Genomic DNA, 114,218 nt, shown 5'->3' on the forward strand with positions numbered 1-114,218 from the left:
GATTGGCCGACCGCCTTCGCATCTAGCCCGGCACGCGAGATGAATCGAGAGTGCAGTCAGCGCACAGCTAGTACGTGATACGATGAATCGCATAGTTTTAAAGCCCATTTCTCATGCGCGCGCGCCTTTTCGCAACGTACGAGTGTAAGTACTGGCCGCGAGCGCACAGAGACGTCGAGTCATGAAAATCTCACGCATAACATTTTTTTGAACTTGGCATCTCTGCAAAAAATGCAGAGGAAGATTAACAAAATTACTCACAATTATGATCTCATCACATCCCTCCCCAAATAAAGTATATCTATAAACCACTAGAACTGAGGCATTTGAGTATGCATCCTTCATAAACATCAGGAATAAAACATAAGATTGAACAGTGAGTCCGCGACAAAATCTAACAAAAAAAGGACACAGAGGTAAGTGATGTAGGGTAAAATATACGTTTGTCATATGGAATATCTGCACTTCAAAAAAGAATAAAGAAATCCCCATGAAATGGACAATGATAAATGATTCAATTCATGATTGCACTTTGTCATTCACACAAAACGTAATGATGCAGATTAATACATACCTGTATAGTGTATATTTACATTAGTATTTGGAACTTAACTTCCTCCAGCTAAAATGTTTGTGCACTGTTAATAATGGTTGATAGTGATACATTGTACATACAGGTTGTCATACAATTTGTTTGAGTACAAAGGTGAGTTATAAAAATACAAAATGTTGCATAGAAAATATAAACAATCTAACAATATTTAGAAATTATTGCAAATTTGACTCCATCTTAGTTCTCGATGATGAGATATACAAGTATTCATGGTAAACATAGCAATGGAATGAGAAAATATGGTATGTACTGTATGAGGTCTTGTGGATAGATAATTAATACATATTTGGTTATAAGCCAATGAGAAGCTGTACTGTGCTGGGTTGTCTTTATCCATCAGAGCTAGTGTTAAGAGTGAGCTGGCTTCCAGAGGTATGTTTGTACTGAGCGGGCCGGAACGACTGAGTTGAGAAATCCTGTTGCATTATGGTTGATGGTGATGGGAATCGGGTCTTCTTGCCTGAGAAGGGAGAAAGTGTATAATTGCAATTATCAACATTATCAACCATGACCATTGTCATTACCATCATCATCATCATCATAAAAGTACTCATCATATTCGTTACCATCATTAGCATTATAATTATCATCAATCAATGCAATAATGACTACCTCCACCACCACCATCACAACCGTTATCATTATCATCACTATTATTACCACAAGAAGAATGTAAAGATAGTTGCTTTTCGCTGCCTCTGGTCTGATACTATGAGCAACCACATTGCTAACTTTTATGAGGGAAGCAAAAATAAATGTTGCAAATTTTATTCAAATATGATGATATTACTTCACTGGGCGCAAGTGGGCGCAACTATGATACATAACATCACAAATGGGAGTATTCCCTGAAACTAATCTTAACTTTTTTTATACTGAGGACGTGTGCAGAAATTTGTAAAATATTGACTTAAAAACTGTCAAATTCAGAGGTTTTTTCATATTTTAAAACTTTTATCATATAATATTTCGCCCAATTTCAGGAGATAATAAGGCTCTGAGATATATTTCATCATGTAGTTAATATCCACATTTTGTGATCAAATAAAATTGGAAATATTCACAATTATCTATTTTTAACACAAATCACTTTTCAGTTTTCCTATGAAACTGGTGGCATCACAAGTCGCGACCAAAGGCTTCAGTGCACCTGTGTATTATTTTGTACTTCTTTAGAAATCAAAAGCTACATGAATTAATTATTCATTGTCACTCCAGCCTTCTTATCTCCATGCATTTGATACATACAAAAAAAATGAAAATGGTTAGTTTAAATTATGGACTTACACATTGATGGCGACCAGAACTACCAAACCGTCTGGTCTTAAGAAGGAGATAGCCTCAAGTTTTTGTTCCTCATTCTGGTCCATCTCAAGTTCTACTCTAACAGAATCAGGAGGTACGAACTTACTGCAAATTATTGAAAAGAAACAGAAAATAATTCAGGCTAAAATGTATGGTAACTCAATCTCTATAGTGTATAATTTTGATGATGATAATAAAGGTATACTACAAAGAGCTCCTGAAAAAAGCAGAAAGATAAAGAACTAATTGATGCAGTGGAAGAGAGTATGTTGATCATTTGCTGAAAAGGAGAATGGGTGCAGAAGACATTGTCTATAGGAGTGATAGAATTAAATGGGAAAGAGGTGTGATGTCAAGAAAAGGACCAATCACAGTCATGGATTTATTTACAGATTAATGACAGAAGTTTGACATTTTGATCACTGCAAATTCCTTAAAAAGAGACAGTACAAGACAAACATGAATATCCCAAAAGTTAACACTACTATTATCCTTTAATGGATCGAGACCTTGGATAGTTATAAACTATTATGTCAGCTGGATTGAAAATATTTAAATACTATATTATAAATTCAAATGCACCTGATATAATACAAGACGGTTCGCAAACCACAAGTCTTGCCTGATTTGGCATTCAATGAAATATCCAATATGATCTTTTGACCCCTAAATGACCTTTGAACTATCCTCATGGACACACATGTGGTGTTATCCAAGGATCAAATATACCAAGTGTGAACATAATTGATGCAGAAATAAAGAAATGAGAGGAAGTTGAACAAAAATGTAACATATTTTTGTAACAGACTAAACTGACCAACAGGAAAAATATCACTAGGTCTCTGAAGAACGTCCTTTTGGGTGTTGATTGCTTTCTCAAATTTTTCTCAATAAATATGTTTAAAATTTTTAATATCACAACTTTAGATCCTTGGATCTTGTCCGAGTCCTCACTTGGCATACCCTTATCACACATGTGAAGTAAAATTGGCACTGACATAAAGGTTTAGGTACCCAGTACCTCCTTATTATCCTCATCTGGACTTAGGCCACATCCAGTGGGCAGAGGTATTTAAAAATGTCAAAGAAAACATGTACTCTCAAATATGTCACTCTGAAGCATATCATAATGACCATTTTGAAGATGACAGAAACACAAATTGTCTTGCTGATGACAGATGTCATAAACAAAATAAAAAAGTATTAAAAGGGGTGGATTTTTTTTTCAAGGAATGGGGGAATACATGTATATATGATTTACAAGTCTATTGCATACTGGTGATAGTGTATTTACTAAATTAACAAGCCACCTGTAGGGGACTTTTGTTATGGCAGAAGATAAGGTTTTCACAAACAGTAAAAAGAAGGAGCAAACAATGTGTGGGTATATTTGAACCAACTGTTTGCTGAAGTGAACCAATGGATATTTAATGCTAAATACATCCATTGTTTGGGGGTTTATGGTCATGGTTTACAACAGATTGACAGATATGCAGAAAAATTACATTAAAACAAAGATCACATGCCTATTGATCAGGAAAAGCAAATATAACCTTAGGAACATTTCTTGAGGAACATATAGGCCTATCTTTTGAATTTGAGAACAGCCAACTAGATGATTGGATTTCAGAAGCTTATAAATAGTAATGATGAAAATTACTAGGTAAAACCTCATATAATGCCCCTCTAATAGACTGTTCCATTAACTTTAGAATCTGACCTTATTTAAAAATTTTCTCCAATGATTTAAAAAATAACTGCTTGACGTCATCTACAGGCATGTCACCTGTCAAAAGAATCATTTTTTAAATCAATATTAATCATTTAAATTGCGTCTTGGACTCACCTAAAGTGACCTAGATGGTAATACATGGGTTGCTTGTAGAATACATCATACTCTGCATCAACAATGACAGGAGCATTGAGTTTATGAGCAATCCAGCTTGGGCCTCCCTGGATGTTAAGAGCCATGTTCCAGTCCACCCAACCAGTCACCCAGTGGTTCATATTCTAAAGATAAGAAGATGTTAAAAGAAAACGATTATCAATCATGAATGTTAAAAAAAGTTTTCAAAGAAGAAATTTTAAAATATCTGTAACAAACATGTAAGCCTTCAGGTATAAGAGTAAGGATGTGAGAATCAAGAAACCATGTATATAAAATGATATTTTGGAAGGCACAAATCCTCATTGAAAGATCCTTTTGAGAGTATCTTAAGCTATCAGTACTCTGATGGCTTACTTACAAGCATGCTGTCTTCTTTCTTAAAAGAGAGTCAAAAGGGGCCTAAGCTTTCGATCCTAGCAGAACCTTCTTCGGAGGCAAAATGACAAACATATAAACTTTCTTAAAAGTCAAGCCAAATAACCACCACAAAACCACCATTATTGCTTATTCATGTTACATGTACTTGTGAGTACTAGAAATGGTTGAAAATACACAATTAAACAGACATAAAGGCTCCTTCCACTCGGGTAACTGTACTCTCCTCTCCTGTAAAGCACAGTGTGAGTACAACTTCATAAGCAAGCCCGTTTGACAATTCTAATTCTGAAAAATATCATTTTTTATTTGTATGCTTGAATAATTTTTTTTCTTTTTGCTAACAACCAAAAACACAATTCAAAAGTACATTTCATTCTAAAGGATACCTACATGTAAATTTCTAAGCCTATGTATTTCACTGGTATAATCTCACCTGGTAAATCCAACATCTATCTTACCTGTATGATATTCTGGGTGTACCCTTCTCCTTGTTCCCAGCTTCCCAGGGACACCTTAACACCAGGCGTCTCAGAGGTTCCCTGGCAAGCCTCGGTGTAAAGAATAAATTTATTTGGGAAGAGATTGTTGGTGAGATCCAACTTGAGAGTTGGAGACTGTTTGTCCCAGTACCAGTGAACAGCGATACCCCTGACATACTTCTCGGCCTCAGAATCACCAAGAACCTGAGAGAAAGTGGGAGAAGGCAAAATAAATGAGGCTATATTGACCTGTGACCTTGGTATTTGATCTGACAACTTTTAAACCCTCCCCATATTGTACCTCTCTCTCTTTGCCCCTCTCATATATTTTATATATTCTTAGGGAGTGTTACAAGAAAAGATTTGCAATCAGCTGCATATTTTTGTTGCAAATATAAAAATGATAGACCAATTTTAACTACAGCAACTCAATTTATACTTATTGCAGAAGCAGACCAGTGATCTGTCAATTGAATTGCAAAATATGTGATGGATTTGGGGACCTTTACACTTGACTTGCAATCAATTGCTACATGTAGTTCTTTGGAACACTCTCTACGACTTCGATTTAATTAAAATAGTTAGAACTAAATTCATCACTCACCACAACAGGCCACTCGGGAAGTTCAAACCTCTGATCATCCAGCATCATGATACTGACATTCCCCAGACCACGTTCCTCCAGGGTGGGACCCAGATCAAGCTTCACAAAGTCTCTCTCAATCTGAGGGGTCATGTAGTTACAGGCATTGGGTTGGTCCTTGATAGCCCCCGCCCATGGCTCGTTCTGTACTGTCATACCCCACATGCTCACGTTGTGTTTGGCATAGCCTTCAATGAACCTTCAAGGTGAAGAGAATATGAACGATCAATTATACAATGTGTGAATGAGAATGAAAGGAAGAGATATGAAAGAATAAAATGAGAGAGATGGACAGAGAGGAAAAGATGGGAGGAAGAGGCAGGATGGAGAGATATAAGAGAAAAAAGAAGAGAGAGAGACGGCAACAGAGATAGCCAAAGGAATGACTGCAAGACAACAATATACATGAAACAGAATAAGAAAGTGAAAGACAAGAAAGAAACAGAGAAAAAAGAGTGATGAAAGGGGGTAGAGAGCAGGTACATATAGTAAATTTAACTTTAAAAACTGAAATCAGACAAGTTTCTAATATCAAAATTATTGTAAACTACATGTATGAAACAATGCTTAATGAGAACTCAAATAAGATATTCAAGTGATAACTAATTTGCATTATGTTCAGAATAGCTTGAAATCCCCCTTTGTTAGGGAGCTTGTGCGTTGTATCTTCAGACAAATGATAATTATATCATTGCCAATTTCAGGTAAAGAAACAACAATTTTCTTAATTTATTTCCTTAAAAGTTTGTTATGTAGAACTGCAAAAGGAAAGTGTAGTTGAGTAGCAATGAAGTGTACTGATCACCTACTGCTCTAAGGGAAACTGAAACTATTGATTTTTAAGATCCTATTAACAGAGGAATGGCAAGATAGACATCACTGTTAAAGTGATCAAAACTCAAAACCATCTTTTCCCTTTTTTTATCGGAAACTAGCTCAAAATACCCTCAAGAGGTTCTTCCTTGTTTTGTTTTTAATCCCTTTTTCATTCTTTTACTTCTTAAGTCTTATTTCAATTCATCTGTTTTTTATTCAATTACTTAATTTATTCATTATGTATTTCTTTACATCTTAATTTATTATTTACTTTATTTACTTTATTTCTCATTTATTTATTGCTTTATCTATTCATTCATTTGTTTTATTCTTATATATTCATTTTATTTTATTTATTCATTTTTTTTTGGGGGGGGGAAGAGGTTGCTCCTATCATAACTAATCCAGATGGATTTCCCTATGACCATACTGTATAAGAGCATTATTGCACATGCCTATAGAATGCATAATAGATGATAAATGTATGATCTTACTTGGCTAGATATAAGGCAAGTGTCTTGTAATACTTGCCACCAGGTTCCCCAATGACCTGTCCTCTGTATCGGTAGGTACCACTCGTCTTCATCCATTTTGGAGGAGACCACTGTGTACAGAAGAACTTTAGAGGTCGTACACTAGCTTTCATGGCTGCTTGAAGAACAGGGATCTATGGTCAGATAAAACAGGAAAAACTTTTCTATATATGGCTCCATTATTGTGGTCTGAAAGTAAAATTAGAATTATTGTTTTGACTTGCTAAAGAAATTTCTACACTTTGACTTTAAAAAATATGGGTTGTAAAAAACCACATTAAGAAAAAATATTGCACTACACTACTGTACCTAACTATAGAGGTTACTTTTTTCTTCTTATTGGGAATAACCAAAAGACAACAAATAGTTATAAAATAATTTATAAGGAAGACCACTAAACCTAACACAGGTTGAAGAGGCCACAAAAAAAGGTGGCAAGTACAAGTTGTGCAATAAAATACTGTAATTCATTCAATGGTGAAACACACATTAAAGCGTTACATAAATTCCTGCACTTTTTCATTAATCTTGTAATCTTCTGAAGATTGACTTGCGATTATACATGTACACCTTTTTTTTTGGGGGGGTCTTAGTAATTTGCTACAAAGATAACAGAAAATAGACACAAGGGTCAATGACAATAAAGCTGAAAGAATACAAACTGTGAAGAAACAAACAATATAAGAAAGCAAACACTGTACATGCCAATAAAGAGGATATTAAATCCTGGGAACATGTAAAGTATGGTGAGAATATAATTGTCCATCCGCAGAACTGCCAGAAAATTCTAAAAACAACATCGAGGGATATTTTATACCAAAGAGGAAAGAAACATGATCAAGCCTTCTTCCTACATGTATGAGAAAGGAAGACAAATATCAAAATCAAAAGTAGCAACAACTAGAAAGCACGTACACCACCAAATACAACAATATACAGGTACATACAATGAAATGCCATTTACTGATAATCTTTCCTAAAGGGATTTCCATTTCAAGGAAATTTTTTTATCATTCCATATTACATCTTTTTATTTGACCCAATCAAATAACCATTTATGTTGATTCTTTTGTAACTGATAAAGGTCTTTATCATTAATTTTATCTATTTTCATTTAATTCATTATGAAACAGTGAGTGTACAGTGCTTTGTAACCAAAAGGAAAACGCGCTATAAAAAATAACTACTGGATTGGATTTTTTCTTAAAGTTATTTTTAAGTTAGTACCTTATAATTGATATCTTCATCAGCTAGAGAAAAGTTTGCCAGATCAAAATCATTTTCTGACTCACAAAGACTGTATGGTCGCTGCGAGAAATCACACGTTCCTATGTTGATCCTTGAGAATGTGTACTCTAGACCTGATGGAAAAAAAAGAAAATTGAAGAATACTTGACTTGAATGATAAATCAATACTGTACCAAAATAATGGATAAATTGATGAGGAAATTATGGCCCTTATTTAGATGTATCCAGGTATCAAATAATATAGCAGTATCTCGTCTTCCAGTGGTCCCTGCATAAATGTAACTTTCTCTATAAGCACCTGAGAAGAAAGCAGCATACCCCCATTCTACAAAGAGTGATGACTTTTCACAAATACATTAACAAGGATACATGCATGTAAAACTGTGGCTCAAAATGTAAGTCTGTGGTAACAGAAAAATTATTCCTAATTTCATTTTAGGCACAAAATACCTATTTTTACCAATTTTAATTTGAATCTAAAATCTTCAGCCCGAATTCACAAAAGTGGTTTGTTTTCCTTGAAAACTCACTATTGAGTCCATGGTTTCCTGTATTTTCCTGTATAAATTATGCTTAAAGGGGAAGTTCACCCTGAAGAAAACTTTGTTGTGAAAATAGCAGAAAAAATAGTAAAAAATATTGGTGAAGGTTTGAGGAAAATCCGTTAAAGAGTAAGAAAGTTATCAAAGTTCAAAATTTTGGATTTGTGACGTCATAAACGAGCAGCTGCCCCATGTGTTATGTAATATAAAATGTATGAATTTCAAATTTTGTATGGTTCATGATGACTTAATTTTGTTTTCTTTTCATGATCGGGTATGAAATGATTACAAAAGTTACAGTGAAAACCATTTTCAATTTTTTGAGAAAATGACATTTCATTGATTTTTTACCATTCGCTATGTAGGAATGCTGCTCGCATATGACGTCACAAATCAGATAATTGAAATTCTAATAACTTTTTAATTATTTGATGAATTTTTCTCAAACCTTCGGCAATATTTTTTATTATTTTTTCTGCTATTTTTACAATAAACTTTTTGTCAGGGTGAACTTCCCCTTTAAATTGGTCGCGTGTATAAAAAAATTCCAATAATTATGCGTGCTTTTGCCGCAGTGCAACAAATTGACGCCTGTTACCATAGTTAGATACGCTATTTTATTCATGAGTGCACTGTTTGAAGATTGGACTCATTAATTCGAAACAGTGGACTCATAAATAAAATAGCATGGATAACCACGGCAAAAGGCGTCAATTTAAAGCACTGTGACAAAAGCGCGCATCAGCATTGGAAATTTTTTTAAATATACTTTGTTACATATATGTCTATATTGAAATTTGTTCGTAGTACTATAAGTTATTTTTACCTTGTTATTGATGATTTTGTTTGAAATGTAAACTTTCACAATTTGGCTTTGGCTGCAAAGGAAGGATTTTTAATAAACCATTTTGAATTGAATTGAATGCCATAAAGGTGTAATTTATACAGGAAATCTGCATAAACCATGGACTCACTGTAGGTTTTCAAAACCACCTTCGTGAATTTAGGCCTTCATGTTTACATGATCTGAATATGGTTATCAAATCATCAGATACCAATATACTCATATCATGAACTTCGGTATTTGACAATGAAACACTATACAAATACAATTTCAAGTATTCTAATCGGGCAAAGTAAGCAATCCTGAGAATAAGAACATGATCAAGACTTTGTTGTGTTACGTAGCTAGATCTAGATAAATTTACTCTAGCAGTGTGTACTACACAGATAAACATAAATACTTGACTCAAGTCCAATATTTTGACAAGTACTGGTTCCAATACATTTCCTTCCCAAGATCTATAATGTACATTTGGAATAAAGTTTCGCTTTCTGATAGTGGGAACTGACCTGTTTCATAGTTTACAAGAACATTCCCTGGTGTAAGTGTAATGATCTAACTCTTTTTTTTTTAATTCTGCACTTGCTAGATTGCAAATTTCACAGCACCACTTTGGAGAATGATTTAAATTATCACTATATTATTTGTAATCCATTACCCCTTAGATTGCTGATCATGCAAACAATCAGGGGAAAAAATACAAGGAGGTTCTGGGCAATTTTGCCCCCAAAATGCTCAAAGGAGCCCTGGAAAATAAAACAGAGCTTTAGAAAATCCCAATGCAATCTTAAAGCTTATCCAATGTTGCAGATTGACACAAAAAACATTGTAAAAAGTAGTAATAAAAAATTGCCTTCAAACAATAGATCATAACATTGTGTTTATGGCAACCGGGTCATAAATTGTGATTTCAAAATGGTTTTAAAACCTTCCATCAAATAAATAAGAGTAAGGAGACTGCTTCAAATGTGTATCTTACATGTATTGTAATGACAGGATAAAATAAAAATGTCTTTGAGTGCTTTCCTCATTACATGTCAAGTGAATCTCAAGAGTGGTACATGAAAACATGATTAGGCTCTCCTATTAATAGTTTTAGGAGTCCGAAATAACGTTGCCTATATTATAAATTTAAAGACTTCAATCGCAAGTTATAGCACATACATGTAATGGAGCAATCTGTTCAAGATCAAATCTATCAGTAAAAGGACAGCATTTTTTTTTAAATTCATAACAAGGTTTCAATTTTGTCCATTAGTAAAATGGAAATTTGGCATGGTCATACCAATCAAAAATACATCTAGATTAAATATAATTAAACATGCATGATTACTATTGTCAAGGGCACTGCTCAACTTACATGTATTTACGTGTACTAAGAATTGATTTTTGTTGTTATATATTTCTATGAAAAAATTAAATTGTTAAAAAGCAATCAATAAACTAAAGTGATGAATCAAAATATGATCTAATTATAGAACTGATAAATAAAGAAATATTATGACCAGTTAGAAAGAAAATGGAAAAAGAACATGAAACAGGGAAAAAATATTATGACATGGGAAGTACTATATCTCCCTGAATGTCCAAGAAAATATAAAATCAACAAAAGGATTATTTTTTAATATTTCATGATGATTGATTTTTTTTCATAGAACATGAGGCCTATGAAATATTATGTCTGATTATATAATAAACATGTTTTCTATTGTAGCTCTTAATGAAATTTATTACATGACAGCTGGGGCAGAGGGCTAATTGCGTCATAAGATGGAAACTTTTTAAATATAACTATGCATTTGTAGTAAAAAACAAATGAATGAACTTCCTTGTTATCATTATATGTTGTATGAATCAAACAAAATGGAATTAGCATCAATATAAACATCAACAGAATATACTGATCTCTTTAACTGTACGTGCCATGCGAACACATGTATCTTCTCTTGGGGGTGAATAAATATAGTCTTACTTTTCAAAGTGTCTTATGCATGTTTCATGAATTTCCATGAATACTATTGTTGATAATTTGTCTCCAAATGCATTTTGATGTTACATTGTATGTGACCCTTGAAAATGGTTTTCATTGCAGCATACATGTAGGGGAAGGCGGGGTAAGTTGAGCATAGGGGCAAGTTGAGCCACCAGCCCCAGGCCAATAATGAATGAGTCAGACATTGTGGTGGTGTCATGTATTGATGACCCATAGCGTAACCCCTAACCCCACCACATTGTTTCCAACTTTGAAACAAAAAGTAGTTTTTTAGAAGGAAAAAAGTGAATTTCAGCCAAAAAAGTAAAAGAGTGTGAAATAGGTAAGTCCTTTATAAACACACACGTCTTTAAATATAATAAAGACATGATAACAACATTATTAGTCCAGGTATGGATCTTCATTCTTGTCATAGTCTTTTATATGATGGATGCATAATAAATGTGTGGATACAAAATTATCGCACTAAGTTCGGACTGGGGTAAGTTGAGCCAAACAGCATGGGGCAAGTTGAGCCATGGTAATTCCTATGGTAATGTATCTTAAAAAACAAACAAACCATAAAAGTCGATTTGAATGCAGGCTCAAAGGAGCAAATTGACATGACTGTTCTATTCCTTTTACAGGATGTTATTATTTATAGACAATTAGCAAGTGAAAAGACTTTAAACAAAAAATTGACATGCTGGTTCTCCCCCATACATTTTGTACATAGTTTTTGTGGCTCAAATTACCCCAGAAGGTGGCTCAAACTTACCCCATATATGGGGCAAGTTGAGCCATTTGACATCGGTTTTTTCAAAGGTCACGATGACTTTCAGTGTTGGGGTAGAAAGTTATATATAGGTGGAAAATATTTCAGAAGAATGAAATTTCAAGGCAAGGTACTTATTTCGACAAGATTATTAATCATATCAATTCTAACATGCAAAAAGCAAAAACTGTCACAACTTACCCCGCCTTCCCCTACTTACCATCAGCAGAGTAGTAAGACCTTATGAGTTTGTTCTGGCTTGCTTCAGATAGGTTCTTAACACTAAGGGCCATAGAGTCTGTCACAGCACCACCAAACCCCAACACAGTCTGATACAAGGATGATGTATTAACTGTCAAAATAACTGTAGATGCTGAATCAAACAAAAACAAACATAATATGTAAATTATGTATGCATTGTTAAATAATTCCTCTTTTACATGTTGGAAAGATCAAGTTTTCATGAACAATAAAAGCAAAGAAAGAGAAGTAATGAAAGCCAAAAAAATTCAAATAGTTTTATTTTTCAAAGTACATGTATATCAATATCCATGCTATGTATTGGCATGTTTGCATTACAAACCTTTGGTATAAAAAAAAGTCCTTATACTATAGCTGATGGGAAGTTAAAGGGGACTCAAAGGAAATATGTACCCTCATTGCCTTCTCTAATAAAGCTTTAAATGTACAAAATCTGTAATTTAGCATGAATATCAAGACAAGGAGAGACCCCTACAAATCTATTTAATTTTGATAAATATTTGAATTACCTGTGGCATTAGATTTTGATGATATTGGTGCTGTGCGCTTTGTAAGACGATCACTCGATTTACTAGAAGTATAGTAGGTAAAACGATCAGGAACAAGTGGTAGAAATCCTTCAATTGTGTCACAGTATGTACTGTTACACTGGCATACAAAACTATCTCCAGAAGCAAACGTCCTCTTGCTGCATGGAAAATAATCTTGAGCTGTGAAAAAACGATGGGGAACAATATTCATTAAAACAGGTTGAATCAAGTTGAAATTACGTGTAACAAAAAAGAATAATTATTTTCAAAGTGGCTATAAAAGAATATATTAATTAATTGCACAAACACAAAAATTCAACTGTAGAATCTGCATATAATTCAACATACATCTAGATCTACATCGTTCATGTGAGTTTGGATGACACAATTTAGAAAGTTACAGTCACATATTCTTTTAAAGGTTCGAAAAAAATTCATTAAATATTACAAAGATTTAGATTTCTGATATTTGTGATATTATATCATATGTGAGCAGGTACATACATGTATAGGGGAAGGCGGGGTAAGTTGTGACACTTTTTTGCATTTTGCATGTTAGAATTGATATGACTAGTAATATTGTAGAAATAAGTACCTTGCCTTGCAGTTTGATTCTTTGGAAATATTTTTCACCTATATATAATTTTCTACCCCCACACTGAAAATCATTGTGACCTTTGAAAAAACTGATGTCAAATGGCTCAACTTGCCCCATCTGTTGGGTAAGTTGTGCCACCGTCTGGGGTAAGTTGAGCCACAAAAACTATGTACAAAATGTATGCAGGAGAACCAGGATGTCAATTTTTCATTTAAAGTCTTTTCACTTGCTAATTCTCTATAATACTAACATCTTAAACAGTAAAAGAACTGTCATGTGAATTTGCTCCTTTCTGCCTGCATATTAATGGCTTTTTATATTTTTTAATTTTTTTTATTATATATTACCATAAGAGTTACCATGGCTCAACTTACCCCATGTTGGTTGGCTTAAATTAGCCCCGTCCAAACTTTTTGCAATATTTTCACATCCATACATTTCTTATGCATCCATCATGTAAAAGACTATGACAAGAGTCAGATTCCATACCTGGACTAAAAATATTGTTCTTATTTCTATAATATATTTAAAGATGTGGGTGGGTAAAAAGCACTTATCTATTTCAAACCCTTTTTTACTTCTTTGGCTGAAATTTGTATTTTTCCCTCTAAAAAACGTACTTTTTGTTTCAAAGATGAAAACAATGTGGTGGGGTTGAGGCCCGGGGGGGGGGGGGGGGGCACTTACATTGACGAGTGGATACCATGCGCGACCAAAAAAAACACGTAAAAAGGATGTCTTTTTCATGATAGGGCACGTTACATACGTAATGTGATAAGGGTGTCAAAAACACCAAAAAAATGAAAAAAGGGTATCTATTTTGCTAGGAAAATTACGTGTTTAGAGTCGAAATTGCGGGGATGATAAAACAAAATTAAAATGTTTTATAAAGAATGTCCTGTTTGCCCCAACAATTATTTGTGTTTTAGAGTCCGATTTGCGCGAGGTGTAGAAGGTGGGGTCGTACTAAAAGCCGACGAACGAAGGACCCGTAACAATAAAACATTCCTGTACTTGTTTAGAGGTTCATTTCAGGGAATATTTGCCAAGAGTATCGTTTGTTTCCAATACTTGTTAAGGGTAGAGTTTCACACGCCAATACTTGTTAAGGGGTGCATTTTCAGAATAAATGGAAATTACGTGTTTAGGGTGCTTTTCGAGACCCCATGGTCGCGCATGGTATCCACTCGTGAATGGAAGTGGCCCCCCGGGGGTTGAGGGTTATGCAATGGGTCATCAATAAATGACACCACCACAATGTCTGACTCATTCATTATTAGCCTGGGGTGGTGGCTCAACTTGCCCCTATGCTCAACTTACCCCGCCTTCCCCTACATGAAGTTTTAAATAAAATGCATAGGCCTACACTGTAACCCCTGTAAATTTTATCTTTTAAGGGTTCACGGTGACAATTTAAAAAAAAAAGTGGGTGTGAAATGATTTGTCTGTTGATATACCGAAGGTAAAACAAAAAAATCATTATTAGCTCATCCGGCCCGAAGGGCAAGATGAGCTTATGCTGTGGCGTCCGTCCACAATTTCAAAATGCTACTACTTCGCCATTTCAAGTCCGATATCAATTCTGTTTGCTTTATATGATAGCACTAGGTGGGGGATTCAAAACTTCTACACAGAATTTTGAAATTCATTAAATATGATAATTTATGCGCATTTTTCAAAATTCACAAAAAAATGCTTGTTATTCTTTATGTTGACCGATTTTGAATTTTTTGCTTCCATCTGGTAGAGCTTCATGAGGTTCACCAAACTTCTACGTGTACAGAATTTTGAAATTTTGACTAGAAAAATTTTTATGCTAATTTCTACAAAACTAATTTATGCATATTTTTAAAAATTCACACAGAATGCTTCTTTTTCTTTATTTGTGGAATGATTTTCATTTTTTTTCTTCAACCTGTAGAGCTTTATGAGGTTCACCAATCTTCTACACAGAATTTTGAAATTTTGAGTAGAACAATTTTTATGCTAATTTATGCAAATTTTGAAAAATTCACATAAAATGCTTCTTCTTTATTTGTTGACCGAATTCGATTTTTTTTCCTTCCATCTGGTAGAGCTTCATGAGGTTCACCAATCTTCTACACAGAATTTTGAAATTTTGACTAGAACAATTTTTATGCTAATTTATGCAAAATTAATTTATGCATGTTTTTAAAAATTCACATAGAATGCTTCTTTTTCTTTATTTGTGGAATGATTTTCATTTTTTTTCCTTCAACCTGTAGAGCTTCATGAGGTTCACCAAACTTCTACGTGTACAGAATTTTGAAATTTTGACCAGAAAAATTTTTATGCTAATTTATGCGAAATTAATTTATGCAAATTTTGAAAAATTCACATAAAATGCTTCTTCTTCTTTATTTGTTGACCGATTTTGATTTTTTTTCTTCCATCTGGAAGAACTTCATGAGGTTCACCAATCTTCTACACAGAATATTGAAATTTTGATTAGAACAATTTTTATGCTAATTCATGCGAAATTAATTTATGCATACTTTTAAAAATTCACATAATACATGTATATGTTGACCAATTTTGATTTTTATTCTTCCATCTGGTACAGCTTCATGAGGTTCACCAATCTTCTTCACAGAATTTTGAAATTTTGACTAGAACAATTATTTATGGGAAATAAATTTATTCATATTTTTAAAAATTCACATAAAATGCTTCTTCTTTATTCATTGACCGAATTTGATTTTTTTTCCTTCCACCTGGTAGAGCTTCATGAGTTTCACCAATCTTCTACACAGAATTTTGAAATTTTGACTAGAACAATTTTTATGCTAATTTATGCAAAATTAATTTATGCATATTTTTAAAAATTCACATACATGTAGAATGCTTCTTTTTCTTTATTTGTGGAATGATTTCCATTTTTTTCTTCAACCTGTAGAGCTTCATGAGGTTCACCAAACTTCTACACAGAATTTCAAAATTTTGACTAGAACAATTTTTATGCTAATTTATGCAAAATTAATTTATGCATATTTTTTAAAATTCACATAGAATGCTTCTTTTTCTTTATTTGTGGAATGATTTTCATTTTTTTTCTTCAACCTGTAGAGCTTCATGAGGTTCACCAAACTTCTACGTGTACAGAATTTTGAAATTTTGACCAGAAAAATTTTTATGCTAATTTATGCGAAATTAATTTATGCAAATTTTGAAAAATTCACATAAAATGCTTCTTCTTCTCTATTTGTTGACCGATTTTGATTTTGTTTGCTTTATATAATGAGTTTCACCAATCTTCTACACAGAATATTGAAATTTTGATTAGAATTATAAAGAAATGTTTTTTCTTCTTCATTTGTTGATCAATTTCAATTTCGTTTGCTTTATATAATAGCTCTAGGTGGTGATACAAAATTTCAACATAGAATTTTGAAACTCATTAAATATGCTAATTTATTAATATATTTTCAAAACTCACAAAAATTACTTATTTATTTGTTGATTGACTTTGGTTATTTTTGTTCCATCTGAGAGCTACATTAGGTTCACCAAGGTTCTACACAGAGTTAAAAAACTTGACTAGATACTTATTATTATACTTAATTCATATGAAATTTATTCATAGATAACAAAAAACGCTTAGTACAGTATGTATGTCATTCTTCATCAATTTCAATTCTATATCCTCAATTTATGTCACCAATATAATTCACTACAGTGTCAACTGGGCTGAAATTAAAATTGTATTAAATTTTGTTGCGAGATGCCGGATGAGCTCCACATCATTGATGTGCTAGTTTTTTTACCTTTCATTGATTTGTGTTATATTTTGTGGAAGAGGTCCAAAGAGCTTGGCTGAGAGTTAGACCTGGAAACTCAGCTGCAGATCTCTGCATTTTTCCAGTACCAGAACATTCGAAATTTAACAAAGATAATAATGGGGATGCTTGCTCGGAAACATTGTAAGATGTCACAACTCACAAATAAAAAAATACAATTCTAATAACTGGCAACACTAATAGAGATACTAGTACATTTGTAGGTAATTTCTTAAATGAGCCCTACAACTACACGTAAGGAACAAACTTCCCCTCAACATTAGAAATTCAACAACTTAACAGTTTCAAATAAAATTCAAAACCTATTTATTCAGTAGTGTGTACATGTACATGCACATAAAGCATCTGGGGAGCTCTTGCAGCGCATTAGTAATAAAGTATAGAAATAGTTTTTGCACTATATAAATGCATATTATCATAACTATTAACTTTTTAAATCTTTGATGGATTTCCCTCAAACCTTCAGCCAATATTTTCTCTTTTGCTAATTTTTCAATAAACTTTTTGTTTGGGTGAACTTCCAATTGGCTTTTGTTTTTTTCTAAATATTCTTTTGAGAAATTTCACCCTGATGAAAACAATTGTTGTAAAAATAGCACAAAAGACAATACAAAATATTGGTGAAGGTTTGAGGCATGAGAAAAGTATATAAAGAAAATATTAAGAAGTTTTGGATTGATGCCATCATAAACAAGCAGCTGCTCCATGTTTATTTATAAAATGCATAAATGTTTTTTAATGATTCGTGATGATATATTTTCTACCATTTTTTTTCTTTTTTAGGAGCGCGTGTGAAATGATTTGTGTATTGATACATGTACATGGATACTGAACCTAAAATAAACACCATTTTCAATTTTCTGAGAAAATGACATATCATTTTTTTTTACCATACACACATGTTCGTAGGACAGCTGCACACACAAATAGTTAAGATTCTAATAACTTTAAACAAATTAAAATCTTAATACATTCAAAATTCGAATAGTAATGACTTTTTAATTCTTTGATGGATTTTTCTCAAAACTTTGCCACTATTTGATATTATTCATCTGCTATTTGTACAATAAGCTTTATGTCAGGGGGAACGTCCCCTTTTAAATGATGTACAGTAAAAATTTTGTTTCCATAAAAGTTTTATTTAAAGAAAATTTATACATTGTTTAAAGACTCACTTTTAATTACATTAAAAACAAGTATTAAAAAGAGGAAAGAGTTCCATATGCACCCCTCATGCATTTCAAGTCCCCTAATGGTGGCTGCACGATAGCGAGCCATCTGTGTATGAGAAATTTAAAAAAAATATGTTAAAAAACTCCTTGAAACAGACGGCTGCCAGCTGTCTACTCTATACATTGATTTTCTTACTATAACCGAGGAGGAATTAATCGATCAATGTCAGATTTCCAAACTTTTTTTGAGGAGTTTAGTATTTATAGACGTACGAATTTGAGCTTACTCTTGATCTTGCTTCGGCTTGAACTTGAAGTTGAATTTGAAATCAGGATCATTGAGAAAAGCAGAGCAATAAATAAAATATGACCGATGTCCACACTTGAGCCCCAGCGGCCGCAGCCTTCTTGACTTTTAATCCGACCCATCTTCATGACAAGGCTAAGCCACTGACTTGTGAGTGGCACAGCGAGGCTAAGCTAAGGCTAATCTGGACGGCCAGCAGCGGGAAGATACAGGCGAGCGACTCGTCCAAAAATTGGGTACCGTACCGGTACGGTAAAACTAAAACTAAAAGTAAAAGGGTGTAGGCCTACGCGTGTGTTAACTCCACCGAACAGAATTCAGAAGTACAGTAAGTAAAGTCGCGAGAAGTCGACAAGGAAATCAGACTTCGTCAAATCTAAGTGGTATTTCAATTAGACTCAAGGTTTAATTTTAACTTGTGCGTCCTCTTGGTATTGGAGTCCAACTCGGTTTTGTCAGGGAATCATCCGCTGCTCATAGATATAGTAAACGCAAACGTTACTCTCGATGCGCTGCTGCCGATCCTTTATCACGTGACTAGACGATCACGTGTCCGTCCCCACCCACTTCACACCCACATCAACATAAATACAAACTACTATTATATGTACTGCACAGAATGATAATTGGTCAGAAACTAGAAAATGGCTTCAAAAGTCACAAAATTCAGTGAACTCACTGGAAAGGGATAAATGTCGGTACCCAGTCAAGGGCTTTGCTTTTAAGTGGATCCCCCTCATTGCCATATCCATTTATGCTCTATATTATACTGTTTTTTTTACGAAGTAAGAATGCCCTTCTGTAAAATTGTATTTGATTTGTATTGTTTTATATTACTTTGTATTATGTTTTGTATGGAAATGAAATAAAAAAAGAATTGAATTGAATTGAATTGAAAAGGGCAAGACTTCCATAATGTACCCCCGCTAAAATCGGAAATAATGATACATATATAGGCATATATAGGCTATAGGCCTATGATGATTACCCCCAGCATGCGCTTTATTCCGTGACGGGAGTGTGTGTTAGTGTCCGCAACATCAGTTTATTCAGTCAGTAAAGGGTGTGTGAGTCTAGACTAGTCGAACTATCGGCTCATAATCGCTATTAAAAAAAAGAAAGGAAGAAAAAAAATTCCGGTAGGTTACGCTTCTCTACGAAGCCCCAAACCGGACATTTCTGACAACGAAAAAAAATATATATCACGTACGTACGTAGTATTATTACGTACGTACGTGATATTATCACGTACGTACGTGATATTATCACGTACGTACGTGATAATTATCACGTACGTACGTAATAATTATTACGTACGTACGTAATATCATTACGTACGTACGTGATATATTTTTTTTTTCGTTGTCAGAAATGTCCGGTTTGGGGCTTCGTACTTCTCGCTTGTAGCGGCGGAAGAGGTCTTGACTGGTGTGTTCGATCGAGTCCCAACACTGGTGTGTTCGAGGGGTTCGAGTCCCAAGCAAGGTCAGCAATTAAGGACCAAGGTAAACACTCGGATAGAAAAATCTGAAGTGAACGAACCGGAAGTCTCGACAATCTTCTGTTATTTTTTGGTGGGGGCACATGGAATTCTTTCCCAAATAAAAGCCGAAATAAAGGGGGAAAATCAAAATTAGATTAGATCTATTCCATGGTTGTGTATATGATTTCATCGCAGGCTCATCGGAAAGAATTTTAAAGACTCAATTTAATAAAATAGGCCTACATGAAAACATGACTTCAAACCGAGCTGTTTCTGTTAATATGTAGGAACTAAATAGGACAGCTTTGTTGGTATAACGCCATATGCTGGTACACTCTTAAAACAAATCAGTCAAATTGACTAGACCAGTAGTCAGCTGGGTGCAACTGATAGACTATTCACATTTCTGACATATATTTTAGTTAGAAATAACTCTCTTCTGGTGAAATCCGACTAGAAAATAGTTAGGGCCTATAACTAGAGTAACAGTTGCACCCAGCTGACCCTATATTAACTAGTCATTTTTGCATGACTGATTTGTTTTTAGAGTGTATATGACCATTACCTAGGAAGCATACGTCTACGTTAATCAGCAGGGTCTTTTTATCAAAGTGGAGACAATCAGAGATGAGGATTCAAACTCACAATAATATTAACTCGGCAAAGTTAACCTTGCCGAGTTAACTGTAACTTTGAATCCAGTACACCACTAGACCACTGACACGACCCTGAAGGGTTTTTTCTATTGTCAAAAATAGCATCCCAAGGACAAAAATCAAGTAGGCCTATATGGTTTATGCATGTAACAATTTATTCAAATGAAATAACTTATTATATTCAGAAAAACTTCCGTACAGCCTTATCCTGGGGTACAGAATACCATCCAGAGCTTGGAGCACATTGAGGAAAGGCCCGATGCATACGCCCTACCCCAATTATTCGGAACTATATAAAGTTAATGAAATGAGGGGTTTAACCTCACCATATAGTCTCTCGTGGGGTATTATGATGCCAAATTATTTTGAATGCGCAATTTTCGAGAACTTCCAATGGATGAACTTCAATTAAAGCTCAATAGAAAGAAATAAAGCAGATGAACCAATGTTATTATTATTTTTTTTGCATATATTTGAGTGCTAAAGTAATTACACAGCAAACTGACTGTGGTGTTAACCGGTGTGCATAGAGGACCACACCAGTTATTTTACACCGGTGTCGTTGGTGGTGTTAGTTTTACACCTATAGGTGTTATTACAACACATATTTACACTCTTTTGTGTTATGATTAATCTCTAGTGTGTTGTATTTTAACACCTCAGGGTGTGGTCCTCTATTAACACCAATTGGTGTCAGTTTTAACACCACAGTTTTTACAGTGTACCCTGCATGCGCAAAATTTGGTGAAAATTACATGTAATTCATTTTAACTGTGGCCCCGTCCTTAAGGAAAATTAAGGGGGACAAGTCCACCCAATCTAAGTTTACTTGAATAAAAAGAGAAAAATCCAACATGAACCACACTGAAAATTTCATAAAAATCGGAAGGAAATTATGACATTTAGAGTTTTGCTTAATTTCACAAAAAAATCATTATATACATCCTGGAAAGTATCGAGGGAACAGATCGACGCATTATAATTATGAAATATTTCAACTTTCTCCTCTTGGAAAACCTCACTAAATATTTGAATTAACTTTGATTTAACATTTTGTGGTTCGTCATTGCCTACTAAAATCTGTATATAAGAACTGAAATATCGTATAATTCAAATGATAATAGAAAGAAATGAGTGAGGGACATCATCATTTTCATTTTCTTAAAATCGACCGTTTCGTGTACAGGCGGTAATGACATCGACATTCTGAAATATATCCCCAAAAAATTCTGAATGCAATATGGGAAAACGGGATCAAAGACGGAGCTGTGAACATACCAACGACCGACGACAGTGACATAACAATGAAAATATCGTTGTACTTGTTTTGGGGGTCAATACTTGCCGACAGTGTTGTTTTGTTTCCAATACTTGTTAATTAAGGTAGGGTTTCACACGCCAATACATGTTAAGGGGCGCATTTTCGGACTTATGGGAAATACCTGTTTAGGGTGCTTTTCGAGACCCTATGGTCGCGCATGGTATCCACTCGTCAATGGAAGTGCCCCCCCCCCCCGGTGCTGAATCAATGTTCACATCTGTGGAAAGAGTAGAATATAGAAGTAGGTTTTAGAATCCTCTATTTTCATATCACTGAGTTGTGCATGTCGATCTGGCAGAACTTTTTTTTCACATCCGAGTTGCATAAACAAGGGCGCCGGAAGCGGGGGGGGGGGGGGGCACTTGCCCCCCAAATAAAAATTTTTTTTGGGGGGGGCAAAACGAGATTTTGCCCCCCCCCCCAATGTGCCCCCCCTGAAAGTAGAAAAATTATAAATTATTTAAGGACAAAGGTAAACGAAGTTCCTCTGTGAAACATACCTTTGATAAGCCCCTTTTCCATCTTATTACAGTGTGATAACGTTTAACATTTTAATGAATACATTTCAGACTAAAAGCGAATGGCAAATTGATAGTGGTCCACCAATGATTAGGTTTATAACTCCAACTCTATGATGCTGGCTGTGTCGTCTAACAAACGCGCGGTCGCCCAGAAACGCTCAGACCGGACCCGATATCACTAACGCGCGTGAACACTCGAGCAACATATGGAATCTAATACCCCTTTCATAAACCCCATTAAAATGAATTAGGCGGCTAATAGCAGCATATTAAATTTGGTCGTAAAATTGGAGGAGGACAAGAGTTATCCGCATTACTCTGATGCTGCTATTATCCGCATAATAGCAGCATCGGGACAAGATTTTGAGTTTATGAACGCATTTCCAAATTCATGCGGATAATTGCCATGGTGCGGTCACAAGGTCACCCTTTTCCAACACAACCGCATCGGAGGGGGCGTGTCCAGTTGTCATGGCGATTATCCGCCTTTTTCAGGACGGGCGCTCGTAAAAATAATGCGGCTATTTATTTTCGGAGTTTATGAACGCAATTTTTATTGAATTATCCGCATTACTCTTAGGCGGCTAATTGGAGGATAGGTTTATGAAAAGGGTATATGTCATAGCTGTCAAGCCCAGAAACCATAACATCTCGAGAAATTTGTTTCAATTATTTCATTTTCAACTAAATATAAATTGAGTTAATACAGTGATAACCAGTCAGTGCCCTAAAGAAAATACCAAGGTCATTTTAACTCAATATAGACATGTTATCAGAAAATTACACACAGAATAATCATGTGTAGAGGATTATAATTTATAATTTGTGAAAATGGTAAATCCCACTCGAAAGCAACTTAGAGATAATGTTTAGACATGAAAAAATAAAATCATCTGTGAAAGTGTCTTCTTGACCGGACTCATATTATCCGTGGTATGAATAAAAATTTAAATAAAGAATACAAAAGAAAAAAATAAGCGTTACAGTACTGCTCTACTATAAAAAAAAAATCTTAAGATATTTTCACAGCCCCGTATTTTCCTCTATTCCTTTTTATTGGCATGATTGGAAGGCGTTTTGTCTGATACTATTTCAGCTCATACGATATAGCACTTATGTATTTTTTTATTCCAAAACTTCTTCCCATTACCTGTTACTAATCAGATCGAGATGGCAGCTATGTTCTCTGGTTCATCCCAGCTTTTGTTATTCATGGACGTTTGCAAAAATAAAAAAAAACAATCCGGGAGAGCGAGGGGGTTTGTGATGGGGGAGCTTTTGCATTTTCTAGAATAAAATTGAAGGATTTCGTGCACACTTTTAGTGTATTTTGCCCTCTCGATCGGCGGCCCCCGGCTGCGTACGGTCATGTTTGTCATCTTAAATTCTTTAAAAGGCCTATATTACATTGGTTTGAAACAATTTTGTTTGCAATAAGGCTCGTAATTTGCTGGAACTGCGACCCTGATCATGAAGAATCACCAGTCTGGGTCAGAAGGGAGGAAACAGAAGGAGCAAAATAAACCTCAAGACTGTTCAATTCTCAAGAAATTTATTTTTGAATGCTCTATAAGAAACGCAACTTTTATACTCCATTTTTACACAAATTCCTTACCGTGGGGGGGTCCCACAGCCTCTCCCGCTCGATCGTTTCGGTATCTCACGCTATCAAAAATATTGTGCCCCCTTCGGGATTTTGCCCCCCCCCCAAAACTGAAAGTGTTCCGGCGCGCCTGTGCATAAACTATGAGGAGCCCCCGTGCGCCTCCGACCCCAGGCCCCCAGTACCGTAACATAATCGCCCCAGTGCGCTCCATATGAGTCCATGGTGTACTATATACTGGTACTGGTACAATGATGATCCCATCGATCGCATATGCTATCCCGGCCCATCCCAGCAACTTCTCCCGAAGTTCTGCTCGATTCTGTGCAATGTGACAAGTAGGCTAGGGTCCTACAATGGTACTTCTTACAAGGTTTCTGTTATTTCCTAACAAGACCACAAGAAGATTTCCAGTGAGTATCATCATTTTTCTACCATTTTGAGTTTCAGTTAATGTCAAAATGTGTATATTTGTACCTTTTTGTTATTTGTAGGAGTTCGACACCAGCGCTACTTTCGCACTGAGTGATCTGCTGCTGATCCCCCGTGCGCGCCCCGGCAGAACATAGCACGGGGCCGTTAGCGAGACGAAGGCTCAGACTGTAGTCCCAGACATAACAATTTTTGTGGTTGGTATGGTATTGATCTTTCTTACTTCATTCTGCTGCTTAGCCACCAATGATGCTTTTCCCCAAATTCGTTATGCCCTGCCGCCATTGAATGATATCTACCACTGCTATAGACATCATAGGCAACGGAAACGGGGGGGGGGGGGGGGGGGGGACCTGTCCCCCTTAGACTTAGTAAATTTGAGGTGGACCCCCCTCTGAAAAGTGAAAAGTTGTTTGTTGTCCCCCCTTTTTTTTTTCGCTTGTCAAATTTTTTACCTGTGTCCATTCCAAAATTTCAGGTGGACCTCACCTAAATTTTTTGTCTCCCGCCGCCATTGGCTATAGACCGCTGGCAGCCGTTTGTTTTGAGGAGTTTTTTTTACATTAAAAAAATATTCTCCTCTTATGGCCATGATGGCAGTGAGTCCAAACTTTGCATGTGTCCATACTTCGCGGACGGTCGTTATCTCAAAAACTAGGCAATACTCTTTAAAATCTGACATCTTCAACGTGAAAAGCGACTTAAAATTGCCCTTTGTGGTAATTTTTTTTTAGGATTAGTTCAGTATTCATGAAATTATTGACAAAAGATCTGCAAATTTTTCACCGTTAGCACCCGTTCCGAAGAAATCTTATATTCTCAACAAGCATTATCATCATTTTGCAAACAGATATAAAAAATGTGAGTTAAATGTGGTACTGGCTGATTCTATAGCATTTTGTTGTCAATCTGATATAAATGTCTCTAGTCTTGAGGACGCAATGATGATGATTTTTTTAGAGATGTCATATACTTCTTCATCATTGACGTCTTGACACTCTCTCCATAGTGTCTTCAGCGAAGGACCAAAACAAAGATGGATTTTCTGGGGGAAAATATTAAAATTTATTTCGTGATCATAAATAATTTACATATATTGATATGAATTATTTAAGATCACGAAATAAATTTTAATATTTGTTAAATAAGATTTTTTATCTCTAAATTGTTCGTTAAGACGGCATTGCTTTCCGGAAGTACGTCATACATAAGCGGTTCAAGGGTCGACGCTATTGTATTTCCGTTGTTTACATGTGGAACGAGGGGTCTACGCGGCATCAGTTAGGTAAGAAATCTTCATTTTTTTACATTTTTTAAAGTAATATTTAAAACCTTCCTACGCATTAGGCGTAGGAAGGTGTAAGAATTAATAAAATTAACAAAATTCTAGTGAGTTCGGTTTAAAAAGATGGATTTTTGGGGGGAATCCATCTTTGTTTTGGTTGTTTTGTTCCTTCGCTGAAGACACTATGGGGAGAGTGTCAAGACGTCAATGATGAAGAAGTATATGACATCTCTAAAAAAATCATCATCATTGCGTCCTCAAGACTAAAATGTCTCACCTTTTAAGATCGAGTTTTTGTTTAAATTTCCTCAAAAACTTTGGTTTTCCAGCACAGCGCACATTCATCGATGGGAATAGAATTTAAAGATCGTGATACCGGCGAAACCCCTTGACCTACTTCACATTTTCGTCAATGATTTTATAGTTTATGATCTTGACGTCAATGTGGTAACTATTTCTTGAATTGGTTTTGTATGAATTGTAAATATTTTGTGAACAAAATTAAGCCTGAAGAATATTTTCGAAAAGTCCGCGAAGTTTGGACACCCCATCATACACAGATGCTCGCTATCGTGCAGCAACTATTAGGGGGTTAACAACGCAAAATCCCCCCGACGGGGCTCATTGATTTTTGTCTTTATTTCATTAAAATATATATATAAAGAACTGTACCAAAATAGAGATTATTATTCCGTTTTGGCCTGAAATGCACCAAAACGGGGTAAAATAAACTTAAAAGGGGGAAAACAGTGACTTATTTCGGCTGTCGTGCAACTTCACTTCCCTGTTTTATCCAAACTTAATACATGTACATGATAAGCATATGGCTATTGAGTCCCTGTACAGATCGAGCTACATGTAGGACTTCGGTCTCTGTATTTGGTGACTGGAGCCAATGGAGTTCAGCGGAACAGCCAACATTTAACAGAGACCAAAGCTTTTGGTCTATACTAGATGTTATTGAAACCCTTTTGGGGAGGTCTTCATAATTAGGTCAACTATTGGCTTAGAAGACGATTTTCCATTCTCAAAGTTGTGGACACTGGATGCATTTACTAATTCATTACTAAGACCACTAGCGTACCTAAGGGGGGGGCAGACTGCCCCCCCTGATGAGTCACAACTCATGCAAGGGACTTTCCCCTGTCCCCCCCCTGACGAGCCACAAGTGGCCCCCTGTTTTGAACTTGAAGACCCTTTTTCTTTTTTTTTGCTTGTAAATTTTTTTCATGGTAAGAAATCCTTTTCTTCTTTGCTTGTAAAATTTTTTGGTGGACGATTTCCCCCCCCCCTTGGAAAATCCTAGGTACGCCACTGACTAAGACTATTTCAAGGATTCCTCATCCTTATTTAGAAAGAATTCTTACGTTTCTCAGTGACTGACCTCAGAATTTTTTCATGATAACCTTTAGAAGGCCCATGTACCTGACCCAAATCTGGCACTACCTCGTTGTCATGCATGTACCTGTGAAATATGAACTTGTATGTTTTTATCATATCTCCTCGCGCACGGCGTTATGCTTATGTAGGAAGTTTTAGTTAAATCAATCTTTGTTCATATGAAAGTTTCTTTACCTCAGGTACCAACTTAATGGCCCTTCTTTGTACATTTTCTAGTGCTTGAATATGTTTAAGTATGGACTCCATTCAGCATGAGCATACTCCAAATGAGGTCTAATCAATGCTTTGGAGTAAAAAGTTCTCCTTGTGAAGATAAACATGCTCTTTTAATAAGCCAGTTCGTAGTTCCTTTCTGCACATGATCAAAAGTTTCTACGCATGATCAGAGGAAGGTCATTTGTACTAAAGTGACATGGTGGTTTAAAATCTAATGAGATAAGCACCATCTTTGATGTCTTGATTATTCATATATTCTTTTGAAAAGTGGTTTTCATTCACATCCACAAAAAACAACAATGCGTCCACGAAGGACTGGTATTTCACAGTTTGCCAAGTACATTGTGCAACTTGCTATGATATGCATTCAAAGTAGGAATGCAACAAATACCTTCATAAAGTGTTCATTGGTGTGCTATTCTAGTCACCTGGTCTATTCAATTTCTTCATCCTGCTATGTAGGGCAAGCTTACGTAATATCTTGCTTTGAAATCTGCCTATCATAATGTAAGAAATGAAAGGTCATTTGACCAAAATTGTCCATGAAGTAACTACGAACTGGTCTATTACATTCATTAACATATTGACTTTATTTATCTTTGACTGCAAGTGCTGGTCAAAACTAAGCTTTATGTCGACTATCACACCAAAATCTTTACTTGTTTCATCTTGTGATTGATTATGTGTGGCATTATCATGTGTCATTAAATTCATCATTGTTTTTACCAATTGTAAGTAAGCAACATTTATCTGCGGGTGAACATTTTTGTCCGATCATCTATAACATTGAGTAATTGCAATATTGTTGATTGACCTGATACAAATCTAAATTGTTTTGCACTATTAAGAAGGTTGTTGCTTCTCACATGCTCATATATTTCATCACTCAGTATAGACTCCATTACTTTACATACAATACATGCAAGACTTATTGGTCTGTAGTTTGAAGGGAGTTTATGATCACCCTTCATGAATACGGCACTGACAATTTGACATTGGTTTTTTCCACACATTTGGTAGTGGTACTACGCCTATAAAGGCAAAAGAGTAATATACTCAAAGGTTTTGCAATAACAGGTACCAGTTCATGCAAGACACAGGGTGTAACCCATCTGGACCTGGTGATTTTGATACATTCAGATTTTTTGTCTTTAATACATATTCTTCAGTATCAGTACCCGTAATGTGTCTAAAATATTAACATCCTGATGTTGAAGAGATGGGAGAGTAGAAACGCTAGAAAATGGTTCCATAGTGCATCTTTTTCCCTACATCTGATTCTGTCAATGTTTTACTATTTCCAGTTCCATCCTGGTTGTAATAGTGGTGGTAGTCCACTCTTTACTTTTGTCTTGAATTTTGCATACTATCAGAATTTTTTAGGACTATATTTTACTTCTTTGACTCACTTTATTTCTGATTGTGTTATAAGTTTTCTTTTCTACAGTTTTTTCCATAAATCGTTCCCATTAAAGAATTCATGAAATCCATAATGCAAGCCTGTATCTGACTTCAGTATTAATTGTACGCTGTACTGTGCTGGCTTTTTACGGTCACAGAAGGAAACTTCATCAATTCAATTTTTGAAAATGATTAATAAATTTTGGATTTTATTGAACATTAAATCTCTAAATTGTTAAAAGAATGTGGCGAAGCTTGAAATGAGCTGTCTAAATTTTAAAATTATCAACAGATTTGAGCTCGTTTTGAGCAGATTACGTTAATTATGATGCTTTTAAATATGAAAATGCTACTGAAATTCAGCCGGTTTTCAATGAATTCACATTTACCACACAGGAGTACAATCATGGAGGGTTATGTTCTGCCATACTGCATCACAGTAGTGATAAATTTATTATTTCTTTCTATTTGTATTTTTCAATGATAGGCTGGAAATAAACGACACAGTTTCATTGATCAGGTCCGCATCTATGCCAGGGGAGGAGGAGGGGGGCAAGGTCATCCCAAATTTGGTGGGATCGGAGGCAAAGGTGGTGATGTATATGTCCAAGCTTCTACAGGGATCACTCTGAAAAATGTGAAATCTTCCAAAAGGGATCAACGCTATATTGCTGGGCCAGGAGACAACAGCAAGTAAGTTTTTCACCTTTTTGTTTTTGGGGTTTTCTTTTAAGCTTTTGTCACTCTGTTGCCAAACTGGTTTTGTAATATAAACCTTAATCTGATTGATTTCCAGTTTATTTTACTGTTCGATGATTGAACATTTCTGATTCAAGATTCTTTTATTGGTCAGTGTGTGCATACAAAGAAATTTGGTTTCCAATGGCTTTGTCAATAAGTACATGTATACACAATTATGAAAAATGCAATATATCATACAATATAGAAAATTCTATAAACAAACAAAAATATATAACTTTCTGCAATAAGTTTAATACCCTTCATAATGCATGTGTATGATGATAAGTTGTCAGTGTGCTACAATAACATCCCCCATCCTGGTATATGCAGAATATATTCTGAAGTCAGGTTTAACTTAGAACTCAGGTTTAAAGTTGTGGTTTAAGTATGGATAGCCACTTGTTACATAAATCACTAACGGTAGAGATATCACATTTCAGCTCATTTGGCTCTCAGATAATTCGTTATTGGCTAGGAAGTATAAATAGATGATTGTTTTCACCATCGATGAATCAGGAAAGAGCACATTAAACATAGGAAACATACAACTTGATAAAAAATTTGACACTTTTGGCTTCCCATAATTTTAGCACAGAGTTAGACCTTGGTCTAAGTTAAACCTGACTTCAGAATAAGGGCCGAAAGGGTTTAACTTCAGAAGGTTTCAGATGCCATGAGGTTTGAAAGTTTTCGGTCTTATTATCACTTTTTTAAAGCAGTCAATGGATTTTTCTCCCCATTTTGATATGTTTTTTCCACATTGCAGAGCCCGCATTCTTCAAGGTGGCAAAGGAAGAGATGTAGTCATCAAAGTGCCTCCTGGAGTTTGTGTAACGGATGATAATAATCGGTTATTAGGTATGAGGATGATATTACCTCTTGTTAAAGCTTTTGATAAAAAAAAGAGTTTTAGTGCTGTGTTACTGTTACACAGAAACTAGTTTACAATGACTGCTCAGTGAAAATGAGAAGGCCTGATTAACCAAATGCACTATTTGAATACAGCATATACTTTAAAAACACTTGAATTAGTTCAATTATTTCGAATATTGATACTTAAAGCTCCCTAATTATGAAATTGCAGTACCCATTAAACATGTACTACTGCCAATAACTCACTGTAAAGACAAATCCTATATTACGTCTATGACATTTTGTTTGTTATGTTCAGTTATTCATGGGATTTTTGTCATTTTAAAGTTCCCCTATGGGTTAATGTGTGATGTCAAATCATGCATTCAATGGCACACTTTAATATTGTCTAATTTTAACCACCTTTGTGGATAACACATTTTATCACCCATTATGAATTCTAACACGTGATGTGATGTGACTTTATGTTGTGAATGCAGCTACTTGTCAAAATTATTATCCTTGATTTAAAGTAAGTAATTACAGTTAGTGAAATGTTATCATATCATCATCATGTCTTGACATAGTTTGACCAAGTGGGAAAAAGAATGAAAACTAGCTGGAAAAAATATCAAAACTTTAAAGAATGCTAAAAATTGTCAATATTACTATGTGCATGGGGCAATGACACAGTGGATAACAGCATGTCCAATGTCAGAATACCTCGTTTGCTGATTACTGAGCATTTTCTTACGTACATGCTTGGTTTAATTTGCTTAGATCCGGTTAGAAGTCATTTTATAAACCACAAATGGAATTCATCTTTGAAGTGATTTTTGGCAATATTGCATATCCTTTCCCTCTCTTTGTGCAGGAGACTTGAACAATGTTGGTGAAAAGGTGTTAGTTGCTCGAGGTGGTGAAGGTGGATATGAGAAGAATTTATGGAACGGAGCTAAGGGAAGCAGAGGAAGCTTCAAACTCATCTTGAAATTAATTGCTGATGTTGGATTTGTTGGGTAAGTAGGAATGTTGGCATTGTCATTGAAAAAAAAAATAGTGCATAGATGAACTGATTACATCTAGGTGCAAATGCAGTGCTTGATTCTTCAGAAAGGTGTCGCATTTTTGATGAAACCTACATGCAGCTTTTAGTGAATATATGCTCTTTAATACTTACGTAATGGCAAGTGCTTTATTTCTCTTTCAAACAGCAGGAATATGGTAAATTTAATAAAATGTTCACTTTAATTTGAATAATGGCAAATGCTCTACTTATACCCTGGCAAAGTAGTTTTTACATTTTCAGTATTGATGGTAATCAAGACATCCCACTTTTAAATACTTGAGGTGCATTGGAAGAAAAATCACTTCATTTTATTCCGGTTCATGAAGTGGTGTTTAAAATTGCAGACAACATAATGAAATTGCACCACTCAAATGATAAGAAAGGCCGGATTCATGAATACTTTAAGCTTCTGATCAACCATAAACGGCAATATTCTTTACAAATTTTTTTTTTTAGTCTTATTTCTTACAGACAAGATAAAGGAGAGAATATGGTTGGTCAATTGACTTCAAAATAAAAGTTGATTATAATAATTTTGTCTTTAACTATAGTTTCCCTAATGCTGGAAAGTCAACTCTTTTGAAGGCTGTTTCAAGGACTGAGCCTAAGATAGCTGATTATCCATGTAAGATCAATAGTATTATTCCTGTACTTAGTTCAAGTTGAGAATCTCATCCATGTCTTTGTTGTACCGGTAATCCGTGTTTGTAATAGTAAACTACACTCTGAAATTTTGTCTTCTCTCATCTCTATTTAATAAGGGTAAAGAAAATACCTTGTTGTAAATTGGAGATTCTTGTATGCTGTCCATATTCAATCATCAGATTTTGTTTTACTTTGAGGTTGATATTGTATTTTGAAATGTACGTAAATTTTATGAGTTTACAATTGATAATCGATTTGAATTGTCAAATATACCATATTATTCATGTTAACCCCCTCAAAGAGAGAGAGAGATTTAGAGGTTCTGCACTTCCAGAACTGTTCTTCCAGTAATTCTAATGAAGTAAGGTCTAAGTTCATCTACATGTAGTCAGTCAGAATATTGTCATAAATGATTATGTAATGTAGGTGATAATTTCAATGTGGTTCCACTTAATATAATTATTGGTGTACATGCATCATACATCTTTTATGTAGTTTACTTTTTTTCTTTGATATTCAAGTGCTCAAGTGCTATAGATTCATCACATATTTTCTTCTAATTTTTCCTCTGTCTCCCATGTAGTCACTACTATAAGGCCACAGGTCGGAGTTGTGGAATATGCTGATAAGCGTCAGGTAATTATTTTTCTTATTTATTCTCTCATGGATATCTCATGTTTGCCCCTCCTTTTATTTTGGTAGTTACTTTTTCTAATTCAGGCAAAACTGTTATATTTGTCCATAAAGCTTGTATATAAAACTTATGGCAAACATTTCATAATGTGAATTATATTGGACTGTCAATCTAACATACAAATCTTAAACTACATGTAAAATCTTGTGACAATCATTCAATTCTCCATTGATCAAAGATTTGAGAAATACAGATTTAACTGTATTGAACTGTTAAATGAGATTTAGCACTCTCTGAATTTAATGTCATTGATTTTCTAAGTCAAACCCTTGAAACACTTCAAACACAATTATTGTTTCCTGAAAACTGTTTGCATCCCAATTTATGCTTGATTAGCTGTTTTTTTTTTGAAAATGAAGAAAAAGGGACAAATCAGGGACCTTTTTTTCCACCTTAGAAAGAAAAATTACATCACATCATTTATACATGAACTTTGTGATAATTATAAACTTACCTTCTATCTGTCTGACAATGAATTTAAGCTGTGAAAGTGATTAAGTTTGATTTACAAAATTATACTTGATATCTCTCATCCTATCTGAGTATCATGCCCATAGGCTCTGCTTTGGTTCTTACAATTTCTCACCATCCATCTCTTTCTCTAGCTCTGTGTGTATAGCTAGGGCTCAATTTCCAATAGCTGATTTTATCATTCCCGGCAGTTAGTCAAATTTTAATGTCCTCAATTACTCTTGACGTGTCTCTGCAGATCAGTATGGCTGACCTTCCTGGCCTGATAGAGGGCTCTCACCAGAATATGGGAATGGGGCACCGATTCCTCCGCCATGTTGAGCGCACCAAACTCCTCCTCTTTGTCATAGACATCCATGGCTTTCAGCTTTCACCCAGACATGCCTACAGGAATGCATACCAAACGATAAACATCCTCAACAAGGTAGGTCTGAATTTAGTTCGCCTGCATTTTAATTGACACATGGGTTTAAGATTATCCAACATCACTATGGCTACACACATTTGGTCTAGTATTAGTTAATTAGTCTAATGTCTGTTTGGTCCAGTAATCACTTTGGCTGATTATCATTTGTCTTATGCTCGGGGATCTATTGCAAAAAATTGATTGTAATCGGATGCTACTCCATAGCCGATTGAAACTAAATTTTCAGAAATGCGCATTTGATTTTTGTCTCGCCTGCATAGCAGAGCAAGAACTATTATAGGTGCTGTTTTTCGGCTGCGGTAGGTCATCAACATTAAAATCTTTACCTAAGGTTTAGTTTTTGAAATGTCATCATAACTTAGAAAGTATATGGACCTAGTTCATGAAACTTGGACATACGGGTAATCAAGTATTACTGAATGTGTTGCCCTAGTTTCAGGTCACATGTTTAAGGTTAAAGCTTATTTTAGAGTCATTGAACATAGACCATGTTGAGGAATCAACATCAAAATCTTAACCCAAGGTTCGTTTTTTTAAAAGTTTTTTAAATGTCATCATAACTTTGTAAAGATATGGATCTAGTTCATGAAACTTAGACATAGGAGTAATAAAGTGTCAGTGGATATTCTGAGTTTTGTGTCATATGACCAAGGCCAAAGGTCAAATCAGCTCAATGAACTTTGGCCATGCTAGGGTTATTTGTTGAGTTGCCATCATAACGTTGAAAGTTTATGGATCTAGTTCATGAAATGTGGAAATGTAGAAATAAAGTAATCAAGCATCACTGATTTGTCTTGCACAAGTCTTTAGTCACATAATCAAGATGAAATGTCATTTAAAATCAATGAACATAATATTTCATGACAATATGAATGTTTTTTGTGTGAATTATTATTCAATAGTCATTTTCAAAGTCAGCACTGCTGCTATATGAATCGCGTATTGCAGGCGAGACTGCCAGAGGTGCTCCACTTTTTGTCTCGCCCACCAGAGGTGAAGGCGAGACTTAGGGATCCAAATGTCGTCCGTCCGTCACAAATCTAATGACTCATAACTCCACAACCGTAAGGTGCTTTTCAACCAAACTTGGATGGTAGATTGACTTGGGGGACCTGCATGTTATGCTGCAGTTGGAGGTCACATGGTAAGGTCAAAGGTCATTTTCAGGTCAACGTTAAAGTTTACATGCAAGACTCTCTTATGACACCTAACTCCGCAACCGTAGGTCACTTTTCAACCAAACTTGGATGGTAGATGGACTTAGGGGACCTGCATGATATGCTGCAGTCGGAGGTCATATGGTAAGGTCAAAGGTCATTTTCAGGTCAACGTTAAAGTTTACATGCAAGACTCTCTTATGACACCTAACTCTGCAACCGTAAGTCGCTTTACAACCAAACTTGGATGGTAGATGGACTTGGGGGACCTGCATGTTATGCTGCAGTTGAAGGTCACATGGTAAGGTCTAAGGTCATTTTCAGGTCAACGTTAAAGTTAACATGCAAGACTCTCCTATGACACCTAACTCCGCAACTGTAAGTCGCTTTTCAACCAAACTTGGATGGTGGATAGACTTGGGGGACCTGCATGTTAAGCTGCAGTCGGAGGTCACACAATAAGGTCAAAGGTCATTTTCAGGTCAACCTTACCTAACTCTGCAACCGTAAGGTGCTTTTCAACCAAACTTGGATGGTAGATGGACTTGGGGGACCTGCATGTTATGCTGCAGTCGGAGGTCACATGATAAGGTCAAAGGTCATTTTCAGGTCAACATTAAAGTTTACGTGCAAGGCTCTTAAGGCAAGTGTTATTCCATCCCTGTCATATTAAAATGAAGTTTTGATACAATTCTGTTGCATGCCCTCACGAATCACGATATTTCTGGTTATTTTTATACATGGGCGTGTTTAAAGATAAGCATAATTCTTTTGGCAATAAGGTCCTGGATGGTCAGATTTTGGATTATCTTGTATTCATTTTGTCTAATTACCATGTGTTCTTATTACCAGTTCTTTTTTCATGTTTAACCTGTAGGGTGAATTAATTATACATTCACTTGAATGTGTATAAAATAAAAGAATAAATGGGAATCTAGACAAGAAAAGAAAACCCAAACATAAATTAAATTGACAGAAAAAAATATCAATAATGTAAATGATTGCAACAGTGTTGCTTTTACTTATTTCACATTCAGGAATTGGAACTTTACAAGTCTGAACTTGTGGAAAAGCCGGCTATCTTAGCGCTTAACAAGGTAGATGTGGAAGGAGCAGATAAATTACTCCAGGAAACATTAGAGCTCATCCAAGACAGTAAGTATAATAAGATGTCATTTTACTTACAGCCCCAGGATCGGGAAAGCCATTGCTGATGCCAAAGCCTTTCATTAACCGTAAATATAATGTTATTTCTGCATATTAGTGTATTTAGTCTTAAGTATTGTTGAACTTTCCTTGTTGCTCAATTTTAGGAAAAGGTGTGTTTGGTATATTGCATTCTGAACAGTTTAACACACTCATCAACTTCAATGTATGTAGATGGGTGATCACATTTACACCATATTGATGCCATATGTTCATACTCATATATTTAGTTCAGGCTTACTATTTGCCAAAATATATCAGTTTTAATTAAAACCGCTTTTCTGATGGCGGCGTCAACATCAAATCTTAACCAAAGATCAAGTTTTTTTATGTCATCATAAATTAGAATGTAAATGGGCCTAGTTCATGAGACTTGGATATAATGGTTATCAAATATTACTGAACATCCTGCCAGAGTTTGAGGTCACATGACCAATGTCAAAGGTCATTTAGGGTCAATGAACTTTGGCCATGTTAGGGGTATTTGTTGATTTCCATTATAACTTTTAATGTTTATTGTTCTGGTTCATGACACTTGGATATAAGACGAACCAAGTATCAATGAACATCAGATGTGAGTTTCAGGTCACATGACCAAGGTCAAAGGTCATCAGGGTCAATGAACTTACATTATGTTGGAATCAAATCGAAATCTTAACCAAGGTTCATTTTTAAAATATCATAACTGAAAGTATATGGATTTAGTTCATGAAACTGGAACATAAAAGTAATGAAGCATTAAATAAACTTTCTGGATGAGTTTCAGGTCACATGACCAAGGACAATGAACTTTGGCCTTGTTGGGGGTATTTGTTGATTTGCCATCATAACTTTAAAAGTTTATGGATTTAGCTCATGAAATGTGGACATAAGGGTAATCAAGTATCACTGATCATCTTTCACCAGTCATCAGTCACACAATCAAGGTCAAATGTCATTTAGGGTCAATGAACATAGTATTTTATCATCTGAATGGAGTTTTTTGTGAATGATTATTCTGTAGTTGTCTTCAAAGTCAGCACTGCTGCTATATTGAATCGTTGATTTTATTCTCATTCTTTATCCTTTACCAAATATAGAATCATTGCACAGTCTGACTGAAAAGGACACTGAGGAGAATGAAGAACACAGATTACCAATTTCCTTTGAAGACATCATCCCAATCTCAGCTAAACATGGAGAAGGCCTTGATAGATTAAAAAGCAGAGTTCGGGAAGTGATTGATGAACACTATGAAAAAGAAAGAACAATACAAGATTTGGAGGTTGAGATGGGAAGGAGAAAAAATATTGGAGTAGTATGAGTTAGGTTGGTGCAGCCACCAATTTGGCTGGTTTTTGCACCATACCTGAAGATGAGGATGTACTGGTCAAGGGGAAGATCAAAGAAGTAACCCAGACCAATGGGAGGATCGATGGTGGAAAGGAGATTAATATCTCCCTACAGGGGCGGCAATCCTGGGGGGGGGGGCCGGGAGGGGCACAGTGCCCCCACTTTGTGAAGCTCTGAAAAAGTGCCCTTTTTTATGCAAGAAAAATTCCCCTTACGAACGTGTACTGTGCCACTTTTATCAGAAGGGAACCCGTTTTAGGTGTTACCAAGTGCCCTTTCTCGTATCAGTGCCAAATTTTAACAAAAAATTTCCCCTCCCCTGTGCCCCTTTCACCTGAGAAGGACCTGTTTTATGCCGTTATCAAGTGCCCTTTTGCCATCTTATAGCTGCCCTTTCTCGTGTCAGTGCCCCTTATTGGATTTTACCCAAGAAAAGTGCCCCTCATTAGCGTGTTCTCTGCCCCTTTCTCTTGAGAAGGACCTGTTTTATGTCTGAGCAAGTGCTCCCTTGCCTTCTTATAAGTGCCCTTTCTCAAATCATTGCCCCCCCCCGCAGAATTATTTTTGCATACAGCCATGTTTAAGAAAGTGCTCTTTTTTAAAGAAAAGGTGCCCTTTTGTCCCTGTGCCCCCGACCCCCCATGCTCTCCTCCCCCACTTTCAACTTTGCTCTGCAGCCCCGGCTCCCTATGATACACACACTTGTCAGGTTTTAGATAGATAGATAGATAAATGGTTTTATTAAAAAAACAATTCATGGTAGCCCAAAGGCTAAATTTACATTGTTTTACATTGTAAAGATCTTGTTACATGTAAGATTAGATACATACAATGACCATTTTGAACAACATGAAAATTTCAAAGTAAACTATCAATATACAAAAATCATAAAAATACAAACATTAGCCTCCAAACCAATTAAGTTAGAATAATAAAAGATAACTCATAAATATATAATGCAAATTAAAATCAGAATTAGAATTGAGGACAGGTCTGGAAATGGGCAACACTAGAGCAACGGACGCGACTCCGAGACATACCCCTACACCTCCGAACCGCTACAGCCCAGAAATGCTCACAGATAAAAATTGGTGCTGATAGTAAGGGTGGAATATTTTTACTATGGGCAGTCTCTTTAGGTACTGATTTTTCCAAGGATGTATCAAAGAATTATCTCTGTGCTTCAGACAAGGTGAGTTTTACATGAAGCAGATTAGTCAGTGGAAATCACTGAAAAACCTCTTCATGAATATCCTGTGAAGGAGAGTGGGAAGGCATAAATAGAACTGATGTATGAATCTTCTCAACATTGTTTGGTTTTTAGAAAGATATTCATCTTGAACTTTACTGAAAGTTTTTTGAGAATGAATGCTGGCTATGAACTAGCAGTCAGGATTTGTGATTATACTTGTGTAATCTGTATATTTTTTACTGTAGGCATGTTGTAACAGCACATGCTTTTATAGGAATGGGTAGTCTATTTTATTGTATCTTTGAATATTCAAGATAAAAAAAAACAATTCTTTTTTCAACAGCTATGAATTATTATTCTTTTCCCATATGAATAATAGAGATTTTATTTTGTTTGAAAAGTGTGTGATCCCCAGATTCAGAGGGCACTGTTGGACAATTGTATGCACTTTGGACGGCGCCAGCTGCCCATTGACACCAGCATTATACATCGCGTAAGAAGATGCCATGTTCTGAATGCCCGAGCTCTGACGATTTTCAGTTCACGTATTCTTCGGCTGCTTTTGAAAAATCTTGGCATGTTGGCTGTGAAGTGATGTCAGCAGATGTTTGTGCCTCGGGGAGCCACTTCCATTGACTAGTGGATATCATGCGTGACCATGGGGTTTTGAAAGGCACCCTAAAAAGTATTTTTCATATTCTGAAAATGCACCCCTTAACAAGTATTGGCACGTGACTAGAAACAAAACGATACTCTTGGCAAGTATTCCCCGTATTGAACCCCTAAACAATTTTTAATACCCTCGCAAATTTGACCTTAAACATGTAGCTTTCCTAGCGAATAGGGTGTTTTTGACACTCTTATTACGTTATGTAGGTAACGTGCCATATCTTGAAAAAGAAATTCTTTTTATGTGTGTTTTTGGTCGCGCATGGTATCCACTCGTCAATGTAAGTGGCCCCTCGCAGTTTGGGCCAATACTGATGTAGTCAAAAGCAGCGTAGGGTATGCTAACTTTACATGTGAGCGCATGTTGCACAACTGACTGATGACTGACAACTGCATACAAATTTTATTGATGATTTTCTTGATGAAGATGGCATTGAGTACCAAACTGTCCCACAGCGCTAGGGATCATGCACTTTTAATGAATAAATCAAGAATATTTTCAAAGTTTTGCTAGTTGATAGTTTTGAGGTAAGCTTCCAGCCTTTTGAAAAAAAATGGATGACTGTTTTATTAAAATCATGGGAAATCATTCAATTTATGAATAATGAAATGTTTGATGGATATTTCAGATATAGTTGAAGGACAAGGCCACCCCAACAAAAAGTTGATTTGAATTAAAAGAGAAAATCACTCACTATTTCTTATGTATTTCATTATATTAAATATGAAATATTCTAATTTTCTCCCCATTGTCCTGTGAAGCAAAGTTTTATTCCTCCCTGAACATGTGGAATTACAATTGTTTAACTTTATTATGGTTCAGTCAAGTTCTTCCTTATTGCCAAATTTGGAAAATTTGAAATATTGTATCATTCAAACAATAAAACAACAAAAGAAATAGTGAGAGAGGGACATCATCGATTCTCTCATTTGCATGTGACTAAATTGTGCATATAACTGTTTTGTGAAAAATAAGCAAAATTTCAAAATGTCATAACTTTCTTATTTTACATCCGATTTTGATAAAAGTTTCAGCATTATGCTTGTCTGATTTTTCTCTTTTGATTCAAATCAACATTTTTCTGAGGTAGACTTGACCGTTAGTATTTTGTCATTTTATTTACTTCATCGACGTTTACAAACAATGTATGCATATGTAAAAAGTTTGAAATGTACCAAATAAATATATGTCTTGAGAATAATGTGTTGATGAAATATTTATTGTGAGCTTATAGTGTTACAATTTTTATCACAAGTACAGAATTCAGGTCAGGTGACTTGAGGTCAACTCTCAGGTGTGCATTTCCCAAATATACATACATATATATATATATATATATATATATATATATATATATGTATGTATATATATATATATTAAATTCTATTGAATTCCATCTGTTTTTGACCTGGGCCTGGTTCTAATTTATATGAATCACGCAAATTAAAGAACACCCAAATTTGGGTTGTGGAGGTATTTCATCATGCCCAAGTCTACAAAAACATGGTATGAATATTTGAATGCAAAAAATAAAACGAAATAGTTATGAGGTTATCAATTACTGTAGTAGGATGAGAAAATGATGAAGAAATAAATTTTGTTTCTGCAATCAATACTACTTGTAGGGTTAAATTCCTTGATTTTTGTCCCTCCAAATTTGGACTAGCTGTATATTGCCCGATTTTTGTTTAAAATCAAATTTGAAAATTTCAGAAAATGTCTATGATTTTCAGAAAATTTGGGATTCAATTTCGGGAAATTTCAGTGTTTTGGATCTGTGGTAGAGTGAGTACGGTGGTGCGTGTGAAACAAGCAAGACGCACGCATATGATCCGGTAAAGCGCTGACGAAATTTTAAACGGCAGCGAACGGGTTGAAAGCCGAAATGAATTCTGAAGTGCTACGAGCAGGAGGGCTTATCATTTTCAGAAGAATCGAGTTAGGAATCCAATACTTGTTACTCCAAACTTCGTATGGGGTACATCATTGGACCCCTCCAAAAGGTAAGTAGTGATATAATTATAAAGGAAACTTGGCAGCTATTGTCGTGGGTTAATCTCGGTCCCATGAACTTATTTTGGCGTTAGATCTAAATGATCTACACCGTCACTGGGCCAACCTGACGCAGCTCAGTGCTTAGTACTTAATAGTAGTGATAATATGTGAAGGGTTGTGAAAAAAGATCAACATAGAAGGCTACATACTAGTGTTAAAGTTGGACTTGTGAAAAAATATAAAGAATTGGAAGGGAGTAAGCTTAGAAGGGAGGGTGAACAAAAGAATGAAGGAGAGAAAGGATAGATGAAAGAAAAGAGATGGATCGACTTTGAGAAAAAGAAAAAAGTAGGGGAAAATGAAGGAAAAAGAAATAGATTTTAAAAAGTTAGAATAAAAGAAGGATGAAAGAAAGAATAAAAGAGAGAATAACAGGGTTTCCATCATTCTTTGAAATGAATATTGAAAGAAAGGAAGGGAAGATGTATAAATGTGTGAAAGAAAAAATAAGGAGAGAAAGGAAAAAAATAAGATGAAAGGAGGAAAAAAAAATGTTTCCTTCATTTGAGAGAAAGAGGATAATCACGAAAGGGAGGAAGGAAGGAAGGAAGGGAAAGAAAGAAAGAATGAGGAAATATAAAGAATGAGATCAAAGAGAGGTTGGAAAGAATGGAGGAGAGAATGAAAAAAGAAAGGAAATAAAGGTAAATTAAAAGGTCAATCAGGAAGGCTGAAGTATAGGAGGATGAAGAAAGTAGCATAGAAAAAAGAACAAAAATATGCCTTAAAATTCAAGTTTTTGAGAGCTCTGGTGAATAAAATAATAATTCCCAAGTTTCTAATGAAAAATGAATTGCAACTGTATGGAAATTAGTATTTTTGGTCACAGAAGTGTTGTTTTAATGTTTTTTTTAAAGTGTGTGTTGTGTACTGCACTGGCATACCATAGTCCTACCTATAGATTACCCACAGGCAGGATGGATGCAGTGAGCAAGTGACATATGTTGCAAAAATAAAAGAGGACTAACGCTATTTATTTTCTTTATTTTGCATAATTTAGGTCATCTTGACCCGGGTGAGGATTACCGCACTGCAGCACTAAGAGAGACAGAGGAAGAAGCAGGCTATACCAGCAATCAACTCACAGTTACAGACTTTAAGAGCACGCTCAATTATATTGTCAAGAATAGACCAAAGGAGGTCGTTTATTGGCTTGCTGAGCTGAAGGATCCAACGGATGGTGTGAAATTGTCAAATGAGCATCAAGATTTCAAGTGGTGCAACCTTGAAGAGGCCTGTCACCTCTCGGGATACAGTGACATGGAAAAGGTTTTACGAGATGCTGATAATTATCTCCATAGCTGATGTACAAGGATAGATTATCCAGATCATTATGGGGAATTAGACATTGAATATAATATTGAATTATAACTACGCTTCATCAATTCAGGGATCCGGACAAGCTCATGGGACCATAATACACTATAATGTAAAGAGATGTACTGTACGTAATATGAATACAAGCATAGGCGAGGAAATTTGTCTCACAACGTCAAAGTTTTTTTTTATTGAGAGTTGCGGAGCTTTTTTCAACCACTGAGCTAAACGATCCACAGGATGGTGTGAAATTGTAAAATGAGCACCAAGATTTCAAGTGGTGCAACCGGGAAGAAGCCTGTCTGTCGCCTCTCAGGATAAATGATGTAAACATTGTTTGAACCTTTTTTTTTACGTGGTTTTCCAGGTTCCATGCAATTCTGCTTAATTAAAATATTCATTCTATTGTTAATGCAAGCAATATATTTATGTGGTTTGATAAAATTGAAAAATGTATGATACGTTTAATCAAGTATGCTACCCTCAGATAGTCTTGAAGACATATGTAGGCTACCATTGATTTGACTTTGAGCTGCCAGGTCACAATTTTCACATATATGTCTGATATGTGTTGCGTAAAATTTAAGCCCAGAAAAAAGATTGTCCTAAAATCACTATTTAGTGCTTCAGAAAAGTGAAGTATAAAAGTGACCAAAACACCATCTTAATTATGATGATTATTTTGGACTTTGTCTTATGCCATTACAGGAATTTATAATTGTTTATAAAAATATTTTCATACATACAGTTGTATAAACATTTCCCTTTGAATCCCTTTTAACTCAATGACTGCAATGATTAACTTATACAATTTATTTAATAGTGAATCATATGTAAACATTCTTAGAGGAAAAAATGAATAATTGCATATGTTAAAATACAAAATATTAGCTTGGGGAGATAACATTGTGCTTTCATTTATTTTCTTTAGAACTGCTTCTCCAAAATAATTGAAACTTTGAAATGGTGTGACTTTGTTATTCCTCCAATCTGATTTTGATGACATTTCAGTATTATGATTACCGGTATGTTAATTTGTCTGATTTTATAAATTGAGTCTTAAGAAATATGACCAAAAAAAAGGCAGCAAGCTTTCAATACCAAGGTATTCCAATTATCCCATGCTGAAAATTTAATGATTTTGAACAGATTATTTTGTTCAAATCATATAATTTTCAGCCTAGAGTACCCCAGTATTAAGAAGTAATTTGTTTATGAAAAGGAGTAAAAAGAGTAGACTTTACTGAGGGCTGAGAAAGTGTTTTTTGTTTTAATGTGAAAAAAGGTTTGTATTTTCTCTGGAAAAAAATGGGATTGTCGTTGTTGCAACCTAATTTGATTCAAGATGCTTCCTTTTTGTCACATCTGCAAAAATTGAAATATTCTGTATTTTCATATAAAAAAATGTGTTATGCATACAACTTTTTTTTCTGAAAAATAAACAAATTTTACTTTAAAATGATGAATTTTCTTATGTTACATTCAATTTGCTTTCAAGAGATTTTCTTCAGTATGCTAGTTTAATCCACATGTCCTTTAAATATGGTTTATAATTGGGTATTAAAGATTAAAGACTTTGTTTCATCATTTTTCATCTTATTTTTGTTTGGATTTCTATATGCATCAGGCCTAATTAAAAGATTTAATTAAAGATTAATACCAGATGTGGTAACAATCTCAAAATGAGTTCGAACAGAGTCCAATAAAATGACCAGCCAAGTGTTTGTATGTATGAATGAAAAACATGTTCTTATGGGCTCTGGAGAAAAATGTAAAATTGCTGAGAAATGAGCTAAATTCCATAAAATGTCAGGCACTTTTCAAAGTAATATTAGTGCACACTCCGACATTATTATGCCTTTTTGTGTGTGTTATCAATCAGAATTATTGGTTTTCAGCTAAAATTACATGGTTTCACAAAGATGAATTGACTTCAATATACTAGATCTATGATAATATGGTGGTTAGTAATAGTAACCTTTATTTTAGAGGCTTTCTCATGGAATACTTTTTTTGCTGCAATTAGTTTCTATTACTTTTAACAAGAAGTTTTGTTTGAGCATGAAAATAGATGTTTTCTATTCTTATTTGGTCTTGATACATGTATATAGAAGATAAAACAAATGATTTTCAAGAATTTCAACCTCTGAATACATTTTGCAAACCTTGGGTTGTGGGCTTATTGATATTGATTGAATTTCCCTCAGACAGCGCCTCACCAAACAAATGCAGTTAGGGTCAGAGAGGGAAAGATGGGAGAGAGTTTGAGAGAGGGTAGAGAAAGACTGGAGAGGGGGATAGGAGGGGGAAGGGAAAGAAAGAAAAGGGATGGGGCGGGGGTAAACAATTCCTGTTTCACCTGCTCTGACAACCTGTTTCTTTCTGTATCGCATGTGGTCTAATCATAGTTTTTCTCTAGTCCATAGATCTACTAACCACATGTTTTCACGTATAGGTCTATATAAATTGATAATATATTCCTATGGCCTGGATATACAGTGTAACACAACAGCCAATACAGCGAGGACTGTGAATTCACAAACTCAAAGTACAAACAAAATGCATATGATTATAATACCAACATGCTTATACAGCGCATATCACTGCCAAATGCATCCCTACTAGTATATCATTCCCGGTTATCATTACCCTGGCTTAAGCCCTGCAGCCTTTTACAGCGCGGTGGCATTTCAAGGAATTCGTGCCAGATACCCATTTATATCACCTGGGTTGAGTGTAGTACAATGTAGATGAATTTCTTGCTGAAGAAAATTACACCATGGCTGGGATTCGAACACACGACCCTCTGTTTCAAAGCCAGAATACTCGTCCATGTATATATATATATATATATACACATGTGTATATATATATATATTGTACAAATAATGAATGTTTATGAGTGCAATGGACAGAATACTTGATGAGGTGAAAGATGAAATGATCCATCTATCACCGAATGAAGTATTCAGTCAATTGCACTCAAACATTCATTATTTGGTTTGTATGACACCTAAAAATTGATTTTTTTTTTCATATGAAATTTATGAATTTCAATGCAAAACATGCTTGAGCAGTGCGAGTTCGGTCTTGATTTTTACGTCATTACAACATGCGCACTGCTGTTGCTTGCAGCTGCTAGTCTCGGTGAGCGTGTGCAATGGAAAATTTGTATGGATCCAAAATTGCATGGTTGATTATGCCTCATTGCAGAATGGGCTGAATGAACGATATCAAACAACCAATCAAATCACAAGGATCTATATAGGTGTCATACAAGAATTATTTGTACATCAAAAACACTGAAAAATGAGTGCATGGATGCTCATGATGAAAGTATAATGTATGTATATATCATATGAAATAGAAATAAGTATAGTCTTTGTTTTCCATCTCATTGCAAATTTTTATCAGTCACCCATGAATGATTATGACTCATAAGTTTGATAATGCATATTTTTATACCTTTTGTTATCATTGAAGCATAACTCACAATGCTTCAATGATCCCGACTTATTTTTTATTTTTTTCTAAGAGGTGAGATGACATAAAATTCAAATCCTTTTTACCCGTTTTATTCATTGTGGCAGGAAATGAAATATTAAAAGTGAATCTTATGACACCCCTGTACAAAAGTCAATGGAACAATAGCAGACAGGCATCAATTCGTTTAAAATCGTTTATGAAATCTGAAAAACTGTCTGGAATATTAAGAACTGTTTATCAAATTAAAGCATATCATCTCATCTCTCTGGGAAAAAAAAGGAAAAGGAAATATACCATGATCAATGAAGTGTTGCACAAAGTCGAAAAAATATACATGGTTCAATATTCATAATCATTCATGCATGACTCATCACTATTTTAAAGTAATTGCAAAACGAAGGCCATACTTTCTTTTCCATTTTTATATACATTTGACAGGAAATAAAATATGAAAACCGACTTAAATGTTAAAATTGTATACCAATTAAATGAAAGCAACTCATCTCTCGGAAAAATAGGAAACTTCATAAAGCTTTGCTCATACCCCCAACATCCCCCAGTGACCATTTAAACTCAGGGGCTGCTGAACGGTTTTCAAAGTGGGGGGGGGGGGGCCATTGGCGGCGGAAGCAAAAAATTTTAGGAGGGGACAACCAAAAAAATTTTGACAAGCAAAAAAAAAAAAAAGGTTATAGGGGGGACGTAGGAAAATAAATTGACAAGCAAAAAAAAAAAAAAAAAAAAAAAAGGTCATCAACAACAAATTTAGGGGGGGACCGTCCCCCCTCCTCAAATTTAGGGGGGGACACGTCCCCCCCGCTTCCGCCGCCTATGGGGGGGGGGCTGAGCCAAAATTGGGGGGCTGACGATGCAAAAATTCACAATCATGTGGTCATTTTTATGTTACTGTTCTCCTCACCTACAAAATTCTCAATGGCCAATCCCCAAAATATCTTGCAGATCTCATTTCCTTATGCTCTTGCTCAAGACCTCTCCATCATCGTCTACTGAATTGCAGACTAACTCCTGGACCTTGAACCTCTACAAAGTATGATGACTGCGCTTTTTCTTCAATTGCCCCTTCCCTTTAGAATAAGCTACCATATCTTACATTCATAATGCCAAGGCTGTTAATCAGTTTAAAACCCCACTCAAACTCTATCTGTTTATTAAATAGATGATTCACAGTTGTGGGTCGGTCAATTAATTAGATGTCCACACCAGTTTTGATTATTAGTGTAGTTGTATTAGCTGTGTCATTTTCCCCCACATTTTTTTATACCCAAGTACAAACCATAAACAGAACACAATGCGATTAGAAACACCAGTAGTAAGCGCCTTATCATTATTATACCGCGGCCCCTGAAACAAGCTAAAAAGAAGGGTGGGTGGGAGATCTTAGGCTGATCTAATTCATAAAGATCTCAAAAATTAAAACGAAGATCCAGAAAACTATAGTCTCGCCTGAAGCCTTCTTTTCTAGGAAGCTGGATATTTTTTATTTTTAAAAAGTTGCTTTCAGTTGAACTCAAAAGTGTGAATATTTTTCAGTGAAAATTTTCATGCATTGATATTCTTGTAATATGATATTGGAATTCATATTTTTCTTGAGACTAGCAGGGAACATAAAATTTGGTTCTTTGGAAAGAATTGTTATTCAATATTCCTTTAGAATTCATTATCAAGCCAAATGGTGCACTATATCTTTTTTCTTATTTTAGAAATGTCCAATGGGGGGGGGGGGGGCATTTCTGGACCTCGTGCCCCTCGTGGTGCCCCCTTGAGAGTCATAGTCATAATTTTATATTGTAAAAATGTCGTTCATGCACAAGTGTGTCCCCCTCCCCCGCTTTTAGAGCCACATCCGAATTTTTTGTTGGGAATTTGTCACTTTTTTTTATTGGAAAACCTATTTATTCATTTTCATTTAGGCCTATTTCATTTTGCTTGTTAAATTATACGCGGGACAAATCGGTCTTCATTTTTTAGTGAAAACTTATTGTTTGGTCAAATTTTCCTTGGGGAAAATGTGCCCCCCAACCTTTTGGGAAAATCTTGGATCTGCGCGCCGCGCTTCCGACCCTTATTTTTTTCTTTTTCATTTTTTCGTTTGGACGTTTCGGCGACACTGTAAAGTCGCAAGATTCAACGCAAAGAGCGGTAAAAATGCAAGAAGTTTGGGATTTTCAGAGAGAAAAAGTGTAAGTTTTACTAATCGCTTTAAATTGACGATAAAAGAGAAAATGATAGATAAGTAGATAGAATTTAGAAGAGTAGGTGACACGGAGATTGGGAAATCAAATAATTTTATCCTAGCTTTGCGGTTCCTTTTTTGGTAGGTCGACTCTAGTCCCATCTTGTCAAATTCATGTCCAGTTAAACAAGTCAACAGAGAGGGAGAGAGTAGCCTGGCCCTGGGGCGTTTTGGGGAGTGAAAGTTATATACTGTACGTATGGAGTCACTCCCCACTAACTCCTGGGAGCCCTACCTATATTTCCACACATACGGGTACAAGACCAGAAACATTTTTCGCCCCCGAGAATTCTACTTTCCCTCTAAACAGTAGAGGCGCACGGCCAATATGGGAGACTCTCTCCAATAGGGGAGACAATCTCCCACATTGGAGACTTGCTTTGCAAAAGGACAAAAGAAACAACACCAACAAAAGCATGATTTTTTCCACCCAAAATTTTGTCTCACTGAGGTCAGAAGCCCATTTGTTTTGCGTGTGATTCACAACAAAAATCCTTATCAAAACAAAAGTAGATGGTGAATTTTTAAAGTAGACGGTGAAAAGGGGTGATTTTTTCATGAGGAATCTGCTTATCACATTTTTATTTGCCGCCAAGGTAATCCTTTTGCTGCAAATGTTAACAAAAGAAATTCGTCTCCAAAACTGGAGACTGTCTTTGAAATTGGATACCCAAATTCTTCACAAAAGTCTCTGATATTAGAGATAATCTCCCACATTGGAGACAGTCTCCAATATTGGCCGTGCGCCTCTACTGCTAAAAGATCTTTTTTGCGTGCTGTCGGCAAGCGGAAGACAAAGAAATCAAGATGGCGACGTAAACACGGAAGTAAGCTCTTTCCATCTTTTCATAACAAATCTCTCGTTTTTTTAATGAATTCTTCTTTAAAAATGAAATCAATATCGCAAAAATGTTGGAAATGAATGAAGTTGGACCCCATGTACATGTTTTAGCCTAGGGCTAGAATCTTTAGTTTTAGAGGGAAAGTAGAATTCTCAGGGGCGAAAGTTTCTGGTCTTGTACCCGTATGTGTGGAAATATAGGTAGGGCTCCCAGGCGTTAGTGAGGAGTGACTCCATACGTACAGTATATAACTTTCACTCCCCAAAACGCCCCAGGCTAGGAGAGAGAGAGAGAGACAGCGCCCACGGCCCACCACTCAAGGATTAACGTTAGAATAATAGATTTACATGCCACCACTTATAATAGCTGGACGTATAATTTTTCAACAAATTTGACCATCCTGTCAGTGACGTGAATGTCTACTTGCTCTTGTTATTAAGTTATGAATCAGTCATGTATATACATGTTGACTGGTCATCATCATCATGGTCATACATACAGCACGGACATGATAAAAAAGTATTATGGTCAGTTCCCCCATGTCTGTGCGGTCTCCCAAGTCTGCGCACCCGCGTATCTGCGCGATTCTAGTAAAAGAAGATTCGCAACGAGCACGAACTCAGAGCTACCAAGTCTCACGCATTATGCGTGAGACTCAAGCATTTTTTTGTACTCTTGTTCATCCCCTCAAATCTCTGTCTCACGCAACTATCACAGCCTTGAGCCTATCCCCATATACATTGTACACAACGTCTGTGATCTCACTCAGATTCACAGAAAATCTCACGCATAGCTGGTCTTTGAACTTGGCATCTCTGCGAACTTTACATGCAATACATAGACAGGTAATCATAAAAAAATCTGACTCAAAATGGTGGAAAAATAATGAATTCACAGAGATGCCAAGTTCAAAAAAATGTTATGCGTGAGATTTTCATGACTCGCGACGTCTCTGTGTGCGCGCGGCCAGTACTTACACTCGTACGTTGCGAAAAGGCGCGTGTGCATGAGATATGGGCTTCAAAAACATGCGATGACACATTCATCGTATATCACGTATACTAGCTGTGTGTTGACTGCACTCTCGATTCGTCTCGCGTGCCGGGCTAGACGCGAAGGCGGTCGCCCAGTCGTATAATCTGGCGAATAATGCTACTTTTTCTCTTTTTTTTTTTGTGTCGGGTCCCGATGTGTGAGAAAAATGGGTGCCATGCCTGAGATCGTGAGACGGACCCTGAATGCGTGAGTCTCACGCACAATGCGTGAGACTTGGTAGCTCTGAATTCAGGGCATTTCATGTGACGGCCTCAAAATGCAGCCTTTCTCATTAAAATCCCTGAATCGCGTGCAAAGTGAATGAGTGCACAGACATGGGGTACCGTTCTTTTTCAATCTGAAAATGACTGCCCGAGATTTTTTCAAGAAAATCTGTTCTTTTCTTTCATTTTTTTAATGAGAAATTTGGTACACTTGCTCTTAATAATATAAGGAACACTATTAACCAAAAGATTTTGTGAAATAAGAAGACAATCAGGTTAAATCTTGATGCAAATTGTTAGGTGCACAGACTTGGGGCCCACCATCATACTATGTAACTTGTAAGTAAGCTAGTGTAGCTTTACAAAAGGTCAAAATCCAGTCATATTCTTTTCCCCATCTAACATGTCTAACGTTTGGGTATATACCACACATTCTATGAACATGGGTATATACTAGGCTTATTGAAGAGTTGGGGATCAAAGATATCAGCTTAGGAAATTATAATTACCTATCAACGTTGTTGTGGGGATTGCTAATTCAAAAGTAAATAAAAAAAGATATTTCTTTCATTTTATCAGTTACATTTTTGTGCAACAAGTATCAGTAATTATGCTGTGAAAGCATTTCTCATTATTACTCTGCTGTATGTAGAAAATCGGTTCTAAACTTTTTGAAAGTCCATCTTGAATGTTATTAGTGGTATATCTTTGGACATCTTTAGAAAGGATGGTTGCCCCAAAGCATTCAATTTGGGGAATTTGAAGGGTGACTTGGGATGTCATGAGGGTAACATCTCGGTCGCCCTCATTCATTTCCAATGCTGACAGGTACATGTATGGTTTCCGTCATCAGGTAATTAAGATAAAAAAGAATTATTATTTAAAAACTTTGTTCCTCTTGTTTCAGATAATGTAAAGAAACATGGCTAGTTCTGTGCAACAGGATGGAGTGGCTCATCCTGTTCTAGAAGATTTGAAGAAAGAAATCAGCCAACTCGGTAGCATGCAAGTGTAAGTTTACTTTATGGTAACATTAATGTCACCAAGCACATTTTAGTGATGGTAGGAATAATCACACAAGGTTTTTCCACAAGTCCTTAGGGGAACAAAAACGAGTTCAGTTTTAGATATAAAGAATACCATTATCTCGGGTCATTTTCTTTGAGTGAAATTACATCCCTGTAGTGACACACTGGTTGATGGGACTCAAAATCTCAGAATCTATTCATCCATTTCTCAACCTATCATATCATAAGTATAATGTCTTGGACAACCCATATGAAATATGGGCTGTACAGTACATTCCAAGAAAAAATGAAACTGAAAATTGTTTTACCATAATGATGATGATAGGATATTGAATGACTCGTATTTGCAAAGCTCCATGTGGAATTCTGCTATGTTATTTGATGTTTATTGTATGACGCATTTCATACAGGAGTGAATAAAAAAAAGTTGAAAAAGGGGACCAAATAGCAAATAGTCTGTTTCTAGATTTCAACAAGAAGTACATTTTCGAGTATTTGATTTCTGCTCTTAAACAAGTGCTAAATGATGGAAAATTAAAGATATATTTTTGGGGTGCAATTTTTGACTTTTTAACAAGTCTAAACATTTATGCTGTCTCTTTAGGCAATGCAGTCAATTTAGCAATATCCTGGTATACAGGAGAGTTTTATTTTAAATTGCCAAATTGAATAATGCTCTGTGATCCAATAAACCTTGAAAGGTACACAAACTCAATTCTAATCCTGAATAAAGAAAAATGAATATTTTACTCCTTATGTAACAGATCTTCATCCCAGCAGCGATATAGGCTGATAAAGATTTACAGAAAGACGATTTGCCGTTTTACTTCAGATTTTCTCTCCAATCTTGATGAAGGTAATAGATGAATGACTTTTGCATCAATATTTTTTTTCTTAAATTTTTTCATTTCTTTTGCATCAGAGTTAATGCAGTAGTGAAACTCATTAAAAATAGTTCTGTATTTTATCAGTGCAAATACAATTTTTCATCTTCGAAGATGATAGACACTTGTACATGTACTCACATTCTATTATGCTCTTATTCTTATCGAAATTATATCAGGTTGTAATAATATTCTCATCGCCATGATTGAATATAGAAATTGAATTTCCATTTTTTTATACACAAATAGTTACCAGAAAAAAGTTTTAATGAATTACAGAAAACATGTTTGTGTCCAAGAACTATTTATCCTACATGTTTCTGGCCTAAGAGGAGTCGTTCTTGAGTGAGATGCCTAATTAGAATATAGAAAAATGATTACTAATTGTTGTGACTTCATCCTTGTTTAATATGTAAACCGGAGGTTCCCCTTCTCCTTTTGAAATCTGTACATTCCAATGAGTATTCTTATTTTTACCAACCTGATAGATTATGCTGGTATATATTAGCAAATATACGTATACATGTTGATGAATATTAGCATTTTGAAAATATTGTACTTCATATTTCATTTATGCAATTTGTTTCTCAAGTCTGCAATGAACTTGCTGGAAATTCTTCTGCTAACTCAAGTCGGCATTGTGAAGTACCACTGAATTTCATTCAGTTATGTGTGAACGAGAAGCCCTTGATCTTTGTTGGTTCTGACCCTCCACAAGAGTCTGAAGACACCAACAGCTCTGGCAGCAAAAACTCTATAAGGACTGGACCCTCAGACTTCTATGTAGCTGAGAGTAAGCTTGATTTTTATGAAACCTACATGACATTGTGTCCAAATTTATATTTTGTATTGGAAAATGACTCTCATACTAGCTTGCAAAAGAGTAGTTGCAGTAACATTTATTCATTTGTTGTTAAAGATTTGAACCTGATTTTGTTTTAATTTGATCTGAAGCACCTTGATCATCTTATTAAGATGGAAAGTGTCCTATATGAGTATTTAAAATATTGTTATTGTTGTTATTATTTTTGTTTTTGTTATTATTATTGTGGTTGTTGTTGTTGTTGCTATTCAATATTGTTATCAATTGTATTAATGTACTGAATCTTGGGTGAACATTTGAATTTGATCCCTAATCAGATTTAGCACCCTTTCAATATCATTTCCCAATTAAAGCATGTAGACTATTAATTGTATGTCTATATTTGATATAGATTAAACATATTGCATTGTCAAATTTTCACCCTCAGGCTAATTATTTGGTTTTTGTTGTACTTTTTAAAGAAGCCCTTTTTTCATTCTCCTTTTTTTGAAGCTTTGAATAGGTGGCTTCTGTGTCATCTTCTGCAGTTATTGAGTGAGCATGCTTGTCAATCTATACATCAACAAACATCACAGATCATTGTCTCATTGCTCCATCTTATCAAGTTCAAAGAAATCAACACTTTTTATCGCTTCTTCAATGATCTAGCCAGGTTATTAGCAGGTAAGTGCCCTGTTTCATAAGCTACTGTAATTGTGCCATTTAATTGACTGAGAACAAATTTGTGTAATTCAAATTTGTCTTCTGAAACAGGGCAGAACATTCTGCAAGTATTAATATACCTTGCTGCAAGGGGGGGGAGGAGGTGGCTGGTTATGGCTGGTTAACAATGCATGTTTTTTTACAAACTGCGTAATTTCGTTGGACACCAGTATCTAGGGATTTGGAGAAAAAAAATCATTTTGATTCCTGTTCTTAACCATTCAGATATTTTAATAATGCACTTCATAAGAAAAGGAAAACTTGAAATATTTAGTTGTATTATTCACATTAATGGTATTTTCATATTTGTAGGTTGGAAATGGGGATCCTTATGTCCATGTGAGTTGAAATTCTTGAATGTCCCTGATGATGTGATTGTAATGGGTATGTTTTGTGGATTTTATTTCATTCTAGAATTAATGCAGATCAACCATGAGAAGTTTAGTGATGAAGATGATGACTTCCCTGACCCACCGTTTAAAGTTCAACACTTTACTGTGGATGTCAGCAGCTCAGATAATCTTGAGGTGTGATATAGGATAATATATATATTTATTTATATTTACTGTAAGAATCGTGATGTATGATTGGCAAAAAAGGGTCATATTTTTGACTTAACTCATCAATTAGCTAGGATTAAAAAGTTTGATGCACTGTTACAGTGATGCTACTATTTTTTCATTAATTCTCATTAACTATTGTTCTATGAACCACATAGTCAACATGATTGCATCACTTTTTGTAGAGTATGTATGAATTGTGTAAAGATATGTCGCCCTTTGTATTATCTTGGATGAGACATTTTTATTTTGTGTACATAACCAACCTGCCACTTACTGACTTACGGAGTGTTGCAAGAAAATATCCGCTATCAATTGCAATTTTGCAACTGATAGATCAACGTAGCAACTGTAGCAAATCAGATTAAACTTCTTGTTTCAAGGAGCAAATTAGCAATCAATCACTAATTTGAAATTAACTCCAAGATATATGATTGATATAGGGACCAAAAATTGACTTGCTATTGATTGCAAGATTCTTGCACCACCACATTAGTCTTATAATAATAATGACAACAAAAAAAAATAATGGTGGCTACTTACAGTAGTGCACAGGTCCACCTTTGGTGCTCATGTAGTAGTAGTAGTAAAATGGTATTTTATTGGCAAAAACAACACTGTCATCACAGCCCAAAGGCTGAATCACATGAAGTTTACAATTGTAATGTTACAAATTTGATTACACATTATTTTCATAACTCAATTACTGTACATAATAATATGAAATAACTACATCTTAAGACTAAATACAACTTTTAACAGACTAAGGGTTGAAAGAATGGCATAAAGAAAGAGAGCAAGAGAAAAAGAAAAATAGAAATGAAGGAGAGGGATGAAATATATGGGATGAGAGGAAGGAAAACAAGGAGAGAGAAGAGAGGGAGTGATGTTTAGAAAAGGATAAATCATGGGGTGGAGAATGGCGTATTTTAAAAATGCCCTGCTATTATTGTTGCCCCGGCTAAGCTTGGCAACCGATTAAGGTGCACACAGCTTTTTGAGGAATTACTTCCTGCTGGTACCCATTTACATCAACTGGGTCGAGTGCAGCACACAGTGGATGAATTCCTTGCTGAACGAAATTGCGCCATGGCTAGGATTTTAACCCACAACCCTCTATTTCAAAGTCCGGAGACTAATCCACTGGGTCGCAACACCCCATAATCTCTGCGTTTAGCTGAATCAGTTTCTAATTTCAACAATCAGCTAGATTACAGGTGCATACAACATACAATCACACTTCTTTTATGAATCTGCTTTCAGGAACATCCTGAGTTTAAAATAATCACTTCTCATCCCCGGCACATTGAGATTGGCCATGTCAGCAATTGCTATCTTCTTCAAGTAGCAATCTGGTGAGTACAAAAAGAGGACTGTTTCTGGCAGTCAATGGGGGTATTCTGATTTAATGGTATTTTTATTAAAATTGCAAGGAGTATGTCTCTGTGATTGTCAATATGCCTATCAAATCTGCTTTTCCATATTTGTATGATTTTAATCAAATAAGAGGTGTTTTTCATTCAAAAATACAAGCAAGGATAGTTAGAAAATGATTATTTCAGACATTTCAAGTACATAACTCAAAGTGCAGTCTTATTTTGGCACATTTTCTTTTCAATCTCAAAATTGTATGGTCACCATTTCTCATGAGAATTTCATATTACTTGCTATAGTTTTACATGTTTGTTTTTCACACTTGCTCTTTAAAATTGAGGAACATATCAAATGAAGCTATTGTTGTGTATTAGAGGAATTCATGTTAAGTTTAAGAACAAGTATAGGTGCAAAGACACAGGACCCTACTTCACACTTATTATTCCTAGGAGCTGATAAATCAATGCGTACTTAATAGAGAGTTGTTTCACATACACGTATACAGTGGTGCTCAAAAGTTAGTGAATCCTACAAGAAAATGAGCCATGTTTTAGATGTCTAATTGTGAAGTCGGATTATACAATATTTCACATTCGATAAAGTTTGTTTCTCTGGGTTTGCTGAACATTGTAGTTTTGTTGTTACCCCTTGATAGCACTCAGCATGAAGGAGTGCATTTTGTGGTGGGGTTCACATAATTTTGAGCACAACTGTATACTACCATGGTTAATCCTCACATTTCACCCCTTAATTCTCTGTATGCAGTGATATCCTATGTGAGATGTCTACCGATGTGGAACCGTTCCTGTCAAATAACATGCTGTTGCTCTGGACGACGTTGGCATGGCAACTTGAAACTGGACAGCTAGAAATCAAACAGGTAGGTTGGCATTTTTTTCTATTTCTTTCAGAGTATGTTCTTACATAATAAATGAGTGACCTAGGACTGCCACAAAGCTGTACCACCCCTACCCACCCCCCCCATCATTTCACACTCAGCTCACTACAGCATATCAATATATTGAATTCATTATGTCCATCATATAAAAGCTTGAATTTAAACCATGGGTTGCTGAATTTTACAATTCTGTCCATGATGATATCTTCCTTGTATTTACAGAATTTCTGAGTAATACTCAATTGTAGCAATAATTCTCAGATAGGTTTTGGAAATTTGAGGGTAGTAAATGCTGACAAGACTTATTCCTCCTAAAAATGAGCAATTTCCAGTGTATTTACTGCTGCGGCTTGAATCTCTATAATCAACAAATGTTGAAGTGTTTCTTTAAGTAGCTTGATCGATGTTATATTTTCTCTACCAATACTCACTCACTCTCCTGTGCCTTCTTTCCATCTCCTACCATAATTGTTCCAGGCTTCCTTGAAAACCCTTGCAATGTTGATCCGCCAAGTTGACTCACCCCCACTGCAGTCCATAGACCATATAGTAGACCTCATGTTCAGTGTTCTGACCTGCTTGCAATCAGGACATGATCTATTCAGGAATTATAAGTAAGTCCAGAAAAAAAATCTTAAAGTTACTTTATTAAAAGATGCCAATCTTCATGCTTTTGTGTGATTTCATCAGGTTTGGATCATAGGGCATGTATGTGGCTTAAACATATTTGGGCTTTCTTTCAGGACCAGTGAGCAAAACTTCCAGGCATCCCTATCCTGACCATAAGTATGTGCCCACACCATCCACCCATAAAGTGACCTTTGAAGGATATGTGTACTATGTTCAATGTTATTATTTTCTTATTACTCATGATTATTTATAAAAAATTATATTGTTGTATTGCTTAATAGTTTTTCACTTGATTATATATCAAAGAACCTGTCCATAAGGATTGCCCTCATATAAATACCACAATACCTTGTCTCTCTTGAGCTGTTTTATCAAGTTTTCCAATGTTACCCTTTTGAGAATACCAACAATGCTTACATGGTATACCCTTTATATGTTCAAAATGGACATTTTTGTGTGGTTCATTCATTGACAATTCATGAAATGTTCGTATAACTTATTAGAAGGAACATAACACTTCAAATCTGTTATACTACCCTTTTTAATTTTGTGAGATTTTTTGTGTGACATTGCTTCATGTTTTTTTTAATAATTTTCAGAAGTGTAGATTTACTAGCAGAGAATCTAGCAGCTTGTTTCCAGGAGCTTTTTGCTGAGAACGAAAGAAAGCCCAGATATACAATACCACCTTCAGTGATAGAGATTGTCATGGAAATGCTGTCTTCCAATATTCCCAAATATGGACTGCATGCTTTCAAATCAGGTGAGACTTTTTTATGTTCCTCTTGATTACCATTATCATCATCATCTAGTGATGTATGTTCCTTGAAAGAGGAGGGGGGGGGGGAATTATTTTGCATTTCCATTCTCTGCAATCATTGTGGAGATGCTGTGGCCGAGTGGCCTAATTGACTAGACACGTGAGTACCCTAGTATCTGAGGTTCGATTCCTGGCCACGGCATGTACGTCTGTGAGCAAGGCATCTCATCAGCAATACTCTCATTCTACATTCATATACATGGAAATGCTATACACATTGGTAACTATGTGTGTAATTGTTAAAAAAAAAATCACTATGATACCAATTACCAGATGATACATCATATCATATTTTGAGAAGTTTGCATCTGGAATATGAAACATCTCGAACTGTACCAAAGCTCCCGAGCATATAAAAGAAACAGTTTTTAGGAATGATGTCGTAGACCCTCATCCAGGTTAAATCAAGCCTGTAATATCCAGCAGTTACCACAGCAATAGACACCAATGCTTCTCAGTCAGTCAAACCAAAGGACTTTTGTCAGACATTATAAATGTTGATGTAATGCTCTATTGTGTCACCACTTGTTAATAATATAGGGGATTTATATTGCGCACATATCCACCTTATTAGGTGCTCAAGGCGCTCCTATATTACCCGGCTAAGCTAGGCTTCATAGCGCACACAGCTTTTTAAGGAATTACTTCCTACCGGTACCCATTTACCTCACCTGGGTTGAGTGCAGCACATTGTGGATCAGTTTCTTTTGCTGAAGGAAATTATGCCATGGCTGGGATTCGAACCCGTGACCCTCTGTTTCAAAGTCCGAAGACTAATCCACTGGGCCACAACGCTCCACTTATTCCATGTACCATCAAAGACTAATGATGTATCCTTGTTTGACAAACCCATCTCAATGGTCTACATTGCAGAATCCCTGAGTACTTCGCTGTGTCACCTCCTGGTCTACATCCAACGTCACATTCCTCCTGGTTATGAGTCTTTAGAGTCTGTGAGAGAGACCAGAATGAAGATCATCACTCAAGCTTTAATACAGCAAATACACATGCTCCAGAATGGACAGGTATGTAACCCCCCTAAAAACACTGGCCTCTTTAAAAAATATCATAAATCCAGACTTTGACATAAATATCAGTTGTATTCTTTAGATTGTTATTCATATTCATCAAAATGTGCATTATTCCCAATCAAGGTAGACATGAAATTACCACTTTAGGCATGTTGTTGCAATGGACTGGTTTCCTTCAGTGTGTACCCTAATGATCCTCATTCGGGTGAAACAGAAAAAAAAAGTTGTCCTGTGTGTTTTCTAATGAAAATCATTCTTGAGGAAAATATAAACTGCAATTGATGTGAGGCCACTCATGAATATTTAGCTTTTAACATGCTTCTGTTGCCAACGGACATCAAATATTGCACCTCACTTCAATTGAGCTGCAATTCATCTGGCTTCTTAAAGGGTATTATAAAATGGGATCAAGGATGTAGCCTATAGCAACTGTGTATGAAAGTCATTGTGTTCATGCTTTAATTCTACACAACTTCCCAGCCCTGTATTTTGGGTGCATTATTTACCAATAGTGCTTAAAAACTGAGACTGAAATAACCATTCTTTCAAAGAAAGGATGGTGGCAAGGATTTTGATCCGCTTTATACTTAGGCAAGCATATTATTTATGCTTGTGATGTCATAAAAGATATTTTTACTGTCGACCTGTTTTAAAAAACAATGCACATTTTAAAATTTGTGATGTTTATGATTAGGCACCTCGGGTATTTGCAATACCATGTAAAAGCACTAGGCGCAAGTGTGTTGTGCTATTGCACAATGCAAATACCCTCAAATATGCTGTATCGCTACAACACACTCATAAATGTGGTGCATTATTATGTACAATCTATGTACCTTTGTGTTCCCCCAGTGTGTGGTTCTGCCCCTGGAGCTAGCCATCCGCTCAGAGCTGAATGCAACACTCCCTAAGGAGTTTGTCACCCATTCTGACCCTGTTGGACCAAAACCTTCGACCAGTGATAGTAACAGAGGAACACATGGTTGTACCGCTGGGGAGATTGTGATAGACCTTACTGATACCAGCAGTGGTGAAGATGTGCCAGAGACGTCAAAGAAAACCAACAAGCTTTCCAGGAGAAAGTCATCTGTAGGACACACTACCATTAAGTAATGGTCTTTCAGTTTTAAAGTTTTTTTTTATGTCTTTGTGTCAGATATTGTGGTATCATCACTGAAATTAAAGTTATTGGATAGTTTTGAAAATGAGACACTTGGGAGAAAGGCAAGCAAAGAGAAACATCCTCCAAAGAACATTTTTGCCATTCTCAAGATTGAAATTTCATACGTAACTCACAATCAGGAGATTAATTCAAAGAGGCCACAACACCTCATAGAGGAAGTTTGGTTGTGGGAATTCTATTAAATGCCCTTACTCAGAAACACTAGTTTTTAGACAAAGTAGGAATTCCTATGTTTTAACTTATTTTGCGCAATAGGAAGCACCTATGTGTATACAAAAGTGTACATTCTACTTGATTTTATAATACTTTTTATAGATAAATGTTAGCATTTTTGCATGCAAATTATGACCAGAAATACTTTAATGTTTGAGCTATATTTATTTGATGTTCTATTTGATCGTTCTAAAACTATGCATATGACATGCAACAGAATTAAGTAAATTTCTAAAGCCATACAAAAAATTTAGCACAGAGTATAATTTGCTGACCTTCCAACCATTTTGAATGTGGAGGAAATGCTATGAAGTTTGAGTCAATCAGAACCATTGATTTTATAGGATATCCCTAATTCTTATTCATGACTTGATTTAACACCCATACATGAAATGATTTTCTATCTCTTTTTTAGAGCAAAATCATGATTTTAGGATTAACTGATTTCAGATGGGGGGAAAGTCTGCATTTATGAATTCAGAAATTATATCCTGATACCATCATTTACCCAATCTTTCTATTCAACTGAATTCATACAGAGATGCTGCAGAAGAACCTGTTGAAGTTACTCCATGTAGTCCAATGTTTGAGAAATCTAGCACCCTACGAGATGTCCTCTACAAATTAGATTCACTCTGTCAGATACATACCACTGATAACAAGGTAGATAAGAAACTTAATTGACTGCTTGAACCAGGTTTTCCATGCACAATGCCTATTAGAATGATAGAATTCAGTAGTTGATGGCTTAAACTAATTTGCATTCTTTTGTCAGGACCGTAGAGTAATTAAATATTAAGTAATACAAAGTTTGTAAAGTAGCATCCATATTGCTACAATATTGCATCAATTCCAAAACATCAACTCACTTTAGTAATTGAATAACTACAACCATATAATCAAACACAATTATTAGGTTATCTGTTTTTGCATGAGAAAAACTAAGTCTGTTATCAATTGATATGTAAAATAGACATGGCTGATTCTCTATTTAAAAGGAAAGCGTGGCTAAAACAGAAACACAAAATTATTGTATTCATAAATATATTTTACAAAATTATGGTATTCATAAATATATTGTAGAAGAATTGATTTGAATTCTTTAAAAATCATACCCATGTTCTCTGCAGAGCTTGTAAAAAGGAAAGCGTGGCTTAAACAGAAACACAAAATTATTGTATTCATAAATATATTTTACAAAATTATTGTATTCATAAATATATTGTAGAAGAATTTATTTGAATTCTTTAAAAATCATACCCATGTTCTCTGCAGAGCTTGTACCATGTCCTGGAGGCGACGAGAACCCTCATGGAAGTTGTGTCAAGAAGCTGCTGCAGATACGGTGAGGACGTCAGAAACCTCACCAACATCACAACCTCTACCAACGCCAAGACCCATTCTACCAAGAAATCACCCAGAGTGGATCAGCGGAATAATGCTGATAGGGGCGGAAGAGACGGATTCTCCTTCAAGAATGCACTGTCAATGTGGATCAGTGTGGAGCTGATGGAGAAGATGTGTGATCTGTGGTTGAGGACATTGCAGATCCTGGCAGGAGCTGGACAGTCTGCTGTGAAGATGGGAGCGGATGGAGACAGGAAGGAGGAGAATGATGAATTCAATCATCTAGTCCGGTCTTCATATCAGTGTATATGTACTAGTATTGCAGCTGTGCTCTCACTTTCAGGTAAGGACTGTCATTGCCATTGCTACTTGACTGGTGAAGTTGCGAAATACATACTGATTTTGTTTTGATATTTATTTATTCATTAATTTATAATTGATTTCCCGCCTTTGTTCTGTGGAGCATCACAGCATCAACAAGAATTTCAAATTATTTTCATCAATATTGATGTTTGCATTGTGAAAACAGTAGAAGTGAAAATTGGATATGAAATTCTTGTTAAATACATGACTTGTATGGTTTCCCAAGCAAGAACATATTCGTCCTGTCCTATACATAGAATGTTATTGATAAAAAGTTACAAGAATCTGTAAGTCTTATTTAGATCATGCCATTTTATTGGCTGAGCAATTTTGTCAGAGAAAATTTACACTAGTTATTGATAGCAAGTTTGCTGAATCACATTCCTAATTATAAGGTTTGAAAATTAGTTTGATTTTCATGTATATGTTACTGCAGTTTTGTTGTTGAGATGATCTGACTAATGCAGGATTTTCTACAGACACACAGCAGATGTATTCCAGCATTGTTGAAATCTCAGATAGAATCTAGAAATGGTGACTGGAATATGCCAAATCTTTCTTTATAGGTGAAGTGAAACTCCCTTCTGACTTTCTCCATTCTATCACATGGATTGTTTGTTTACCTTGGCTGCCCGTAAGTACAATGACCACATTTATTTCAACTTTAACTTGTTGCCAGCTTTAAACTCACAAACCCCCAAATTATATTTTTTGTGATGCCAAATTATGCAGGATTAACTGGATACTATGAAATGATTGTTATTGTATATTTCATAATAATGCCATTTTTTATTTATATGTATTTTGTTTTCTACTATGATTCTGGAAAGAGAACATACACCTGGATAACATTGTTCACATGCATTCTTTCATTTATGAAATGAGCACATGGTTTTCTTGCCAAATGGTCATATTGTATTTTTATTTCTACAGATTTTTTTAATTTTTTGTCTACTTTGAGATTTAAATTAGTATCAGTTTGATAGAGTAGGTATTAGACAACTTGAGTAAAGCCAAACTGGACATCGTACAGAAAGATAAAAGGATTAAATAACTAATAGACTAATATTGATCAGAAAGATTGATTTTAGATGAAATAGAATTAGGCAATGTAGATGAGACCAAATGGTATTAGACCAAGTGGCAATTCATCAGAATGATAAGATGCATTGATTCTTTGTATGCAGATGGAAGCCAATTGGTTAGATCTCAAGATGTTTGGCAAGTCAACAATGAAGGAAGTAGGAAGTCTGAGCAGTAGACTAGCAGAAAAACTAGGTATCAACCGTTACTCCTGTGCATGTACTTTGTGCAAATTTGCATATTTTCAAAAATAAACAAGAAGGAAGGCCTTGAAATTAGATAAAATATTTTTTGTAGTTATTTCAAATCAGTATATGTCATTTTTTATTGTACTATTTTTTATTGCTACATATGTGTTTACCTTTAATAATAATTGTTATATTAGCCTTTTTTTTAAGTTCCACAAATAATAGAAATACTTGTATGCTATTTTAATTCATTATTCACTAGATGACTTTATCTTGTAATTGTATTTTATTTGATACAGGAGATTTTTCATGAATGTTCAGCTGAAATCTATCAATGAATTGTTCATGTCAAATGTAATTTACATCATTATGAAGGACTAAATATTACTTATACCAATTAGCAAAATTGGTACCATAAAAAATGCACTTCGTTGTTTTCTTAAATACTTTTTTTTAGATGATTCTTCAATGCAGCAATGTCTGCCTATTGTTGCTTTGCTCTCTAAGGATGTTGCCCCAAAATGGAGGATTCATGTTTTCAAGGATTCTATGGTAAATCTTGTATCTTTTGTCTCTGATTCATATTACTAGTGATAGTATGTAAAATATATATTTTAGTTAATCTGCAATTTTGTTGTATTGAAACTGTATTTGTTTTGATTGCCATTGCATCACAATTTTTTTTTTATTTAAAGGGGAAGCTCATCTTGACAAAAAGTTGATTGTAAAAATAGCAGAAAAAATATTGCCAAAGTTTTAAGAAAAAATCCATCAAAGAATAGACAAATCATTAGAATGTTAATTATGTGATTTGTGATATCACATACAAGCAGCATTCTTACATGGTAGAAATAAATGAAATGTCATTTTCTCAGAAAACTGAAAATGTTTTTTACTGTACAATTTGTATGTCAAAAGACATATCATTTCACACCCGATCATGAAAAGAAAACATGAAGTCATCAGGAACCATTTAAAAAAAGAAGAAAATCATGCATGTTATTTTACATAACATATGGGACAGCTGCTCGTTTATGACATCACAAACCTAAAATTTAAATTCTAATATTTTTCTAATCTTTATCAGATTTTCCTCAAACCTTCACCAGGTTACCCTTCCCTTTTAAAGAAATGAATTAATCTCTGTGTCTGCTCTGTTTTAATTGATTCAGAAAAGATGGAAGAAAAACATTTGAATATGGACTGCAAGATTATGTTACTTCAACATTTTTTATTTTGCAATTCACTCTTCAATTATCACACTTGTTGGTTGCATTGTCTATTTCATTAGCCTTCCTGTACTCTACATCACTGGAATACAGGATTTCTTGTCAATTACATATTTTTTTTACTCCTCTATAATGTGTTTATTGATTTTCTACTTGGATGTTAAATGATTGACAAGGTAGAAAACTTGGTATTCAGTTTGACCTCGATTCTTATGAGATTTAAGTTGTTACACTTTATAAATTTTGACTAATTTTTGTTTTGTCATAAAAATGTTCTTATTGCCAGATCATATGCATGCCTTGTCTGTAATATAATGCTTTTTAACAAATCTTTCTGGTATTGGGAGAACTGTTGAGAAAAGGAGAAAAACATGTTATTAATAAAAATGAAATTTTGTTTGATTTTATCTTTTTATTTTTGTAATTCATATTTAGAAAAGTGTGAAAGGTACACAACATATTTCAATAGGTTGAGAAATCCAGTTTAAGACTACTCATTTTACTTTTCAAGTTGTTTATAGTAAATGGTTTTCAAATTGAGTTTGTAAGTATTTATAGAATTTTGTTTTGATTTTTCAGACGAGTAGTAAGGAGGATATCCAGATTGCAGTAATACAATCACTTCCTCTCCTTCTCTTCAACTTAACACCAACCTATTATACACTCATACAAGAGCATCTACAGTGAGTACTTTTTACTTCAATTGATTTAGCCCCCTCCCCTCAAAAAAAAGGTAAATTGTCAAATCATGGTTTGTTGGTGAAGGCTTGGGCCATATACATTTGTGTTTGATTTATCAGCCTCTTGGAGCTGAGACTATATGAAATTGCCTGGGGATGATGAGTGAAATGGTTTGTTTTATTGTTAAATAATTAATTAAACAAGTCTTTCAAATGCTAGGAATATAACCCTCAGACATTTCTTATTACCTTTAGTAAATCTAATGTGTTTGTTAGTTGCTAGAGATTCTGTTGTTAGATATTATTATCCCTGAACATTCAATAATGTGGAACTTATATAATTTCATTAATTACACTGTACATACAGTAAAGTTTCATGTTGATGAAGCACAGAATATCAAATGAAAGAAAGAACCAAGGAGCTAAAAGGAACTAAGGGATTTACTTTAAAGGACAAGTCCACCCCAACAGAAACTTAGTTTGAATAAAAAGAGGAAAATTCAACAGGCATAACACTGAAAATTTCATCAAAATCGGATGTAAAATAAGAAAGTTATGACATTTTAAAGTTTTGCTTCATTTCACAAAACAGTTATATGCACATCTCGGTCGGTATGCAAATGAGGGAACTGATGACATCACTCACTCACTATTTCTTTTGTATTTTATTATATGAAATATAAAATATTTTGATTTTCTCGTCATTGTCATGAAATGAAGTTTCATTCCTCCCTGAATACGTGGAATTCCATTATTTTAACATTTTATGCTTCTTGCAAGGTCTTGATCAGCAAATTCGTAAAAATTGAAATATTGTATAATTCAAACAATAAAAAACAAAAGAAATAGTGAGTGAGTCACATCATCGACTCTCTCATTTGGATGTAACTGGCTCGTTCATATAACTATTTTGTTAAAAATAAGCTAAACTTTGAAATGTCATAACTTTCTTATTTTACATCTGATTTTGATGAAATTTTCAGCATTGTGCTTGTCTGATTTTTCTCTATTGATTCAAATCAACATTTTTCTGAGGTGGACTTGACCTTTAAGTAAATCCTTTTTTGGCTGCAATTTTTATTCTCAGAAAAGAAGTGGTATTTGAAGTTAAATTTCCTGATTTTTCAGTTAAGTTCATATTAATGTGATGTATGAGCCTTGAGCATTCTCTTTTAGAGGGAAAATGCGCAATATATTCGTGAATATTATAAATATTTTTCATGTTCTCTTCCTTGTAAAGCCCCCTATGCAAATGTGAGTCTGAACCTGTTACAAGTTGTTTAGCTGAAATGATGGGAAAGCTATGTTGTGTACTAGCTACTGGATGTACAATCCACAGGTATGAAGATCTGAAAATCATTTTTTCTAACAGTGAAGGCTATCTTTAGATATTACATGTTTTTAGTTACTTTTCAAGACACCTACATTTGTCATGTCCTTTGGTTTTTGTCTCACCTGCGAAGCAAAGTGAGACTATAGGCGCCGCTTTTCCGACGGCGGCAGCGGCGGCGGCGTCAACATCAAATCTTAACCTGAGGTTAAGTTTTTGAAATGACGTCATAACTTAGAAAGTATATGGACCTAGTTAATAAAACTTGGCCATAAGGTTAATCAAGTATTACTGCACATCCTATTAGAGTTTCATGTCACATGACCAAGGTCAAAGGTCATTTAGGGTCAATGAACTTAGACCATGTTGGAGGAATCAACATCGAAATCTTAACCTGAGGTTAAGATTTTGAAATGTCATCATAACTTAGAAAATATATGGACCTAGTTCATGAAACTTGGACATAAGGTTAATCAAGTATCACTGAACATCCTGCGTGAGTTTCACGTCACATGACCAAGGTCAAAGGTCATTTAGGGTCAATGAACTTTGGCCGAATTGGGGATATCTGTTGAATTCCCATCATAACTTTGAAAGTTTATGGATCTGATTCATTAAACTTAAACATAATAGTAATCAAGCATCACTGAAAATTTTGTGCAAGTTTCGGGTCTCATGATTAAGGTCAAAGGTCATTTAGGGTCAATGAACTTTGGCCGAATCGGGGGTATCTGTTGAATTACCATCATAACTTTGAAAGTTTATTGGTCTAGTTCATTAAACTTGGACATTAGAGTAATCAAGTATCACTGAACATCCTGTGCGCGTTTCAGGTCACATGACCAAGGTCAAAGGTCAATGAACTTTGGCCGAATTGGGTGTATCTGTTGAATTACCATCATAACTTTGAATGTTTATGGATCTGATTCATGAAACTTGTACATAAGAGTAATCAAGTATCACTGAACATCCTGTTCGAGTTTCAGGTCACATGATCAAGGTCAAAGGCCATGTAAGGTCAATGAACTTGACCATGGCCATGTTGGGGTTTTTTGTTGAATAACCATCATATCTCTGTAAGTTTATTGGTCTAGTTCATTAAAAAGGGAAATAAGAGTAACCATGTATCACTGAACATCTTGTGCGAGTTAGAGTAGTATTCAAAGTGAGCACTGCTGCTATATTGAACCGCGTGATGCAGGTGAGACGGCCAGAGGCATTCCACTTGTTTTCGATATGAAGTGTTGTACTCAATTAGGTAGTAGACAAAACCCAAATTTCCTATAGAAACCCTTTTTGACTTTGCATTGTTTAATGAAAAATAGTTTTGAATTGAATATTAGTGTAACTAAATATTGTCCTTCTAAAGAAAAATCCAAGTAAAATTCTATATTTTTCAAATTGATTAAGCATTAAATTGAAAAACCTAATACACACTTCATGGCTAGAATAAAATGTCATGATATGAACAATGCAAATCATACCATCTGAATTTTTATATTGCTTTTCAAGTACTTAATGATGATAATGAATATTATTTGTATCATGCTTATCACAAAACATGTCTCAAAGCACCCATATCTCTCTTACTGTTGTACTGAAGAAAAAAAACACACTGATATGATTTAATTTCTCCTGCATGAGTGTAGCTCTTTCAAATACATAAATTTATTGAAAAATACATATTTTTTCTTTTCTTCCAGAGAGCTTGACAAGGAGCAAATACCTTTACACCATGCATTGTACCTCAGGTGTACCACCTGTAACCCATGCCACGGCAAAGAGGGACCCATAGCTGACAAGATGCAACATTCAGTGGAACCAACCATTCTAGATGCTTCAATCATCTCTCCATTCATGGTGATGTTACAAAAAGGAGTCAAAACCAAGCTAGGTACATACATTTGACATTTAGTTTGCTTTTAAGATAAATGAGGATAGAGGATTTTTTTCTACCTTAAATGCTAATTAAAAGATAAGGCTATACTTACCAGATTCTTGCTTGCGATGCACATAATGTTAACAGTGTTAATGGAGTGGAAAAAGTGTTAAAAACTTTTTCCACTCCTTGGAGAACATTCCAGTACCAGTTTTTCAGCTCAGATGCTCAAAGTGCTATATTTGGTATTTGAAATGAAGTATAGGTGAGAGCAGGAATAGAAATGTTTATTTTTGGGTCTGTATATTCCTTCTATTTTTGCCAGATTACATTTCATATTGACCCTATTGTGATTTTTAGGGCCATTTTCTTAAACTTTGAGTATGGATTTTTTTTTTTACATTTGCGTTATTAGACTACATGTACTGCTAAGCCTTGTAATGATCCCATTCCACAGAGGGGAGACATTTGAAGGACCTTTGAAAGATCAAACATGTTTCATGGTCTTACAGCAGTCTTTCAGAGGTCTTGCTCTCTGTGGAATGGGGGTTTAAGGGAGTATTAAAGTAACTACACATAGATTGAGAGGTAGAAAATGTACAGAGAGCTGGTTCTTGTTACATAAAACTTGTCATCAGTAGCAACTTAATACGCAAAGAAATTAATCTTTATTCTCTAAACTTATAAGACAAAGAAATCCAATATTTATTCACCTCTTGTCCAGGTTTGATTCACAGTTTAAGGCAGGTGCTGTCACATTTAGATCTGAAGTTCACCAACTCTGCTGTGACGGGAATACTCAATGCTTATCTCACACTAGTAGTGGATGAGGATCATCTAGTCAGACAATTGTTTAGGTATGACTATATTTTTGTATTATTGTGATATAGATCATATTCAGTGGTACATTATCAGACATTCAAATATTAATCTGTTATAAATCTTTTACTGTTAATTTGTGAAAATTGTTGAAACTCTCATTCCTCTGCAGTCGTAACATTTCAGTAATTTCCAGTAAAAGATTTATAACTGATTAATATTTCAAGTCTACTGGATGAATTATAATATTCATGAATTTATCAGTCATTCATGTTGTGCACCCTTATTTACTTGGATTATTTTGTATATATCACTTCATTTGCAAATCTGCACATTAAAGGAATACAGTATACTCCCAGGAGGTCCCTTTAATGATAAAATGCAAGGCAGTAAAATTCAATACAGAAGTTAAAACAAAGGATAAATCTTACAATATAACACAATAATCAAGATATCACATAATGACAATGATTCAGAGGGAGAGAAGAGAAAAAAAATTGGGAAACCACAGTGTTAATAACTAGAAACACCAGCAGGTGCCTATGAGGGTCTGTTACATCAGCCCCAAATCTTTTGCAAGTTCTTTTGATTTGCACTGCTCTAAACAAAATCTGATTTCATTCCATCAAAGATCAAAAGTCAAAGATTTTACTAATAATGTTGTTGCTAGTGATTGGGGAAATATTTTGAAATGTATGATTAGAACTTATTACATTTGTATGAGTTCAATACATTTTTTGTCTCATTTGTTAAATGTCAAAATCACCCATTAGTTATTCTAGTAAGTGCAATATCTGAATTTTCTTTGCATCCATGATTATCTGATTGTTGCTTTGTGTCTTTTGGTCAATTTACTACAATTTGTTTGCCTTTACCAATGCCTGGGATCAGAAAGGCAAACTGGATCACTGTGACCCTTGGGTCTCTCTTCTTGAACTAACTTGTTTGGGGTTTGCATGTAGGCTATTACACCAGGGTTTCCCACTTAACGAATATTGCGTGGGGTCTTAATGTGTAAAACCACACCAACAAAAAGTAGATTTGCATAATTTCATGACATCGTGAAATTTTGCTTATTTTCACAAAACAGTTATATGCCTATCTTTTTGGTATGCGAATGAGGGAGCTTATGACCCACTCACTATTCCTTTTGCATTTTATTGCATGGAATATGAAAAAAATTACCTTGATTTTGTCCTCATAATGTGAAACAAAGTTTGATTCTTCATATAATATGTGGCATTGCCAATGTGAATTGATGAAGATTCTCCTTAATGTCAAATTTAAATATGGTGTAATTCATACAATAAATTATTAAAACGATTGTGATCGAGTGACATCATCGACTCTCTCATATGCATATCACAGTTTTGTGCATATAACTGTTTTAAGAAAAATAAGCAAAACTTTATAATGTCATAACTTGCACATTTTTTACAACTGATTTTGATAAAATGTACAGCTTTATGCTTGCTTGATTTATCTCTTTTTAGTCATCTACACTATTTGTTGGTTTGAATTACTCTTTAATGTGCAAAGGTGTTAACTCCATTCTGTACTTAATTTCTAGTGTTGCTTTCCAATTACTTTGTTGAAGTCTACCCTTTTTTCTCACATGTTTCTTTCAGTCGTAACATCAAGTACCTGGTTGGTAACGGTGACCAATGCAGTGATCTGAACATTCAGGCAGTGATCTCTCAACTCAAGTTAGCCTTTCTATCTGGTAAATCATCAGGGAATGGACGTTTACAGGAGACAGTGGTCAGCTCTATTGGAGAGCTGGGCAAGTGAGTGACCAACCATCTGTTGTTTGCTAATCATTGTGTGTGATTAATTTGGTTTATGAGTCATGAGAATTCCATCAATTTATTATCATTCTGTCAATTTCAATAACTTTAAAAGGGCATGTAGGGATCATGTCATCAACATTTGTATTCAACTCATTTGTCAGATCTGACAACCTTTGTTGATTGAGAAGTGCAGGTGTCTGACTGTTACTATGGTAACTTTTGGATAATGACAACCTTTCTCAGTGCTACCAGCTTTCAGATTCCCAGTTTGCAGGTTCATTTAAACAACATTCCCAAACTCAAAGGCCTGAATTCACAAAGGCGGTTTTTAAAACCATCGGTTGAACCCATGGTTTATGCAGATTTCCTGTATAAATGAGGCTTATTTACCACGTATATTAAAAATTGTCCAATGCTAATGCACGTTTTTGTCACACTGCATCCGATTGATGCCTGTTGCCATGGTTATCCAGGCTATTTTATTCATGTTTTGAATTAATGAGTCTACTCTTCAAACAGTGGACACATCAATAAAATAGCGCATTTAAACCACCTTTGTGAATTCAGGTCTTAGAGTTTCGGTCACATTTCAAAGTAAGAAATAAAGATTATTTTTGTTTTATCCATTAACTATATCCCTATGTAATTAAGTGTATTGGTTGATTCCATTTAGGGTTGCTGAAGGAGAGTTACTCATGGTAACCATCGTAAGTCTGTTGGAAAGTTTGCTGTCTTCTGTCACCATGGTCAATTCAATTGCTTATATTGAGGTAATTTATTCAATTTATTTTCTTCTGGATTTTTGAATTGTAAACCTGCATCTCCTTTAAACTCACAGGCCACATACTGTAATGTATATGCTACATGTTTTAGAGGAAGGACATTTACCATACGAATATTTCAGATATTTTGTACTAGATGGGTTGAATGTGATTTTCTTTTGAGTATTTCCTTGCAAATTTTGCATAAGAAAACAGTTACATTAGAAGTAAATAGTAAAATTTGTGATGTACAAAAGATCGACAATAGTAGTTGTCCATTATAAATGATGAAAGCTAGTATCAAGGCCCAGTTTTATGGAGCTTCATCAGTGTCAAGTTATACAAGGTACTGTAATAAGTACTGAAATAGTGCCATTTCATTGGCAAAGAGCCTAATAATCTGAATATTTCAACATTTACTAACCTGTAAAAAGATTGTATAAGATAAGGATGAGACCCCTCTGATAGCAATTTTTCTTCATTCATGATTGATGAGAAAAAAAATCTGTTCTTTTATTCATAGCTTCACGCCATAGCTGAAGCCAAGGGAAAGACCATGGCGGCCATCTTGACTCAGTTCAAACAGCCTGTGTGTAAGTTTTTGGTAGAGGCCATGCATGATGCTGTCCAGTCCTCCTCACAGAGTCAGTCTGATCTTCCAGATCAGGATAAGGACCCTTGTCTGGACATCATCACCAAGGTTGCTAATGCATTTGGCTTCAAAGAATTGGAGGCATTCTATGAGGTAAGATAGGAGAGGAATACTTTGCTAGGAGAGAAAGTGTTACCATCAAACACAACTCAAAGTATTAATTTTAAATTTATTTTAAACTTTCAATAGTGCCGATCTAGGAGTGTTTGCATTTTAATACAGTTTTTCTATTTTCAATTAGACCTAGGAAAGGTAGAAAGTTTAATTTGAAAATATTTACCATTATAGTACTTAGGAGGACTGCTTTGTAATGCCTGTTACAGTGACAAATGCTAGAAATTGCAGACCAACGTCATGTAATGTATATTTAAGACAAAGTTGTACGTAACAGTGTACAACACAAAGCAAACGTTGCAGGTTACTCATTTGATATTTCTTATTGCAAGTTAACATTTTTCGTTTATTCATTATCAAATAGCGTACTTTGGAGTTTCTATTACCTCACATTGTTAGTAAAGCTAGTGCCGAGGCAAGTGTCTTACTCAAAGCCATGGCTAGAACATTGAAAATGGTAAGTATATCCAAAATAACAGAAAGTTATTGCCTTGTAATAGTATAAAACATTCATTTTGCTCCATAAACTTACAAATGTACAGAGGTCGGTGATACATGTAGGCAGAAAATTTATTGAAAATTTTGAATATTCACATGACAAGTTACTGCTAAATTCATCAGCGAATAAATATTGACAAGAATTAACTGTGTAAAAATTGTAGGTAGTCAATTTATTGTGTCTTCTAATCCCAGCTTCCAATTCCCCAATTTGTGTCACCAGGGCCCAGTAAACAAAAGTTAGCAATAAATCACAACTTTTGAAAGAACAATTCTTATTGGTTTCTAGTCAGTTGACTGAGCAAAACTTGCATGCAGTGATGATCTTGATAGGCCATTTCATTTAGCCATTAATCGCTAACCTTTATGGGGCCCAGGTCATGTCAATAGAAGTCTATCCTATTTATTTGATATGTACAGTAAACAGTGTTACACTGTTTTTCGTTATGATAGCCAAGGTTGTTCACTGTCTTAAACATGAGTTCATCCCCAACTTATTTAGTGTATTAGTACACCGTCCCTTAAATGGAAGTATTGAATTATGTTTTGCTATTAAACAGAGTCACAGAGAGATGTTGGTTGAGAACTTCAAGTTCATATTCTCCTACTTGGTGAGGACACAAGGCAAGACTGAGCTAGAGAAAGCATTACATTACATTCAGGTAAATACCACTTTCAGGTATTCTCCTTAATTAAGCCATGGTTTCAATGAGTTATATTTGGATTGCCAAATGTTATTGAAATTTCTGAAAAGTGAAGTTTGTTTTATTTATACTTGTGTTACTAAAAATACCCGGGTAGTTTATAAGTGGTAGTGTCAAATGCTCATTTGGTGAAAAAGTTTTCTCGTCATTCATGTGATTCTACTCCGATGAGTGCATGTCGAGAAGCTTAAGTACCGTAACGGCGCTAGTATACACCCAACCCAAAAAGTGCCTCGCTGAGGTCAATGACCCATTCTTGACCGGCCTAGTTCCGTAACGCGTACTCTAAATTTGATGCGCATCGGCACACTTATGCCTGTAGCTTAGTTCTGTACGCAAACCGCCATTGCACATCGCACATACGAATAATTAAATAGAAGAAATCGAGTGAAATCTCACCTTTCAGGTACGCTGTGCGACGAAGTTGGTGTTTCCAGATTGGTGAGTAACTTATAAATATTCCATTTTTATGTCATTTTTTAGTCTAAAATGTTTTAAAACGCTTAGTCTCGCCCATCAAGGGGAGCACGGGTTCTGTGCGTCTAGACTAGTCGCCTTTCTTATCGATAATGGCCGTTTCGTTGTTGTTAGCACTGATCGAAAATGAACGTACACGGCGAGATGGCGCTCCTCTAGTATCCACCCAGCGTATGATTAAGCTTGGCAAAGGGCCAATGACAATGTAGGATATATGTATATTCTAGATCTAGTAATTGATTGATTTGGAAATGTACTTGTACTACAGTCATGATGATGATGATGATAATGATGATGACGATGATGGTGAATGATGATAATAATTTGGTGATGATGATGATGATGGTGAATGATGATGATGTGATAATGATGATGATGTTGATGATGGTACTCTTGGATAATGATGAAAATAATTTGGTGATGATGATGGATAATGATAATATTTTGGTGATGATAATAATATGGTGATGATGATGATAATGACGATGATGGTGAATGATAATAATTTGGTCATGATGATGATGATAATGATGATGACGATGATGGTGAATGATGATAATAATTTGGTGATGATGATGATGTGATAATGATGATGATGATGTTGATGATGATGATGATGATAGAAGATGATGAATGATGGTGGTGGTGGATAATAATGATAATAATTTGGTGATGATGATGGATAATGATAATATTTTGGTGATGATAATAATATGGTGATGATGATGGTGAATGATAATAATTTGGTCATGATGATGATGATAATGATGATGACGATGATGGTGAAAGATGATAATAATTTGGTGATGATGATGATGATGATAATATTTTGGTGTTGATAATAATATGGTGATGATGATGATGGTGAATGATGATAGAAGATGATGAATGATGGTGGTGGTGGATAATGATGAAAATAATTTGGTGATGATGATGGATAATGATAATAATTTGGTGATGATGATGGATAATGATAATATTTTGGTGATGATAATAATATGGTGATGATGATGATAATGACGATGATGGTGAATGATAATAATTTGGTCATGATGATGATGATAATGATGATGACGATGATGGTGAATGATGATAATAATTTGGTGATGATGATGATGACGATGGTGAATGATGATGATGGAATAATAATGATGATGATGATATGTTGATGATTATGATGATGTGATAATAATGATGATGATGATGATAGAAGATGATGAATGATGGTGGTGGTGGATAATGATGAAAATAATTATCCGATGATGATGATGGATTTGGTGATGATGGTGAAAATGATGACGACGATGGTGAATGATGATAATAATTTGGTGATGATGCTGATGGATAATGATAATAATTTCATGATGATGATGATGATGATAGTGATGATGATGATGATGACGATGATAAGTGACGATGATGATAGTGATGATGATGACTTGATGATGAACAAATTCTATTTCTCCCTTAGATCATGCCCCGTGCTCCTAAATGGAAACAGGACGACGTAGATGCGGCGTTACGAAGAGTACGGTACGGTGAGCTTTCGATAAGAAAGGCTTCACAGGAATATAGAATTCCCTACGAAACCCTGCGTGACAAAGTATCAGGGAGAGCTCGGACATCGGTTTCAAGATTCGGTCCACGACCATTCCTCACAGAGAAAGAGGAGGAGGAGATAGTACGATGGACGATCAAGATGGGGAGAATCGGTTTCGGACAAACCAGGGGAGACATTCAGTCTGTAAGTATGCAAGTTTTCTTCCTGATGCTGCGTTAAAGGTTGAGTCCATCCTAGAAAAATGATGATTTGTAACAACAGAGAACAATCAAACAAAAATATCGCTGAAAATATCATTATAATCGGATGTAAAATAAGGAGGTTATGATATTTGTAAGTTTCACTTATTTTTCACAAAACAGTTTTATGCACAACTCAGTGACATGCATGCAAATGAGAGAGTGGATGATGTCCATTACTCACTATTTTTTTTATCGTTACTCATTATTTTTTTTTATTATCATGTCAAATTACAGATTTGACAATTAGGACCAATAACCATAAAATGATAACACAATTGAACTAATTCTACATATTCAGGGATGAATAAAACTTTTTGTTTCACGTAAGAATGAGAAGAAAATGAAATTATTTCATATTTCATGCACATTACATAGTGAGTGACGTTGTCCATCCCCTCATTTGCATACCGACTGGACCAGGATGTCCATTTAACTGTTTTGTGACTTAAATTAAAGAAAAAATTTAAATGTTTAACTCTTTTATTTTACATCCAATTTTGATGAAATTTGACTTTTCTCCTATTAACTTCGGGTTTGGGTGGACTTGTCATGTAGCTAACGTGATAAATCGATAAGAATAATGTACTTTTGGTGATGTTGCTTGAGGGCTGCTGCTTTTCTTACTGTTATTAAAACAACAATAATAATGATAGTAATAATAGAAATAATATGAATGGTAATGATAATAATCATAACACCAATGATACTAATAGTAATAATGGAATTTAATTTTTGACAATTATATTTGTTATATAGATTATAATGCTATTAACACAGCTAATAATGCAATAAATTAAAATAAAGCCATATAAAGTAATGAAGAATAATAATTGTATAACACTAAAAATTATTCTTTGGCTCTTACATGTAACTGTTAAATAAGAAAAGGAAATATTCATCATAACACCATGATCTTTCAAGAAAATTGCAGAAAGGTATTTAATTCACTCAAATAAAGATGGAGAATAAAATGAAAGTCGTTGCTTTTCTTGCTGTTCAGGTCGTGAAGAAAATGCTTGACAAAGATGGCAGGGCAAACCCGTTTGTAGAAAACAAACCTGGGAAGCGTTGGTGGAGCAGTTTTCGTGCAAGGCACCCTCAATTGGTTTTCCGGAAGCCACAACCAATTGGAAAGGAGCGTACAGCAGTTACGAAGAATCGAATAGACAAGTATGTCTTCACAAATATATAATTCTGTTAAAATAGGTTCAATACAGACTGAGTATTCTTTTTGAAATAACATGTTGCCATTATACCCTTCTTTCCTTTTTCTTCTTCCTTCTAGTTTTCTTGTTCCTATTATTTTCTTATACTTCTCCTTTTTTCCTTTTTTCTTCTTTTTCTCCTGTTTCTTCTACTTCTTCTAGGAAACGAGACAGTTTCCATTATGATATTTTGCCCAAGATTTTCATGGCATAATCCTAGTTGTTGTGTGTTTAGACTATCGATTTTTTAACAGCCATTTGGAAAAAGTAACCCCAGCTAAGTTTCATTCATTTTTGGTACAAAATTAAATGGATGACAATAAAATATTGAACAAAATACTGAAATAATATTTTGTGTGTGTGTGTTTCAATCAAAATACAAAAATAAGACTTCAAAATATTAAAATGTCTGGACACCCAATCCCCATCATACATGCAAGTCATTAATCAAATACATTTATGAGTGAAGGTGTTCAAAGAATTAGAAGAGTTCTTGGAAGAGAACAATGCAAGAAGCATTCTTGATGAACCAAATCGACTCTTTAACGCCGACGAATCAGGATTCCCGCTTGGTGGGAGAGCATCGGATCGGGTCTTGGCATTAAAAGGCGAGAGAGTCATCCAACAATTTAAGAATGCTGAAAAGGGACAGGTAACTGTGCTTGTCACTGCATGCGCGAGTGGTAGCTTTTTGCCACCAATGATTGTTTTACCGGGGCGACACGGTGACGGATCTGCATACCAAGGAGCGCCAAGGGGTGCTTTCTTTGCTAGGACCAAAAACGGCTGGATGGATAGCAAAGCCTTTTATGGTTTCATTGCCAATCTTTTCCAGCCGTATTTGGTCCAGATGAAAGTACCCCTTCCAGTGCTCCTGCTCGTCGATGGCCTTTCAGCACATCAAACGCTGGAGGTAGCGAAGCATTGTGAGGCGAATCGGATTCTTTTGTACCGATTCCCTCCCAATGCTACGCACATCCTCCAGCCGTGCGATGTGTCTGTGTTCAGATCATTAAAGGCATCGTGGAATCGAGCAGAGGAGCTATTCCGTTACCAAAACCCCGGTGACTATGTCACAAGAGTGACGTTTTCGCGCGTGTTCGCCGGCGCGTGGAAGGACCTCCTTGGGAAGCCAGAAATTGCCTCTTCTGGTTTTCGGGCAGCAGGGATCTACCCGTTCACGAAATTGTTTCGTGAAGACCTAATACGTCCAGCAGACTTGTACAGTTTTGTTGATAAGATTCCTCACGAAGGAGAGACACCATCGTCTAGGAATAGTGCGTTTATTCCGTTGGACGATGACATGAGGTCATCTCAACCCGATGAACCTGATGATGATGCACCATCTTCGTCATCAGCTCATCGGGAACATGGAGTCAGCTGCACCGTGGATACTTCGAGTATCCATGGTGATGCTCCATGTGGAGAGAGACCTCTAAACGAGGCATTCATCTCGCCATCGCTAGATGAATGCCTCGTTTATCCCGAGATTGAAGTCTCAAATCAAAGAAGAAGAAAAAGGCAACTGCCTGAGGCAATAAGTGGAGAGGCATTTATAAGATTCGCCGAAGAACAAGCGAGAGAGAAAAGAGCGGAGGAGGAGAGGAAAAAACAGAGAAGAGAGGAACGGGAACAGAAGAGAGTGGAAAAAGAGAGAAAGAAGGAAGTTGAAAAGGAGAAGAGGCAAAAAAGACAGCAAGAACTTGAGCAGAGGAAACTAGAACGGGAGAGGAGAGTAAAAGAGAAGTTACAGCGGATGAAAGAAGTGAGTGAGAGGAAAGCGAAAGAGAAGAAAGAAAGAGAGGCAGAGATTGAGAGAAAGAAGAGCGGTAAGAGGAGAGAGAAGAGTGCGAGGGTGGATGATGATGACGATGATGTGTATGTATGCCCTGAATGTTTGATGATGAATGATGACGAGTGGATCAGATGTGATTACTGTATGGCGTGGGTACATCACAAGTGCTCTGCTCTTTGTGATGTACCAATTGTAGATGTAAATAAGTATATGTTTAAGTGCAATTTCTGTTAAATTTGATAAGTTTAAGTTATGTCAAAAAGTGCAATTTCTCTTACATGAGCAAGTGTGATGGTGACTAAACTCTGAATATATAATGTAAACTCCGCAATCCAATGTAGTGTAAAATGTAAACTATTCTGTAGCTCTATCTCTAAACCATTCTCTAATCTAGTCTCCTATCTCTATATCTGCAATGTATTCTGGTCAAGACTCTTTACAAGACTCTTGTCAACCTTGAACTATCTTGAGCAAAAAATAATTATTCTTAATTGGAGAAAGTTGACCTTTTAGGGAGAAGATGACATATAGTGAATAAGAAACCAATTTATGTGTATGCGTCAGAAGTTTTGCTGGAAGATGAATGAGTAATACTTTCTTAAGAAAGTTGTGAGTTGATATACATATAGTTTCCTGTTATACTTCTTGTAGAAGATTTGATTAAGTATTGATTATGTATTGATATGTTATTGAATATGTATTGATTTGTTATTGAATATATTGAATGTGTGAGATATCATCACATAACAATATTCATCCGTCATTAACTTGTTTCTGCTAGAACGCGTAGATTCCTGCTGCTCGGTTGGCATAGCGCAGTCACCTGTCCCTTTTCTCTTTTGGCTTTTTGTTTTCCGAAATGTATTTAAGGGGAATATATGCTTTAATATGTTGGTCTTCTACATCTATGTCAATATTTGTAAACATTTACATTTTATGTAATTGTTAAATGTGATTATTCTTAAAAAAAGGCTTCTACCGTGATGTACATATTATTTTGCTTGTCGTTTGAATTCTTTGATGTTTATGACGTTTGTTGATAGAGAGTGACATGAAAGTAAACTTTTGGGAGCATGAGGAGGAAAACACATAAATAAGCCTATATAATGAAGATTTTATGACATTTATAATAAAAACCATATCAATTGAAGAGCAAAAGAGGTGAAATGTTTAATGAAGGGGGATGTAGGAGGTGGAGCAGGAGAAAAACAAAATAGAGAAAAACCAAAAGAAAAATATGGTATATCAATGACAATGGGAAAGAGAATTTACATTAAAAGGAAGAATGATGATTAATGAGACAAAAGTGATATGTGAAAAGAGAATGAGAGTTAAAAGTAAAGTTCTACAAAATTAAACAGCATTTTTAGTAGAAACAAAAAATAATAAAAGGGGTATTTTTATATCACACAGAAATATATATATATCACTCATATATATATATCATATAGCATCTTCCGGAGATAGAGTATTTGGTTTGGGATTATCATCAACACTTTTTTTTTGGGGGGGTAGATGTTTATAAGTTGGTTATCATGGTTATATTTCCCAGAAATAATCACAATGACAATATTACGTCTGTTTATTGTCATGGAACTTCTATCTGTGCGTAAGGGAAGTCAATTATCCCACTATAGGATATGGGAATAGCGCCATCTATCAGTGGGTGTATACTAGTGACGTCTGGGTGGAAACTAGTGGTGAAAATGACCTGCGCATAATTCGATCTCTGGCGCGTATCGGCGAAATTTTTTTCTAGCGAGCTCTGGTATCAAGAAGCACAGTATTTCCTCTTCAAAGTATGATAGGAAAGTGAGAGAGGTAAATTCAATTTTCTTGATTGTCTGAGCAAGTGTCCGAAATTGGGTGGATACTAGCGCCCTTACGGTATGTCAATTTTTTAAAGCTATTTTACAATTGTTATTATCATCACCCAAAATTGTCTGAGAATGATGAATGAGTGAGAGAGAACCATTATGTATCTGTTGATCCTATAATATATTTTTTTATAATTATTTCTGTGCTTATAGTGGAAACCATTTTTCCTGATATGGAAAATTAATAATTAATCTTACACTTATTGAAATGTGAGATAACAAGTAACAACTCCATTGAATGTAAGAATTGTTACAGTGGAAACAGTTCTCATAGTTGGCTTGTCATAGCTAAACAACTTGTTTTAACAAGATATTAACTTTGTACAATTTTCTGAAGTTATACTTCTATTTATTTAGAAAAAAAGGGAAATTGATTGAATTTCCATATTGGTTGATTGATCCAAATAATCCAAATTCTAGATGTAATTCATGTATCAGTTTCTTCTAAGATATGGAAATAATGTATTCATCATATTTCTTTGGGTGACAATTGGTTAATGACCCCATTGCTAGCAAAGTCATGTTCAGGCCAGCTCTGAGTTTCCTCTCTTCATATTGAATGTCAGGGATTTTATCAAATATGGTAGTGTATGAACGATGTGTATACTGTTAACTCACTTCTTTCAATAATTATTTGATGTACAGAGTGAGACTGAGATTGAACTAGGGAGCCTGCTGAGGATGGATTATCAAAGTCTTCATAATGAACTTCTCTTGCATCTTAGTCATAATTATTCACAGGTGAGTCTTATGGAGCATTACAAGAAACTTTCGTTCGCTTGTATATCAGGCAAGTCCCCAAAATAAGTTTGATGGCATGTTGCAAGAAAGCTTGAGATACAATTAAACAAAATCAACCACAAATTACAAAGTACTTATTCTTGATTTATTCACTTACATTTTATTTGGAATTAAATGTTGTTTTCTTGCATCTTTTGATTTGAATTTGAATGATTACAGGACATAGTAAGGGAAAAATGTCTTGAAAGATTGAGAGGTACCCTGTCCTAGTGTGTATCAGCAATAGAGTTTTAGATGAAGTGGAAGTAATCTATCTCACAAAGTAACCAATAATAGACAATTCTTTTAGGATCTTTTGATAGAAGCAGGTGCACATTATACATGTTCATTTAGTTGTTTGAATTTCCCACAGCAAGAAGATATTTACATGTGTGCTTTAAAAGATTGTGTCTCACTTTTATATTCTCATTTGTTTCAATGTAACAGTTCCATTCTCATATTGCTGAAATTAGTTCTTGGTCTGCTAATTGTTAAAACCACATTTAAAAAAATGTTTGTTACTGTATAGGTGTTCAGTGGCCTTGCAATGCTAGCATCCCGTGATGACGGATACAAGGGTCCTCGTCCTATCACACACCCATCTGATATGGCTGACTTTCTACAACCGAGGCTACTAGGAATCCTAGCATTCTTTGATTCTCAGCTTCTTAACAGTAGGATACCCATACAAGACAAGAAACAGGTGAAGATTTGATAGGGAGAAGAGAAGTTATATGGTTTTACACTATTTGGTATACTTCTTAGATGGTCTCATCCAATTCAGTTCATTGTTCTCAAAGCTAATTGCAGTTTTATCCAATCATTATGTGGTCGATTTCTCATATAAGATATTGTTGTTTTGTCTTAAGATCAAATAGTCTATTTGAGGATCTGCAATCTTGTAAATAATGATATCACTGCTATGATAATGAATGATTAGAATATTGATGGTGATTATGACTACAATGATGATGATGATGATGATGGTAATGATGATGATGATGGTGGTGATGATGACGATAGTTATGACAGTAATAATAATGATGATGGTGGTGGGGATGATGATGATGATGATGATAATGATAAAGAGGATGATGAAAATTAGATAATCTGCTAATCTGCTTTGTTGATATCTTTGTATCTACAGGCATTGGAAAGTCTTGTATGTATCATGAAGCTGATGGGACCTAAGCATATCACAGGTGTTAGAGTCAAGGTCATGACGACACTTAAGATAGGTCTACGTTACAAGGAACATGGCTTCCCAGCTCTGTCATGCAAGGCATGGGACTGCTTTATTCATAGGTAAGATTTTTTGTGCTAACCTTTCATACATGATACTAGTAGAACAAAGAGGCAAACAGTCAGACATCCATTTGGGCAATCGATCAATCAATCAATATAAATCAATCAGACAATCAATTATTTATTCAGGCAATCAATTATTCATTCATTCATTCATTTCTTCATTCATTCAGCCAGTCCATCCATCAATCAATCAGTCAATCAAATCAATTAATCTGTTTTTCATTGGTTAATTAATTGCTTTAAGACATCTGCTTATTTATCATTGGATATTTTTATATATCTCGATAGTGTTTGTGTCTCATCTTGGGATCTGATGGTCAGTCAGGAGGATATTTTTCTCCTTCCCTTATGTCAAGGGTGTCAATCAATAATCAATTATTCATTTGGTTAGTTAATCATTTGATCAATCAATTATTTCATCAAACAATTAGGCAATAAATTATTTGTTACTTAGGTAACTGATTGCTAACTGTTTGTATTGACAGTGTTGATGCATCATCTCTTGGTCCAATGTTAAGTCAGGTGATTGTCACCCTATTACCACTCCTCAATCAACTACCTCAGCAAGTCAGTACTATCATACACACTCTCATCATAGATAACAGGTAAGACTTAATCATTTTTAGAAACCCCTTTTTTTCATCTACATGTGTGTGCATTTTTTTGGGCAGAGTCTAGTGGTGTCATGAGCCAACTATTTGAGGGAGGCTAGATATGGTGTTTTGAGTATGATTAATAAAAATTTGCAAGCAAGCAAGCAAAATTTTAACATTTCATTATAAAAATCCCACTTTGTGATAGATTTTGACATAATATTCAGAGAATAATATCATGTCACCCTTCTCTCTTTCTTTTTCTCTTTTCATTCTTGGTTGTGATTTATTTGGAGGGGGGGGGGGCAAGAGCCCTCCATCTACGCCACTGGCAGAGTCAGTTCAGGTAACTGATCACTCTTAATTTAATACTAAACAATCAGCTAATCTAGGCCAGTTTATTGCTTTCAGTTGGCTTGTCTTTACAAACGTTCCCCCTGTCCATTGTTCCTGCAAATTGGTATGCCGATTCGATAGCTAGCAGCACATGGAAGTGCTTGTTATCAAAATAACATTACTTTGGGTGTAAGTTAAGTTACCTCAGTTTTTTTTACATTTGATAAATTTGTCACTATCCCATGTACAGAGATGTATTCAGTGAGCGCTTCAACGAGATCTACTTCTTGCCAGACATTCCTGAGCTTCAAGAGGTCAACACACTTCTGAAGGAGCAGAGGGAGGATCCCTCAAGCCAGCCTGACCTTCGAACCTTGCTGAAGAGGTCACTGAAAGGGGTCAGTCATGAGAGTGTGGATGTTAGAATCCATGCTCTATCCAACCTCAGGGATCTTCTCCAAGCAAATCAGGTAGTTACTTCCAAATGCATACATTTGTGAGTTTTATTCATATATTAGGAATATGTTCATTTCCACGATGCATAGATCTTCTCCAACTAAATCGGATAGTCATTCCTACATGCATCACTTTAACACTTCAAGTATGAAATATGCACACAAAAAGTGTGTTCATTTTCACCAGACAGTGATCGTCTTAAGCCAATAAGGTAGTATTCCCACAAAGTTGTATGTATGTTGTAATTTTGTATTATACTAAAGAAAAAGTATTGCTATGGTGTGATTGTGCATACATGTAGATGTGGTAACTGAGTCTTAGATATCCAGAACCTTTGAAGCCTTTGACACATACCAAGACGTCAAGACCCTGAGACTAAGAGCATGACAAGGCGTTTTTGACCTGAGATTGAAACTGAGATACTAGTATTGTTGTCTTGTGACGAGTCAGTGATGTATGGTTGGCTTAATTTGTGGGATGAGTATAAGGTTGATCTAATATTCCAGCTCTTTATTTCATCTCAAAAAGATATATGCAGTTTTTAATTACAAGCTGTAATTTTAGGATTTGCATTATATGTGATAGAAATTGTTGTATTGATGTGATCTTTCATTTAAGGACTTTAGATTCTAGTGACAATCGAATTTGATAACCTATATTTATTTGTCTTTTCAGAGTTGTCTTCATGAATATGTTGTGGGCAGTGAGACAGTTGCACCAGTCATCAATGAGCTTGTATCAGTTGTAAGTTCTGATTAAAGAAATACTTATCCTATATTTTTGATAAACATTTGATTAGCACATTGCTTTCTAGGGTTTTTCAGTGAAAAATAAATGTGAATGCTCTTGCCTAATATTTGTTACTTGCTTTTAAAAGAAAACTTACTGTACATTGCACAATTTGACAGAATTTGATGCTGCAGTTTTTTCAGGGAAATTATCTTTGATGATCGATAGATTGATATTTCATTGTTTTGTGGTTTACTTCATCTGACTTCAAAGAAAGGGTGAAGACTTTTAAAGAGTCAAAAGACTGATATCCTATGGTTCACTCATCTTGACTCTTTAACACAAAGGTTTGCGACGAATTGCAAATATGAAAGAACCGCACTGATTGGTTCTTGGTCAGTATTTTGAGCAGAGCATGCATGCAATGATGATCTTGATTGGTCAATGGTATTTAGCGATTGATTTCAAACCTTCGTGTTACGGAGCCCTGGACATTGTAAAGCATCTCAACTAGATGACCTTCAACTTTGATCCAAACCCAGTTCCTTGATCGCTGAAGCGTTCATAACATTTGTATAAGCTTAACAATGTAAAATCAAAGAATATTAAAGAGAACCTGATGTTTGCATTCCTCTCTCAATCCTCCAGCTTCTATCAGGGTGTCATGACTCTGATCACACAGCTCAGAACCTATTTGGTGAATGTCTTGGTGTCCTAGGAGCTATTGACCCAGGAAGGTTGGATCTCAACACCACATCAAGGAAAGCAGACATGTCCAAGTTTCATGTAAGTGCTTGAAAGCATTGTCACAATTAGCAAGTAGAAGAAGCTATCATTAGGACAATTGGGTGAAAAGAGAAATGAAATGAATATTTTAAGAAAATGGAGAATTCTGTTCTTTTGAAATGACATTGTTTTATCAGCAGAAATAAGGTACAATACCTTGAGGTAAAAGGGGTAAGAAGGAATAGAAAGAAGAAAAAGAATTGATTGACATTTAAGAAAGAGATAACTCTAAACTCAGAAGTTAGCAATGGTGTAGTAGCAGAAAGGAAAGTTGAAGTAGCAACTGAATAGACCATTGCAACAAACTAATGGAATAATATACGAGAGAATAACATTGATTTTGAAAAGCAAATGAAATAGTTGAAGTTAGGACTTTCTGTTAATTTCATAAATGGTGATGTAATCTTATGATTTTTTGCAAGATGGTGAATCTTTTCTCATCATTTTTTGCTCAATTATACTTGTAGATGCTGTTATGTTATGTCGGGTTAGGTTGGGAAGCAATTCTCTTTGCTTTGTTCGATGAACCATGAACCCCTCCCTATCTCTCTCTCTCTCTCTCTCTCCTTGTTTCCCCTCTCTGCCACTTTTGTCATCTCTGGTCTCTCTCCTCATACTATGCATCTTGCTAATCCTCCCTGCTGCTTTCTTGATGTTTCTCTCGCTTACTCCATTTTCTCCTTTACTTTATACCCCTTTCACTCTTTTATCATCCATGATATACAGGCCAGTGTTGAAGATGTTCATTTTGCCTTTGACCTGATCAATGACCTTGTGAGAGCATTCCTAGCAGCTGCTGACCCCAGGTCACAGGATTGTTCTGCGTATGCCATCCAGGAAATGCTCCAGATATTTGAGTGTAGAAATGTCAGCAAAGATGGGTTAGTTGTCAATGTTGTCTTTCCACATGTATGTACATGTAGCTATATCCTGTCAGTCTATCTACCCAACATATGAAGAAGAGTGGTGCTAAAGTCTTTATTGTGAAAATAGTCTGGTGTTTATCATGAAGTGATATTATTGTTTGTAAAGAATGTTGAGTTGCTTTTGAGGTGTGTTTTGTGGCTGCCTTTTTAAAATTTTTATGGAAGTTTTCTCTATATATATATGTAAGGCCGTACAAATCATTTCCATTTTTACTAAATCCCATTGGTCCCCCCTGCACCTTTCTTCAGATGATTACACCATGTTTAATCATTTGTCAAGCTGTTCAGAAGAAAATCTGTAACAATTTGTCCTTGAAGTGATAGACCTATTAAATGTAATTTTACACTTTTATGACTATTTAGCAAACAGTATCAAGAACAAACTGTATCGCAGGTTAAATGTATCTTGCGTTTTAGACCTGGCAGGCAACTGTGGCAGCGCTTCCCCGAGCACATCCAGGAAATCTTATCCCCTCTCCAAACCACCAAGTACATTCCCTCAGCAGCTTCATCTATCAGCAAAGTGACTGTTCACCCCATATATCGCAGCAAGAAGGTCAAGACCTTCAAAGATTGGGTGTGCACCTGGACCAGTTACCTGGTCACCAAGGTAAGACTGGCTTATGTATGTGTACATTGTATGTCACTGTAGGAGCCTGAGGTCTTTAGGACAGTTCCATGAAAGATATATGTCTGACCGCCCCCCCCATATGCTAAACTTTTCCCAATGATTTGTCTTCATGCATCATATGAGGTGCAATGCTCTCAAATGATTATGGCTTGAGGGTTCAGAAAGTGAAGTGATATTGTGGTTGGACATGCAAAAAGGTTGGTCACTTTGTGGCATTTAAAAATGGGTTTCTTGGATGCAGCTAAAGGATGAAAAATGTCAAGGCATGCTTGTAATAAAATAATATAAGAAAATTAAATTATATCTTATTCTCAGTCTTAATTTGATATCAATTGGTGGTTGAGAAAATTATCACTCTTCTGTAATATCCAACATATGATTTATTTAATTCAATTCCAGATACCAGACAAACTACCATGTAAGCTAAATCATCAGACTCTTGGTTATTCCAAAGGCTTCCATAGTTTTGCTTTGGTTTTTAATATGAAATAATCCTAGATATCTGGAAATTGTGTGATTTATTGATAAATTTAATCATACATACATGTATGATTGAATGTTTTGCTTCACAAGATAATAACAATATGAACATCATTTATACCAAGTTTGTTTGTATCCTGTCTTTTTTGATTGCCTAGGTTAAAGCCACCAAGCCTGGTCGTATCTTCCGAGCGTGTAGCATGATCATTAAACATGACATCCACACAGCCATGTTTCTGCTTCCATACACACTACTCTATGCACTACTTGATGCCAATGATGATGATAAGCAAGAGGTTTGGAATTCAGATGTCTTCATAGCATTAGAGTATTTATTCCATCAACTTATGACAAAAATCACTTGGTCTTGCTTGGCTTTTCATTATAGAAAACTTCTGCATTCAACAATTCTTGAATGGGAATTAGGTTTTTAAGATTCCATTAAAAGACTAAAATTACTGTATGCTTCATTTTTAAAAGACCCTTCCCCTGTTTCTTATCAATCTTTACTCTAATAATCATTTTGCCTTGTTTCACTGCAATTTCATGAAATCTATGACAAACATTCTCTTGATTAATAAAAATGCAGAATTTCAGTAGCTGATAACCTAGAGTTAAAACTTATTATCATAAGAAGTGTAATAAATCAGGGTCCAACATAGTCATTTATCGATTGAATTATAGATTCAGAATGAGCTTCTGGCTGTACTGACCCATGCAGAGAGAGTAGAAGATCAGAGACCTAGTGAAGATCGTCACATGAGCGCTCAGACGGTCTTCTCTGTTCTTGATCACCTGACTAACTGGAAGAGACAACGTATGCAGATCCTTCAGGCTGCCAAGAGTAGGCGAGGGGCAAGCAACTCTAGTGAGTTTGAGAGAGTGGCTTTTAGATTTTCTGTTCTTTCTTTCTTTATCTTTTTCTCCCCCCCCCCTCCTCTCCACCTTGTTTTCACCTCCATCTTTCTCTCCTTTCTTTCTCTGAGTTCTGCCTCTTTCCATTTTTATCTGCATTCTCACCATCACTTATTAGATTATGAATATGTAAAAAAGATATTGCTTTTCTTGCAAGTTCAGCCTAATTGACTTTCCTACCTCATGATATATTGAATTTCAAAATAATCATCATGATCTTTGATGTTGTATGTTGTGTGATATGCATCATTGTTAGTTATTCTGTATTCCGTTTGTAAATTAGGTGGGTTCTTTTGTAAATTAGGTAAGGTTTACATCAAGTAAATGAAAATGAATTATGTCCTTTATTGTATTGCAGTTGTAAATGATATTTAGAATTGACTGTTGTGATGCTATTGAAGTTTGACAATGCTTGTATATTGCAGGTGAAATAGCCTCTATTGGAAGATACCTTGAATGTGTGAAGGTGTTCCTACAGGAAATCCCACAGGACATCCTAGCGAGGGCGTCCTTCAACTGCCGAGCCTATGCCAGATCTCTGATGCACTTTGAGAGTTACATCTTTTCAAACAATCAAGATGTTCAAAACCATTTGGGTTTTCTGCAGGTATGGTAATATCCCAAATTCCTTGAAAGGCTTTAAGGCTCCCTATAGGTATCTATGCTAATGCTGTGGTAATAATTGTAGAGCATTACCCATTATCATTATTTGATTATTATTGGTCTTTGTATAAACTGTACTTAGCTATGGATGAATTGGTTTGTGTAATAAGGGTGTCTGTGACCAGACTCAAGATGATAACTTTCATTTATTCATAAACACTGTGATATAATGTTATTGGTCTTTATAGAAACTGTACATAGCTATGGTTGAACTTAGTGGTGTATTAGGGGTTCAGTGCCAACTCGTCCAGTCACCACATGACGTACCTTCATTTAGACTAATGCCATTCCATCCATCAACATTTCATCTAACAACCATTCGTTCAAATAACCAATATGTCCAATCATCACTTCGTCTATGAACATTTTGTCTCAGCAACAGCCAGTTGGTCTAATATCCATTTTATTCACCCAATTAACACTCAGTCCAATTAGACCAAATGGTATATAGATTAAATGGCTATTGTACCAACTGGGTATTAGACGGAATGGCGAATGGACGAAACGACAATGAGACCATGTGGATAGTGGACGAACTGATAGTAGACCAAATGAAAGTAGACGAGTTGCTTATTAGACGAATTGAAAATAAACCGTATTTGGGACATCTGCAATCAGACTTAAGCCCCAGTCACATATAGACACGGATCCTCACGGATCAACACGGCAATGCCGGCATGATCCGGGGAGGTCCGGGATAGTTTTGCCCCAGATGACTGTAAACACGGCATCAACACGGCAGCTTCACACGGATCTACACGGACCATGCCGGCAGAGCACGTCGTCAACACGGACCAACACGTCAGTAACACGGATCTACACGTCAGAAACACAGACCAACACGTCAGCAACACGGACTAACACGTCAGCTACACGGATCAACACGTCAGCTACACGGACCAACACGTCAGCTCAAGGATGAACACGTCAGCTCAAGGATCAACACGGCAGCTATATTGACCAGCACGGCAAATTAAAATCTGCTCATAATAATGAGCTAAAATTTATTTATTTATTCATTTATCTATTTATTTACTTATTCATTCATTTATTCATTTTTTTTCTCATCCTTGTCGCAACATTATATTATGATGTTTTTAAAAAAGATATAAAAACTTCCAATTTGTGATTGAAAACCTTTTTTTTTGCTTGTCAATTTTTTTTCGGGTACGAAATCCTTTATTTGTGATTGAAAACAGTTTTTTTTATTGTCTCACCTGCGAAGCAAAGTGAGACTATAGGCGCCGCTTTTCCGACGGCGACGGCGGCGGCGTCAATATCAAATCTTAACCTGAGGTTAAGTTTTTGAAATGACGTCATAACTTAGAAAATATATGGACCTAGTTCATGAAACTTGGACATAAGGTTAATCAAGTATCACTGAACATCCTGCATGAGTTTCACGTCACATGACCAAGGTCAAAGGTCATTTAGGGTCAATGAACTTTGGCCGAATTGGGGATATCTGTTGAATTCCCATCATAACTTTGAAAGTTTATGGATCTGATTCATGAAACTTGGACATGATAGTAATCAAGCATCACTGAAAAATTTTGTGCAAGTTTCAGGTCTCATGATTAAGGTCAAAGGTCATTTAGGGTCAATGAACTTTGGCCGAATCGGGGTATTTGTTGAATTACCATCATAACTTTGAAAGTTTATTGGTCTAGTTCATTAAACTTGGACATTAGAGTAATCAAGTATCACTGAACATCCTGTGCGCATTTCAGGTCACATGACCAAGGTCAAAGGTCAATGAACTTTGGCCGAATAGGGTGTATCTGTTAAATTACCATCATAAATTTGAAAGTTTATGGATCTGATTCATGAAACTTGTACATAAGAGTAATCAAGTATCACTGAACATCCTGTTCGAGTTTCAGGTCACATGATCAAGGTCAAAGGTCATGTAAGGTCAATGAACTTTGGCCATGTTGGGGTTTTTTGTTGAATAACCATCATATCTCTGTAAGTTTATTGGTCTAGTTCATAAAAAGTGGACATAAGAGTAACCATGTATCTCTGAACATCTTGTGCGAGTTAGAGTAGTATTCAAAGTCAGCACTGCTGCTATATTGAACCGCGTGATGCAGGTGAGACGGCCAGAGGCATTCCACTTGTTCTAAGTGGGTGTGGCGGACAATTTTGCCCCCCCCCCCTGTGGAAAATCCTAGGTACGCCACTGATTTGATATCACTTTATTGAAATCACAATAAAGGAAAGAATTTTTCCAATTCAATAAAAACATAATAAAAATCAGGTCATGACACATAAATTTTAGTGTCGATGAAGGGCAGTAGTATAAAACTTAATGTACAATTTCGATGTAACAGGTACATAACATATACATATAACATATTAAAAAAAATGAAATGTGATATAATAATAACAGAAAAGTTGGGGTAAATAATAGAAAAAAAAGAGAAAACGAATTATTCATACATGCACTAAGTTTACAATATTAGGTTGGGGCCAATCTCCAAAGTGTAATAAAATATCCTGAATTATTTAATCATAAATAAATTAAGCATGTTTGTGTCGACTGTCAACTACTAAAAAGTTCATAAAGTAAATAGCGTTGTAAAGATTTGATGGGAAAAAGAACACGGACTGCCAAGGATACTCCAGGCAGCCACACGGACCTACATGGCACCTACACGGACCTACACGGCAGCCACACGGACCTACACGGACCATCCCAGATGGCTTTGCCAACCCGGCAGTCCACGGATGACGCCGGATGTTTTTGACAGTAAAAAACTGCCGTGTTGGCCTCCCGGACGTTCAAGGACCAACACGGACCACCCCGGACCTCCAAGGATGCCCAAGGCGCCAACACGGATCTCTCCCCGGACCACCCCGGATCAGATCCGGGATGGTCCGGGCTCTATATCTGACTGGGGCTTTAAGATGAGTACATGTACCATCATGTGTTCATAAACACTGTTACACCATTGGTCTTTTTAGAAACTATACATAGCTATGGATGAACCTGATGGTGTATTAGGGGTGTCTGCGATCAGACTCCAAGAACCCAGCTTCAGAGAACAGATCCATGACCATGAGAGCACAGGTATGCACGAACATATTCTAATGAAATCTATTCATTTTGCCATTTTGTTTAACATAGGTTTGTAATAATTTTTGTGAGAGGTCATGGGCGACTTTATATAATAAAATCTTTGCCCCCCAATTTGTATGGGGAATGTGCAGAGGGCCAGAATCTCCCATTACCCTTCGTGATTTTGGATACTGAATTGAATTTAATGAACAATGTAGTAACAATTTTATAAAGCATTTAGAGATCTAAAGATCTGATAAGTGCTGTGTAAAAATGCAAAACTATAAAAACACAGCATATGTTCATTATTTTGAAGCCACTGCTCAACCAAACTTGACTTATCAATATTTATTAAAAATTTGTGCCTTAGCCATGTACGTATCTCAATAAGGTATTTTCATAATCTCATTCAGGTAACCTTCAGGATGCAGTGGCATGTTATGAGAGAGCTACACAGCTTGAGACAGGAGAGATGGGTCATCATAAAGGGCTGGTCAGATGTCTCCTTGACCTTGGTCAGCTCAATACTGCATTGGTTCATGTTAATGGGGTGCTCTCACAAAGGTACAGTAGGAGGGAAGGATGGACAATGCCATGACATTTGCTCTGTTACCAATGGCTCTTGTTGAAAATGTGCACATTATTAAGCCAAGTATATACACCCACTACTAATTGTTAGTCTAATCCTAGTCTTTTTCTTTAATCAGAACACCAAAACCTATCACAACATCCAACTCGTTATGGGGGGGGGGGGAACTCCGATCACAGAGACAGTCAACATTTGCAAGATGGAGACACTATGGCCTGTATTCTGAAGTCAGGTTTAACTGAGACCACGATCTAAATCTGCGTTGAAATAATGGAAGCCAAAAATAAAAAAAATATGTTTATATTGTGTATTTCCTATGTTTGCTATTTTGTTTTTTTTGCTTTCATAATGATGAAAAATACTTCAGTTATCATTCCGAGACAATTATGAACAATTTAGGTGTCATGTGAGTTAGTAAATTGAATGTGTACTGTTAGGGATTTGTGCTCCAATTGCTCTCCATAGTTAAACCTCAACACAGGGTTTAATTTAAACCCTAGTTCAGAACACAGGCCTATAAGACCAGATACCCCCCCCCCCTTTACAAACACAGAACCCTGTTTCTTAAACCATTATCAATTGCAAATTCAAGGACAAATTTGTTCAAAGACATTCGGAACTATTTCTATTATTGTTGAAATTGCTTTTAACTTCCCATTGTTATCAATGTTTATGAAACATGGCCCATTCTTGACATCTTTCCATAAAACCTACGATTGATTGTTCCGTTAAGCCCAACTGGAAAGCCTTTGGTGTACCATGTACAACAAAAGTTGAATTCAATAAATTGTAAATGTGAGGCATACCTCTTTATGCCCCCCTTAGGTCAGACTGGTCAAGCCAACTGAATTCCTATCGTGTTGAGGCATGCTGGAAGCTAGCTAAATGGGATGATCTTGAATCCAATCTCAAACATGAAGGACACAACAGTGATTGGAACATTCTCCTGGGGAAGACATTACTGGCTGCTAGAGAAGGGGTATGTGAGGAATCAATTGTTGAATTAGGATTTTTAAAATAGGGGGTAATTGGGAAGGCAAAAGAAAAATATAGGGCACAGACAAAAATATTGCTTGATTTATACTAAACAAAATTATTGCTTGTATACTTATCCACATTGTTACTTGTGTGCTAAGAATGATAATTTCTCTATTAAACAAAATTGTAATCTAGGAGCTCGAGGGGGAGGGGTGGGGGTTGTGGAGGCAAGGTTCTTGGTGGGGTAGCATTGTCGACGTCCCTCCTAGATGCCACCATTGGTAGCAAAATGAGGAAGTTAACATGAAAGACAGTATAAATGAAGTGTTATAACTTTGGTCAAGCCAAGTTAACCAAGGTTCAAAGTATTTTCATCTACTGTGCTACAACTTGGAACTGGAAATTTGTCAATATTCATCCAATTTCAATGATATTTAACTTTTTTTTTCTCTCTTGATTAATGCTCCTTCATATTTGGTAGACTTAGCTTTTATTCTGAAATTCATTCTGAAATTTATTTTGAAATTCATTTGTTTGTTCGGGGGGGGGGGCACCCAGTTCCAGTAGGCATGAAATTTCTTCTCATTCTTCTTGGTATGATTTTTCTCTATTGATTCATATTCCATCATATTTGTTAGACATGACCTTTAATAAGCCTTTCTATAGCATATTTGTTATGATAAGTGTGGTGTATACTTTTATTGATCACCCAGAATCAAGAAGAGTTCCGAACTCAGTTACAGCTGGCTAGAAGTGCTCAGATGGGGCCACTATCAGCTGCAAGCATGGAGAAAGGCTCATATCAAAGAGCATATGAATATATAGCAAGGTAGGATACACTCCCAAAGAAACGAAAATTATTGAAAATCTGCTCTCAGCCAGTTGAAATGCACAATTTTAGTAGTTTTTTTTGCACTTGTGTCTCGTGACAGACATGATATTGTGTACTTTACTAAGTGCATTTTCTCTACAAGTGTTCAAAATATTTTGGCAGATTGATTTTGGATAGAACAGAATGTTGAATGTGTCAAATGAACTCAGCAAGAACTGTTTGAATACTTTACATTTTAAAGTGTGATGCTTCGAAAACTGTCATATCAGTTGCATGGACCTACCCTACTCTACATCTTCCTTGTTGAATGTTTTACATGTACAATTTCCGTTTTGGTTTATGTTGCAGACTGCACATGCTCTGTGACCTGGATCTAGGGGTCACCAATCTCCTTGGATTCTCTGCTGGGGGTGATAGTAAGAGCCAATCACAAGCTGAGCTGATGGAGTGGTGGGATGCCAGGCAAACTATGGCCCAATCATCATTCAGAACACAAGAACCAATGCTATGTCTAAGAAGGAGTATACTAGGACTTAACAAGTAAGACACACTTAGAAAATTGTTCAGTTTATTTTTTAAAAGAATAATTGCATAAATAACAGGTTAAAAATCAGCTGATATGTGAAATTTATTAAACCCCTTGTAATGTGTCAATTTTTTTTTGTTAAATTATGATCCTGGCTATTAGAGACCTATATGTATTTCTAGTAATTCAAAGCTACTGTATTTGATTCTTTTCAATTGAAACAGTTTAATGATATCCTTTTATTAATTTCCATCATTTCATGAGTTAGGATTTAGATATGGTCATTTTTATTTACATTCATTGAGAATTGTTATTTGGTTTGTTCCAGCCCTCCGAACACAGAGAGAGCAGAGCTGGATAAAGACATCGGTTACTGCTGGCTGAAGAGTGCTAAAGTTGCAAGAAAGTGAGTAGTTAATTTGTTTTTACCTTCTGTGTACTGTTGATGTTAACAAACTTTGTCTTTTTTAACAGCATGCAGTAATATACACAATAAAGTACATTGAATCATTTTTTTGTTTCAGGTTTTCATAATGAGAGTCAGTCACAGGATGCATAAAGGATACGAAATTCAGAGTTTGTTCCTTTATTCAAAATAAATTTATTCATGTCGTCTTTCCTTCATTATTCTTTTATTTGTTCAATCAATCAACCTGCCAACCATTTATTCATTCGTTTGTTAACTAATCTGATGATTGTTTGATTGATTAATTCTTTCATTTATTGATTTTAATGTAAAGGGCGGGTCATCTCCAGGGTGCCTATAGTTCTCTCCTAAATGCCGGACTCTACTCCTTGCCAGAACTGTGCATCGAGAAAGCAAAGTGGCTTTGGGGGAAGGTAATATCTCAGAGTTGTTGCTCACATACATATTTAAAATAAAAAGTATATGGATAGTCAAGAGTGATTGTTATATGTCAACATATACATCTACCAATAATAAATCACCCACACAATCATATAAGAATGCTGTTTTGATCCATTTACTTTGGTATTGCAATTTTTATTCACTTTCTTAGTGAGTCTTTCACTTCCAAAACATTTATTTGGAAACAATTGTGTATTGATAGCAAAGTTCCAATCCTCTTGTTTTATACAGCAATCTTACATATGTAAGACTTTAAGTCATAGTAGTATTAGATAATCTGGGAATTAGACCAAATGGTATTTGGCCAAGTAGCTGTAAAGTTTTGTTGTTTTGAAACAGATCTTGTCAGAAGCTAATAATTTGCTTGCACTAAATTTTGTGAAGAGCCATGAAAAATATGCACAATAAGGGTTTAGCATTGACAAAACTTCTTTGCCTTGATTTGGGCACATTATGAGACAGAAAGTGATGTAATTATGCCATGTAAAGCAATGGATGGAATATACATATCAATACAAAAGGTCTGCCATTTACAAAACTAGATTCAATTCTTGGTGCAGAACCACACCTGGTGAGTGTTTCATAAAGCTGTTTCTAAGTTAAGAGCGACTTTTAGAACGAACGACGATTCTTGTGGTAAATAGTATACATCGAAATGTTCATTGGTGTTGGTTTAGCACGTAAGAAAGGTTCACCAGTCGTTCCTAAAGTTGCTCTTAACTTGGCCCCCTGTTCCTTAGTTAACATGTGAATGATGTGAAAATTTTCCATGAGAGCTGATCAGTGTCTATGTAATGTCTCTTTTCTGTACAGGGTGACTGCCATCAAGCTTTGATTGACCTGCAGAAGGGCGTGGCCAAGCACTTCTCCCATGGCAACCATCTACACAATGACAAATCACCAGAGGCAAAGGCACAGAGGCTAGCCCATTCAAAGGTTAAAATATTATTTTTTTAATGTTTAGTGTATAAGTTTAATAATTTAAAAAAAATTGGCAAATTTCTAAATGAAACAATCATAAAGATTTGTTTATCGCCCTTTTGTGGGAAATTATTTCCTTTTATTGAAGTGATAACGTCTTTTCCCCTTTTTTTGTCAGAAATATTCAAGAAATGAAACCATTGATCCTCCCCAAAATAGACGTTTTAAAAGTTGTGATATGATTTGTATAAATGTGGTTGCTTTTCTCCACTTTTAACAATCTATTTGAAGGCTTTGCTGCTGGTTGGTCGCTTCATGGAGGACACAGCCAAGTTTCAGAGTAACTCTGTAATGAAGCAATACATGTCAGTGACCGAGGTCAACTCAGAATGGGAAGATGGTCACTTCTATCTGGCCAAGTACTATGACCGTCTGATGCTCAGCTTTGCAGATAGACCAGAGAAAGCAGGGTAAAAATTCAAAGCCTTTTAGTAATATGATTATTTAGGAGTGTTAAGATCGGAGATTAAACCGAGTTTATTGGGCTTATTAGAAGTGTGAAACTTAGAAGCACTTAAACTTTAATGTTCACTTTGAAATTAGCATTGAGAAAGGACATGTAAATTTATAATAATGATAACAGATAGGATTTTGTTTTAAATCAGAATTTCTCACATTTTTTATCTGTATTTATGAAATCAGACTTTTAGTTTTGTATTAATTTATTTGAAAAGTCTCCATCATCAGTCTTTGTCATAAATCTCATTATTCAAGTTCATCCAAGTTGTATACCATCATGGGCCTGTTCCATAAAGACTTTAAACATATTTTACTTTCTCATTATTTCATGTCAATGGAATCCATGATTATGATTTCCTGCTGAGGCCTCTTACCATGGTACAGGTAGTTACAATAATGATATTGGCCCTTTATTTCTCACTTGTATTGTCAGGGAGTTTGTTGTACATGTAGTGAAGAACTTTGGTCAATCTTTGATGTATGGTAATCAGTACATCTACCAGTCCATGCCACGCCTACTCACTCTCTGGTTAGATTATGGTGCTCATGTTTCTGACCTAGAGAAAGGCAACAAGGTCAACAAAGCTGCACAGGCCATGGCTAAACTTCATAAGGTCAGTAAAAATGAATTCATTGCTTATTGAAACCTGTAATTCCTATAGACACCCTCTACAGTCCCAATAAATTGTACTGTTACAAGGTTGAGTGTATTAGATATATGGCTGATAATTTATTCAGCCATGTTTTGTAACTCCATTCACCATGTGCTCGATATCTTATTCTTAGCTCAGCAGCTAAACTTGATAGCTCTGTTTCTCATTAGGAGTGGGCTATACATGGGTCAAAAATACTTTTTTTGTAATTTCAATATGGGAACAGTTTTTTTTTATTCCTTGTAATGTATCTCAACATGAAATGACAATATTTTTTGTCTTGGGTCCGAGAAAAAAGTGTGCCGGGCCAAAATCCAAAATGGCCGCCAAAACCACCCAAAATCACAGTTTTGGCCACAACTTTTTTATTTGGTGGTCTTTTTCTTTGGTTTTGGTGTCTATTCATATGTATTTGGGGGCAGGCAATTTGTTTTTCCTATAATTAATACTTTTAAACCATTATTTGTAGAGTAAAAGGGTAGTTGTACCTAAATTTTTCAATTTTTATAGCCTTTTTTCAGCCAAAAAGTAGATTTTATCGTCCTGGGGTTCTTCTATATTAGGTGGTACGAGGTCAACAATAGCAAGCAGCTTCATAGAGCTATATCGCTTTTATTCCTCTACTATGGGTTTTACGGATAATTGTGAAATATATCTTAAATAAAAAAAATGTTAATTATCCATAGCGGCTATACAGTATACAATGTACTGGACATATACTGCACTGCATAAATGCATTGGCCACCATGACAAGGCATGTATAAACAAATGAGCTCTTAGGCTTAGAATTAGATGCCTTAGAAATTGAAGATATGTTTTGTCTCAGAAACTGAGGACATGTTTTGTCAAATATGCTAATTCAGGGGGCGGAGAAAGGTAATTAACCCCACATCATGGCATTTACACTGTAGATATTCTGGGTCCCGTTGCATAAAAATTTACCATTATGTTAACTTAATGGTAACTTACATGGAATCCTTGGTTCTGATTGGCTGTTGATCAACATTACCATGATTATATAGTTACCTGACCCCATAAACATAGGCCAATTAGACACCACAACCAGGTAAAAAAGCCTCCAAATGAAGAAGATATGGCTACATGTAGATATGTGATGTACGTATATGATACATGTATGTGATATTTTATGTGAAATTCACGTTGCTGGTTTCATCATGTACATCAGCTGACAAGCAATCAAATTCACAATTCACAATCTAATTTTAAACCTTAAGAGCTTATTTCTATGACACTATAGTTTATATACAGGCCTTGTCATATGTCATGGTGGTCAATGCATGGAAATATGCAGTGTAGTATGTACTGTAACAGTACATTGTATACTGTATTGCCCCTATGGATAATTAACATTTTTTTATTTAATAAGATATATTTCACAAATATCCGTAAAACCCACAGTAGAGGAATAAAAGCAATATAGCTCTATGAAGCTGCTTGCTATTGTTGACCTCGTACCATCTAATATCCAAGAACTCCAGGACAATAAAACCTATATTTGTCTGAAAAAAGGCTATAAAAATTTGAAAATTTAGGTATAATTACCTTTTAACTCTACAAATAATGGTTTAAAAGTGCTAATTATAGGAAAAACAAATTGCCTGCCCCCTAAAACATATGAATAGACACCAAAACCAGAGAAAAAGACCACCAAATAAAGAAGTTGTGGCAAAAACTGTGATTTTGGGTGGTTTTGGCGGCCATTTTGGATTTTGGCCCGGCACACTTTTTTCTCGGACCCGAGACAAAAAATATTGTCATTTCATGTTGAGATAAGGTAAAAGGAACACAAAAAAACTGTTCCCACAGTAAAACCAAAAATCACCCATTTATAGCCCACTCCTATTCTCATTGATTTCTTTATAGATCATTGCTGAGCTCACAGATAGTCTAGCCCTGTATCAATTTCTGACATCATTTTCTCAACCCTATATTTCATTGGTTTCTTTGCAGATCATTGCTGAGTTCACAGATAGGCTAGCCCCATATCAGTTTCTGACATCCTTCTCTCAACTCATCTCTAGGATCTGTCATTCACACAAAGAAGTCTCCCTTCAGCTACAGGTAAAGCCATTATCTTATTTTATTAGAAACCTTGACAAAATTTGTGTCTTATGGCTTTTCTGCATGTAGGATTACACAACAGTTTTCTGAATCCCATCATCAATTTGTCTTCTAACAAGAATGTGGTATATTAGAATAAGATGATGTTAAGAAGTATTCCTGCATTAAGTCATAGTTGTAAGTGGATTAGACAGTGCCTTATACAAGTAGAGGTGTGGTGGATTAAAAGATGAACTTTCATACTTACATAAAAGTTACTATTATGGTAACTTGCATGGAATCCCAGGGTAGCCACTTCAGTTCCGAAAACTGTTCTCCCAGCAGGCCCTGCTATTACTATTACCCCGGCTTTAGCACGGCTACCTTGATCGGGCGCTCGAGCATTCAAGGAATTTCTTCCTACTGGGTACCCATTCACCTCACCTGGGTCAAGTGCGGCACAATGTGGATAAATTTCTTGCCGAAGGAAATTATGCCATGGCTTGGATTCGAACCCACGACCCTCTGTTTCAAAGTCCGGAGACTAATCCACTGGGCCACAACGCTCCACTTAGTACCTTTACCGTACAATGGTAACTACCATGTTAATGCTTATCAGCCTATCATTTTTTTGGAGAGAGAATAGATAGTGAAGAAGTATAATGATTGTTTGATTTGACTATTGTTGTGACATGAATCTTTGTTTCAGGAGATAATAGCTAGAGTGGTTGTGGCCTTCCCTCAGCAGGCTGTGTGGATGTCAATGGCTGTCTCTAAGGTAGGCATAGTTCACTTCTCATATTCAAGATCCATAGTGTAGTTTAACAATCGAGTCCATCTCAACATAAAGTTGAATGAATAGAGCAAAATTGAACAAGTCTTGCTCTGCAAATAGAGATTTATGTTATAAATTTTGAAAATGCGTTTGATGAGTTTGATTCATTGTGAAATATATAAAATCATTAAAATTATGAATCATTATTTATTGGAGGTCCTCTTTATAATCAAATCAATGAACAAATATGTTTACTCTTTGATTTTGATTATTATTTTTTACTTTCCAGAGTTCGTATCAAATGAGGCAGAGGCGATGTGCTGAAATCTTCAGTCGAGCCAAGACATTGGATAAGAAGCTGCAGAAATTCATCCATGTAAGTGTCACCAATCTTATGATAATACATTATTCAATTCTGATTCTTCTCTGCTGTAGAATACAGGAAGATAGGCTGAATGCTGAATTATTTCTCTTTATGTCGATTTCAAAGTTATTTTATATTTTGTTTTTATTTTGTCTTCTATTTTGCATTGCGGTTTTCAACTTATCATATGAGAAGATAGTAATATTTTTAGATTCACCCTGCATTTCTCAATAATTTATGTTTTTCAGTAAGACCCTGTGTATGCATACCATCTTGCAAGTGCTCAATATTTACAGTTCAGCTTGGTAATTTTTGCCTTCCATTGGTAACTACCTTGGTTACAGCTAATCAAAAACAAGATTTCAGTGACAAAGTGACCAGTATAGTTCTGTAGCAAGACTCTGCTTTCCACATAAAGTTCAAACAATATTCCTTCTGTGTTATGTTTCTGTACACCATTTTTATATTATGAATAATCCAATAGTCATGGTTGCCATGAATAAATTACTTCATTTTCTCTCATTGAATATTATCTGAATAGGATGCTACTAAACTGACTGATAGATTACTAGATCTGTGCAATAGACAGGTAGAAACAGGGTGTCAAAGACTCAGCATCAACAATGATTTCAGATCACTCAAGAGACTTCTAGCCGATAGGTAGGTACTAATCTAATTTGTTTACGGTTGATGGGACAGTAAGACTTTAGTTTTTAATTCAAATTTGTGCAGTGATTAGACTGTAGTTTATGTGTGATATTAGGTTTTCCCTCTGAGCCTTGCATGTTTATATGTTTTCAGCTTTTCATTTATGGTATTTGTGTTAAAAATTATATCAGGGAGGTTTTTGTATAAAGAAGAGAGACATAGTTTTGTTAACTTTCCACTGTGTCCATGGCTCTTCTCCCCAGTACCTCACTTCACTGATCAAAAGTTATACCCCTTCAAGATCCTTACTTTCCTCCTCTTCCAGTTCTCTTGTTACCCCCAAAGTTTCCAAAACCTGGGGGGGGGAGATCATTTGTTCACTTATCCTCCAAGTTATGGAATAGCCTACCTGAAAACATTAAACAGTGCTTGACCTCTGAAACTTTCAAACAATACCTTTAAACGTTTCTCTTCAATTCTTCTTAATTTCCTTTATCATTTCCTGATAAGCGCCTTGAGCACTCTACAGAGTGGATTTGGCACGATATGAGTCTATTTATTATTATTATCATTTTCATTTTTTATGAAGTTATTACATACTATTCATTTCTATATGAATTTGGTTGAAAAATCAGTTTGTATTGCTGATATTTTTCGATAAATAAAAGTTTTAAACAAATTTGGTCTGATGTGCAAGCATAAAATATTGCACAGATCAGAGGATAGATTGTAAATATCCCTTCCTGTTTATTACAATTAAATCTCATGCAAATAATGACCTTTTATAACTATTAAACCTACACTGAAATTAAGAAATAGTCAAGTATAAGACCTAATATTACTATTATGGTATTACAGCAACTTCAGTAAGATCATCGTTCCTCTTCAGTCAGCCATGACAGTCACTCTACCCACCAGTCAGTCAGTACATCATACTCATGATCCCTTTCCAATGACTGAGGTTTATATCATTGGATTTGATGATACTGTAAGTGTTTTCATGTGTAGTATTTGATTTCTTTTGTAATTTGTTCCTATTCCTTGGTCGTCAGGGTTTGTACATGTATATATATATATATATATATGCTCAAAATGGCAATTGCCAGCAGAGAAAAATATACTACAACTACAAATAGGGGAAGGCGGGGTAAGTTGAGCATAGGGGCAAGTTGAGCCACCAGCCCCAGGCCAATAATGAATGAGTCAGACATTGTGGTGGTGTTATGTATTGATGACCCATAGCATGACCCCTAACCCCACCACATTGTTTTCCATTTTGAAACAAAAAGTAGTTTTTTAGAGGGAAAAGTATGAATTTCAGCCAAAAAAGTAAAAAAGAGTGTGAAATAGATAAGTGCTTTATACACACACACGTCTTTGAATATAGTAAAGACATGATAACAACATTGTTAGTCCAGGTATGGATCTTCATTCTTATTATAGTCTTTTATATGATGGATGCATAATAAATGTGTGGATACAAAATTATCGCACTAAGTTCGGACTGGGGTAAGTTGAGCCAAACAGCATGGGGCAAGTTGAGCCATGGTAATTCTTATGGTAATGTATCTTAAAAAACAAACAAACCATAAAAATCGATTGAAATGCAGGCTGAAAGGAGCAAATTAACATGGCTGCTCTTTTCCTTTTATAGGACATTAGTATTTATAGAGAAGTAGCAAGTGAAAAGACTTTAAACAAAAAAATGACATGCTGGTTCTCCCCCCATACATTTTGTACATAGTTTTTGTGGCTCAACTTACCCCAGACGGTGGCACAACTTACCCCATTTATGGGGCAAGTTGAGCCATTTGACATCGTTTTTTTCAAAGGTCACGATGACTTTCAGTGTGGGGTTAAAAAGTTATATGTAGGTGAAAAACATTTCCCAGGAATCAAATTTAAAGGCAAGGTACTTATTTCTACAATAGTACAAGTCATATCAATTCTAACATGCAAAATGCAAAAGTGTCACAACTTACCCCGCCTTCCCCTACATATATCACATGGTATGAACTGATAAACGATGGTATGATTGAGAATATGATTCTAAGAACAATAAGATTTCAAAAGTTTATGATTTTCAAAGTAATTGGATGAATTTGGAAAATGTTGATGAATTTCAAAGTAAATAGATGTATTTTGAAATATTATTTGCAGCCTGGAAGGTCATGGTTGGCCAAAAAATGTGAATACATACATTGTATGACATGAATATTATGTAAGTAGGGTAACCCAGCTACATTTATGTGCATGCCTTAGAATGAAAAAGTGTAGTGTAGTGTGCACTTTTGCAACAATTGATTGAAAAGGCTACCTTAATTACAACTAGGTTTACTGGATTTATCATTGCAGGTGGAAGTGCTTCCATCTTTACAAAGACCTAAGAAGATTGGAATACAGGGAAGTGATGGTAGACTCTATGTCATGATGTGTAAACCAAAGGTATGCTATTTGAATAGAGAATGAATGTAGGCATAATGAAATCACAAGATAGGAATGTCATCAAGATGTACTTGAATTGTAAATTAACCTTATAATTTTTTTTTTTTTTTTTTTTTAATCCTTTAAATGAAACTTGCCTAAGAATTTCTTGTAAATTTTATGCTCGATTCTCCCCCCCCCCAAAAAAAAGTGAATGTATCAAATCTTTTGGTTGCTTTTAATTTGTTTTAATTTCATGTTAAATGTATAGTAAGCTTTTAGAAATCTACAATTAAGATCATTGCCAGATGGTATGAAGTATATTATAATACTTGCAATAAATGAAAGATGATATGTACAAATTAATATAAATGAATGCTCTCTATATGAATTGCAAACAGATCATAACAATTTGCTTATTATTTATTATCTTGTATAGAAAGACTTTTTATGGGAATAGGAGGAAATTCATGATTATTCACATCATTTAAAATATTAATTTCTAGTTAAAGAACTTGGAGGACTGAAAATATTAAAATTATGGGGAGAGGTAGTTGAGTGTCTTTCATGAAGTCTTAATTTTCACTAACAGTCTTTTAAAGAAAAGTTATGTGGCTGACACTTCCTGTTTGATGGATTTTCAGAAATCATCCATATGATCCATATTTTTTACTCATTACCATAACTAAATGAATACCAGCTTTAAATATGGTAACCTCTGTCTTTTCAGGATGATCTGAGGAAAGATAATCGTCTCATGGAATTCAATGGTATCATCAACAAATGTCTAAGAAAGGATGTAGAATCCAGAAGAAGAGAGCTACATATCAGAACTTATGTAAGTTAATATTTCAATCATAATAATGATAAATAATATTTATATAGCACTTAATATGTATTGTCTCTAAGCACTAGCTACATGAAAAAAAAAATATTGTGTGAAGTGGTGAATCTAGCATTTAAAGATAGAAAAACTATTATGTGGAAAGGTAGTTAGAAAATTGAGATCAAATATGTGTGATAAGACTGCAGTGAAGGGATGGGGGGGGGGGTCTCAAATACAAAGTAAATATAGCCAATGCTAATTAAATATACCAAGTGTTATGATATACGAGATGGAAAACTACAAAGAATTTGATGAAATTACTTGGAGTTATAATCTATTTTAGATCTTTTCTTATTATTAAAATTAATCTACATGTATGCAAGACTTCATCAACATTTAGGCCTGGTAATATTTGATGCAATCAATTATTAAATTTCAAAATATAATTTGAAAGAGAAGAGTCACCTAAATCCCTGAAATTGGCAATGTGATAGAAACGTAAATTCTTTGGGGTTTTTTAATACAAATATCATATTTCTAAATTCTGAAGACATTCTTTATCATTCTCTATATATTACTTGTCTATTCACTTTCTGATAAACTGTAGCTTGAAGAATAAAAGATGATTGAATTATTATACAGATAATTCATTACTTGAAATTCAATTTTGAAAAATGAATTCAGATTCAGCATAGATTCTAAAGTTTGAGAAAAATAGTTATTTATTTCTATTCTATACCCGTAAATTATATTCAACAATAAAGTAGTAAAAACAATTTTTGTGCAGTGAAAAGTGCATTTTGTTTAATTGCTTTTTAAATTTTAGACCGTGATCCCACTGAATGAGGAATGTGGTTTGATTGAATGGGTTCCAAACACAGCTGGACTCAGACCAATACTGCATAAAATATACAGGTAACATCACATTATATAGTATGTTCTTTAATATGCCAAGTCCCTGAAACCTAAATGATACATACTATGTTTTCTTAAAAGCAACAATGTTTACAGTCTCCCTGATTCATGCTTGTATTGTTTATAATGTAGAGAGATCACTGCGGTTTCCCCCAATAATTTTTTCATGAAGTCTTTAATTAATGAGTTAAAAAAAAGGATATATACCCTAATTGATAAGTTGCCAGAACCTTTCCATCATAATCTCATCAGAGATGTAAGTGACCATGTAAAGATGACAGGGATTTCTTGAGGCTTGGAGGAAGATTAGAATGAGGGTGTATGATATTTCAATTTTAATTTGAAATTATGTTTTTTAATAGGACTAGCTTAGCTTGTTATGATGCATGGTGTGATACATCCTGCCTTTCATTGATTTGATATATCTCTGTTCAATGTATTTCATTTCAATACGATTCAGTTATCTTCAGTTCAAGTGGCTGTTTCATAAAGCTTTCCGTAAGCTCGGAATGATTTTATACATGACTGGTGACCCTTTTTTGTGTTGAATGATGTATTTCTATCTCACTGACTTAGCACCTAAAACATATTCCAGCCCCAAACAATTTCATGAGCAGCTTTGTGAAATACCCACCTGTTCCATTTAATCCATTCTAGTTCATTTCAATTCAGCTCAATGTAATTCAACTTCCATTTAATTGAATTTTAATCCTGTAATATTCTCAGGGAGAAAGGCTTGTATACATCAGGCAGTGAACTCAAAGCTATGATTCCAAGTCTCTCAGCACCTCTTGAGTAAGTATAGAATGTTAACTCTGTAAAATTGTATTGATCAATATTCATTTGATGTCTTGTGTGTGTGTGTGTCTTTACCCTGTATCTTCAATTTAATGACAGATGCTCTTTTAAAAGTTGTTACCTTGAAAAGATGCAATTTATGCCAAATGTGAAGCCAAACCACATGCATAGTTTATCCCATTCCCTTTGTAAATCACATTATTGTGAATTACCTCATTCATTACAATCCTAATCTGAGATACATGTAGTTTGAACTGATGTTACAAAATTGGCAAAAATACCATGAATCCTAAATATGATGTCACAACCCGGGAATAGTACCGAGAGCCGTGATGTCAGACATAAATACTTAAAAAAATATTTACGGCTATGGGCGAGGCTAGGCTAAAACCAAACTCATGTGAAAGCACGATTGGCATTTGTGGTAAAGGGGATAAATCATATCACCAAAGCTAATTAAAGAATTATCTTTCTAAGATTGTTACTCATTCAATTAGATCTATATTCTTATCATTCAATTTGAATGACGGATATAAACCAAATATATACAGCCTTCGATCAGAGGTTTGGTGAAACTATGATCCTTTCAAGTGTTGCGAATGCGACCATTTTCCTTCAGGGCTGCACCGCTCAGGAAAATAGTCACATTCCAGCGTCACTTCGGGAACCATAGTTTCAACCACCTCCTCTGGCAGCCCTACACATTTGCTCACATTATTTTGTTTGCAGAGAGAAGCTAAATATCTTTGAGAATAAACTGATGCCTCGTTATCCTCCAGTCTTTGGTGAATGGTTCCAGAAAACATTCACAGATCCTACATCATGGTGAGCATGGTTTCCTTGTCATTCCGTTTCAAACGGGAACATTTCACGAAACTTAGTCTGTGATTTCTACTGATATGAGCTATACAAGTACTTGAATCTGATTGGCTCATAGCAATTTTTGAAGTAAAAATCATTGATTATTGTTTCACGAAACACTCCCCAGTTAATTTGGATACTATGTTAAGTATGAACTGCATGACCCTCTGTCCCTACCTACCTGCTATTAAAACCATCTGGTATTGTGTAAAATGAAGATCTGAAAATTCATCTCAACATATCATGGTTTGCTTACAGATTTAAGTAAAGAGGTAGAAAGAGTTGTTAAAAAGAATTGCCATCTGTTTTTTCCATCATCAATACACATGCCCTGGCTGGTATTTACTTTTTGAATTGAACTTTTCATCTAGGTACCTGAGTCGCCTTGCGTATGCCCGTACCTCAGCTGTGATGTCTATGGTTGGTTACATCCTTGGTCTAGGTGATCGGCATGGAGAGAATATCCTCTTTGATTCTACCAATGGAGACTGTGTTCATGTTGACTTTAACTGTCTTTTCAACAAGGTATGATACACTTAAATGTTCAGGGAATTTCATAGGATTGTCAGTATCAGAATAATACTGCAATATTGTGACATTGAATCATCAGTGAATAGATGATATTGGGTCCATTGTATAAACATTGCCAACACAAGATTACACAAAATTAAAACCATCAAGGTTTTATATCACTTCCCCCTTACAAGAGTTTTTGGGGTCAGACAAAAAAATTTGTTTTGCAGTGCTATAAAAAACAGACACGATTCCAATTACTCCAATCAAACTCACCATGGTCCCAGGCACTGGTTATAATGATTTCTTCTTAAACCAATATTTTATCCCCCCCCCTCTCCATTCTGTTAGTCTTAGCTGAGAAAGTGGTATGCCATGTGAATATTTCTTGACAGTATTTGAAATATATTAGTTGTGGAGGAAATATTGCCATATGGTTTTCACAGCTGGTGAAAATCGCTACTCGAAAATGCATTACCACATCTTTCACCACCAATACTACCACCATCATCACTACCACCTCCGCTACCTGTATCATCACCATCACCGCGATTGTCATAACTTCATTACTCAACTACCAATGCCAAATTCACAATCACCACTTTTCCCAAAGTCACCTTCAACTGTATACCAAGCTAACAATCTTAGTTACAAGAACCAACATAACCCCTCCCACACCATCCATTAATACCAAGACCAACACCAACCACCATAACAAACACCAATACCGCAACCATCATCACCACTTTCACATTACCTATACTGTAAACACTGCCACAATCACTAACAAAATTGCAACCACACTACCACATCCTTGCTACCAACACCGATATACATTCAAATTCAGGTAAATCAAAGGCAACTCTACCTTGAATCGTTGAATAACATGTTAATGAAGAGAGATGATGTAAGAGGAGCAAGATCTAAATTCAAACCCTTGCAAGTTAATAAAAATTGGTTCTATATCACATTTTCCAGACCAAAAAGAGGTGGATAATATATACGTGGAAGCAAAAATGTGAACATAGAGAAATAATGGTGAATTGATGCATTTTGTCTTTATAGGGTGAGACCTTTGACTGGCCTGAGAGAGTTCCATTTCGTCTAACTCACAACATGGTGTGTGCTATGGGACCGATGGGATATGAAGGGGTGTTCAGACGCGCTTGTGAAGGCACCATGAAAGTCATGAGGGACCAGAGAGATCCACTCATGAGGTAAGCCTGCCATTTCGCCAATATCGATACATGTGGAATATGTAAAGATGTCATTAGGAACTGCAAGAAATAGATGGGGAGTTGCTTAGAACGTCAAGTCATCTACTCTGACCTACTCTTTGCCGTGGAGACTCCTCATCTCATGTTCTCTCTGGTCCAAGCCATCATTGTCTCGTCTGGTTTACATTTTTTTTTTTTTAAGAACTTCACCTTATGTCATGAAGGAATACTCTCCTCGCTCATTTATTACTTTCTTGCCTTCAAAATCCCACTTATTTATTTTCATGACTTACAAAAAAGTTAACTGTAAACCTTCTCCTTGTTAGGAGAAATAGGGATGGATTAATCACATGCCTACAAATATCGACCTCATCCTAAGAAGATATTCTGTGTATTTTCGTATTTGTGACCAGGTACATAGTTAATACTTGATTTTATCAACAAATTTAAAGAACATAAGACTGATCTTGAATGAGTTTCTCTTTGGGTTTGATACCAACAGTGTACTGAAGACATTTATCTATGATCCTTTGGTTGAATGGAGTAAACCTTCCAGAGGACGAAGTAATGCTCTCAGTGAATCAGGAGAAATCAACAATGAAAAAGTAAGTTTTATCGTAATGCTGTGACATGTGGTTCAAGCCAATATGGAGAACTAGGTAAAGAATTCAGAATAATTTACCACAAAATGTGTTGTGTATAAATTATGTATATCAAATGCATGGGATTGAACATTGACTAATGAATATTTTGTTAAGTTGATGATGATGATTCTGTGGGTAGTGGTGACAATAGGGTCAATGGTGGTGGTGTTTCAAATATCGGTGATGAATGTGATTACAATATCAGTTTTGTTCAGAATCTTTAACCAATCAACTTGTACTAATAAATTAATTGATTCAATCAAAATACTTTCAGTGAGCATATTATTTTATTTTTTTTTTAATAATTGTGCTGAGGTAGCTTCTTTGCAAACATCTACAGTATTTCTGATCCATCTTCCTCCTTCTATAGGCATTGGTTCATGTGCGTGACATAGAGCAGAGACTGCAGGGCATCTTGAAGAACAAGAACAAATCGCGGACTCTACCCCTGTCCATTGAAGGCCATGTTGACCATCTCATCAGGGAGGCTACAAACAAGAAGAATCTATGCGAGATGTATATTGGATGGGCTGCTTACATGTGAACATGCCATTCTCATTACTTTATGTAAACTGTAGGAATATTTCACCTTGAACACCTGATCAGAGGCTACAGACAAGAATCTCTGTGAGATGTACTTGGATGGACTGGTTACATGTGAAGATACCTTTGTTAATGCTTTATCTTTGGTTATTTCGCCTTGATCACATGAGCCGGGAAGCTACAGACAAGAAACAAGAAGCTGTATACATACTTGTATAGTAATAAGTGTATTCATTTACATGGAAGATTTTACCATTGTCTCTGCAAAAAATATTAAAATAATTGATTTTCATGAAAAATCCAAGATAGCCGCCAAGATGGCCGCTAAAAATTGCCAATTTTGAAACCTATGGGACACGATTGGGCAAAGGGTACATCAAGATTCATTAACTATACACTTTAGGCAATACAAAAAAGTTAGTTCAAAATATATCATGGGGTGCACCCTATCACAAATTCTTTTTTGCCAGCTGCTTGGGTTGTTATGTCATCTCGATCATAGAAATTAAGAATGCCTATATAAAGGACATCACCATTTATAGAGTACCAAATCGATGATGTCAGTTGCCATGGTGTCATGGCGGCCTGGTTCTAAACAAAATAACCAGGGGGCCATTTCATAAAGCGTTTGTAAGTTAGGAGCAACTTTAAGAACGACTGGTGATCCTTTCTTACATGCTAAAACATTGCCAATTTATGATGACATTTACCACAAGGATCACCGGTCGTTCTTAAAGTCACTCTTAAGCTACGACTAGCTTTATAAACCAGCGCCCTTTTACGACTCTCAGAATGATGGTAACAACCAGGGACAACACACATCACCATTTTTGCAAATACAAATGTGTATTGACGATCATGCAGCTGCGACTCAGTTTAGAACCGGCCGATTCGATGTCATGACATCGTGACGTCACATTCGGTACTCTGCAAATTGCGCATGTTACTTTCTATTGGCAGGCGGCAGGAATGATTCTAAGAAAACTTGATTGCAAGCTTCTGAAAAACTTTTTGGCATTTACAGGGGCTGGTAGGGAGCGCTGCATGTGCCCTTTAAATATCTCTGCTCATGGTTTACTTATGCATATGCATCTGAGGACTGGTGCTCTTATTTTGACAGGATCCACAGGATTGCTCAACTACAAAATTTGTGACTGATGGGACATTGCAATAAGTTTAGTTTCCATGGAACTACATACCAAGTTCACATCATATGTAATCATATGTATGTGGATGCATACTCCAAGGAGACAAGAAAACCAAGAGAGTGATCTGGACCTTGAAAAAATGAATAAAAGCTGGGGTGAAAAAAACTCAATTAAACTGTACTCAAGCTTTGCATTTTAGCGATTATATTCAGTTTTCTCCTTTTTGGGGGATGGGCACACAATCCAAACTTTTTTTTTTTTCCATGCACTGCCTGTGATATTCTGACTGTTTTTTCTGACAGTCAGCATACTGTTCTCCAGCTTTTAAGCATTCTCATCTCACTCTTTGATGTCATGGACAGCTTTAAGGTGGCATGGTTTACGAACTGTATGTGTGACTTATGGGACTTAAATGTATGTCCCCCCAGTATAGCTATTTCAAGTCCAATGCAGATACAGCTTGATTTGTTGAAGCAAGCATGTACTGTGGTAGATAAAAAAGTCCAATACTTGTCTCCAGGAGTCTATGGCAGCATATGAGGGAAACTTAATGCTTAAAACTGTGACTTATGGGACATCGAACATACATACATTGAAATGTATTTTGTGCCTCACCGTTTCACTGCAGCATGTAAAACAATTCAGCTAATAGTAAATTACTGCTTGGAGATCACATGGACAGTGGAATTTTTCGTCAGCACCCTTTGCATGCCAGGAGCCAGGGATGGGTCAAAGTTGTACAATTTCTATGAAATCTTAGTACCAAAGTGCAACAGAGTGCACATTGTGTATTTTATGAATGAATGAGTGTATAGTAAATATAATTGTGTTTTTGTAAACCTTAAACTGTATACTTTCAAACAGAATTAACAAAATTGCTCAGAAAAGAAATTTTTAAAAATGGAAAAATGCAACATTTGGCTGGAATTGACCTATATTTTGTGTTAAGAAACACATTAGGATTTTTAATCAATGGCAGTCGCAATTACCGAAAAGACAGATAAATGATGATAATATAATTAAATTCAATAGAAAACTGTGTGAAGTTGATTGGAGTCATGTATATAGTACTGATAATGCTAATAATTGTTACGATATTTTTATGTCAATATTCTACTCAATTTATAATACATGTTTTCCAGAATTGAAGTCAAAATCAAAAGCGAAAGTCACTTTTAAGAAACCTTGGCTATCAAATGGCCTCATGAAATCAATAAATAAGAAGAATAAAATGTATAAAAAGTTACTAAACAAATATTCTGACAAGCAAAAGAAAATTTACATTAAGTACAAAAATAAATTGATAAACTTATTACGCAGTGCTAAATCTGAATATTATTCTAAACTCTTTAATCAAATTAGAGGAAACACACAAAAGATTTGGAATAACATAAATAATATACTGGGTAATAAACGCTTTAAGAAGTTACCATCAGTTATGTATTGCAATGATTCAAAGTTAAATTCATCAAAAGATATAG

The 114,218-nt window shown here is 35.3% G+C and overlaps 5 protein-coding genes across 5 annotated transcripts; 4 read left to right on the forward strand and 1 right to left on the reverse strand.

The window, feature by feature from the left end:
* Nucleotides 1–203: 203 nt before the first annotated feature.
* LOC121416148 (lysosomal acid glucosylceramidase-like) lies at nt 204–19,208 on the reverse strand. Its single transcript, XM_041609625.1, has 10 exons — nt 18,703–19,208; nt 12,807–13,007; nt 12,257–12,409; nt 7,883–8,016; nt 6,617–6,789; nt 5,268–5,505; nt 4,643–4,867; nt 3,765–3,928; nt 1,901–2,023; nt 204–1,073 (listed from the first exon to the last, which is right to left on the reverse strand). Exons 1-10 carry the CDS (start codon nt 18,848–18,850, stop codon nt 962–964), a joined length of 1,671 nt encoding a protein of 556 aa, XP_041465559.1. The 5' UTR covers nt 18,851–19,208; the 3' UTR covers nt 204–961.
* Nucleotides 19,209–24,604: 5,396 nt separating this feature from the next.
* On the forward strand, nt 24,605–38,366 carry LOC121416149 (GTP-binding protein 10-like). The gene is made up of 9 exons (XM_041609626.1): nt 24,605–24,719; nt 29,529–29,734; nt 30,549–30,640; nt 31,509–31,653; nt 32,255–32,328; nt 32,932–32,984; nt 33,752–33,937; nt 36,135–36,252; nt 37,383–38,366. The coding sequence occupies exons 1-9, from the start codon at nt 24,663–24,665 to the stop codon at nt 37,604–37,606; spliced, it is 1,155 nt and encodes a 384-aa protein (XP_041465560.1). The 5' UTR covers nt 24,605–24,662; the 3' UTR covers nt 37,607–38,366.
* Nucleotides 38,367–41,334: 2,968 nt separating this feature from the next.
* LOC121416150 (bis(5'-nucleosyl)-tetraphosphatase [asymmetrical]-like) lies at nt 41,335–44,137 on the forward strand. Its single transcript, XM_041609627.1, has 2 exons — nt 41,335–41,500; nt 42,553–44,137. Exons 1-2 carry the CDS (start codon nt 41,383–41,385, stop codon nt 42,855–42,857), a joined length of 423 nt encoding a protein of 140 aa, XP_041465561.1. The 5' UTR covers nt 41,335–41,382; the 3' UTR covers nt 42,858–44,137.
* Nucleotides 44,138–48,490: 4,353 nt separating this feature from the next.
* LOC121416152 (serine/threonine-protein kinase ATR-like) lies at nt 48,491–112,222 on the forward strand. Its single transcript, XM_041609629.1, has 62 exons — nt 48,491–48,556; nt 51,618–51,721; nt 52,503–52,594; nt 53,215–53,415; nt 53,938–54,108; nt 54,562–54,674; nt 55,971–56,062; nt 56,847–56,961; nt 57,457–57,593; nt 58,209–58,372; nt 59,303–59,454; nt 60,313–60,569; nt 61,396–61,519; nt 62,132–62,546; nt 63,133–63,200; nt 63,754–63,844; nt 64,295–64,389; nt 65,646–65,749; nt 66,987–67,085; nt 68,780–68,970; nt 69,680–69,812; nt 71,403–71,561; nt 72,238–72,334; nt 72,849–73,070; nt 73,456–73,548; nt 74,150–74,251; nt 82,096–82,191; nt 82,760–82,933; nt 83,378–83,535; nt 84,024–84,143; nt 84,718–84,937; nt 85,599–85,667; nt 86,301–86,438; nt 87,165–87,319; nt 87,782–87,974; nt 88,634–88,771; nt 89,160–89,343; nt 89,816–89,997; nt 93,021–93,126; nt 93,528–93,678; nt 94,529–94,682; nt 95,395–95,510; nt 95,862–96,053; nt 96,368–96,445; nt 96,780–96,879; nt 97,721–97,843; nt 98,120–98,298; nt 98,781–98,961; nt 100,972–101,082; nt 101,771–101,839; nt 102,126–102,212; nt 102,742–102,860; nt 103,707–103,836; nt 105,204–105,293; nt 106,003–106,110; nt 106,925–107,013; nt 107,740–107,808; nt 108,541–108,636; nt 109,044–109,197; nt 110,251–110,402; nt 110,905–111,007; nt 111,417–112,222. The coding sequence occupies exons 2-62, from the start codon at nt 51,633–51,635 to the stop codon at nt 111,588–111,590; spliced, it is 8,334 nt and encodes a 2,777-aa protein (XP_041465563.1). The 5' UTR covers nt 48,491–48,556; nt 51,618–51,632; the 3' UTR covers nt 111,591–112,222.
* On the forward strand, nt 76,145–77,877 carry LOC121416151. The gene is made up of 2 exons (XM_041609628.1): nt 76,145–76,514; nt 77,574–77,877. Exons 1-2 carry the CDS (start codon nt 76,245–76,247, stop codon nt 77,763–77,765), a joined length of 462 nt encoding a protein of 153 aa, XP_041465562.1. The 5' UTR covers nt 76,145–76,244; the 3' UTR covers nt 77,766–77,877.
* Nucleotides 112,223–114,218: the final 1,996 nt, after the last annotated feature.

This window comes from Lytechinus variegatus, chromosome 5, assembly GCF_018143015.1.
Source record: "Lytechinus variegatus isolate NC3 chromosome 5, Lvar_3.0, whole genome shotgun sequence".
NCBI classification, from domain to species: Eukaryota; Metazoa; Echinodermata; class Echinoidea; order Temnopleuroida; family Toxopneustidae; genus Lytechinus; species Lytechinus variegatus.

Excerpts from the sequence above, each read along its gene's own strand:
- LOC121416151 (XM_041609628.1), top strand. The coding sequence starts at position 76,245 with ATGCCCCGTGCTCCTAAATGGAAACAGGACGACGTAGATGCGGCGTTA. Across the intron at positions 76,515-77,573 it reads CCAGGGGAGACATTCAGTCT|GTCGTGAAGAAAATGCTTGA; the intron begins GTAAGTATGCAA and ends CTTGCTGTTCAG.
- LOC121416149 (XM_041609626.1), top strand. The coding sequence starts at position 24,663 with ATGGTACTTCTTACAAGGTTTCTGTTATTTCCTAACAAGACCACAAGA. Across the intron at positions 30,641-31,508 it reads TGATAATAATCGGTTATTAG|GAGACTTGAACAATGTTGGT; the intron begins GTATGAGGATGA and ends CTCTTTGTGCAG. Across the intron at positions 33,938-36,134 it reads CGATAAACATCCTCAACAAG|GAATTGGAACTTTACAAGTC; the intron begins GTAGGTCTGAAT and ends TTTCACATTCAG.
- LOC121416150 (XM_041609627.1), top strand. The coding sequence starts at position 41,383 with ATGAATTCTGAAGTGCTACGAGCAGGAGGGCTTATCATTTTCAGAAGA. Across the intron at positions 41,501-42,552 it reads TCATTGGACCCCTCCAAAAG|GTCATCTTGACCCGGGTGAG; the intron begins GTAAGTAGTGAT and ends TGCATAATTTAG.
- LOC121416152 (XM_041609629.1), top strand. The coding sequence starts at position 51,633 with ATGGCTAGTTCTGTGCAACAGGATGGAGTGGCTCATCCTGTTCTAGAA. Across the intron at positions 84,144-84,717 it reads ACTCTCATCATAGATAACAG|AGATGTATTCAGTGAGCGCT; the intron begins GTAAGACTTAAT and ends TCCCATGTACAG. Across the intron at positions 93,679-94,528 it reads AATGGGGTGCTCTCACAAAG|GTCAGACTGGTCAAGCCAAC; the intron begins GTACAGTAGGAG and ends TGCCCCCCTTAG.
- LOC121416148 (XM_041609625.1), bottom strand. The coding sequence starts at position 18,850 with ATGAAGATGGGTCGGATTAAAAGTCAAGAAGGCTGCGGCCGCTGGGGC. Across the intron at positions 8,017-12,256 it reads GTCTTACTACTCTGCTGATG|GTCTAGAGTACACATTCTCA; the intron begins GTAAGTAGGGGA and ends TTTTTCCATCAG. Across the intron at positions 5,506-6,616 it reads CTTGCCTTATATCTAGCCAA|GTTCATTGAAGGCTATGCCA; the intron begins GTAAGATCATAC and ends TTCACCTTGAAG.